The sequence below is a fragment of the Bos mutus genome, chromosome 15, assembly GCF_027580195.1.
Source record: "Bos mutus isolate GX-2022 chromosome 15, NWIPB_WYAK_1.1, whole genome shotgun sequence".
NCBI classification, from domain to species: Eukaryota; Metazoa; Chordata; class Mammalia; order Artiodactyla; family Bovidae; genus Bos; species Bos mutus.
The window spans coordinates 27,750,748-27,893,994 of record NC_091631.1 but is presented as its reverse complement, the minus strand read 5'-3'; the positions used below and the strand labels follow the sequence as shown (position 1 = coordinate 27,893,994).

Genomic DNA, 143,247 nt, shown 5'->3' with positions numbered 1-143,247 from the left:
AAGGGTTTGAGACAGCTTTAGAAATTCAAGACAATGTAAAATAGAACAAAATACAAAAAGTAATCTAGAGGGAGGGAGAAGAGCAATAGATATTTTCAGGCACTTGAACAAGAGAGGGACAGAAGATGAGAAAGAGGCTCTGAGTTCCTGTCTGGCAAGGCAAAAAAGAATCTGGGTAGGTAGGATTTCATTGCCTGGTAAAAGAAAAGAAAATAGTTGACTTTTAACAAAGCATTTTTTCTCACACTGCATTTAAGGAGAAAGTTATAGGGCAGTGCTGAATGTTGTAATGGGCACTGTTATCAACTTGTTGGTTTTGCAAGACGGTATTTTAAAACCTCATGCTTACTGAGTGCCTTCTGTGTGCCTACTGTGTTGGAAATGCAGGTTCTTGAGCCCCACTTAGAACAAACTGAATTTAAAAAATCTGAGCAGGAGGCCAAACAACCTATGTTTGAACAAGTCCTTGTTGTGATTTCAACCGACACAAAAGTTTGGAACCTACTGGTACAGAGATGAGAACAATGGAAGGAGCAGCTCGGGATTCTGTGTCAGGTCCTTTGACCCTCTCAAGGAAAACTGACCTTTGCCTCTGGTTTTACACCTTGACTAGAGAATTACAGGAGAAGGCAATGGCACACCACTCCAGTACTCTTGCCTGGAAAATCCCTTGGACGGAGGAGCCTGGTAGGCTACAGTCCATGGGGTCGTAAAGAGTCAGACTCGACTGAGTGACTTCATTTTCCCTTTTCACTTTCATGCATTGGAGAAAGAAATGGTGACCCACTCCAGTGTTCTTGCATGGAGAATCCCAGGGACAGCGGAGCCTGGTGGGCTGCAGTCCATGGGGTCACACAGAGTCGGACATGACTGAAGCGACTTAGCAGCAGCAGCAGCAGAGAATCTGCCATCTGTTCTTCCCATGAGATTAAGACAAGGGGCATTTAATCAGCAGAGACAGCTTGAAATGAAATGGATCTCAGCCAGAAGACCTGGGCTTTGACTCCAGCCCTTTCTTTAATTTACGCTGAGTCCATGGGAAACACATCTCTCTGGGTGTGAGTATATCCATCTATAAAACGCATGGTCTGATATGGTTTTGTTCAGAGTGGGAGGAAACGAACATCGAATGACCCCATGTGCTGAGGACTGAGTTCTTTATTAAGCAACTGCTATGTGCCAGGCCCTACGAAAGATGCCGGGCATATAGAGATGGAAAAAGCAGAGGCAGTGCCTGTCCTCACATAGCTTGGCATCTAATGGAGAATAAATACAGGCAATAGGAAAGGAATTATAATTCAGTGTGATAAAAGTTGTGACTGGGGAACTCTGTATTAGCTACAAATAGGTATTTTTCTAGCATAACAACTAGAAAAAAATTTTTAACTTTTTATTTTAGAGTATAGCCAATTAACAACATTGTGATAGTTTCAAGCAGACAGCAAAGGGACTCAGCCATATACTGTATCCATTCTATCCCAAACTCCCCTCCCATCCAGGCTGCAATAACTAGAAAAAAAATTTTTTAATGCTTTTTACAATAGTAACACAAATGATGAAGTTTGTACTATCAAAAATGATAACCGTGATGGTTGAAAAGTTTAAAATAAAGACAAAAAAGATTTTAATAAATGGGGAGCTGTATTAAATAAGTGGGAGTGGTAGCTTAATGAAGTCTCAAAAATTTTTCACTGCATTTTTGAGGAAGTTTACAACCTTCCAAAATTTACAGGTAAGTCAACTTCAAACAGGTAAGTCAACTTAAAAAAATATGAAAGGTGAGAAGGGGCTTCCTGAATCGGATATGTAAAAAGACATACTACAAAGCTATAATAGTATCATAACATGGTACTGACATTCCAGGAGGCAAGTAGAAAATAGAACAAAATAAATAACTCAGAAGTACACAAGGTGTATGGGAACTTGATAAACATAGGGCTATAAAACAATGAGGAAGATGAATGGATAAGAAAGCTGTGGTACATATACACAATGGAGTATTACTCAGCCATTAAAAAGAATACATTTGAATCAGTTCTAATGAGATGGATGAAACTGGAACCTATTATACAGAGTGAAGTAAGCCAGAAAGAAAAACACCAATACAGTATACTAACACATATATATGGAATTTAGAAAGATGGTAACAATAACCCTGTGTACGAGACAGCAAAAGAGACACTGATGTATAGATCAGTCTTATGGACTCCGTGGGAGAGGGAGAGGGTGGGGAGATTTGGGAGAATGGCATTGAAACATGTATAATATCATGTATGAAACGAGTTGCCAGTCCTGGTTCGATGCACGATACTGGATGCTTGGGGCTGGTGCACTGGGACAACCCGGAGGGAGGGTATGGGGAGGGAGGGGGGTTCGGGATGGAGAGCACAGGTGTGCCTGTGGCGGATTCATTTCGATGTTTGGCAGAGCTAATGCAATATTGTAAAGTTTAAAAATAAAATAAAATTTAAAAAAAAAAAAAACAATGGGAGAGACAAGATTTTTAAGAGCAATTGGTGGGACTTCCCTGGCAGTCCAGTGATTAAGACTTTGTGGTTCCACTGCAGGGGGCAAAAGTTTCATCCGTGGTTGGGGAACTAAGATCCCACCCCAAGGCGTGGCCAAAAAAGAGAGAGAAAGAGACTGATGGAAAATATGATTTCAAATATGAAGAAAAATAAAGCAGAATTCCTACCTTACAACTTAAGAATTCTACATGAATTCAAGGTAAAAGTATAAAAAAAAAAGACTAGGAAACTAATAAAAGAAAATATTGAGGAATAGCTGTGATATTGTGGTAAGGAAAGGCTAAAACCCTACATATTAAAAGGTAAAAAAGGTGATGGATTTAAGTATATCAAAATGAAGAATTTCTGCTCAATGCAGGCAGGGCACATTACAAACTTGAAAAGCATACTTGTAATATTTAAAGTTGACAAGGAGCAAACATACAGAAGTCTTGAAAGCAATGAAATAATACAGGAAATCCAAAGAAAATAAGCAGTTTTTCCATAAGTAATATGGGAAAATGCTGGTTGCTAACCAAGGAGATGCTTCATTAGTAATCAGAGAGATGCAAATGAAACAGAATGAGGTACCACTTTAGCCTGATAAAGAAGGAAAAAATTAGAGAGTTGGAAGAAGATGTTGGTGAGGATGTGGGGGGCATGGAAGCTATAGTCTATAGTCCATTACCGCTGGGAGTATAAAAGGCACAGCCATTCAAGGAAACAATATTGAAGTACATTCAGTACAGTCAATTCTCATTATTTGTGGTAGCTGTGTTCTATTGAGTTTCTGTGAATACACTTAGTCATTCTTCTAGGAGGAGTACAAGATTAGTTTCCTGTGAGCCTCTGGTCACAACATTTTCGTCAACTGATGTGATCAAATATATAACCTTGTTTTATGGGTATTTCTGATTGACATATACACACTATTATATATGTAATAGTAACTAGTAAGGTTCTGGAGAAGGCAATGGCACCCCACTCCAGTACTCTTGCCTGGAAAATCCCATGGATGGAGGAGCCTGGTGGGCTGCAGTCCATGGGGTCGTACAGAGTCGGACACGACTGAAGCGAATTAGCAGCAGCAGCAGTAAGGTTCTACTGTATAGCACAGGGAACTCTACTCAATACTCTCTATAATGACCTATATGGGAAAATAACCTGAAAAAGAGTGGATATATGTATATGTATATATGCTCATCCGGTCCTATCACTTCCTGGCAAATAAAAGGGGGAAAAAGTGGAATCAGTGACAGATTTTATTTTCTTTGGCTCCAAAATCACTGCGGGTGGTGTGACTGCAGCCACAGAATTAAAAGATGCTTGCTCCTTGGAAGGAAAGCTATGACAAAGCTAGACAGCATATTAAAAAGCAGAGACATCTCTTTGCCCACAAAGATCTGTATAGTCAAAGTTATGGTTTTTCCAGTAGTCACGTACGGATGTGAGAGTTGGACCATAAAGAGGGCTGAATGCCGAAGAATTGATGCACTCGAATTGTGGTGCTAGAGAAGACTCTTGAGAGTCCACTGGACTACAACAAGATCAAACCAGTCAATCCTAAAGGAAATCAACCCTGAATATTCACTGGAAGGACTTATGCTGAAGCTCCAATAACTTTAGCCATCTGATGCAAAGACCCTGATGCTGGGAAAGATGGAAGGCAAAAAGAGAAGGGGGTGGCAGAGGATGAGATGATTAGACAGCAACACCAACTCAGTAGACATGAGTTGGAGCAAACTCCGGGAGATAGTGAAGGACGGGGAAGCCTGGCATGCTGCAGTCCATGGGATTGCAAAGAGTTGGACACAACTTACCAACTGAACAACAGCAACAACATGCATATGTATAACTGATTGATTTTGCTGTACAGTGGAAACTAACACAATATTGTAAATCAATTATACACCAATAAAAATTAATTTAAAAATCCTCATTTAGTATATACACCATTGATTTATTTACCTTGAACTCATGGCCAACAGCACTATAACCATGCTTGGATGAAGCTTAATAACACATGTATTTTCTCCATAAGGCACATCACAGATTTTTCATGCTTAGGAGTCTTAGACACCACTTGAACATCACGCTTGGGTACCAATTTAAAAAGGGAAATTACCAAAAGAGCACAGAAATGCTAAAAGCATGGCAAAAAACAGACCATGGGAAGGACACTCGATCATGATACGAGTTGAAACAAGAGGGTAGAGTATTTTCTTGTTAGACCTCAACTGGGAACGTGCACATGATGACTCAGATATTTTGCTGCTCTGGGTGTGTCCCTGAGTGACCCTGGAAGTGCCATAAGTACTGGTTTTAGTTTCAGTAGATAAATGAATTTACAAACACAGAATCTACAAATAATGAAGAGGGACTATGTTTAGCTAAAGTTTGTGCACACCATGACTAATGTGTTTGACTCTGTTCTATCTTTCAGGGAGAATCTTCCATGGATTCATACAAGGACATACACAAGGGCATTTATCAAGACACACTGATAGCAAAGAGTTAGAGGTAATTTAGGTGGCCTCCACTAGAAAAGTAAAATGTGATAAAATCATATCATGGAATATCAATAAGAACCAATGAAACTAGATCTATAAATAGCAACAGAGACACTAAATGAAAATGTAAGAAATAAATGGAGATGTGTAACATAATTCCTCTTATGTGAATTCAACAGGTATATATATGCACATAACAACACTACCTACTTCTCAAAGGTATGCTTATATTTATGGACATACATAATGTGAGAAGGGGGAGTGGAGTGCGAACTGGGGGCTTGGAGGTAAAGGGGAAGATGAAACAAGCAAGGAGCCTACAAAGACTAGTAGGTATCATGAGCTCAGAGCTCTTTTCTCCTAAGGTTCAAAAGTTAAAAAGTGCCATGATGAGCCCTCCCTGGTGGCTCAGGTGGTAAAGAATCTGCCTGCAATGCAGAAGACCTGGGTTTGAGCCCTCTGTTGGGAAGATCCCCTGGAGAAGGAAATAGCAACCCACTCCAGTATTCTTGCCTGGAGAATTCCATGGACAGTAGTCTGGTGAGCTACAGTCCACGGGATTGCAAAGAGTCAGACACAACTGAGCAACTAACATGACACTATAATGGGGGAGTAATAAAGTGCTAAGGGGGCACACACAAAGGGTATCTACCTCACTTTTCAGGGCAAGGTGCCAGGGCAGGCTCCTCTGAGAATGTGATGTTTCAGGAGAAGCCTGACTAAGATTTCAATTGAAATAGACAAAGAGGAAGAGAGAAGAGTGACTGATTGGTGAGAATGAGAATGAGTTGGCATGTTTGGCAAACTGAAAGAAATTCAGAATTGCCGTGAGAGAGGCAATGGTGAGATGTGAGGTCAAAGAAGTCACTTAAGGGGAGCCAGAGAAGAGAGTGGCTCAGACGGTAAAGCATCTGTCTACAATGTGGGAGAGCCGGAAGATCCCCTGGAGAAGGAAATGGCAATTCATTCCAGTACTATTGCCTGGAAAATCCCATGGACAGAGGAGCCTGGCAGGCTACAGTCCATGGGGTCACAAAGAGTCTGACATGACTGAGTGACTTCACTTTTTCCTTTAGAGCAGAGAGAGCCTTTAAGTTCTATTGAAGGTGGTAAGGTGACCAGATTTGTCAGCCAGAAAGCCCATTCTGGTCACGTATGAAGTGGAGGGTGGGCACAGAGGCAGAGAGATGGTTGGAGAGATGATTGTGCTCCTTCAGGAGACAGAAAGTGGTAACACCTGTACCAGAGTGAATGAAGTGGGATGAAGAGGAGTAGAGGCAGGCTAGAGATATTTGAGAGATGAAATTTCCCAGTCTCCCCCAAATCTTCATAACAACCTCCCAACACCTGCCTGACACTGATAGGGCAATGATTCCCCTAAATGTACCAGGTTTCAAATGACTTCCCACCCCACTTTTTAAGGCAAACTGCTCCATGAATTCTCGTGTTCATGTCAAACCATGTGATGAACTCCATATATCTTCCTCTGACCACAGCTGATCAGTGGGTCTAGAGGGGGACATCTGACAAAATGGCAGCCAGCCCCTGGGCTATTCAAGGACTTGCGACCTGTGGTCTGATTTGAAACCATTTGTTAAAGTATCTTTTATTGTGGTACACATATGTAACATAAAACTTACCATTTGGACCATCTTTAAATGTACGTAAAGTAGTATTGAGTCCATTCACGTTGTGCAACCATCACCACTGTACATTTCCAGAACTCTTTCGTCATCCCAGACAGAACTCCATATGCAGAAAACAGTAACTCTCCCTTCCCCACTCACCCCTAGCTCCCGGTAACCACTGTTTCACTTTCTGTTTCTATGATTCGACTATGACAAGTGCCTCATGTAAATGGAATCACACACTATTTACCCCTTTGTACTTGGCTTATTTCACTTATAATGTCGTTAAGGTTTGTCCATGTTGTTGCATGTATCAGAATTTCATTCATTTTAAGGCTCAATTATATTCCACTGGGTGTATATGTTTATCTGTTCACCTGCTGATGGACATTTGGGTTGTTTCCATCTTTTGGCTACTGTGAATAATGTTGCTATGAACACAGGTGAACAAATGTCTCTTAGGACTCTGCTTTCAATTCTTTTGGGTATATACCCAGAAGTGGAGCTGATGGATCATTCATTAATTCTATATTTAATTTCTTGAGGAACCATCATATTGTTTTCCACAGTGGCTGCATCATTTTTTTTTTCAAGCTTTCCAATTGCTCCACATTCTCTCTAACACTTGCTATTTTCCATTTTTGGATAATATCCATCCTAATAGGTAGGAAGTGCTGTATCATTATGGTTTTGACTTGCCAGATGGATGGTAATGTCAAGCATCTTTTCATGGGCTTATTTGACATTTGTATGTCTTCTTCAGAGAAATGTCTATTCAAATCTTTTGCCCATTTTCTAAATTGAGTGTTGCTGTTGTTTTGAGTGGTAGGAGTTCTTAATGTATTTTGGATATTAATTCCTTAATTTATGAATATTTTTCCCCATTGTGGATTGTCTTTTTATTCTCCTGATAGTGTCATTTGATGCACAAAAGTTGAAAATACTTTTTTTAAAATGGGAGATACAGAGAGACTGTGCCAATTAGCAGGTGAGGTGATAGGTGGAAAATATTCTTCAAGAGAAAATTTGGCATAGGCAAAAGGAATAAAGAGATAGGGCTGGCTTCTAGGGCCAGGAAGAATACCTACGGCTGTATTGTGAGCAAGAGTGCAGGTCCTGGACACCGCATGCTACTAGTAAGAGAAAACGACTTAGCTCTCATTGTTATGGATGAACAAGCTATTGCACGGCTTAAAATTAAAAGAATTGCAATGCTTTGTCTGTACAGGTTTGCTAAGGAATACTTCTTGCTTAACCATAAGCTCAAGGAAAGGTATGCTCTAGTTTCAGGACACAACAAAGGCCTAGACACTAGTGGTAAATTTCCTGCATGGCTGGTATTGACACATTGGTAGTGGCAATGTATTTTCAGGCAAAAGAATTGAGATGGTAGGAGTTTCAGACGTTTTCCTTGAAGAGGATTTCTAAGTTACTACTCCAGCAAAAAGGGCTAGGCTGATTCATATCTATGTGTCAGCCATCCTGGGGGCATTTAGAAATATTAGAAGCTCTACAAGGGGAAAAAACTGAATTTCTTTCTAGTCAAATATTTAAGTCTCTGAGAATCAAAATTGTTTGAATTAGTGGAAATGTGAACACAAATCTTGTGAAATTTGGGAGTCACAGCTTAAAAATTGAAAAGCCCAATCCATTTAGTCGGTGAATTAAGGAAAGAAAATCATTATTTTGTTACAATGGAAGAATACCTAGGACTGTATTTTAAGAATTATTGTTCTAACTATTTGGCTATCTGAATTGTCCAATTTTACCTCTATTGTTATTGGTTTGTGAGAAAATAAAGTTCACTATCAATCAGGGTTTTGCAGAATTATTTGGATTCCAGGGACATGCCATTTTGGTGATGGCTGTCTTGACATCCTTGTTCCTCAGCGTGTAGATGAGAGGGTTGAGGACAGGTGTGAGAATAGCGTACACCACGTTGCCCACGATATGGAAGTCGAGGGGCAGGTCAGCCCTGTAGGCCACATAGGCTATGGCAATGGATGAGTAGTAGGTGCCAACCACCAGGAGGTGGGAGCTGCAGGTGGAGAAGGCTTTGGAGCGTCCTTCTCGAGAGCCGATGTGAAGCACTGAGGCCAGGATGTGGGCATAGGAGAGAAGCACCAGGAGAAGAGGCAGGAAGGACACCACCATGGCGATGCAGAAGCCCATGAGGGTCTGGGGGCTGGTGTCAGAGCAGGAGGCCTGGACCACAGCTAAGTGGTCACAGAAGCAGTGGTAGATGTAAACAGTGCTGTCAAAAGCCATGTGGGAGGTCTGCACCACTGCTGGGATGGGCAGAAGGAGGGCAGTGAGCCAGGCACTGGCTGCCAGGGCAGCATTGGTCTGCGGGGTCATGAGCACAGGGTAATGCAGCGGGCAGCAGATAGCCACATAGCGGTCATAGGCCATGACCACCAGGATGAAGGCTTCAGAGCAGGAGAAGCTGTGGAAGAGGTACATCTGCAGGAAGCAGGCAGAGAAGCTGAGATAGCGATCCCCACGCAAGAATAAGGACAGCATCTTGGGGACAGTGGTTGTGGTGAAGAGGATGTCCAGGGCTGAGAGGTTGATCAGGAAGAAGTACATGGGCTTGTGAAGTCTGGGCTCTATCACCACGGCCACCAGGATTAGGGCATTTCCCACCAGGATGAGTAGGTAGAGGAGGAGAAAGATGAAGAAGATAGGAAGGAAGAAGGATTTCGGCAGAGAAGGGATGCCCATAAGGTAGAAGATGGTCCATGACTCCTCTGATTCATTACAGGCTATAGTCTCCATGATGGTTTAAGCTGGATGCCCAGGAAGTGGGCAGTGGGAGCACCTAGAAACCAGAACAATCAGTGATTCTGGAATATGAATTACAGAGTGATCACTGTATAAGGTAACCACATTTATTTACAACCAACACTAGAAGAGAAATGATGGGTTCTGTCTTCATCCTCTCTCAGAATTCCCTTTTTCCTTTTAAAAAAATAATGTGGCAAAATTATCTTTACAATATACCAAACCAAGTGTTACATGCTGAGTATATAACAAGTTGAACAAAACAAAGGTCTCTTACTTAATGGAGCTGAATTTTCAGTGGTAGAGAAAGACGTTAAGCAAAGAATCGCATAATGATTTAATTTCAGTTGTGCTAAGTGTTGTGGAAGAACTCTGTTGGTCCCCTTGTCCATGTCCCATATAATCCTTTCAGGGATATCGGGTCTCTTAAACCATGTCCTTGAGCTCCTTTCTCATTTGGCATTGCTTTAAGTTTTTCAAAAAGTGACATCTTTGTCACCACATTGCTAGGGAGGCCTGATTTTTCTAACGTTTACGGCAACGTGCTATCTTCTCATAATTATTGACCAGGAATGGCTCCTTCTCCCTTGTTTGCTTGGTGCAGTGGTTCTGCCTGTCTCTAAGTTGAGTACTCCCTTTTCTGTCTCTGGGTGTGGGGCTCTTTGTCACATTGCAGTGACGGGAGTGATACTGAAAATGCCTTTGGTGAAAAGAGCCATTCCTGATTGAAGTCGGAACTGAGCATGGATTCTCCTGCAACTGGGCAGCAACAGAGAATCCAGGGAGTATATCTGTGTTACTCTTGAACTTGCCTCTCTGCTGGCATGCAGCTCGGCTCAAACTCCTGTTTGGCACACCCACTGTCCACCAGGCTTCTCTGTCCCTGGTCATTGCTTGAGAAGCATTTTAGATGGAGAGGAACTGGAGGTTTGCTTGCAATGGCTGCTCCAAGGCCAAAGAACTGCCCCCCTGCCCTGACCAAGAAGGAATCAGGAGGAAGTGTTTTCATAGATCTAGAGAAGGCAATGGCACCCCACTCCAGTACTCTTGCCTGGAAAATCCCATGGATGGAGGAGCCTGGTGGGCTGTAGTCCATGGGGTTGCTAGGAGTCTGACACAACTGAGCAATTTCACTTTCACTTTTCACTTTCATTCATTGGAGAAGGAAATGGCAACCCACTCCAGTGTTCTTGCCTGAAGAATCCCAGAGACGGGGGAGCCTGCTGGGCTGCCGTCTATGGGGTCGCACAGAGTCGGACTGAAGTGACTTAGCAGCAATAGCAGCAGCAGGGGGATTCAATTAAGAGAAATACTGATTTGCCATCTACTTAATACTCACCTGTTGGGCTAAGCAATCCCTGTTCCCATTGCAAGCAAGTCCATGTTGCTCCTGATGATTCTGTGAGCAGGGCCCCACACTTTTCCTAGAGTCACCTCTAATTTCTCTCTCTTCTCGAAACACATCTTATGCATAAAACCATCAATGTAAAAGCTGGAAAAAAACTTTTAATTTTCAGAACTAACCAGTTTTCCTCCTGAAGGCAAGAGGCTGAGCACAGAAAGGGTGGGAACTTTCCCAGATCCCAATGGCACCGGAGGCAGAGTCATCCCCAGAACTCAGGTCTTTGATTCCTGGGACAGGACTCTCTCTTCTACTCCCCATGTCTCTTGGGGAATCCAGAAGTTCAGCTTTACAGGGGAGAACATATTAAGACCAAGGTTTTCTGTTTCCCTTTCCACTTTTTCATTGATTATATCAGACAAATTTATAATTCAAGTTTTTATCTTGAGTCGCTATAGGATAAGCACTAAGAACTAGTATCTGGCAATGCAAATCTTCCTTTAAAATAATGTTCCAAAAATCAGACCCCAGGACCTAGCAAAAAAAGTGAAACTGCTTTGCACTGCCATGGACACTTTTGCTCTCAGACAGCAGTTGTGTCTGCAGTCCCGGGTGAGGCAGAGCAGGGGATCTGAGGGGCAGAAAGGCTGAGAGGGGAGGCCAGTGGGGCCCTAAAAGGCCATCAGCTTTGCTATCCCTCTCACTCCGCCTCTGTCCCACTGCTTAGAAGATGAAGGAGGGATGCTGAGACCTCAGTGGAGGGGTGGGACATGGCTTTTTATTGCCAGGTCGTACTGGACCATCCAATAGGCATATTGGGACACCAGCCAAACAGGGACACCAAAAGTACTTTATGAAAGAACTTTGCATTTTATCTTTCAAAGCACCATTCAACTTGCCCATCATAGGGAATATCCAAATTTGGTTGAACTTTCTTACATTTATTTTACAGGTTAGGGCTCTTATTTTGCTTTAGATTACACACTACATCTTAGTGATGCCATCCTGTGCTTTAGGGACTAATGGGTGCTCTTTCCCAGGGCACAGAATTTGCCCCAGAAGGTCCTCCCTGGTGGGACTGTCTACGAGAGAGTTACAGTGCAGGTGGGGACAGGGAAGGACAGAAAGCCCAGTCACTGAGTGTCCAACCTGATGCTGTACTTGATGGACATCATCTCCTCCTTCATCCAGTTCTTTCAGGGAGTGGTTACACTCCTCAGCAAATGGGAAACCAAGGATTGGAGAAGGACAGGCCCTTGTTCAAGGTCACAACTGGTGAGGGGTGAGAGCAGAGGTAGTTAGGAGGCAGACTGCTGTTAAAGAACTCCACCTTGCAACCAAGAGTCCTGGCTCCTGGACCAGCTGTTACTTGCTTGCTGTGACTCTGGGTCCCTGAGACTTGGTTTTCTCATCTGTGTAGTGAGAGGTTTAGAGGAGAAGATCTCTAAGGGGTTTCCAATCCAATTGGAATTCAAAACCCTTTCCTGAGTATCCACTCTGTGTCTGGCAGAGTCATGTCACATGGTCCACACCCCAAAGCCAGAGAGTGAGGGCTCTCCCACCTCTCCTGTGCACCTGCTACCAGCCAGGGGCTCTACCTTCATCCTATCCTGTGGGCCTTAGTGGTCAAGAGTATGCACTTATGAGTCAGAAAGGACTGGAGTCCCATCCCAGCTCATACCTGCAGTTGTGTGACCTTGGGCAAGTCACTTTTCTCTGTCTGAACTCGTTTCCCTCATTTGTGACCTTCTGGGATTGTTGTGTCCTTGTGGAGAGAATGCGAAGAGAACGTTTAGACAACACTACACAAGAGCCTGGAACAGGTAAGCACTCAGAGTGCCCTCGTGTTTCCAGTGGTTACTGCTCCATCAGCCTTGATTTCCTGTGGGAGGAAATGATTTGATAAGGATGTGGTTTGAATCCCACATGTAAGAGTCCTCCTTTGCCTGGACCTGTCAGAACGTGTGGCCCAAGGTCTCACAACCCACATGTGCACAGCCAACCTGGATTCTGGGCTGCTGCCTCTTGTTCACACCCAACCAGTCTCCCTGACCTGGCCCAAGTTCATACATCCTGGCTTCTCTACCCCTGTCTCCTTGCCCCAGCTTTCTCTGCCTGTCTCTGGATGCTCCATCCCTGGTTCTGCTTACCTATTAAGCCGGTCCATACTGGTGTCTCCATGTGAAGACTTGTTAGAGGCTGAGCCATGACCTATTAAACCCTCGGTTCCCTGCTTTCAGGTAGGCCTCCTGGGCTTATTTTCTTCAAGATGGTGCTCCCTTGAGGACCCATCATCCCTCAGGAATAAACTCCCTGGCATCACCTAGAGTATACATGAAGAGTGAGGTAGGATTTGTCCCTAGGCTTTACTGGTAATGATGAGGACATTATTAACAGCTCTCAGGGGCCTCAAACTTTATGCCAATGGTGTAACCTTCATTCTCATTATGAGTCTGACGGATATTCATGAATGGGTCATCTTGTGTATCTGATTCTACCTATTTTTTCTGGTTTTAGAGAGTTTTTTCACCATGAGTTCCCTTTGGTAAATTGTCACATGGACCAAAAATATCTTTACAGTTTGAGGCCTTTCTCAGAAGTCTTTTGCCTTAAATCTCTCCAGATCTTCTCTTCACCAAACCTGTTACTTTGCTCTAAGTTACTTCATATCCCAGCAAAGATGTAGCCATTGCTCATAAACTTGTATAGATCCAAATCTCTTTCCATTTTACCTCCCAGGTGAGATGAACTACCAGGTAAAAGATAAGAGGCCATGGCAAAGGTTCTGCCCACTGACAGGATTTATCTTCCTGTCGATCCTTCAGGGCCTTCCTGAATGGGCTGTAATGTAGCAGCACTCCATGTTTGAGTAGTCTCAGCATATTGTGAAGAACTGTTTGTGAATCAAGCCTGATTTCTTTCTTCTTGGGAGAGTTGATCATAGGGAATTTCCCATGAGGCCCTATGTCAGAGCTGATGGGAAGGTCTCAATACTGCAAGATGGTGCATCTTGGAAGTCTGAGCCACCCACTCATACAAATGTGCCTTCAAGATCTGCTTGAGCTAATATAATATTTATTACCTGACTTCCCACTTGACAGTGGGATGTTTTTGTACATATCCAATTTTACATTTTGTTTGTTCAAATTAATACCCAGTTTGTAAGGGTCAGCTTGGGACCCACAGTCCTTTAGTGTTTCTCGTCGGGCTTTCAGCTGCACTAGGGCTAGGAACTGTTTCTCAAAAGGAGAATAGTTATCAGCAGGAAAAAAAAAAAACAAACCATATAGTTCACTCTAAAATCCTAGGGTCTGCACTGTGTTTCTCCTACCAATAGTGCAAAAACTCAAAAATCAAAGAGGACGTCTAAGTATTGCCTATGACAGACTGCCTTCTTTGGAACTAAACCTCATGCCAAAAACAACCATAAAAGCTGGATAAAATATGTAAAACAATTGTTTGAAGGCTTCAGAGACCTTGAAGGACTGTGATCCTTGAGAATAGGAAAGCTCATGAAGTAATTTCTACATGATCCCAGATTTTTACCTGAGGGCATCTCCCAATTTGCAGGACTGGAGAATAGAGCTCAATTAGAAAAATAAAGTCCTAATAAACTGAGGCAATGCAAGCTGGAATTTGGATTACCAAAAGGGCTAGAAATTAAAAGGCAAAATACTGGGGAGGATAGTACTGCAGGGAAGGAACTTCAAAATCTGTACAAATTCCCTTCAAGTCAGGGACCAACTCCTCAGGTGTGCATGTATAAGGAAAGACTTTGAGAAACCAGAAGAAGACAGCAGCTGGGAGGTTACAGAGCCGCAGAAAGATTTTAGCAGCCACATGATGCCGGTGAGGCAGAGGTTGGAATCAAGCCCTATTCAAGTAGATGGGCCTGAGGAAGTGCTCCAGAATTTAAGAAGTCTCAAGGGAAATTAAAAACACATTCTGAGTTGAAAAGAAAAAATAGAGAAGTACAATATTTCAAAATTGTAGGGAATTATGAAAGCAGTAGCTAGAGGGAAATTTATAGAGTTTAATACTTATATTGGAAAAGAATAAAAGGCTCATATCAACAATCTAATCTTTCACTTTAAGAAACTAGAAAAAGAATATAAAATTAAACCCAAAGTACTTAAAAGAAAGAAAATTATAAATATTATAGCAAGAATCAATACAACTGAAAACAGAAAAACAGCTGAGCAAAATCAATAAAACTAAAGGCTGATTTTTTTTTTATTGGAGTATAATTGCTTTACAATGTTGTATTAGTTTCTGCTCTACCACAAAGTGAATCAGCTATATTTATACATATATCACCTCCCTCTTGAGCCTCCCTCCCACACCTCCATCCCACTCCTCTAGGTCATCATAGAGCACTGAGTTCCCTGAGCTTCCCTCTAGCTATTTCATGATGGACATTTAGGTTTAAAATCTGATTCTTTGAAAAGTTGATAAAATTGATACGTCTATAGCCAGACTGACCAAGAAGAAGAATTGAAGACACAAATTAGCAACATTCAGAATGAAAGAAGAGACATCACAGACTTTAAAAGGATCATGAAAGACTACTACAAACATATAAATTCTATGATGTGGATGAAATGGACAAATTCCTCGAGAGGCACAAACTACCAAAACCCATTCAAGAATAAATAGATAATTTTCAAACTTCTGTATCTTGGACTTCCCTGGTGGTGCGGTGGATAAGAATCCGCCTGCGAAGGCGGGGAACATGATTCTATCCCTGGTCTGGGAAGATTCCACATGCCTTGAACAATTAAGCCTGAGTGCCTAGAGCCTGTGCTCTGCAACAAGAGAAACCAGCACAGCGAGAAACCCATGCTCCACAATTAGAGAAAGCCCATGCAAAGCAACAAAGATTCAGCCAAAAATAAATAAATACAAAAACTCCACACTTCTATATCTAGTAAAGAAATTGATTTTGTAGAAAAAAATTTCCTAAAAGGAAATTCCAGACACAGGTCATTTCATGGGAAAATACTACTAAATATTTAAGGAAAAAAATAATACCAATTCTACATAATGTTTTCCAGATTATAGAAGAGGAGAGAGAACTTTCCAACTCATTTTAAAAGGCCAGCCAATATTAACCTAATATCAAACTAGGCAAAGACATTAATAGAAAACTGCACATCAGTATCCCTCATGCAGAAATCCCAAACAAAATATTTTTAAAAAATCACTTTCATTTTTCACTTTCACACATTGGAGACGGAAATGGCAACCCACTCCAGTGTTCTTGCCTGGAGAATCCCAGGGACGGGGGAGCCTGGTGGGCTGCGGTCTATGGGATCGCATAGAGTTGGACATGACTGAAGCGACTTAGCAGCAGCAATATTTATAGAGGATGATATATCATAACCAAGAGGAGTTCATTCCAGGAATAAAGAATCTGTTCAACATTCAAAACCAATCAATGAAAAGCCCACCATATTAACAGACTAACCAAAAAGTGCACTTAAATATAAACCCAACAAGATATGTGGGGCTTCCTTCATAGCTCAGTTGGTAAAGAATCTGCCTGCAGTGCAAGAGATCCTGGTTTGATCCCTAGATAGGGAAGATCCCCTGGAGAAGGGAATGGCTACCCCTTCAGTATTCTGGCCTAGAGAATTCCATGAACTGTATAGTCCATGGGATCGCAAAGAGTGGGACACAATTGAGCAACTTTCACTTTCTTTCTTCCACAAAATATGTGCACAATCCATAGGCTAAAAACTACAAAACACTGATGAATAAAATCAAAGAAAATCTAGATAATGAAGAGCTATCCATGTTGTTAAATTGGAAAATTCAATATTGGTAAAATGTCAAGTATCCCAAATTTAATACACAGATTCAGATTCAGCACAATCCCAATCAAAACCCAGAAAGATAGTTCCAAAATTTATATCAAAAAGCAAAGAAACTAAAGTAGTCAAAACAATTCTAAAAGAGAAAAACAAAGATGGGGGATTCACACTACCCAATTTCAACACTTAAGTATAAAGTTATGGTAATCAGGATGATGTGGTATTGGTAAAAGGACAGATAAATGTACCAATGGAACAGAAGAGAGAGCCCAGAAACAGACACAACTATAGTTCAGTATTTGACAAAAGTTCAAAGACAATTTAATGATGAAGAATAGGCTTTAAAAAATGGTGCTGGAACAACTGGATGTCTATACAAAAAATAAAATAATATATAATACTAAGAGTGGGCTCTATGGACTTTGAGTGATAATGTGTTATATAGATTCATGTTAGTTTCTTAGTTTTGATAAATGCAGAATGGTTACATAAGATGTTAAAATTAGAGGAAGCTGGATGAAAGGTTAACTAGAAGCTCTATATTATCTTTGTAACTTTTTGTAAGTATAAAATAATTTCAAAATGAAATATTTTAAATGATTATAGAATGATTTAATTTCAATCTAATCTCTTAAGTAAAACTGTAACATATTTTTTAAAAGACTTCTCAATGTAATTTAAACTGTTATGATTTTTCTTATTTTTAAATTATATCCCTCTTAAGATATATAGTCAAAGCACTGTTTTGATGACTCTTAGTAATTTTCCTAATGATCATGCCATTAATTTGATAGACATCTAAGGTCAAGTGTTTCTGTTTATTTTAAAAAGGAGGGAATTGTGTTTTTTCTTTTTATTTCTTTTAATTATATAAAAATTATATATACATCTAAAGACAGACTGTACATTTGTCTTGTTTCTGTTCCTGTCCCCTCCACTCTGTTCCCTCTTTCTCCTTGTAGGTAACCATCTTTATTAATTCAGAGGTTTCATCCTTCTGTGTGCATGTGTGCAAAGTCACTCCAGTCATGTCCAACTCTGTGTGACCCTATGGACCATAGCCCTCCAGGCTCCTCTGTCCATGGGATTCGCTAGGTAAGAATACTGCAGTGGACCCATCTCCAGGGGATCTTCCCAACCCAGGGTCTCCAGCATTCCAGGCAGATTCTTTACCATTTGAGCCACCAGGGAAGTCCATTAGCATATCCTAGATCAGTATACAGCTTTATCATTTCCTTTTTATAGATGCATTATACTTAAAAAAATTTTTTTTCAACCTGTTCCCTAATGATGAATGAGTAGCCTAATGAATTATTGCCAATGTATCTTTGAGATTGATTCCTAGAAATGAGATTTCTGGGTCAAAGGGTAAATGCATATATACTTTTGGTGGGTATCACAGTAATGCTCTATCAATTTGCATTCTCACAAGTAATTTACAAGAGTTCTGATTTTCTACATGCATATTGCCAAAATACTGTTTTGCTAATCTGATTATGTGGAAAATGGCATTTCAGTGTAGTTTTAAATTTTTTTATTTACTATTTACATTTATTTTTGGCCGTGCCAGGCTTTCTCTAGTTGTGGTGAGCAGTGAGGAGATACTCTCTAGTTGCAGGGCAGAAATTTCTTATTGCAGTGGCTTTCTTGTTGCGGAGCATGGACTCTAGAACTCAGGGGTTCAGTAGTTGCAGCACATGGACTCAGTAGTTGTGGCGCATGGGTTTAGTTGCCCTGCAGTATGTGAGATCTTCCCAGACCAGTGTTCAAACCCGTGTCCCCTGCACTGGCAGGCAGATTCCTAACCACTGGACCACTAGGGAAATTCACATGGTAGTTTTAATTTGTATTCTTTTTATATAGTATTTTAATACAGTAGACTAAATACTTTTTCATTGTGTAAGATCAGATCAGATCAGTCGCTCAGTCGTGTCCGACTCTTTGCGACCCCATGAATCGCAGCACCCCAGGCCTCCTTGTCCATCACCAACTCCTGGAGTTCACTCAGACTCACGTCCATCGAGTCAGTGATGCCATCCAGCCATCTCATCCTCTGTCGTCCTCTTCTCCTCTTGCCCCTAGTCCCTCCCAGCATCAGAGTCTTTTCCAATGAGTCAACTCTTCGCATGAAGTGGCCAAAGTACTGGAGTTTCAGCTTTAGCATCATTCCTTCCAAAGAACACCCTGGGTTGATCTCCCTCAGAATGGACTGGTTGGATCTCCTTGCAGTCCAAGGGACTCTCAAGAGTCTTCTCCAACACCACAGTTCAAAAGCATCAATTCTTTGGCGCTCAGCTTTCTTCACAGTCCAACTCTCACATCCATACATGACCACAGGAAAAACCATAGCCTTGACTAGATGAACCTTTGTTGGCAAAGTAATGTCTCTGCTTTTCAACATGCTATCTAGGTTGGTCACAACTTTCCTTCCAAGGAGTAAGCGTCTTTTAATTTCATGGCTGCAGTCACCATCTGCAGGGATTTTGGAGCCCCCCAAAATAAAGTCTGACAGTGTTTCCACTGTTTCCCCATCTATTTCCCATGAAGTGATGGGACCGGATGCCATGATCTTCGTTTTCTGAATGTTGAGCTTTAACCCAACGTTTTCACTCTCCACTTTCACTTTCATCAAGAGGCTTTTGAGTTCCTCTTCACTTTCTGCCATAAGGGTGGTGTCATCTGCATCTCTGAGGTTATTGATATTTCTCCTGACAATCTTGATTCCAGCTTGTGTTTCTTCCAGTCCAGCGTTTCTCATGATGTACTCTGCATATAAGTTAAATAAACAGGGTGACAATATACAGCCTTGACGAACTCCTTTTCCTATTTGAAACCAGCCTGTTGTTCCATGTCTAAGTCTAACTGTTGCTTCCTGATCTGCATACAAATCTCTCAAAAGGCAGATCAGGTGGTCTGGTATTCCCATCTCTTGAAGAATTTTCCACAGTTTATTGTGATCCACACAGTCAAAGGCTTTGGCATAGTCAATAAAGCAGAAATAGATGTTTTTCTGGAACTCTCTTGCTTTTTCCATGATCCAGCAGATGTTGGCAATTTGATCTCTGGTTCCTCTGCCTTTTCTAAAACCAGCTTGAACATCAGGAAGTTCACGGTTCACATATTGCTGAAGCCTGGCTTGGAGAATTTTGAGCATTACTTAACTAGTGTGTGAGATGAGTGCAATTGTGCAGTAGTTTGAGCATTCTTTGGCATTGCCTTTCTTTGGGATTAGAATGAAAACCGACCTTTTCCAGTCCTGTGGCCACTGCTGAGTTTTCCAGATTTGCTTGCATATTGAGTGCAGCACTTTCACAGCATCATCTTTCAGGATTTGAAATAGCTCAGCTGGAATTCCATCACCTCCACTAGCTTTGTTCATAGTGATGCTTTCTAAGGCCCACTTGACTTCACATTCCAGGATGTCTGGCTCTAGGTCAGTGATCACACCATCATGATTATCTGGGTCGTGAAGATCTTTTTTGTATAGTTCTTCTGTGTATTCTTGCCATCTCTTCTTAATATCTTCTGCTTCTGTTAGGTCCATACCATTTTTGTCCTTTATCGAGCCCATCTTTGCATGAAATGTTCCCTTGGTATCTCTGATTTTCTTGAAGAGATCTCTAGTCTTTCCCATTCTGTTGTTTTCCTCTATTTCTTTGCACTGATCGCTGAGGAAAGCTTTCTTATCTCTTCTTGCTATTCTTTGGAACTCTGCATTCAGATGTTTATATCTTTCCTTTTCTCCTTTGCTTTTCACTTCTCTGCTTTTCACAGCTATTTGTAAGGCCTCCCCAGACAGCTATTTTGCTTTTTTGCATTTCTTTTCCATGGGGATGGTCTTGATCCCTGTCTCCTGTACAATGTCACGAACCTTATTCCATAGTTCATCAGGCACTCTATCAGATCTAGTCCCTTAAATCTATTTCTCACTTCAACTGTATAATCATAAGGGATTTGATTTAGGTCATACCTGAATGGTCTAGTGGTTTTCCCTACTTTCTTCAATTTAAGTCTGAATTTGGCAATAAGGAGTTCACGGTCTGAGCCACAGTCAGCTCCTGGTCTTGTTTTTGCTGACTGTATAGAGCTTCTCCATCTTTGGCTGCAAATAGTATAATCAATCTGATTTCGGTGTTGACCATCTGGTGATGTCCATGTATAGAGTCTTCTCTTGTGTTGTTGGAAGAGGGTGTTTGTTATGACCAGTGCATTTTCTTGGCAAAACTCTATTAGTCTTTGCCCTGCTTCATTCCATATTCCCAGGCCAAATTTGCCTGTTACTCCAGGTGTTTCTTGACTTCCTACTTTTGCATTCCAGTCCTTTATGCAAAGAGTCGGACAGGACTGAGCAACTGATCTGATCTGATCTGGTAGTGAAAAGGACATCTTTTTTGGGTGTTAGTTCTAAAAGGTCTTGTAGGTCTTCATAGAACCATTCAACTTCAGCTTCTTCAGCATTACTGGCTGGGGCATAGACTTGGATTACTGTGATATTGAATGGTTTGCCTTGGAAATGAACAGAGATCATTCTGTCGTTTTTGAGATTGCATCCAAGTACTGCATTTCGGACTCTTTTGTTGACCATGATGGCTACTCCATTTCTTCTGAGGGATTCCTGCCTGCAGTAGTAGATATAATGGTCATCTGAGTTAAATTCACCCATTCCAGTCCATTTCAGTTCGCTGATTCCTAGAATGTCGACATTCACTCTTGCCATCTCTTGTTTGATCACTTCCAATTTGCCTTGATTCATGGACGTGACATTCCAGGTTCCTATGCACTATTGCTCTTTACAGCATCAGACCTTGCTTCTATCACCAGTCACATCCACAGCTGGGTATTTTTTTGCTTTGGCTCCATCCCTTCATTCTTTCTGGAGTTATTTATCCACTGATCTCCAGGAGCATATTGGGCACTTACTGACCTGGGGAGTTTCTCTTTCAGTATCCTATCATTTTGCCTTTTCATACTATTCATGGGGTTCTCAAGGCAAGAATACTGAAGTGGTTTGCCATTCCCTTCTCCAGTGGACCACATTCTGTCATTGTTTAAAGACCACTGCATTTTTCTGGTAACCTATCTTTTCATATATTTTGCCCATTTTTATATTTGTATGTTAGATTTTTCTTCTAAAAATTCAGGAAGTATATAAATATGTTATCACTCAGTTGTGTCCAACTGTTTGTGACCTCGCCATGGACTGTAGCTCACCAGGCTCCTCTGTCCATGGGATTCTCCAGGCAAGAATACTGGAGTGGATTGCCAATTCCTTCTCCAGAACTCTTTATCTATTTTGGATATTTGCCCTTTTCCTGTGATGTAAGTCTTTTGTTTTTTGCCTTTGCTTTTAAAGATTTTTTTGCCATGCAGGTTTTTTAAAAAGAAAAAGCTTCTTATGAAGAAGTGAAATTCTTATACAGTGCAAGATATCATATAAAGATGAACATTATTCCATTGCACTAGGGGGAAAGCCTTGGACCAAAATATGGCAACCACTGTTGAAGTTGACTGCTCAACAGAATTTTCTTTTACCATTCTATATTTACTGATTTATTTACTCAAAAATATTTATTGAGTTCCTAATCTGTGCTGAGGTCTTCCCTGGTGGCTCAGAAGTAAAGAATTCGCCTGCCAATGCAGGAGACGCAGATTCGATCCCTGGGTTGGGAAGATCCCTCGGAGGGGGAAATGGCAACTCACTCCACTATTCTTGCCTGGGAAACCCCATGGACAGAGGAGCCTGGCAGGCTACAGTCCATAGTGTTGCAGAGTCAGACATGACTTAGCAATTAAACAACAACAACAACAATCTGTGCTGGGCACTGTTATTTGGTATCCTGAGAGCAGAATTGAAAAAGTCGCTCAGTCGTGTCCGACTCTTTGAGACCCCATGGACTGTAGCCTACCAGGGTCCTCCATCCGTGGGATTCTCTGGGCAAAATACTGGAGTGGGGTGCCGTTTCCTTCCCCAGAGAGCAGAATTAGCTGCATCTACAGGTCAAGGGCTCCTATTCCAGCCTGAGTCTTAAGATGTGTGACTTTGGTAATGGCTGCCTTGACATCCTTGTTTCTTAGAGTGTAAATGAGGGGATTGAGGATTGGTGTGAGAATAGCATATGCTACATTGCCCATAATGTGGAAGTCGAGGGGCAGGTCAGCCCTGTAGGCCACATAGGCTATGGCAATGGATGAGTAGTAGGTGCCAACCACCAGGAGGTGGGAGCTGCAGGTGGAGAAGGCTTTGGAGCGTCCTTCTCGGGAGCCAATGCGAAGCACTGAGGCCAGGATGTGGGCATAGGAGAGAAGCACCAGGAGAAGGGGCAGGAAGGACACCACCATGGCGATGCAGAAGCCCATGAGGGTCTGGGGGGTTGTGTCAGAGCAGGAGGCTTGAACTAGAGCCAAATGATCACAAAAGCAGTGGTAGATTCTAGCAATGTTGTCATATGCCATCTGGGAGGTCTTCACTACTGCTGGGATGGGCAGAAGGAGGGCGGTGAGCCAGGCACTGGCTGCCAGGGCAGCATTGGTCTGTGGGGTCATGAGCGCAGTGTAGTGCAGTGGGCGGCAGATAGCCACATAGCGGTCATAGGCCATGGCCACCAGGATGAAGGCTTCAGAGCATGTAAAGCTTTGGAAGAGGTACATCTGCAATAAGCAGGAAGTAAAGCTGAGAAAATGGTCCCCAAACAGGAAAAGGGACAGCATCTTGGGGACAGTGGTTGTGGTGAAGAGGATGTCCAGGGCTGAGAGGTTGATCAGGAAGAAGTACATGGGCTTGTGGAGGCTGGACTCTGCCACCACAGCCACCAGGATCAGGGCATTACCCGTGAGGATGAGAAGGTAGAAAAGGAGAAAAATTAAAAACACAGGGAGGAAGAGGGACTCTGGCAGAGAGGGGATGCCCACCAGGTAGAAGACTGGTGAGCCACCCACTGATCCATTACAGGTTGTGGCCTCCATAGTAAGCCAGAGCTGGATTTCTGGGAGATGGGCAGCTGGAACATCTGGACACTGGAATATCTGGAAACAATAGAATCAAAGGATTCTGGAATGAGAAATCTACAATATTTACACTCTAGTCAAAATATAAAGGTAATATTACAACCAGCTCTTGAAGACTTATTAGTAGGTTGCGGTATTAACTCCTACCGTATGAACCCAAAACTTCTACCTCCTTTCTTTTGTCAAACTAATTATTAATTAACTAATAACCTACCAAGTGAAAGACTTGCTATGTTCAGCTGACACAGTGATGAAAATGGAGAAAGCAGGCAAAGTCCCTATTTTCTTAGACTTTACATTTTACTAGGATAATCAGATGTAAACAGTTGATTGTTGAATTATGATTGTGAAAAACTCTCTGGAAAGATTTCTGCTAGTCTTCATCTTAGATTTTATGTATCTAGTTTGGGATGTCAGGTCTCTTAAATCAAGTCCTTGAACTCATGCCTCTTCTTTTGAATCAAAGTTCCACCATGTTGCTTTGGAAGGACTGCTTTCTCCAAAGTTCTTTGCAACATGCTATTGCTCACATAGTTATCAAGTTTATTCTTCTCTTGTAAGCCTTGAATAGTAGTTCTTCCTGACTCCTTCTAAGCTAGATGTCAGTACTTCCATTTCTGTGTAGAATATAATAGATCACGCTAGCCCAACACTTTCACTGCAGCAATTAGGCAAACCTGAGTGAGTTACACAAATCATATTTTTCAGTAATTTGGAGAAACATGGGTGCAAGAAGGATTCAATGAGTTGGATTTCCAGGTAGGAGGGGTCCTCCAAAGTGAACCTACAATCACCAGCTCTTTTCTTCTCTGGGAATATGACTCTGAGACGACTCCATCCCTGATGTTGCTTCTAATAAAATCTCTCTCATGCCATTGAATTATAAAAATGCCAAATCTAGACATGGTCAGCCAGGTTTTTTTTTCTTTGTAGACAGAAGGGGCAAGAGCTTGCCCAAGATTACACAGCAGAGTTAGGACCAGAACCCAGACCTCTGACTGCCAGACTAAGTCTATTTATTCTATGTTATGTCTTCTGGAGAATCTAGAACTTAAATTTTCATGTGGAGAGAGACTGGGCAACAATTGTCTCTTTCCATCTCCTTTTCTGAGATGATACTGTCAACAACAACCCTAAATTCCAAATTGTTCTTAAGTGTGGAGGGCAGCATGATTCCCTGTAAGTGGGTGAAGGCTGGTAAAATGTCTTTGTAAAAGACACCTGAAATAAGCCACTCTGTTGTGAAGTCTTCCTTGAAAGAAAAAAAAAAAAGTTCTAGAGGTTGGCCCCCATTACCCAAGCAGAAAAGCAAAACTCCTGCACCTTGACTTAAAAGAGTGAACCCTCAGCTGACCAGACCCAGTCTCCTAAAGCCAATCACCAGGTTTCTCTCACACCCAAGTTGATGAGAATCACCTTTATTTTCTTGCATGTTGTAAGAGCTCAGAGAAGTCAATTTTGGATTGAATGTCACTGAGTTAAACTGATTTGGGGTTTTAGGGGCAAAAATCCAGAGCCATCAAGTCCAACTCTTTCTCCCTCCTCTGGCTCATTTCTATTAAGTGGGGGAGACAGATACTGAGTCTGAAGTCTGGAAACTGTTTTCTTAAGGTCAACTGACAATTCATAGTAGAGATGGGTCTTAAACCCAGTGTCTAAGCTCCCATCCAGTATTCATTAAGGATTTTTCATGAGATGATCCCTTAGCCTCCATTTAAAGCTTATCTTCTTATAGCCTTATTTCTCCTGACTGTCATCAAATGGCAACTCCTTGCTCTTGCTTCATTGTTTTTCCACACTAAGCTTCAGTGTTCCCTCCTCCAAGAGGTCTTTGTTGATCTCAGCTGGCTTGGAGGTCTCTTTCCTGGTTTTCACTGTTCACGTGATTTTTTCGGTCATCGCTATGATCACGCTAGATTGTCTCTTCTCTGTTTATGTGTTTGTGGCTCCATCAGACTGGAAGCCCAGGGTTGTAACTAGGCCTGATTTTCTATTTAATGAAGCACCAGCACCCTTCTTAGGAACTTGGGGTTCCAGAGGCAGGGGCCAGAATGCAGTTTCCCAACTGGCTTTGTTTTGCTACTCACTCATAAAATTAGAACGAAAGGATCATTAGCAATAAATAGTCTTAGTCTAACCCTTTGCTTATATAGCAGGGAACACAAAAGGTGGGGGGCTCAGAAGCAGGCTGTCATTTGCCCATGGTCACACAGTAAGTGAATGACAGAACCAGAATTAGACCATCAACAGGGCTGGATTATCACTTTGAGTCCAGGATAGCTAAGCAATGAGCCCAGGCTGCCTCATCTACTTGGGGCCACAAGACAGACCAATAAGTTGATGTTTATTTGCTCATCCTAAAGGCGCTGACACACTTTCCTTCCCTAAACTTCTGCTTGGCAGAGTCGGCCTATGCAACAAACCAACAAAACATGTGTTTAGGGTGCTAGCTAGATAATAACATGAAAAAATGTTAGTGTTCTATATTTTAAAAAAGCATGATTTGATGTAAAAACACAGCAAAAATTGGAAAATTTTTGGACTCCTTTACATTTATTTTGTGGTTTAGATTAAATAATTTTATTTTGAATACATATTTCAGGGGGTGTTTTCAGGACTTAAGAACACTAAACATTGTTAGAAGACCATTTCTTTGGCCAAGATTATCTATGAGCCAGTTACAGTGCTGGAGGGGACAGAGAACAGAAGAACCAGTCACTGAATGTCCAACCTCACACCATGCATTTCTCCTCCCATCATGAAATCTTGCCAGGGAGTGGTTATGCCCCTTCAACAAAGGAGAAACTGAGGGTTGAAGAAGAACAGATATTTGTTCAAGGCTGGTGAGGGGTGAGAGCAGAGGATGTTCTGGAGCCAACCTGCTGGCAAAAGACTGAGCCCTGCCTGGCAGCCCAGAGTCCTGGCGCCTTGCTTGCTGTGACTTTGGGCCTCGAGGCCTCAGTCTTCCCATCTGCAAAATGAACACCTTGGGAGAGATAATCTCCTTCAACTCAATATACACTTTTTAATGTCCCCTCTGGATTTGGCCCTGCAAAGGGTCTGAGCTGAATGCCTCCTGGCCTAAGACTCTAGAAAAGAGAGTAAGGTTCTCCCATTTATTAAGCTCCTGGTGCATGCTTCATTCTTTATAGTCATTGTGTCATTGTACAGCTCTACAACTCCCAAATCCATGCCCTTCTCTCATATTCCCCTACCCCATGCTATTCCCACAGAAAAGGAGAATAGATGTGAATTATAGAGTTTGGGTTTATTACCTGGAATTAGAAAGACCTGGGTTTCCATTCTCTCTCTGCCTCTTTCACTTTCCCTCTCGAACTGCAGTTCTCTCCTCTGTGACTCAGTGTTGACGGACACCTTGTTGAATATTCCCATTTCTTTTACCATCCTCAGCCTTGCTTCCTTGTGAGAATCTCTTACAAGATCATTGGCCTCTTGATTATGACTGCACATCCCTGTCTGTCCTGCCAAGGTGGCTGACCTGGGGTCACATAGTCAGACTGTGTGTGCACATGGGGATCTGGATGCTAGCACAGCACGTGTGTATGCCTGGACTTCTGGCTTCCCTGAGCTTGCCTACCCATCCACCCCAGACTTTTCTCCCTTCTGAACACTCCCTCCCCAGCCCAGCTCACCTTCTGTGCCTGATCCACCTTGGTGTCTTCTGTGGAATCATCACACTTGGCCCTGGGGAAAGGGCCAGGTTGGAGCCGAGCCCGGCCCATTAAAGCCCAAAGCCAGGCCCTGTGGGGGTGCTCTCCTTCAAGTTGGCTCCCCTATGAGACCCCACATCTGCCCACTGGGAACACTTCCTAGGGTGGAGTGGGGGACTTGGCCCTTGGCTTTGCAGAAAATGAAAACAGTGTCATTAACCATCCTCATGGGTCCCAGAACTTTATCACTAACAAAGCAGTTTGATTCCTGTTTTCCTAGCTGGTCTCACAATAGCCAGTAGGATGATTCCTACTATATGGCATTTGAGGAAACTGAGATCTGGAGAAGTAGAGTGACTTGACCTAGGTCACATGGGTTGCTGGTGGCAGAGCTGGGATTTGGACCCCAAATCTGGTTCAGCAGTGCATCATCTCATGGCTGAGACCTGAGTTCTTTCCAATGATGTCACCTTAACCTCACTGAGCCTTCCTTCCCTTATCTTGTAAGAGTGTAAGTGGCTACCGGGAAGATTTCGTGCTTAGCCCAGTGTCTATCACATGATAAACATTCAGTTAAGTGAGAGCTATTATTTTTTTTTTCTGATTAAACAAATAGACTGCAACATTGACTTTAAACACTTTGCTTGATGAACGGAAGGTGAATATTTTGCTAATAGTCAAGCTTTATTTATTTGGCTGTGTTGGGCCTTACTTGCCTCCTGCAGGACCTTCTCTTGTGGCTTGTAGGCTTAATTGCGCCATGGCATGTGGGATTTTATTTTCCGGGCCAGAGATTGAACTTGAGTGCCCTGCACTGCAAAGTAGATTCTTAATCACTGGACCACTAGGGAAGTCTCCAGAACTATTATTTTAATGAACTTAACTAGGCAACCCTGTCCCATGATTAGAATATAATCAGTGCTGCTGTATGTGAGGTGGGGGTCTGTGCCCCACCCCCAGGCAGTGCCACAGCCTGTTCCTGCCTCAGGCTTTCTGATTCTCTCCTTTGGCTCCACAGCTGTCTTTCCGTTATTCTTTCACTCATGTGTATAAAATGTTAAAAAAAAAAAAAAACAGTTTTTTTTAAATTTCACAAGTAACAAATAGATCCCATTGTTAAGTATTTTCATCAATTCAGAGCTTTTTTGAATAAAAAATGGAAATTTTCTTCACATCAGCCCTTCCGCACAGTTCCCCTTCCCTCCTCACAAGTCATCACGATGACCGATCTGGTGTGTTCCTTTCAGACCTTTTCTAAACATTTGTGTGTGCATAGCTATGTTTTGCTTTTAACATAAATGGAATCATTTTGTACTTATTGTGTCACTTATATTCTAACTTAATAAGTCTTGGAATCTATGTCTGATCTACTTCATTCTTTTATCTGACATTTGGTATTTGATGGTATGGATATTATATACTTTATCTAATAATCATCCTGCTAGAGGTTATTTGAGCTATATCCAATTATTGATATTATGAATGTTGTAATTAACATACTTTTTAAAAAATTTACTTTTAATTGGAGGCTAATGGCTTTACAATGGTGTATTGGTTTCTATCATACGACAATGGTAGTCAGCCATAAGTATACATATGTCCTCTCCCTCTTGAACCTCCCTCCCACCCGCCACCCCATCCCACTCCTCTGGGTTGTCACAGAGCACCAGACTGAGCTGTCTGTGTTATAGAGCAGCTTCCCACTAACTGTTTCACATATGGTAATGCATATGTTTCACCGTCACTCTCTCACTTTGGCCCACCCTCTCCTTCCCCTTGTTCACAAATCTGTTCTCTATGACTGCATCTCTATTCTTTCCCTGAAAATAGGTTCATCAGTACAATTTTTCTAGATTTCATATATATGCATAGGATATTTGTATTTCTCTTTCTGGCTTACTTCACTCTGTATAACAGGGTCTAGGTTCATCCACCTCACTACAACTGGCTCAGATTTGTTCCTTTTTATGGCTGAGTAATATTTCATTGTAAAAACGTACCACATATTCTTTATCCATTCATCTGTTGATGAACATCTAGGTTGCTTCCATGTCTTGACTATTGTAAATAATACTGCAATGAACATTGGGGTACATGTGTCTTTTTGAATTATGATTTTTCTCAGGGTATATGGCCAATAGTGGAATTGCTGGTTCATCTGATAGATTGATTCATAATTTTTAAAGTAATCTCCATACTGTTCTCTGTAGTAGCTGTATCACTTTACATTCCTACATGCAGTGAAAGAAATTACCCTTCTCTACACATCCTCTCCAGATTTATTGTTTGTAGATTTTTTTTGTTGATGATCATTCTGACTGGTGTGAGGTGATCGGTTCAGTTCAGTTCAGTTCAGTCACTCAGTAGTGTCTGACTCTTTGTGATCCCATGGACTGCAGCACGCCAGGCCTCCCTGTCCATCATCAACTCCCGGAGTCCACACAAACCCATGTCCATCGAGTCAGTGATGCCATCCAACCATCTCATCCTCTGTCGTCCCCTTCTCCTCCTGCCTCAATCTTTCCCAGCATCAGGGTCTTTTCAAATGAGTCAGCTCTTTGCATCAGGTGGCTGAAGTATTGGAGTTTCAGCTTCAACATCAGTCCTTCCAATGAACACCCAGGACTGATCTCCTTTAGGATGGACTGGTTGGATCTCCTTGCAGTCCAAGGGACTCTCAAGAGTCTTCTCCAACACCACAGTTCAAAAGCATCAATTCTTTGGTGTTCAGCTTTCTTCACAGTCCAACTCTCACATCCATACATGACTACTGGAAAAACCATAGCCTTGACTAGACGAACCTTTGTTGGCAAAGTAATGTCTCTGCTTCTTAATATGTTATCTAGGTTGGTCATAACTTTCCTTCCAAGGAGTATATGTCTTTTAATTTCATGGCTGCAGTCACCACCTGCAGTGATTTTGGAGCCCAAAAAATAAAGTCAGCCACTGTTTCCACTGTTTCCCCATCTATTTGCCATGAAGTGATGGAACTGGATGCCATGATCTTAGTTTTACCTTATTGTAATTTTGATCTGTGTTTCTCTATTAATGAGCAATGTTGAGCACTTTCTCATGTGTTTATTGGCTATCTGTATGTCCTCCTTAGAGAAATGTCTGTTTAGGTCTTCACCCATTTTTTGATTGGGTTGCTTGTTTTTCTGGTGTTGAGCTCCATTAGCTGCTTGTATACTTTGGAGATTAATCTTTTGTTGGTGGTTTCATTTGCAGTTCTTTTCTCCCATTCTGTAACATACATTTGAGGCGCACATATGCCCAAATATATCTCTGAGATAGACTCTTAGAAATAGGAATTCTGGAGTGAGCAGTAAGTAGGTTTTGTTTTATTTTATTTCTTAAAATTCATTTTTATGGAGTACAGATGTTTGCACTTTGTATTAGTTTCTACTGTATGAATAGATTTTATTTTATAGATTTTAAAATCTGCATGTGTGCATGGACAGGGATGATCCCAGCTTCAAACCCACAGAGTCTAAGAACACTGAGAAGAGACTTCCATAGTTAATATCTACTCACTATAGATTTATAACTGCAGGATGCAAGGTTACTAAGCCTTGGCAGCTGAGTACAAATCTTCATGGAAACCAAAACCTGGTACCGCATCCCCTCCTGATCTAATGAACTTCATGATGGAGCTGGAGATGGTTTTGGAAGTTTCTTTGAATAATAAACGAGAACTATATATGTCGTCTCTTCCTCTCCAGATCTACTCTTTTTGATCGAAGAGAGAAATTTGAGTTGGGGATAAATTTATACATGTGGATCACTGCTTCTGGATGGTAAAGGTAAATGCTGAAAGTGTTTCTGGGGGAAATAATCTAACCATTCTTAGGTAAAAGGCAAAAAATTTTATAGAATAACCAGATTGTTAGGTGGACTCTTTTGTTCGGTTTTCTGTTTCTCAGACACTACCTAACTCCTTAGTAAACAACCAGAGCCAGCTTTTGGCAGCATGAGGATGACTAAAGGCTTTCTGGGATGTTATGGATGAAATTAATTGAAAGACTTGGAAACTTGGGCCAGAGGAACCTACATGGATCACAACAGTTAAGTCAGAGAAAACAAGCACAAACCAAGATTTAGATTCCTTTTAGGTTTCTAACTTTATTTCGTTTTACTAAAGAAAATGAACCTAAATAGAAGAGCTAAACAGTTGGCTGAGATTTCCATGCAAAAAGCCATTATTCTAAGACTTACTGTTATCACATTATGGAATAAAATATGATTTATCTCTTTACCTCTGAGAATAAAAATGTTCTCAAACTTCTAGGAAATTACTGATTCTTCTATAACTATGGTGACAAATAGTCATCAGAACTTTTTTAAACCTGTTTTCGTCACTCAATGACAGTTCTGCATCAGTACACATATTGCTGAAAGCCAGCCAATCAATCAGTCACCCAGCAACTACTTCACTCCGGTAACCACACTTCCACAGCTAAAGGCAAACCGATCCCTAGATACTCCTACTCCTGAAAGTCCACCAACCCCTAATCTCCACATTTTCCACAACTCTATTTAAGATCAGCTTCCTGTGTTGCTCAAAAATAAACCATGCCAGAAACTATAGCTTTCCTGTGCTTAAGCTAGTGATGAACTCAGCTTTTCGTTTCAGATGTTGTATGGTGATCTCTTTTAACATTTCTTATTTATGTCTCTGTAGATGGTATTAATGTCTTTCTTTTCATTTTTATTTTAGTAATTAGCTCTTCTTTCTTTTTTCATGGTCAGTCCAGATAAAGTTCTGTCAAGTTTGTTGATACATTTAAAGAATCAGTGTTGGTTTTGTTTATCTTCTCTGCAGCTTTTCTGTTCTCTTTTCATTTATTTTCAGTCTAATCTTTATCATTATCTCATGCCTACTGCTTGCTTTGAATTTAGTTTGCTTTCCTTTTCTAATATCTTAAAGTTAAAAATTAGGTTATTAATTTTGAGATTCCCCTTTTTAATATAAATATTAAAATAAGTATTTACAGCTATAAATTTCCCTCTAAGCATTGTTCTGGGCTTCCCTGGTAGCTCAGCTGGTAAAGAATCCACCTGCAATGCAGGAGAACCCAGTTCTATTCCTGAGTTGGGACAATTCCCTGCAGAAGGGATAGGCTACCCACTCCAGTATTCTTGAGATTTCCTGGTGGCTCAGACAGTAAAGAATCTGCCTGCAACATGGGAGACCTGGGTTTGACCCCTGGATTGGTAAGATTCCCCTGGGGGAGGGCATGGCAACCCACTCCAGTATTCTTGCCTGGAGAATCCCCATGGACAGAGGAGCCAGGCGGGCTACAGTCCATGGGGTTGCAAAGAGTCTGGCACTACTGAGCGACTAAGCACAGCACAGCACAAGCACTGTTTTAGCTGCATCTCATAAGTTTTGATATATTATGTTTTCATTTTCATTCATTTCAAAATATTTTCTGATTCCCATTGTGATATCTTTTTTTGACCCATTGGTTATTTAGGAGTGTGCTGTTTAATTTCTAAATATTGTGGAACTAGTATTCAGTAACAGGCTTCTCTGGTGTCTCAGACAGTAAAGCATCTCCCTGCAACGTGGGAGACCTGGGTTCGATTCCCCAGTTGGGAAGATCCCCTGGAGGAGGGTATGGCAACCCACTCCAGTATTCTTGCTTGGAGAATCCCCACGACCAGAGGGGCATGTTGAGCTACAGTCCACAGGGTTGCAAAGAGTCGGACATGACTGAGTGACTAAGCACAGCACAGCACAGCACAGCATTCAGTGACAACCTTTATTATTTTAAAGAAAGCATAGAAAAAGTGTGCATATTATTTTTTTAATGTATTGCTTAGAACCAAAAAAAGTTAGTGTAGAAATAATGAAGTCAAAGGTGAAACTAGACAAGGTTAGTGTGAACAATTCTGGCAATATACTTGAAAAAACATAAGAAGATAAAAGAAATTAAAGTGAACCATGTTATTAGGAATACAAACAGAAAGAACAAAATAAGAATTTGGTATACTATAACAACTTCATTTACCATAAAGAATATAAACAATCAATGCATAAAAATAGTATTACAGGGACCTCCCTGTCAGTCCAGTGGTTAAGAATCCTCACTTTCACTTTGTGAGTCTGATCCTTGGTCAGGGAACTAAGACCCCACATACTGTGAAGTGTGGCCAGAAAAGAGTGTTACATAAATATGCTTCCCGGGTAGCTCAGCTGGTAAAGAATCCACCCCGATTTGATTCCTGGGTCGGGAAGATCCCCTGGAGAAGGGATAGGCTACCCACTCCAGTATTCTTGGGCGTTCCTGATGGCTCAGATGGTAAAGAATCTGCCAGCAATTCAGGAGACCTGGATTCGATTTCTGGGTTGGGAAAATCCCCTGGAGAAGGGAACAGCTACCCACTCCAGTTTTCTGGCTTGGAGAATTCCACAGACAAAGGAGCCTGGCAGGCTACAGTCCATGGAATTACAAAGAGTCAGACATGACTGAGCAACTTTAACTTTCAAGAAAGAATTTTCACTTTGCATAAGTGATAAGTAAAGTCAGCTTTAGAATTCAGCATTCTAATTAAGTTTAAACATATTTTAAACTAGTTTTTGAAATCTTAGAATCATTTTTTAAATTATTTTTTAATATTTCTTCTTCCCTCCTCTCCAAGTAATATTGAGTAGCATTGAAATATGAAATATAATACATTGTAGGCTCATGATATACATACTTAATACATGACAGCTTGTGTCATTTAGCTGACAGATTTGATTTTTCTGACAAGAAGCTTAGGTAGCCATTTGTGAGGACAGATTACTTTTAAAAAATCCGATCATCTCTGCCTGTAATACAGCTTGGCTTATGTGATTACTCCAATGCTTAGTTTTTTTTTGAAAGTCTCCACTGGGAAGAATCATTAGGACTATTAGTTGTGCACCCTGTGACTCAGGATGAGCACTACACTTTTAAATTAAAGTGAAATTGATTTTCAGGAAATATTTTCCTGATGTAAGTACACCTTATCTGAGTTTAATGTAAGAAGGTTCTGTAGGCTATAAGCCTAACTCAGATAGGACCTTAACACTGGCAGGCAGTCATCCTATATGTCCCTGCTTTGTTCCCTTGTCTTCTCTTCTACATGTCTTTTTCATTCTCTCTTCTCAGTCCATAGATACCTATTCCCATTGTCACTACAGCGAGTGAGGAGAGAAGTCCCTCAGAGTTCCATCCCATCTTCACTCACCTACCAGCATCTGTGCTCACACCCTGCCTAGGAAGGTGGTCTGTTCCCATGAACTTTTCACGCTCCTGTCTGAAGCCAGTCCTTTCAGTAATGTTCCCTTCTGCCTCGTATCACCAAGTTTTTTACTCTCTCCTGGATTATTTCCATCAGTGTACAAATACGCTGTTTTTACTCCCATCTTAAACTACGGATTAAATTTTTATTTTTTAGGATTCAAAAAGTTTAAAATACAGATAGACTGTGATTTTAGGGGGTAAGGAAAGGACAGTATATGACAAAATATGTTCATTAAGAAGAAAAAAATGTTCAGTATTTATAAGACGTAACAGTGGAAACAGTGGCTGACTTTATTTTTCTGGGCTCAAAAATCACTGCAGATGATGACTGCAGCCATGAAATTAAAAGACACATACTCCTTGGAAGGAAAGTTATGACCAACCTAGATAACATATTAAAAAGCAGAGACATTACTTTGCCAACAAAGGTCTGTCTAGTCAAGGCTATGGTTTTTCCAGTAGTCATGTATGGATGTGAGAGTTGGACTATAAAGAAAGCTGAGCACCAAGAATTGATGCTTTTGAACTGTAGTGTTGGAGAAGACTCGAGAATCCCTTGGACTGCAAGAAGATCCAACCAGTCCATCCTAAAGGAGATCAGTCCTGGGTGTTCATTGGAAGTACTGATGTTGAAGGTGAAACTCCAATACTTCAGCCACCTGATGCAAAGAGCTGACTCATTTGAAAAGACCCTGATGCTGGGAAAGATTGAGGGCAGGAGAAGAAAGGGACGACAGAGGATGAGATGGTTGGATGGCATCACCGACTCAATGGACATGGGTTTGTGTGGACTCCAGGAGTTGGTGATTGACAGGGAGGCCTGGTGTGCTGTGGTTCATGGCATTGCAAAGAGTTGGACACAACTGAATGACTGAACTGAACTGAATTAATATTTCCTTAAAAAGTGAAAGCAAATTCAGTAGATAATAGTAAATACAAAATACAAAATAATTCAGTGTTAGATCAAGGTATTTTTCAGTTACATTAGTATGTTACTCTCTAAATATTCAATCTGTAATAACAGTGTTCTTTGAATGAATACTATGCATAAAATTATTTATAACAAAACTTGTAGCAATATACAAATATATTTATACATACTTTTTAAAAAAATATTCTTTTCCCTTCAATATCTCAAGATATTGAATACAGTTCCCTGTGCTATACTTTAGGACCTTGTTTATCTATTCCAAACATAATAGTTTGCATCCACCAACCCCAAACTCCCAGTCTATCCCTCTCCTCCCCTCTCCCTTGGCAACCACAAGTCTGATTAAATTTTTAAAATCAGGGTCCTGAACAATACTATAATATGCTACCATTCCTCTAAGACAGAGTGGAAACATGGCCAAAATTGCCATATTTTAAAATAATATAGTCATGTTATTTATTATGCATATATTTATAAATATATGGTTTTGCTTATGTTAAAAATGGAAAGGAAAAAAAAAACCAAAAATGAATAAAAATTGTTTCTTTAAGGGGGATGCAACAGGTGCAGGGAGCAGAAATGGAGGCTAGAATTCACTAAAAAATGACTTTTTTCATAATTTTGACTTAGAATTGTTTTATTTGTGACTTTAGAATCAGGTATGGGGACTTTGGACATGGAACAACAGACTGGTTCCAAATAGGAAAAGGAGTATGTCAAGGCTGTATATTGTCACCCTGTTTATTTAACTTATTTGCAGAGTACATCATGAGAAATGCTGGACTGGAAGAAACACAAGCTGGAATCAAGATTGCCGGGAGAAATATCAATAACCTCAGAGATGCAGATGACACCACCCTTATGGCAGAAAGTGAAGAGGAACTAAAAAGCCTCTTGATGAAAGTGAAAGTGGAGAGTGAAAAAGTTGGCTTAAAGCTCAACATTCAGAAAACGAAGATCATGGCATCCGGTCCCATCACTTCATGGGAAATAGATGGGGAATCAGTGGAAACAGTGTCAGACTTTATTTTGGGGGGGCTCCAAAATCGCTGCAGATGGTGACTGCAGCCATGAAATTAAAAGACGCTTCCTCCTTGGAAGAAAAGTTATGACCAACCTAGATAGCATATTCAAAAGCAGAGACATTACTTTGCCAACAAAGGTTCGTCTAGTCAAGGCTATGGTTTTTCCTGTGGTCATGTATGTATGTGAGAGTTGGACTGTGAAGAAGGCTGAGTGCCAAAGAATTGATGCTTTTGAACCGTGGTGTTGGAGACGACTCTTGAGAGTCCCTTGGACTACAAGGAGATCCAACCAGTCCATTCTGAAGGAGATCAGCCCTGGGATTTCTTTGGAAGGAATGATACTAAAGCTGAAACTCCAGTACTTTGGCCACCTCATGAGAAGAGGTGACTCATTGGAAAAGACTCTGATGTTGGGAGGGATTGGGGGCAGGAGGAGAAGGGGACGACAGAGAATGAGATGGCTGGATGGCATCACTGACTTGATGGATGTGAGTCTGAGTGAACTCTGGGAGTTGGTGATGGACAGGGAGGCCTGGCGTGCTGCAATTCATGGGGTCGCAAAGAGTCAGACATGACTGAGCAACTGATCTGATCTGATGGGGACTTCCCTGGCAGTCTAGAGACTAGGACTCCTTGCTACCACTGTGAGGGGGCATGGGTTCAATCCCAGGTTGGGGAACAAAGATTCCACATGTCATGTGGTATGGCCAAAAACTGATATAATTTTTTTTAATCAGGTATGAAGACACTCATTATTATTTACTGGAATTCTCACTCTCTGCTAATGCCCTTGCTTTAAGTTCCACTTAAGTGCTGCACCTTTATCACAGTTTGTTAAGGAAAATGTTCTTCCCTTTAACCCATGCCATGAAAATGTCATTTCCTGCTCCATTCACTATTCTGAGAATGGTTTTCCCTTCCTGCCTGTTTGGGTGGGGGTTGGGGGGAGCCTAACAGTGTAGAGAACTACATCCTGATCCCTTTTTGACTTGTGTTATTCCTGAAAGGGATTGGGTGTTAAAATCCTTTGGGTTTAATTGAGTGTTAACTCCATTTCTTTCTCTTATTTGGCTGTGCTGGGTCTTTGTTGCTTTGTACTCCTGGCTTTCTCTAGGTGCAGAGAGCAGGGGCTGCTCTTGGTTATGGTGCCCAGGCTTCTCCTTGTTGTGGCTTCTCTTGTTGCGGAGCACTGGCTCCAGGCTCATGGGCTTCAGTAGTTGCATGTTTCCTCGGGGGCATGTGGGATCTTCCTGGACCAGGGATGGAAGCCATGTTGCCTGGTCAGCACTAGAGTGAAATCTCTCCTTCTCCAACGGGAGCAGTTTAGGGCTTCTATTCAATCAGTTCACATCTATCATGGTGTTAACTCCATGAGGAATCCCAGACAAACAGAAACAAGTGCATAGGTTAACAGTATGTATGGAAGACATTTTTATTGATATCTTGGATTAGATATTACCCTGGGTTCTTGCTGCCCCTTGTGCATCCCTCTGAAACATCATCTACCTCACTACACTTTTTCCACCCATGTCTGTCTTCCTACAATTCACCCATGTGAGTGAATTGAGGGCGGTGATGGTCCTGAATTACCTCTGTCTCTTAGCCTTTACAGTATAGACTGTGCGGGTGTGCATGCATGGTAAGTCGCTTCAGTTGTATCCACCTCTTTGTGACCCTATGGACCGTAGCCCGCCAGGTTCCTCTGTCCATGGGATTCTTCAGGCAAGAATACTGGAGTGGGTTGCCATGCCCTGCTTCAAGGGATCTTGTCGGCCCAAGGATTGAACCCACGTCTCTTACGTCTTCTGCGTTGGCAGGCAGATTCTTTACCACTAGCACCACCTGGGAAGCCCACTATATAGATTAATACTTCCAAGATGCTCAGTAAAGACTTCTTAAATGAATGGACAAAGGAAGAAAATGATATTCAGCAGCTTGATGCTTACCATGGATGTGGAAACCACCACCATCCATTGTACCCCTGGGAAGACTTGGACCAAACATTGAGAACTACTATCGGAAACTCTGCCCAATGGAATGATGCCTTGTCAGAGGTTATAATGAGATACAATATTCATACAGAGTAGAACTGTATAAAGCCTAAATATATAGTTTATTGTAAAGAAAATACTCATGTCACCATCACTCAGGAGAGAATGAAACATTGACAACACCTCATAAGCCCCCGGCAGCCCTCTCTGAGAACAACCCTCTCCCTGCAGAAATAACCATGATTTTGATGTTTGCTATAAATATACCTTCTCTTTTCATCATAGTTAATGACATCTGTGTGCACTGATAAAAAATGTATTTAGCTTTGCCTGTCTTTAAGCTTTATACAACTGAAATCATATCCCATGTAGGATATGAGTTGTGATTCTTTCAGTACTGTGAGATTCTTCTGGGTTGTTGCATGTATACATAATTCCTTCATGTTTTATTGGCGTATAGTGTTACATTTTAGGAACATTTCACAAATTGGGGAAATGCTGCTGTTGCTAGATCATAGAATATGTGTGTCTTCAACATCATAAGAGAATGATAAAGTGTTTTCCAAAATGGCTGTACCAATTAGCATTCCCACTCTCCATGTATGAGAGCTCCATCCATCCACATCCTAGGCAACTCGGGTCTCATCAGACTTTGGCATTTTAGCCAGTCTGATTGGTTTCTAGTGGCAACTATTTGCTGTTGTAATTTACACTTCTATTACTAAAGAGCTTGAGCACATTTTCTTATATTTATTGGACATTTGTTTATTCCCTTTAGTGCAGTTTTTTGCTGTAGCTGTATTTTTTTTTAATGGCTTGACTACCTGTTTTAAAAACTGATTTGATTTTCTGTATATCCTGGCTATGAATCTTGAGTCTTTTTGTTGGTGATATACATAAGAAATTACTTCTTTTGTTCTGTAGACCGGCTTTCCAGTCTATTTATGATGCCTTTGGATGAATAAAAATTTTACATTTTAAAGCAGTCAAATTTATGCTTTTTTTCTCTACATTTAGAGTTTTAAATATCTTACTTAAGAAATACTTTTCTTCTCCAAGATCAAGACTATAGTCTCCTACACAGTTGTATAGTTCCGCCTTTCCTATTTAAGTTGAGATTGATTTTTGTGTGTTTGAGGTAAGAGACAAATTTCATCTTTTGACATGTGGATATCTGATAGTTCTAATACTATCATACACTGATCTACAGTGTTATTTAAATATCAATTGCCCATATAGTCAAGGGTCTGTTTCTGGGCTCTCTGCTGTTTTTCATTGATCTACGTGTCTATCTATGTCTTAATAACTACTTTGTGTGCATTGCTGTCCTTATTCTTACTTTAGACCTATTATGTTAAAAAAATCTAATTGATACTTTTCAGAAGATGCTTTACATACTGTATCTGACATTCTTATTTCTTTCCACAAAAGGATTGATTTCATTACTTAGCTTTTCATTAATTTTGGAAAGGGAAGCTCCAATACTGCATTTTTGGTCCTGCTACAAGTCATTCTTTCCTTCAAAAATTTTTTATGGCATTCTCTCTTCTTAACACACAGGTATCCTGGATGCAGGATTAACCATATCTAAGGATCAAAGGTCCTCAGAATGCCCTAGGTCTTGAGGACATGATATTTTGGTGATGGCTGCTTTGACATCCTTGTTCCTCAGCGTGTAGATGAGAGGGTTGAGGACAGGTGTGAGAATAGCAAACACCACGTTGCCCACGATGTGGAAGTCGAGGGGCAGGTCAGCCCTGTAGGCCACATAGGCTATGGCAATGGATGAGTAGTAGGTGCCAACCACCAGGAGGTGGGAGCTGCAGGTGGAGAAGGCTTTGGAGCGTCCTTCTCGGGAGCTGATGCGAAGCACTGAGGCCAGAATGTGGGCATAGGAGAGAAGCACCAGGAGAAGGGGCAGGAAGGACACCACCATGGCTATGCAGAAGCCCATGAAGGTCTGGGGGCTGGTGTCAGAGCAGGAGGCCTGGACCACAGCTAAGTGGTCACAGAAGCAGTTGTATATGTAAACAGTGCTGTCAAAAGCCATGTGGGAGGTCTGCACCACTGCTGGGATGGGCAGAAGGAGGGCGGTGAGCCAGGCACTGGCTGCCAGGGCAGCATTGGTCTGCGGGGTCATGAACACAGGGTAATGCAGCGGGCGGCAGATAGTCACATAGCGGTCATAGGCCATGACCACCAGGATGAAGGCTTCAGAGCAGGAGAAGCTGTGGAAGAGGTACATCTGCAGGAAGCAGGCAGAGAAGCTGAGGTAGTGATCCCCAGGTAAGAGGAGGGATAGCATCTTTGGGACAGTGGATGTGGTGAGAAGGATATCCAGGGCTGAGAGGTTGATCAGGAAGAAGTACATGGCCTTATGGAGTCTGGGCTCTATCACCACGGCCACCAAGATCAGGGCATTTCCCACCAGGATAAGCAGGTAGAAGGACAAGAAGATGAAGAAGACAGGGAGGAAGAAGACGTCCTGTAGAGAGGGGATGCCCACCAGGTAGAAGATGGGTGAAGAGTCTTTTGATCCATTACAGGCTGTGGCATACATGGTGGGAGAGAGCTATATGCCAGGGAGACAGGCAGTCAGAGCATCTGGAAACTAGATAAAACAGAAGTTTGGAAGGAGATTTCTGTATAGTTCACTCTACGATTGCAATCCAAATCATTTATGACTGAGTTTAGAGGACTGGGGCTATCATTCTTCCATCTTAACCCACAATTTTCTCCTTCCTTCTTCCATAATGTATTTAGTAAGTACCTACAGTGCACAAGGCTGTGAGAAGGTAAATAAGGCGCATAAGGGCCCTGCCTTTACAAGGCTTAAATTCTAGTAGAAGGATGGTAGGTTTAAAAGCAACCACATAGGCGTTCCCTGGTGGTCTAGTGGTTAAGACTCTGTACTCCCAATGCAGAGAGCCTGAATTTAATCCCTGGTCAGGGGACTAGATCCCACATACTGCAACGAAGATTCCCTATGTGGCAACTGAGACCCAGAAGAGACAAATTAATAAATAAATATTTTTAAAAAGCCAATCACATGGTTAATTACTAGTTACAGCTATGATAAGTGCCTTGAAAGAGCTTCTGTTCCTTCTCTGCTCCACGTCCCACAGTATCTTTTGAGCATCAGATCTTAGATGATCGCATAAGATTTCCTATGTCATTGCTTCTTCTTTTGCTCTTGTTTCAAGTTCTACTAAGTGACATCACTCTACCACATCACTAGAAAGAGCTCATTTTTCCAATATTTTTTGAAGCATGCTGCTTGCCCAGGCTACTCATTACCCAGGGAAGGGCTCCCCTTTCATTTTCCGGGTTCAGAAACTCTGCCGGTTTCTCTCCCTGCCAAGTTCTCTGGGTGCTCTCTCTCTCATGTTTCGGTGATGGGAAGGACCCATGCCTTCAGAGGGACTGCCCTCTTCCTGATGGAGCCCAAGCTGATGGTGCATCTTCTCCTCCTTCAGGGTCTGTCAGCATCCTTCCTCCTGGCTGCCCCTGCCCAGCCAGTGTTGTATTTAGCTCTTTGATGCCAACTGTGGTGTGGGCTCCTCCAAATATCAGCTGAGAAGACACAAGGAGCTGTCATGAGAGCTAGAAAGGACCCAGAGAACTGAAAACTGTAGCTGCCCAAATAGAAAAACCTCATACCGTAGGTTGTTCATTAAATGTGTGCTGAGGTCAATTCAGGGACTGCTGAGGCAATTTTGGCTCATCCCTACTTCAGGATGAGCCTCTAATGAGCAGTCCCAGTAGTTTTATGTTTACAACTCCATCACTGCTGTTTGAACTCTATTGATGTCATCAAGCGACTGTCCTTGAAATTCTTAGGAACAACAGCTACTTTCTTTCTTTTCTAAAACAAATGCAAAACAGACTAGCTACAAACACCCTTCATGTCCTATAATCATAGAGTGTCAGACTGGAACAAAAAGTTTTTTTAAATCTTCAATTCCAACCCATTTCCCCTACCCCACACTTCTTGCCCACCTTTAAAAAATTCACTAGTTTGCTCTGTGATGGATTTGGATTGTACAGTCTGGCTTCTAGATTTGGAAGTGGGGACTGGCAACTACTTTGTCTAAAATGAGCACAGGAAGGACAACTGTCCTGTGTGTGCTCCTGGAAAGAGAATCTCAGAGGTCACACCAAGGACCTGGCAAGAGACTGACCCGATTGTCTCCATGTTAAAGGGTTCACTCTCAGTTAACCAGAACCCTGGTCCAACAAGTATGGTCACCAGGTTTTTTTCACACCTGAAGGACTGCAAACTGCACTGCCCTGGACATTTCTGCCCTCGGGGAAGCATCTGTGGCTGCTGGTCCTGGGTGAGGCAGAGCAGGGGATTGGAGGGGCAGAAAGGCAGGGAGCCGAAGCCAGAGGGGCCCTAAGGGAGCCATAAAGTCAAGTTCCCTTCCCCCTTGCATATGGAGAGAGGGATGCTGAGACCCCAAAGGAGAGGTGGCATGCGGTTTTTCACACCAACTGGTGCTGGACTGTCCAACAGGCAGACTAGGCATATGCTGGGCCACCAGCCAAGCAGGGGCACCAAGAATACTTTTGGAAAGAATTTAACATTTAATCTTTCAAAGCACAATTCAGCTGGTGATCTTAGGAAGTATCTAATTAGCTGGACTTTCTTACACTATTTTGCAGGTTAGGGTTCTCATTTTGTTTTGGATTTCGCACTACATCTGAGTGATGCAGTCCTGTGCTTAGGATCTTTTGTTGCTGTTCTTAATCACTCAGTCCTGTCCGACTCTGCAACTCCGTGGTCTGTAGCCCGCCAGATTCCTTTGTTCATGGGATTTCCCAGGCAAGAATACTGGAGTGGCTTGCCATTTCCTTCTCTAGGAGATCTTCCTGATCTAGGAATCGAACCTGCATCTCCTGCATTGCAGGCGAATTCTTTACCGCTGAGCCACTAGGACCTAATAGGTACTATTTCCCAGGGCACAGAACTTGCCCTAGCAGGTCCTCCCTGTTGGGATTGTCCAGGAGAATGTTACAGTGCAGGTGGGGACAGGGAAGGGTAGAGAATCACCAAGGATCCAACCTTAAGCTTTGCTTCATGTGCATCATCTTCTCCCATCATCCAGCCCTGCCAGGGAGTAGTTGTTCCCTTCAGCATATGAGAAACTGAGGGTTGGAACAAGACCCTTGTTTAAGGCAATGGTTGGTGAGGGGTAAGAGCACAGGTAATTCTGGAGCCAGCCTGCTGTAGAAGAGCCCTGCCTTTAGCAACCAGAAGTCCTGGCTCCTGGACCAGCTCTGCCACTCACTTCTTGTGACTCTGGTGTATGGCTGTTAGCATAACCGATGCCATCTTGGCCCCTTTCAGTGTCTCCTGTCCTTCCACTGACCCTAACCAGGACTGTACTATGCAGTAAACCACTTCTCTGTCATCAAGGGCTTTGTAGTTAACAGATATTGTTTAATAATGAGGATCATGTGGCCTCTATGCTGTTAGTCCCCAAACAATGCTGAAAATCTTCTGTGATGTACTCCCAGCACTCACAAGACCAGTCATCCATTCATTAATCTCGATTTAGGAATGCATATCCTGTCTCCAAACACTTACCCCCATGCCCTAGATTAACTATAAAATTGTCCCCGTGGCCCCTCCGTGGTGCATAGTGCAGCTATGAATGCTTCCAGATTGCTGTCTGCTTGATCTTGATGAGTTACCCTATAATAAAACCATCTTGTAAGTTACCCTATAATAAAAAGATCCATTGATCATATGGAGCTGCCTGCCTCATTTTACAGTCTCAGAATGCCTTCTCAATTTGGCGGATACTTTTCATTCCCTCCATCCTCCAACACTTGGTTTTCTCATCTGTGTAGTGATGGGTTTAGAGGAAAAGAACTCTGAGGGGTTTCTAATCTGATGAACCCTTTTCCAAGTGTCTGCTCTGTGTCTGGCAGACCACATGTTACATGGTCCATGACCCAAAGGGAGAGGGCGAGGGAGAGGGCTCTCCCAGCTAGTGAGCACCTGCTGCCAGCCAGAGGCTTTATCTGCAGCGTGTCCTGAGGGCCTTAGTGGTCAAGTGTGTGCACTGTGAGTCAGAAAGGACCAGATTCCCATCCCAGCTCCTGACTGCAGCTCATTTCCTTCATCTGTGACCCCTGGGGTTGCTGAGTCCTACAGAGAGAATGCTTAAGCAATGCTACACAAGAACCTGGAACCACTATAAACTCCAAGTGGGCTAGTGTCTCCAGTGTTACTGCTGCCATCAGCCTTGCTTTCCCATGGAAGGCTTTGACCGGGACAATTTGAATCCCACCTCTGAGCACACAGACCGGACAGGGTATGTGGTCCAAGGCCCCACAGCCCACAAACAAACAGCAAACCTGGCTCCTGGGTGCCTGCCTGTTGTGCACGTCCAACTAGTCTTCCAGATCCCTGGTCTCAGTTCTATCCCTCCCTCCCACATCCTTGCCCTGTCTCCACACTCTGGTCTTTGCTGAGCTCTGGCACGTCACCCCCAGCTCACTCACCTGCCAAGTCCTGTCTACCTTGATGCCTTTCGTGGTGTCCCCTATCTGTCTTCCAACCTGGCTGGCAGAGAAGAGCCTGGTGGCAGATGGGCTGTGGCTAATTAAACCCCTAACTCTCCCTTTCGGCCAGGCCTGCGGGAGTACTCTCCCTCGAGGCAGGGCTCCTTTGGGGCACTGAGCCTCCTACTCACCCAGGATTGACTTCTTTATGTTGAGATGGGATTTACCTCTGAGATTTGCCAATAATGAGAACAACGTTGTTAATAGCCCTCATGGGTTCCAGAACTTTACAACCAATGGGGCAGCTTTTACTGACATTATTCCATTTGGTCCCCAGAACAGCCAAGGGAGACAGGCAGGTCAAGAGGAGGAAACTCTGAGGTCCAGAGAAGTGAAATGACTTACTGATGCTTATGCTAATGTTTAGTATTAAAGCTACATGGCAGACCCAGAACTTCATCCCCAGAACTGTACTCTGCATATGGATCAGGGCAGAGGGTCTAAATAGGGTCCTGGGTTTGAATGCCAGTTCTAATATATTTTGGCTATGGTTGGGAAGATCTCCTAGAGAAGGGATAGGCTACCCACTGCAGTATTCTTGGGCTTCCCTGGTAGCTCAGACAGTAAAAATCTGCCTGCAATGAGGGAGACCTGGATTCAATCTCTGGGTTGGGAAGATCCTCTGGAGGAGGGCATGGCAACCCACCCCAGGACTCCTGCCTGGAGAATCCCCATGGATGGAGGAGCTTGAAGGGCTAATCCACGGGGTCACAGAGTCAGACACAACTGAGTGACTAAGCACAGCATGTCACTTTAGGCAAGTTACTTGAACTCTGAGTCTGAGTTTCTCCAACTATAAAATGGAACATAACAATATTACCCATCTCATAGGGTTTTTGAGAGGATTTAAAGAAATAATTTAAATTGAAGAAAGTAGGGGAAACCACTAGACCATTCAGGTATGACCTAAATCAAATCCCTTATGATTATACAGTGGAAGTAAGAAATAGATCTGATAGACAGAATGCCTGATATACTGTGGACAAAGGTTCATGACATTGTACAGAGGACAGGAATCAAGACCATCCCAAAGGAAAAGAAATGCAAAAAAGCAAAATGGCTGTCTAAGGAGACCTTACAAATAGCTGTGAAAAGAAGAGAAGTGAAAAGCAAAAGGGAAAAGGAAAGATAAACCCATTTGAATGCAGAGTTCCAAACAATAGCAAGGAGAGATATGAAAGCCTTCCTCAGTGATCAGTGCAAAGAAATAGAGGAAAACAATAGAATGGGAAAGACTACAGATCTCTTCAAGAAAATTAGAGGTACCAAGGGAACATTTCATGCAAAGATGAGCAGAATAAAGGACAGAAATGGTATGGATCTAACAGAAGCAGAAGATATTAAGAAGAGGTGGCAAGAATACACAGAAGAACTGTACAAAAAAGATCTTCATGACCCAGATAACCACGATGGTGTGATCACTCACCTAGAGCCAGATATCCTGGAATGTGAAGTCAAGTGGACGTTAGAAAGCATCACTACGAATAAAGCTAGTGGAGGTGATGGAATTCCAGTTGAGCTGTTTCAAATCCTAAAAGATGATGCTGTGAAAATGCTGCACTCAATAAGCCAGCAAATTTGGAAAACTCAGCAGTGGCCACAGGACTGGAAAAGGTCAGTTTTTGTTTTAATCCTAAAGAAAGGCACCAATGAATGCTCAAACTACCGCACAGTTGCACTCATCTCACACGCTAGTAAAGTAATGCTCAAAATTCTCCAAGCCAGGCTTCAGCAATATGTGAACTGTGAACTTCCAGATGTTCAAGCTGGTTTTAGAAAAGGCAGAGGAACCAGAGATTCAATTGCCAACATTCGTTGGATCATGGAAAAAGCAAGAGAGTTCCAGAGAAACATCTATTTCTGCTTTATAGACTATGCCAAAGCCTTTGACTGTGTGGATCATCACAAACTGTGGAAAATTCTTCAAGAGATGGGAATACCAGACCACCTGACCTGCCTCTTGAGAAATCTGAATGCAGGTCAGGAAGCAACAGAACTGGACATGGAACAACACACTGGTTCCAAATAGGAAAAGGAATACATCAAGGCTGTATATTGTCACCCTGCTTATTTAACTTATATGCAGAGTACATCATGAGAAATGCTGGGCTGGAGGAAGCACAAGCTGGAATGAAGATTGCTGGGAGAAATATCAGTAACCTCAGATATGCAGATGACACCACCCTTATGGCAGAAAGTGAAGAGGAACTCAAAAGCCTCTTGATGAAAGTGAAAGAGGAGAGTGAAAAAAGTTGGCTTAAAGCTCAACATTCAGAAAACTAAGATCATGGCATCTAGTTCCATCACTTCATGGCAAATAGACAGGGAAACAGTAGAAACAGTGTCAGACTTTATTTTCTTGGGCTCCAAAATCACTGCAGATGGTGACTGCAGCCATGAAGTTAAAAGATGCTTACTCCTTGGAAGGAAAGTTATGACCAACCTAGACAGCATATTAAAAAGCAGAGACATTACTTTGTCAACAAAGGTCCATCTAGTCAAGGCTATTTTGACTATTAATCAATTTGACTACTACTATTTTTCCAGTAGTCATGTATGAATGTGAGAGTTGGACTATAAAGAAAGCTGAGTGCTGAAGAATTGATGCTTTTGAACTGTGGTGTTGGAGAAGACTCTTGAGAGTCCATTGGACTGCAAGGAGATCCAACCAGTCCATCCTAAAAGAAAACAGCCCTGAATATTCATTGGAAGGGCTGATGTTGAAGCTGAACTCCAATACTTTGGCCACCTGATGTGAAGAACTGACTCATTTGAAATGACCCTGATGATGGGAAAGATTCAAGGCAGGAGGAGAAGAGGATGAGGTGGTTGGATGGCATCACTGACTCAATGGACATGAGTTTGAGTAAACTCCAGGAGTTGGTGATGGACAGGGAGGCCTGGCGTGCTGTGGTCCATGGGGTCACAGAGTCAGACATGACTGAGCGACTGAACTGAACTGAATGAGATAATAGACATGGGGTATTTGGAGTGAAACACAATTATGTGAAAATTACTCCAGGAGTTTTGTTTGCATTTTCTAGCAATACCCAGGGAGAGGCTGCCTGCATACATTCAGTTTCCCAGTGGACTAGTGATGTTCATCTCCTGCAGGGGAAGATGCACTTTTCATGGGCTCTTAGGGTCTCTAGATGCCTAACAGCTGGCTTTATAGATACTGTACTTCTATAGGATGTCAACAGCTGGCATCGAAGCTTAGACCGCTTAGTACCCAGTAGTTCATTTGTTTTACTTATAAAGCTACTCTCTTATTCACTTTCCCCCAAAAAGGAAAGCAGTGAGGGTCAGGGTCAGCACACCTCTATCTTAGGGTATATGTGTGTGAGTTGTTAGCAGCCAGCACTCAGCTCCTAGAGGACAGACCACTGTCTACTCCAGTCTATCCCTTGAACCTCTCAGATTCATTCACTTTTTAAAAAGTTTTTCTAACATGGACCATTTTAAAAGTCTTTATTGAGTTTGTTATAATATTGTTTCTTTTTTTTATGTTTTGTTTTTTTGCCTGTGAGGCATGTGGGATTTTAGGCTCCCCCACCAGGGATTGGAGAAGGAAATGGCAACCCACTCCAGTACTCTTGCCTGGAAAATGCCATGGACAGAGGAGGCTGGCGAGCTACAGTCCATGGGGCCGCAAAGAGTGGGACACGACTGAGCGACTTCACTTCACCAGGGATTGAACCCACATCCCCTGCACTGGAAGGCAAAGTCTTAGCAACTGGACCACCAGGAAAGTCCTAGATTCATTGACTTTTCACAAATTCACTCTATTTGGACATAGGGTTTCCAGAATTCTGACTCACCACATTTTCGAGGGAAATTTCCAAGAAAAAGATTAGTTGAATTAACGACTGCCCCTGCTGCTGCAGTCAGTCCCAAGGCTGCAGGCAATCCTCCCCTTCTCCTTCCTCTTTCACCCACTCTAGCTCCCCTTCCCCTTTTCCTTCACATTCAATCATTTCAGTGGATCTAGATGGAGTCCCTTCTAGCATGATCCAGATCCTCATCCATGTCAGTTCTGGACCCCTGGTTGCTATGCCTCTTCATGCTATGGTTGTTTTCATGGCCCACTAAGAGTTAGAGTTGGCAGAAATTAGAAATGCCTACTTGCCTGAGTGCCAACCTCCCAGTCCCCATTATGGAAGAGCAGTTTTCCTTCCTCCTGAAGATCACAGTAAACTGCCCTTGTAAACAAGGTAACTCCTTTTTATGACTGCTGATCTACTCTCACAGTGAGCTTAAAATGACCAGGCAGAAGTTGTAGCTTTAAATTTAGTGAGACTTATACAAGGAGCGGTGGCTGTGTGGGTGCAGGAGGGCCGAGAGGAGCCACTCCACGTTCAAGGTCAGGAGGGGTGGTGGTGAGGAGATACCCCTTGTTCAAGGTAAGGAGCAGCGGCTGCACTTTGATGGAGCAGCCATGAAGAGATACCCCACGTCCAAGGTAAGAGAAAACCAAGTAAGATGGTAGGTGTTGCAAGAGGGCATCAGAGGGCAGACACACTGAAACCATAATCACAGAAAACTAGTCAATCTAATCACACTAGGACCACAGCCTTGTCTAACTCAATGAAACTAAGCCATGCCTGTGGGGCAACCCAAGATGGGCGGGTCATGGTGGAGAGGTCTGACAGAATGTGGTCCACTGGAGAAGGGAATGGCAAACCACTTCAGTATTCTTGCCTTGAGAACCCCATGAACAGTATGAATAGGCAAAATGATAGGATACTGAAAGAGAAACTCCCCAGGTCAGTAAGTGCCCAATATGCTCCTGGAGATCAGTGGATAAATAACTCCAGAAAGAATGAAGGGATGGAGCCAAAGCAAAAAAAATACCCAGCTGTGGATGTGACTGGTGATAGAAGCAAGGTCCGATGCTGTAAAGAGCAATAATGCATAGGAACCTGGAATGTTAGGCCCATGAATCAAGGCAAATTGGAAGTGGTCAAACAGGAGATGGCAAGAGTGAATGTGGACATTCTAGGAATCAGAGAACTAAAATGGACTGGAATGGGAGAATTTAACTCAGATGACCATGATATCTACTACTGTGGGCAGGAATCCCTTAGAAGATATGGAGTAGCCATCATGGTCAACAAAAGAGTTCGAAATGCGGTACTTGGATGCAATCTCAAAAACGACAGAATGATCTCTGTTCATTTCCAAGGCAAACCATTCAATATCACAGTAATCCAAGTCTATGCCCCAACCAGTAATGCTGAAGAAGCTGAAGTTGAACAGTTCTAGGAAGACCTACAAGACCTTTTAGAACTAACACCCAACAAAGATGTCCTTTTCATTATAGGGGACTGGAATGCAAAAGTAGGAAGTCAAGAAACACCTGGAGTAACAGGCAAATCTGGCCTTGGAGTATGGAATGAAGCAGGGCAAAGGCTAATACAATTTTGCAAGATAACACACTGGTCATTGCAAATACCCTCTTCCAAGAACACAAGAGAAGACTCTACACATGGACATCACCAGATGGTCAACACCAAAATCAGATTGATTATATTCTTTGCAACCAAAGATGGAGAAGCTCTATACAGTCAGCAAAAACAAGACTGACTGTGGTTCAAATCATGAGCTCCTTATTGCCAAATTCAAACTTAAATTGAAGAAAGTAGGGAAAACCACTAGACCATTCAGGTATGACCTAAATCAAATCCCTTATGATTATACAGTTGAAGTGAGAAATAGATTTAAGGGCCTAGATTTGATAGATAGAGTGCCTGATGAACTACGGATGGAGGTTAGTGACATTGTACAGGAGACAGGGATCAAGACCATCCCCATGGAAAAGAAATGCAAAAAAGCAAAATGGCTGTCTGGGGAGGCCTTACAAATAGCTGTGAAAAGAAGAGAAGCAAAAAGCAAAGGAGGAAAAGAAAGATATAAACATCTGAATGCAGAGTTCCAAAGAATAGCAAGAAGAGATAAGAAAGCCTTCCTCAGCGATCAATGCAAAGAAATAAAGGAAAACAACAGAATGGGAAAGACTAGAGATCTCTTCAAGAAAATTAGAGATACCAAGGGAACACTTCATGCAAAGATGGGCTCGATAAAGGACAGAAATGGTATGGACCTAACAGAAGCAGAAGATATTAAGAAGAGGTGACAAGAATACACAGAAGAACTGTACAAAAAAGATCTTCATGACCAAAATAATCATGATGGTGTGATCACTCACCTAGAGCCAGATATCCTGCAATGTGAAGTCAAGTGGGCCTTAGAAAGCATCACTACGAACAAAGCTAGTGGAGGTGATGGAATTCCAGCTGAGCTATTTCAAATCCTGAAAGATGATGCTGTGAAAGTGCTGCACTCAATATGCCAGCAAATTTGGAAAACTCAGCAGTGGCCACAGGACTGGAAAAGGTCAGTTTTCATTCCAATCCCAAAGAAAGGCAATGCCAAAGAATGCTCAAACTACCGCACAATTGCACTCATCTCACATGCTAGTAAAGTAATGCTCAAAATTCTCCAAGCAAGGCTTCAGCAATACGTGAACTGTGAACTTCCAGATGATCAAGCTGGTTTTAGAAAAGGCAGAGGAACCAGAGATTCAATTGCCAACATCTGCTGGATCATCGAAAAAGCAAGAGAGTTCCAGAAAAACATCTATGCCAAAGCCTTTGACTGTGTGGATCACAATAAACTGTGGAAAATTCTGAAAGAGATAGGAATACCAGACCTCCTGACCTGCCTCTTGAGAAACCTGTATGCAGGTCAGGAAGCAACAGTTAGAACTGGACATGGAACAACAGACTGGTTCCAAATAGGAAAAGGAGTATGTCAAGGCTGTATATTGTCACCCTGCTTATTTAACTTCTATGCAGAGTACATCATGAGAAACGCTGGGCTGGAAGAAGCACAAGCTGGAATCAAGATTGCCAGGAGAAATATCAATAACCTCAGAGATGCAGATGACACCACCCTTATGGCAGAAAGTGAAGAGGAACTCAAAAGCCTCTTGATGAAAGTGAAAGTGGAGAGTGAAAAAGTTGGCTTAAAGCTCAACATTCAGAAAATGAAGATCATGGCGTCCGGTCCCATCACTTCATGGGAAATAGATGGGGAAAGAGTGGAAACAGTGGAAACAGTGTCGGACGTTATTTTTGGGGACTCCAAAATCCCTGCAGATGGTGATTGCAGCCATGAAAGTAAAAGACGCTTACTCCTTGGAAGAAAAGTTATGACCAACCTAGATAGCATATTGAAAAGCAGAGACATTACTTTGCCCACAAAGGTCTGTCTAGTCAAGGCTATGGTTTTTCCAGTAGTCATGTATGGATGTGAGAGTTGGACTGTGAAAAAAGCTGAGCCCCGAAGAATTGATGCTTTTGAACTGTGGTGTTGGAGAAGACTCTTGAGAGTCCCTTGGACTGCAAGGACATCCAACCAGTCCATTCAAAAGGAGATCAGCCCTGGGATTTCTTTGGAAGGAATGATGCTAAAGCTGAAACTCCAGTACTTTGGCCACCTCATGCAAAGAGTTGACTCATTGGAAAAGACTCTGATGCTGGGAGGGAATGGGGGCAGGAGGAGAAGGGGACAACAGAGGATGAGATGGCTGGATGGCATCACTGACTTGATGGACGTGAGTTTGAGTGAACTCCAGGAGATGGTGATGGACAGGGAGGCCTGGCGTGCTGTGGTTCATGGGGTCGCAAAGAGTCGGACACGACTGAGTGACTGAACTGAACTGAACTGATTATGTCTCCAGTTGAATCAGGACTGCTTAATCCACAGAGGCCAGAGTCATCAGGACTGGAAACACAAATTTCCCCTCTTGGGTCAGTGAGGGTAATGATGAGTGGAGCCACTCTAAATTCCACCCGCCAGTTCTTGGCAGGAAGCATCACTTTTTAATGGACATCCAAGCTGAAAATGGATCCATTCCATTGGACAAGAACACAGACCCTGTTACTGCTCCCTGACTGGAGAAGCTAGTGGTTTTCTTATGCAGTCTTTTCAAGCCTCTCCCCCAACTGTATTGCTGATTCATGAATATTTGCTAACAAATAAGTGATATCAATGCCAAAAATAGAAGAACTTACAGGAAAATTTTAACGCTAAAGCAAATGGTAACTTCTTGGCTCCCTCAGTCCCCTGCCCTGTTGCTTCTCTCAGTCATATTGTCTTATAGTATTTCTTTGGGTCTGACTCTCCAGTTAAACTATAAATACCATGGGAGCAGCAAATAGGTCTGGTTTATTTCTGTGCAGATCAAGTAAAGATTTTTAATATGAATCACTGAATGATCAAATTTTATTCATCATGTTAATGACTGGGGGAAATTGTGAAAATCAATTATTCTGTAGCACCAGTGGGAAGACTTCTTCAAGTCCTATTATTTGAGGACCAGGTTTTAGATGTCTGATCAACCAAATGAAGTCAATTTGGATTGCTATAACTCATTTAAAAATGTTTATTGTGTTTATTCTGTACTGGGCACTGTCATTTGTGCCCAGGGAGCTGAATTAGTTGTAACTAAGGATCAAGGGCCCAGGAATTCCCTAGGTTCTGAGGACATGCCATTTTGGTGATGGCTGTCTTGACATCCTTGTTCCTCAGCGTGTAGATGAGAGGGTTAAGGACAGGTGTGAGAATAGCATACACCACGTTGCCCACGATGTGGAAGTCGAGGGGCAGGTCAGCCCTGTAGGCCACATAGGCTATGGCAATGGATGAGTAGTAGGTGCCAACCACCAGGAGGTGGGAGCTGCAGGTGGAGAAGGCTTTGGAGCATCCTTCTCGGGAGCCGGTGCGAAGCACTGAGGCCAGGATGTGGGCATAGGAGAGAAGCACCAGGAGAAGGGGCAGGAAGGACACCACCATGGCGATGCAGAAGCCCATGAGGGTCTGGGGGCTGGTGTCAGAGCAGGAGGCCTGGACCACAGCTAAGTGGTCACAGAAGCAGTGGTAGATGTAAACAGTGCTGTCAAAAGCCATGTGGGAGGTCTGCACCACTGCTGGGATGGGCAGAAGGAGGGCAGTGAGCCAGGCACTGGCTGCCAGGGCAGCATTGGTCTGCGGGGTCATGAGCACAGGGTAATGCAGCGGGCGGCAGATAGCCACATAGCGGTCATAGGCCATGACCACCAGGATGAAGGCTTCAGAGCAGGAGAAGCTGTGGAAGAGGTACATCTACAGGAAGCAGGCAGAGAAGCTGAGATAGCGATCCCCACGCAAGAATAAGGACAGCATCTTTGGGACAGTGGTTGTGGTGAAGAGGATGTCCAGGGCTGAGAGGTTGATCAGGAAGAAGTACATGGGCTTGTGAAGGCTGGGCTCTATCACCACGGCCACCAGGATCAGGGCATTTCCCACCAGGATGAGCAGGTAGATTAAGAGGAAAATGACAAAGACAAGGAGGAAGAGGGATTCAGGCAGAGAGGGGATGCCCACCAAGTAGAAGCAGGTGAGGAGCCCTTTGATCCATTGCAGATGGCTTCCACTGTGAGTCAGTGCTAGATACCAGCAGACAGACTGGAAATATCAGTACATTCCTGTAAACCAGAACAAGCATGAAAACGTCAACTGAAACACATATCTTTTTCTTTCCAACCATGGATTTCAATCCTAACAGTTTCTTTGTGCCTAGAATTTCATTGCACAACTAAGATGCCCAGGATGGTGAGTTGTCTAAGGAGCATTGGTTGCAAAGCTGGTCCTGTCTGGTGGGGTAGAGAAATGGACATAAACCCCTGAAGGACTGTCAAAGGACAGGTAGAACACATATCAAGAACTGGGGCCAGTATGAGCAGCTTCAGGGACGCAGCAAGTCCCACATGTGAAATAAGTTTCTTACAATCAGCATTATCCCATATGGCAAAAGACTGGCTTGAAAATGAGCAAATTCCATATAACTGCTGCTGCTACTGCTGCTAAGTCACTTCAGTTGTGTCTGACTCTGTGCGGCCCCATAGACAGCAGCCCACCAGGCTCCCCCGTCCTTGGGATTCTCCAGGCAAGAACACTGGAGTGGGTTGCCATTTCCTTCTCCAATGCATGAAAGTGAAAAGTGAAAGTGAAGTTGCTCAGTCGTATCTGACTCTTAGCAACCCCAAGGACTGCAGCCTACCAGGCTCCTCCATCCATGGGATTTTCCAGGCAAGAGTACTGGAGTGGGGTGCCATTGCCTTCTCCGTTCCATATAACTAGAGGCATGCAAAGCTGGGGTCTTTTTAGCTAAAATGGTGCAGAGGAAGTTTTAATGTTTAGATAGGCACTAGATTAAAAATCTTTAAGCAACCATCTGACCCTAGATCCATTGGTTCTTTTTAAAAAGTAATATAACTGAGTGACATTAATAGGAACATGGAGGATTCCCTTTCTATGATGTCTTACTGATAGAGACAGCTGCTTTCCTCAAGGGCTGCTACAAAATGCCATCTGCTTCAGCTGAGAACAGCTCCTCTTTCCATGGAGCTGCTGCTGGGGCTCTCTCTGTCTCAATCTAACATGAGCACCCTGGGACCTGTCCTTAGATCCTGTCTCTTTGTCATGTCCAGGGACCAACCATCCTGCTCTGCCCAGATCTGCCAGGTTTTAGCACTGCTAGTGCCACATCCCAGGAAATCCCTTCAGTTCAGTTCAGTTCAGTCGCTCAGTCACGTCCAACTCTTTGCGACCCCATGATTTGCAGCACACCAGGCCTCTCTGTCCATCACCAACTCCTGGAGTTCACTCAAACTCACGTCCATCGAGTCGATGATGCCATCCAGCCATCTCATCCTCTGTCGTCCCTTTCTCCTCCTGCCCTCAATCCCTCCCAGCATCAGAGTCTTTTCCAATGAGTCAACTCTTTGCATGAGGTGGCCAAAGTACTGGAGTTTCAGCTTTAGTATCATTCCTTCCAAAGAACACCCAGGGCTGATCTCCTTTTGAATGGACTGGTTGGATGTCCTTGCAGTCCAAGGGACTCTCAAGAGTCTTCTCCAACACCACAGTTCAAAAGCATCAATTCTTCGGGGCTCAGCTTTCTTCACAGTCCAACTCTCACATCCATACATGACTACTGGAAAAACCATAGCCTTGACTAGACAGACCTTTGTTGGCAAAGTAATGTCTCTGCTTTTGAATATGCTATCTAGGTTCGTCATAACTTTCCTTACAAGGAGTAAGCGTCTTTTAATTTCATGGCTGCAATCACCATCTGCAGTGATTTTGGAGTCCAAAAAAATAAAGTCTGACACTGTTTCCCCATCTATCTGCCATGAAGTGATGGGACCAGATGCCATGATCTTCATTTTCTGAATGTTGAGCTTTAAGCCAACTTTTTCACTCTCCTCTTTCACTTTCATCAAGAGGCTTTTGAGTTCCTCTTCACTTTCTGCCATAAGGGTGGTGTCATCTGCATCTCTGAGGTTATTGATATTTCTCCCAGCAATCTTGATTCCAGCTTGTGCTTCTTCCAGCCCAGCGTTTCTCATGATGTACTCTGCATAGAAGTTAAATAAGCAGGGTGACAATATACAGCCTTGACGTACTCCTTTTCCTATTTGGAACCAGTCTGTTGTTCCACGTCCAGTTCTAACTGTTGCTTCCTGACCTGCATAAATGCAAAAAAGCAAAATGGCTGTTTGGGGAGGCCTTACAAATAGCTGTAAAAAGAAGAGAAGTGAAAAGCAAAGGAGAAAAGGAAAGATAAAAGCATCTGAATGCAGAGTTCCAAAGAATAGCAAGAAGAGATAAGAAAGCCTTCCTCAGTGATCAATGCAAAGAAATAAAGGAAAGCAACAGAATGGGAAAGACTAGAGATCTCTTCAAGAAAATTAGAGATACCAAGGGAACATTTCATGCAAAGATGGGCTCGATAAAGGACAGAAATGGTATGGACCTAACAGAAGCAGAAGATATTAAGAAGAGGTGACAAGAATACACAGAAGAACTGTACAAAAAAGATCTTCATGACCAAAATAATCACGACGGTGTGATCACTCACCTAGAGCCAGACATCCTGGAATGTGAAGTCAAGTGGGCCTTAGAAAGCATCACTACAAACAAAGCTAGTGGAGGTGATGGAATTCCAGTTGAGCTATTCCAAATCCTGAAAGGTGATGCTGTGAAAGTGCTGCACTCAATATGCCAACAAATTTGGAAAACTCAGCAGTGGCCATAGGACTGGAAAAGCTCAGTTTTCATTCCAATCCCAAAGAAAGGCAATGCCAAAGAATGCTCAAACTACCACACAATTGCACTCATCTCACATGCTAGTAAAGTAATGCTCAAAATTCTCCAAGCCAGACTTCAGCAATATCCGAACCGTGAACTTCCAGATTTTCAAGCTGGTTTCAGAAAAGACAGAGGAACCAGAGACCAAATTGCCAACATCCGCTGGATCATGGAAAAAGCAAGAGAGTTCCAGAAAAACATCTATTTCTGCTTTACTGACTATGCCAAAGCCTTTGACTGTGTGGATCACAATAAACTGTGGAAAATTCTGAAACAGATGGGAATACCAGACCACCTGACCTGCCTCTTGAGGAAATCCCTAGTCCCTGGCAAACTGAGATGTTAGTCGCCCTACTAGGGTAGGAGCATTTTATATGCCTTTGGTAAAAGGAGTCATTTTCCCCAGTGAATCCAAGTGGAACATGGATTCTCCACCTATTGGGAAAAAAAGAAAAAACCAGACTCCCAGGCACTTCCCGGACCACTCCATGGTCTTCCCCACGCTCAGCTGCTGTAGCTCAGCAGGTATCACTGTTTGGCCACTTCATGCCCATTGCCTGGGCCCCAGTCCAGAGTGCACCACAGGGAACTAAAACATCTCAGAAGCAATGTCAGGAGAGACAGCCAAGCCCTCTGCAGAGAGTAACTCCACTCTTGGGAGACCACTGAAGAAAGCTACTGAGGATGCATGGCAGCCCAAGGCCCCCATAGTGAGACTTTCCAACCCTCAAAACTGAGCCAATGGCAGTGTTCACTCACCCTTCCCCTTGACTGAGTGATCCAGGGCCAGATTATGTTGATGTTCACTGCCTCTCTGCCCCAGGAACCCCTGGAGCTGATCCACTTGATTTTCCAGAACCATCCCAGCTTCTCTCCCTCTTCTAACAAAACCCTTCTTGTGTCAAAGATTATGTAAGCACGAAAATTGCTTGCAGACAGTTGAGTCCCTGACTCTTTCTTTCACAAATGAATCTTCAGACCGGGGTGGGAATGGCGAGCAGCCTCAGGTCAACAGCTGGTCTGCACCAGCCTTCGTCCTGGAATCTAGGCCTCTAGATCTGGTCTTACACTCTTTCCACCAAGATAGGCCACCTGGAGGATTCAGAAGCTCTGGTTTTCACCTGGGGAAAAAAATAGGCCAAAATTTTCCTTTTCCTCTTTCTGTTTCTTAGACTGCTATCAGAGACAGTTATGAATTCTCTTTTGTTCTGAGGGTGTTTTCAAACAGTTTTAAGTGGACTGGTTACTAAACGGAGGCTCTGCATGGCTAGAAAAAAAAAAAAGCTATCCTCAAGAAGTGACTTAAGGGGACTTCCCTGGTGGTCCAGTGGTTGAGAAACTGCCTTGCAATGCAGGGGACCCAGGTTTGATCCCTGGTGGGGGAACTAGGACCCCTCATGCTGCAGGGGAACTAAGTCTGAGAGTCACAGCTACTGAGCCTGTGAGCTACAACTCGAGAGTCTGCAATGCAAAGAAAGATCCCACCTTCTGCAACTAAGACCTGATGCACCAAATGAATTTTTTAAAAAAGAAAGAAATGACTTAAAGAAGAGGTGGACTGGATGCTTCTGCATGCAAAAAAGTCATGGCAGTCAGAGCACCCATCCTGAGTAAAACTGTTGTACACTTTGTGCCTGGTAGAACCTAGCTCATAATAAACCCTCAACAAATACTTTTAAATAAATGAATTAATGAATGAGACAGTTAACCCAAGTTCAACTTAACTTTTTCCCATAATTGACTAATCAGCAGGGATTTTTACTTTCTTTTGTTTTAGCATCTAAATTAATACAAACCATATTTCTGGGGAAGTTGATACAATTCTGAGATGCTGTTCTCTCCCCCCTGACTGAGCCCATGTAAGTGAGTTGTGTGAGGTTTGTGCAAGGTTTGCAGGGCTGTCACAGAATATCAGAGCCAGAAGCATCCTTATAAGCAAGCAATGTAGTCCACTTCCCATGGCCCTCCCCTCATTTATCCAATAAAGTAACTCAGAGAAGGGAGCTTGACTCGCTCAACCAAGGTCACACAAAGAGATGAAAGTCAGATGCCCGACTCCCTGCCCAGGGCTCCTAAGAGTCCACCATGGAAGAGGCACTGAAGCACCCCTGTCTGACAGCCTGGATCATTCATGTTTCCCTCACCAGCCTGCCGCTTTCTTGAGGCTGGAGACTGAGCCAGCTCATCTCCTGTAAAACCAGCATTTCCATGGGGCCCAGCACCTCGCTTCTCAGTGTTTACACAGAGTTGTCCTGACCACCTCCAGGGCTTTCCCTCCAGCGTCCTGCAGAATCAGACCCTTGATTCTGTGAAAGCTTCTGGCCCTGCTCCCTTACTGTTGCTAATAGGGAGGAGGAGGCCTAGAGAGGGGCTGTGCCTGGCCATAGTCACACAGTCAGTGAGTCAGCAGCCAGCCTGCATGCCCAGTAGCTTCAGCCATGTCCTATTCTTCGCAACATCATGGACTGTATGTAGCCCACCAGGCTCCTCTGTTCATGGGATTCTCCAGGCAAGAGTATTGGAGCAGGTTGCCATGCCCTCCTCCAGGGGATCTTCCCAACTCAGGGATCGAACCCACATCTCTTACGTCTCCTGCATTGGCAGGCAGGTTCTTTACCACTAGCACCAACTGGGAAGTCAGCCTGCAATGCTATAAATTGAGGCAGAAAGAGTTTAGCCCATTTCCCTTCTCCTGGAGCCCCTTTCATTGTGGGGTGAAGGTGCCTGACTGTCTGCCCCCTTAAACCATGTCCTTCCAGAGCCTTGTCCCTCCTTGGGCTCTGACAGGCTCTGGGCACTTCCTTGTAGCCTCCAAGTCTACATGAGGGGGGCTCAGCTCACCTGTAGCTCAGGCCACTCCAGCTGCCCCTTCCTCTCCCCAGGCCAGTGTCACCTCAGTAGGGAGAACCAGGCTGGGGTTGAAACTGGATTCATTAGACCCCTAAGCCCTCATCCCTAGCTTGCTGGGGTCCTGTCCCCTGAGGCCTCCTTCTATCAGGGACCTGTGTATTGCTTTTCTGGGGACTCCCAAGTGGCTGGTTAGCAGCTACCACTGGGCTTTGCTGATATGAGAACAACAATATTAATAGTCCTCACTGGGGCACAGAACTCTGTGGTCTATGGAGGCTTTCCCACCAATTGAACAGCAATTCAGAGCCCCATGTGACAGGCGAGGAAACTGAGGTACAGAGGCGAGAGGAATTGCCCAGTTCACAAGGTCAAGGCATAATCGAGATCTCAGGTTTGCTAATTCTTAGTCTAGCCTCTGAGCCAACCAACCACACAAAGGAGAAAAAGTTTGTGAAAACATCTCCATGTAATTGTAAACTGTGCTATTGGCCAGAGGATGGGGTGTGGGCAACTTTGGAGAGTTTTGAAGCTAGAGGAACAGGTGTTACAGAGCAGAGAGCTACTCAGTTTCCCAAATGTCCACTCTCTCTCTCCTTGGCTTCTCTCACTCTGTCTTTCTTAGATGGAGTTTGTTCTCCATCGAATGAGTCTGAGATGCCATAGAGTGGATATGTGCTCAGACGCTGCGGGCAGACCAATTTGGGTTCAAGCCTGGCTTGGAGCTCTCTGAGGTTCTATTTCCTCTTCTGTTGAACGGGAGTCTGTTCTGTGCAAGCTCTGTACTGGTGAGGTGCAGGGTGAGAAGAGGCGAAGGGGGCCAGCAGTCGTCAGAAGCACCTTCCACCCAGGTTCCCCGACCCTGCCTCCCTCCCGGGACTGTGGGCAGGCCCATAACATTCCCATTCCAGGTCTCTGCCATCTGAGAAAGCGGGTGGGGTGGTCCAGAAACGTCTCCAGGAGGAGTCCATGTATCTCAGGAATATTTTTTTAAAATTTATAGGTTCCTTTACTTTTTATTAAAAAATTATTTTATTTAGTTTTGTGGCCACACTGTGTGGCATATAAGATCTCATTTCCCTTACCAAGGACTGAACCTGTGCTCCCTACAGTAGAAGGGTGGAGTCTTAACCACCGGACCATCAGGGATGTCCCATCTCAGGAATATTTTTGAGCTCCAAACAGAAGACAGCCTGGCCCTCTAAATTCCTCCCTGCCCTGCTCCCACACCCAGTGGAGGCCAGCTGCCTAAGCCACTCTGCCCTGGCAAGTTGTCAGTGACGCTCTGTCTATCTCCATCTCGCTCCTACTGCTCCTCACCTTCCCTGGCGTCAGGCTTCGACAGATCCAAAAGGCTGGAAAAAGAAGGTGCCAAGGAGGAAAGGGAAGTTATAAATACATTGGGGGAGAGACTGGGCTGCCTCTTGGTGTGGGCAGGAGGCTCCTGGAGTGCTGGGGAGGAGAGTCCAGAATCCAGGGCCATCATTGGGGCCTCCGGCACACTCACCACTGTCACCATCGTTTCTTCCACCAGGAGGCAGTGTGCCATTGGCTTTGGGGGCCACACACTTGAGTTCGAATCCCAGCTCCTCCATTCGGGCAATGACGTCACTTCTCTCTTTGTCTCCCCTTCATGAATAGTAGGTAACAGTAGCGGCTATATTGGCTGGAGTGAAGGTTTAGTGAGACACTCTAGGCGAGAGTTCTTTGTAAGCCATGAAGTGCTGTGAAGAAGTTTTCTATATTATCTATATTATATATACTTTTTCTATATTATCACCACCATAGTCACTGAGAGGCCACCCCCCAGATGTCTTCCCCTCTGCAGGGGGACAGCTTCCTCTGGTGAAGCGGCTTGTGCTGTTGGCCACAAGTGAGGTGCAGGTACTGTGGCAGCTGGTCACGCGAGGGGATATGCGCCTGGTGGTCAGGTCTCAAGCACAAGTGCGTCACTGTCACTGTCTCCTCAGGAAAGGGGACCTGTGTGACCAGTCACCTCTGAGGTACCCTTGAACTGCTGTGACGGCCTCCACTGGTGAGGAGGCGGGTGGTATCAGCCATGTCTGAGGGACACATACACTGCTGTCACAGTCCCCTCAGGTAGAGAATTTACGGTTAGTGGTCATGTCAGGAGCACCCCTGCACCACTCTCTACAGTGAGGGGGCTGTAGTATCTGTCACATCAGAAGTAAGTGTGAAATGCTGTGAAAGCCTCCTCAGGTGAGGGGAAGTGTGGTGATGGTTCGTGTCACACCACACGTTCCTGGCCTGTGGGACTGGGACATCACTTGCACGTGTACCTCAGACCTCATTGCACAACACTAACCTATATAGTGTAGGACATGTAGCATTATCACTGGTTAACCAATGTTAACAGGAACCAATGTTCCCAACCAACCAATGGTATTCCTGTCTCTTTAAGAATTTTCCACAGTTTGCTGTGACCAAACACAGTCAAAGGTTTTGACGTAGTCAATAAAGCAGAAGTAGATGTTTTTCTGAAATTCTCTTGCTTTTTTGATGATCCAACAGATGTTGGTAATTTGCTCTCCGGTTCCTCCTCTGCCTTTTTTAAATCCAGCTTGAACATCTGGAAGTTCACGGTTCACATACTGTTGAAGCCTCACTTGGAGAATTTTGAGCATTACTTTGCTAGATGAGTGCAACTGTGCAGTAGTTTAAACATTCTTTGTCATTGCCTTTCTTTGGGATTGAATGCAAACTGACGATTTCCAGTCCTGTGGAAAACTGCTGAGTTTTCCAAATTTGCTGGCTTATTGAGTGCAGCACTTTCACAGCATCATCTTTTAGGATTTGAAATAGCTCAACTGGAATTCCATCACCTCCACTAGCTTTGTTTGCAGTGATTCTTCCTAAGGTCCACTTGACTTCACATTCTAGGATGTCTGGCTCTAGGTGGGTGATCATACCATCGTGGCTATCTGGGTCATGAAGATCTTCTTTGTACAGTTCTTCTGTGTATTCTTGCCACCTCTTCTTAATTTCTGCTTCTGGTTGGTCCATACCATTTCTGTCCTTTATTGTGCCCACATTTGCATGAAATGTTCCCTTGGTATCTCTAATCTTCTTGAAGAGATCTCTAGTCTTTCCCATTCTGTTGTTTTCCTGCTTTTCTTTGCACTGATCGCTGAGGAAGGCTTTCTTATCTCTCCTTGCTTCTCTTTGGAACTCTGCATTCAAGTGGGTATAACTTTCCTTTTCTCCTTTGCCTTTAGCTTTCTTTTTCAGCTATTTGTAAGGCCTCATTAGACACCATTTTGCCTTTTTGCATTTCTTTTTCTTGGGGATGGTCTTGATCACTGCCTCCTGTATGATGTCATGAATCTCCATTCATAGTTCTTCAGGTACTCTGTCTATCAGATCTAATCCTTTGAATCTATTTGTCACTTCCACTGTATAATTGTAAGTGATTTGATTTAGGTCATACCTGAATGGTCTAGTGACTTTCCCTACTTTATTCAGTTTAAATCTGAATTTTGCAATAAGGAGTTCATGATCTGAGCCATAGTCAGTCTTATTTTTGCTGACTGTTTAGAGCTTCTCCATCTTTGGCTGCAAAGAATATAATCAATCTGATTTCAGTGTTGACCATCTGGTGATGTCCATGTGTAGAGTCTTCTCTTGTGTTGTTGGAAGAGGGTGAAGAAATTTGGAGATGGATGGTGGTGGTTCTACCACAGTGCAAATGTACTTGATGTCACTGAACCATAAACTTAAATTTTTAATATGGTACATTTAATGTTTTAGATATGTAACCACACACACAGAAGGCTATGGTTTTTCCAGTAGTCATGTATGGATGTGAGAGTTGGACCAAGCGGCAAAGAATTGATGCTTTCGAATTGTGGTGTTGAAGAAGACTCTTTAGAGCCCCTTGGACTGCAAGGAGATCAAACCAGTCCATCCTAAAGGAAATCAACCCTGAATATTCATTGGAAAGACTGGTGCTGAAGCTGAAGTTCCAATACTTTGGCCACCCGATGCAAAGAACTGACTCATTGGAAAAGACCCTGATTCTGGGAAAAATTGAGGGCAGGAGGAGAATGGGACAACAGAGGATGAGATGGTTGGATGGCATCACCAACTCAACGGACATGAGTTTGAGCAAGCTCTGGGAGATGGTGAAGGACAGGGAAGCCTGGTATGCTGCAAAAGAGTCAGACACGACTGAGCGACTGAAAACAACAACCACACCCCTCCCCACCAAAAAAAATTAAGTGACACAGCTACCAAGTGGGAAAAACCAGTACTTCTGCCCCAGAGCCTTGTTCTTGTCCACCCACAATTTCCTCTCATTACAAGTGGAACTCCTAATCTGGCAGAAGACAGAGGAGGAGTAGGCATCCACATCAGGCTCAGAGAGAGGTTGATCCTGAGGGCCCCAGGGTGTGGGCCAAGGCAGAGTTTGAAGCAGGGAGGGGCATGATCAGATTTAAGAGCTGGAAAGTTCCCCCTGGCTCACAGCAAGATGGAGACTGGAGACAGGGAAGAGGCTGGGACACTGCCCAGGCCAGAGCTGCTAGCGGCCAGCACCAGGGCAGTGACAGCAGAACGGGAAGAAGTAGGCTGGTTTGAGAGACGAGTGTGGAGGGGAGGGAGAGAGGGGAACAGGCAGTGACTGCACCCACTGGGCTCCCCTGGCCTGTCCGCTTCAGCCTCCTCTGACAGTCTCCCTTCCAGCCCCCTCCTCCCCACGCCCTGCGCCCCACGACTGGAGTCTTAAAGAGCCAGGGGTGCAGATCTCCTCTCTGGCCCCCAGGGGGCAGTGTTACAAAGTCTGCAGGGCACTGGGGCGCTTACAGCCAGGGGTAAAGGCTTGCTCCCCTCCGTCTCCGCTGCACCCCCACCCCTGTGTCCTCTCTCCCAGAAATCAAATTATTAATAACTGTAATCTCTCATGTCCCACACTTGACACTTTACAAAAGCAGTGGTACATCCATTAGCTCACATGTTCCTTCCCCAAAGATGGGGCAGAGCAGGAAGAGACCCAGGATGACCACTTTATAATAAGGAAACCTAGAACCAGGCAGGAAATAGGACCTAACCAAAGCCAGGATGTTAGTTAGAGTCAGGGATGGGAGCCACAGGCCTGCCAGTGCCCAGTCTGGACCCTGTGCACCCACAGAACAACAGGCCACCCACCGGCCTGGGAGCCCCAAATTCGCCCTTGAACTCCCTCCCACCTCAGAGGTAACTGAGTCCCATGGGGTTGTCAGTGAGGTTGGACCGCCCTGGCACGCACCTGGTTTACTTCTTCCTCATCCTCCACCTCCAGAATTACAAGAGTCATCATCATTACCATCATCACCATATTAATAATGGCTTGTGTCTGCTCAGCTCTCAGACTTAGTGAGCACTAATCCATCAACTCATCTGAGCCCTTGGACAGCCCTGGGAAGGTATTTCACAGACAAGGGCACCGAGAATCAGAGACGCAAGAGACCAACCTGAGATCACCCAGCTAGGTCTCCGGAGAGTTCACAGTCTCCTGGGAGAGCTACGCACATAGAGTTGAAGACAGTGAGATGGTTGGGTTTAGTGCAGCCCTGCTGGGAGGTTTCCCGTCATCTCTACAGATGAGGAAACTGAGCCTCAGAGATCTTCTTACTGGGTCAGGACGAAACCATCTGTTGCCACACTCATGCTCTGTCTGGGCACATATTCTCTCCAGGCTGGAGGGAGAGGCTGGTGAGAGGTAGCGGCAGTTGGCCGCAGGGGAAGGCTGCTGTTAGGGCAAACAGGCTTCTCCAGGAAGAAATTCCAGGCCAGGTTTAAGCTGCAGAAAGCACAGCCAGGGCTGCACAGGGCTAGGTGGGCTGGAGGAGCCAGTGGCTGTGTTGAGCCAAGGGGGTAGGGCTAAGGGGCCAGGCTGGACGCTTACCTGCCTGCAGACCTGTCTTCTCACCCAGTTGGGAAATTTGCTGTGTTCTGATCCAGGAGCCATGCCAGCAAAGGTGGGAAAGTCCTGAACCCTTGGCAGGAGGGGGGTCTGTTTCTCTTCCACCACAGGGAGATATCAAAGCCCAGGGAGAGACTGTGACTTCCCCGTGGTCACAACGCAGCAGAACCTGCTGGTCTCCTGGCCTCGGTCTCCCAATCTGAAAAAGTGAGGGATTGAATTAAATGAGCTCCAAGTTCCTGCTGGGCTCTGACCTTCTGAGTGCCAACCTTGCTGTCCTTGGCTCAGACCCCAGCCTGGAAGTATCCTCGACATGTAGCCCTGGGCAAGTCACATGGCCTCTCTGAGTATCAGAGTCCTCATGGCTGAAGTCAGTATGATACTGCCTCCCTTGGGCAGATCTAATGAGCCATACATGGGATCATGTGGACACAGCTTGGGCTCTGACCCCCGCACAGCATCTGGGGGTAAGGATGACTGAGGCTCTGACAGAGGCCATTGCTCATCTGCCTGGCCAAGGGCTCATTTATAGATATCCGCTCCCTGGCTGCCAGGCCAGAGGGAAGTGGGAACAGCAGTGCTGATGTGGCAGTTTAGGGCCTTTTTAAGGAAGGAGTCTCTGCCACTCTTCCCCTTCCCCCAGTGCCCTGCCCTGACCTCCATCTTCTGGACACTTTCTCAGTCATCCTCAGAACAGTCCTGAGGTTGGGCCATTTGATATCAGCATCTCCATTTAACAGATGAGAAGACTGAGGCTCAGGGAAGAGAAAGGGCTTGCTCCAAGTCCCACAGAAATGTTATTACAGAGCTGGGGCCAGAACTGAGGTCTTAAGGCTGAAGCCTGGGGCTCTCCCCTTGTCTCCAAATTCAGATAGTTCTACAAAATGAAGAGTCCCCTGTCTTGCCTGGTTTGCAAAAGAGCTTGGGTTCTGCAAATGGCTTGGAGTTTTACAAGCAGCATCTGACTCAACACAAGATGCAGGACTGTGCAAACATCATGGGGCCCTGGAAGCTGCAGAGTTCTGTAAACTGCGTCAGGCTTTGCCACCAGCATGGGACTCTAAAAAGCATCAAGCTTTGCAAACTGTGTGTATCCACAGATGGTGTTGCAATCCATGCACATCCTAGGGCCCTGTGAAATGTACAGGGCTTAGCAAACACCATGATGGTAAGTGGCAATGGCGGGTGCAAACCAGGTTGGTTGAACCTTAAGCCTGGGCCACCAAAAATGGAAACCTCACTGCTGGATTAGTCCAAGAGTTATCTGAAAGCCTGTTAGCCTAACTCCCAGAAGGTCCTGGAGATTGGACTCATCCTCTAATTCCACAGCTGAATTCAGGAATATTCTTGGACCTGGGTCAGCCTGGGGAGGCTGAAGTGATATATGAAGGTTGCTCATGCCTGAGGTTACTGTATGTTCTGTGCCCTGTCGGGTGCTGTGCATGCTTAGACTCAGAGATTGGTGAAATGAACTTAGCCAGCCAAGCCGGTCCCAACATCATTCCATGTGCAGAGCTTCTGCAGGCTCTGGAGCCACAGTGGGGGTAGTGAGCTTCCAGAAAGTTAAAAGGGACCTTTCCTCTCTCAACCACATGCCTGCAGTTTGGAGTCTGGGAGGCTGCACCTCTGCCAATCTCTGTGAGGACTCACAGTGCCTGTCTGAAGGATTTAGAGAGGGAAAGCCAGTTTGGCTTTCTCAAACAGAATTGGGGTCTGGTTTCAAGAATTGATGCTTTTGAACTGTGGTGTTGGAGACTCTTGAGAGTTCCTTGGACTGCAAAAAGATCCAACCAGTCCATCCTAAAGGAGATCAGCCCTGGGTGTTCTTTGGAAGGAATGATACTAAAGCTGAAACTCCAGTACTTTGGCCACCTCATGAGAAAAGGTGACTCATTGGAAAAGACTCTGATGCTGGAAGGGATTGGGGGCAAGAGGAGAAGGGGATGACAGAGGATGAGATGGCTGGATGGCATCACCGACTCAATGGACGTGAGTTTGAGTGAACTCCGGGAGTTGGTGATGGACAGGGAGGCCTGGCGTGCTGCGATTCATGGGGTCGCAAAGAGTGGGACACGACTGAGCAACTGAACTGAACTGAACTTCCTATCAACTGAAGCCAGTTGTTGACCTCTTCCTGGGTGGTGGTCCTGCATTCCCATTTCTGATCTCTCAGAGACTCACTCACACTACAAGTATCTGTCAAGGGCCTACTATGTGCCAGGCTGCTGTGATTGTTTCAGATACTCCCCACTTCCTTCTAGCATCCCTTATGCCACTAGGAACCAAGTGGGGCTCATGTGCATCTCTCTGTTGTTGCACTCCAAAAGCTGGACTCCAATCCACATCCTTGTAACATGCAAAGACTCTATTCTTGGAACTGGGTTGGGTTCACTTCTGTATCTTGGATTTGGATGTCGCACAGAGTCGGACACGACTGAAGCGACTTAGCAGTAGCAGCAGCAGCAGCAGAGGTCTTCCTCAGAAAATGCAGCCTGGGCGGAGGAAAAAACCTGGTTCCTAGCATCAGAGGTTCAAGGCAAGACCCCACCACCTCCTAGCCAGGTGACCTCTGGGTGGTTACTGAGACTCAATGCCTCATCTGTAAGGGGGGAAAATGGCCCGAAAGGTCATTAGGAGGGGCCAGTGGGGCCTCACATATAAAAGTGCTGAGCAAGGCAGAAGAGGCAACCCAGGTTCACTTTCCCTTTCCCTGCCCTGTTCTGAGTCCCGCCTCTGCCACTCCCTTCCCTGAGCTCTGGACCTCAGGCTTCGGTTCTTTCCTGCACTGAATTTGCACAGTGGCCCTGCGAGTGAGGACTATCAGTCCTTCTTTATAGAGGAGGCAGCTGATGCTCAGAGAGGTGCAGGGACTTGCCTAAAGTCACTTAACCATGGAATGACAAAGCTGAGACAGGACTCAGGTCTGTCTGGCTCCAAGGCCTCCATCTTCAGTCTTCAATCCAAAAGACTCTGGGGACCTCTTATATGCTCTTCTGCTCTCCAACCCCACCCTCCACTGAGATGGTCATACTTTATGGAGCTGCTGCCATGATTCCCCATCTCCCAAGGGCTGGCCACTGTGATTCCCAGTGGATGGGATCCCTCCTTGATCTGGATCTGTGGAGCTCAGAGAAGAGATAGGGGTTCAGTGAGAGGGGAACAGAGCTTGAGGGAGACAGAGGTTCAGTGAAGGAGGACTGTGGGAGAAATGGCCTTATATGGGGCTCGTGAAGGGTAAAAAAAGTTCTGTAACTGAGACAAGAGTTTGATGAGGGAGGAGGCTCAGAGTGAGTACTGAGAGGAAACTGGAAAATCAGGACTGAATGACCCCAGGGCTGGGAGGGGCTGTCCACATTCCCTCCACCCCCCATCTCTCCACCACTAGTAGGAGTAAATATCCAAGGGAAATGCCACACCAAGAAGCTGGGAAGGAACAGGCTGAGGGAAGGCTCGTCAGCAGCCTCCTCCCACCAGAGGGGTTGTATCTAAACAAACCCAGCCTCCTCTACAACCCTGGTCCTGGGCTGCCCCAGACAGAAATCAGAGGGATTCAGAGAAAGAGACAGAGAGTAGGAACAAGTGACTAAAGGAGATAAGCCCTTGGCGGGCAAGGTCAAGTCTGAGCAGGACTTCCTTACCCACCTGGAGAGGGGGCTGCTGTCCAGCGTGGCTCAAGAAGCATCGGTCGACCCAGTGGCTGGAATCCGCACACTGGCGCATCCCCACTGCGGCTCCCCAGCTGCTGTCTCCGGGAGCTCCCGTAAGCTCTCACTGCCTCTCTCCTGCTAAAATCCAGTCCTGTAATTGGAATAGGGGCTGAAACTCACCACCCCACTCCAGAAGTCATGGCACCCAGGATAGGTAAGTCTGGACAAAGTAAGAAAGGGGTAGGGAGTCTGGGGGCCATGTTCCCAGGGTGAAGGGGGAGAGCTAACATATGTGCACTGGGGTCGGGGGAGTAGGGGCTCCCAGTTCCCTACATAGAGCCAGGCATATGGCCAGATCTAGTGAGGGTGTGTTGAATGAAGGATTGAAGGACCAGAGAGGTAAGAAGGGTTGCTGTTTACTCAGCTGGAGACAGGGCAGCCAGCTTAACCTCCCTGCTGAGACAGAGAGACCTAAAGAGCAACGGAAGGGCAGGCCCCGTTACTCCCCATGTCCTGTTCCCTCTCTGAAGCAGGCAAAGATAGAGACAGACAAAGCAGACAAAAACAGAGTCAGAAGTATATAGTCAGAGATCCAGCAAGTCCAGAGACACTCAGAGTTGGACAAAGGCGAAGACAGAGATGGCAGGAGAAGACAAAGATCAACAGGTGTCAGCTGCAGCGTGCGGGAGACAGAGGCTCCAGAAGAGACCAGAGAAATAAAGAGAGGCAGAGACAGAGAGAGGGAAAACTGACAACAGAGATCAGGAGAGAGCAGACTGCATCGGAAAGCTGAGAAGTGGAATCAGAGAGAGACCTGCAGAGACCTTGGGTGTTGGGGTGTGGAGAAGGCAGGTGGGAAGGTGTCTTGAAACCTTGAGAAGAGAAGCTGAGACCAGAGAGTGATGGAAGCACCGTTTGGAGAGGGCGGTGGTTCTGGGAACAGGAGCGCCCAGTGTCTGGGGCAGGAAGAGGGAGGTAGAAGAAACAGAGGATCTTCAGACAGGGTTACGCTCGGGCTAGACACCCTGTGGTGATCACCTCTGGCCTCGCTGCAGCTGTCTGTGTGCCTCTCACCCACTCAGACAAGGCCTGACTTGCATCCAGAGGGAGGGGACGTGTGGGCTTCCTGGGTCGAGCAGGCAGACGCGGCTGTGTTGCAGCCCCGACTTGGGGACTGTGGTGTGGAAGCAAGGGTGGGGTTGGATGCTTCCTCTGAGGGCCTCACAGGAGAAATGACAACGAGGTCAGATTCAGGTGAGTTGGTTTGGAGATGGGCCACCAACAAACCAGGTCTCAGTCAGCCTTGGCAAGCTGTGGGATCCTGGTGATCTTATGGGAATGGGAAGAAACTAGAGACTTTGGTTGTACTGCACCTGTTCCTCAATTGTTATTCTGATGCCAGCAGGGCTTGGTTCTGGAATGTTCTCTGGCTGGTCCTCCACTTCCCACACATACAGCAGGAGGGAGGCTGACCCCAGCATCTGACCACTGAGCCACCAGAAGCCACCTCTGACCTCCCTTCCTGAGCCCTAATCTGAGCTGAGGCCAGGCTTCCTCCACGCCCTCTTTCTGGTCTGAGGGTTGCGGGCAGGACAAAGAGCCTGGGAAGAGACCCACACCCAGCTCGCCCGAGGGAGAGGGGCCAGCAGTCCCAGCCAGGAGCAGACAGCATAGAGAGGAACCAGGGTCAAAACTGGCCCTCAGTGAAGCCCCACCAACTCACCATGTGCTTTTAGGCAACAGGCAGAGCGTCCCGGTCTGTGGGGGAGGTGCTTGAGAAAAATGACCTCCCCAGGCCATTCCTACTTTTGTGATTCAGAGAAGCCACTTTCCCTTCTCTGCACCTTTGCTCAGCTTTCCCTCTACCCAAAGGAAGGCACCTGCCCACAATCCCCTTCTGGTGAAAAATGCCTTGTTTTCTAACTCTTCCAAATGCCACCTCTTCCAGGAAGCCTCCCTGACTGATCCTCCCAGTTGGAAGTAACCTCTCTCCCAAACGCTGTTTGACCCTCCCTTTGCAGGGAGTTTCCTGGTGGTGTTTCTGTTGTTCTCTCCAGTCCTAGGTTCAAATGTGGGCCAACCCAGGGTAGGAGGCAGGGCAAGGGAAAGAACCAGGTTCACACTGCAGCTCTGCATCACTGGCCTGATGAGAATGCACACTCTCACCCTTTTTTAATATGTGAGGAAACACATGCTTACAGAGGGTAAGTGACACGTCCAAGGTCACCCAGCAAGCAAGCAGCAGAGTGGGGGGCCAGAACCAGATCAGCCGGATGCCAAAGCCCTTTCCCTTCTGTCCCCTTGCCTTCGGGGTTTCCTCTTCCCTCCACACACCCCACGCTGGCGAGTCTCCACCCACCTTGGGCACTTCTCCACTGGCTCCAGACAAAGCAAGCTGTTGTCTGGGAGCTAGTGACTGCAGAGGGGGCAGGAGAGTTATTCCTCCCAGGCCGGGCCGTGTCCTCTGGGCCAGATATCAGGCAGCTGGGAAACACATGGCGAGCTTGCTTAGACCCCACATTCGGGTGCCAGGTATCTACTCCCCAGTCTGCGTCTGTCTCTCTCTGGGATTCACTTTCTCCATCTGTGCAGTTGATGGTAGGGGTTGGCTGAGGTGGTCGCTTGGTCCCTTCCACTGCTGAGAAGCTCAGCTTTCTGTCTCTGGAGGGAAGAGGCCTCTTGTATGGGGCAGGGGCTTGGCTATCTCCAGGGTGCAAGTCTGGGCCCATCCTGTGGGTAGAGAGAAGATAAACTTGGCTCCTGCTACCCCTTCTGGGCTGCAGTCCAGAGCCCTAAGTGCTAACGTTTGGAGTGATGGACAGCAAGGCCCACCTCTCCAGCCTGGGAGCTCCCTGGGAATGGGGCCTGACTTGATCCATTCCTGAAGCCCCAGAACTCTGCACAGGCTGGGCAGAGGTCAGGTATTGGGGAAGGTGCAGCCCAGAAGCTGTTCTTTTTCTTCCTCATGCTCCCACCCCCACCCCCACCCCCATGACATTCCTTCCCTCTTCCAACCTGCTTTGAAAGCCTACTTTTGTTGAGGACTGGAGATTCATGATAAGGAATGAGATGGGGCTACAGTGAGGTGCTTGGGAGTAAAGGTAAGCACAGAGAAAGATGAGCCAGGACTCATGGTTGGTGGACAGGGTGTGGCCTGGGCCAATGCCTGAATGTCTCTGAGCCTCAGGCTCTGTGTTTTAGGGCTAAGGAGGCCAGCCTGCATTCCCTGCAGGCTCAGGGCTCACCCTCCCTTTTCTCTGCCTTCATCTCTATTTTAAGGGTCATCTTGGGTCTAGATGGGGTAGTCGGGGTCAGAATCGGGAATAGAAAGTCCCAGTGCAGGGTCTGTGACCCAGCTTGGAAACCACCAGAAAAAAGCAACAGCTGGAGGCCTGCAGCGTGTTATTGTCTTCCCAACGGACCACCCAAGGGTCCTGCTAGGAGGAATTTCCCAAAGAGGAAAGCCAAGGCCAAAGCCTGAGACCTGACCCCGCTTCCTGTCTTTGATTCCAACCTCCCCCCGCCCCCACTGTACAGAAGCCCCATGGGGTCACATGAGGCACTGCAGCCCCTTGGAGCCCCACGCTCCCCGACCCCACCCCAGGCCCACACCACAGCCCCTGCTTCCCCAGACCCCCACGCTCTGGCTTTCTCTTCTCCCTCCTTCAGTTTAGCTCAGTTCAACAATCATGTTTTTAAGCTGAGCCCTTGCAAGATGAGAAGTGGTTTTCTGAGAAGGTAGGACACCTTGGGAAGCCAGGCTGAGGGTATAACATGTGCGAAGGCAGAGAGGTGGAAAAGAACAGGATGAATATGGGGAATGGCAGGCTTCTACTGGAGTTACAGAAGAATGTTCACTAGGGTGGCCTTGATCTCCTGGATACTGAGGCGTCTGGACTCACGTGCTGCCGATGGGGTGGAAGGGTGGTTAACCATTGTTGAGGACCACAGTGTACCAGGCAGGATGGTCTTCTTTAATCCTACCACAAATGCTGTGTGCCCAGAGAGGGTAGCTGAGGCTTAGACAGGCTAAATAAACTGCCCAAGGTCATGGCTACAATGTAGCAAACAAATATTTGAACTCAAAGGCTTCTGATCCAGAGGGTTTCAACAGGGGCCTGCTGTAGTCCATCAGGACCCAGGAAAGGAGAGCCTCTGCCTGGGGGTAGTCCACTGGCTTATCAGGCAGATAGGAGGGGGATGTAAACGATGCAGGCGGGTGACCAGCCTGGCATCCCAGAGAAAGGGCTGAGGGAACTGAACCAGGAGGGGGAGTGGTGGTGGAGGGAGAGGGAGCTGGCGTGGGCCGCAGGAGCTAGGCGGGGAAGCCAGCAGGCTGAGGGAACCCAAGGAAATCTAGGAGGTAGGAAGGGCTGGAGGTGGGGTTGACCATGAGGCTGGCCTCCTCCTATAAACACTTTTGGAGGGAGGTACCTGCCATCATTGTGACAGATACATTGCCCAGTGTCTGCTGCTGTGAATATTTGCCTCCCCAGGCTCAGGCTGTGGGTGTGTGAGTGCTGGAGGTTGGTAGGTTTTCCAGAAACATCCAGACTCCTTTGTGACACTGCTCTGTCACCTTAACCTTGGCATCTGAACATGGTTCCAGGATGGGTTCCTCCTTTTGCTCTGTAGGGCATATATGCGATGGATCTTCTCACTTTCCAAGCCAAGTTTGCCCACATGTGGCTTTTCTTTCCTTCTCTCCACACGTGCCTTCCAGATGGAGAGCCAGAGGACTGGCTTTGGCCCATGTCCTCTCATGGGCTTTCCTGGAGCCCGTGGCCCCCTAGGCCTCTTCCTCTGGGAGCTCCCCTACCAGCCCAGACTCACATATGGCTGAGCTCACCATTACCCTACAATCCCACCTTCCAAGGCAGTACACCCAGACCAAAAGCTGTGCCTCTCCCCACTCCCCACTCCCCTGCCCCCAGGGCTCCTTGGCTTCCTGCACTCCCCACCCACCTGCTTTTTCAGCAAATCCTGTCCATCCCACCTCCCGGCTGTGGTTCATCAGCTCATTACTCTGCATCCCTACAGCCCCTACCTGGCCCAGGCGTCATGACCATCTGCTCCACTTCTCCTTACTCCTGCCTTCTCCCTGGTCCCGGCCCACAACCTGACCTCTCCAACTCTCCCCCAAATGGCACAGAGGTTTTCATAGGAGGCCAAGTTATACCTCATCCCTGAGCCCAGGATGAAGCCCAGCCCTCCAGCCTGGCATTCAAGGGCAGTCATAGACTGGCCACTCCAGCCTCACCTCCCCACCTTGACCCCAGAGCTCCTATCCTCCTGGACTACTTGTTTCCTGAGCAGTCTTTGCACTTTCATACTTCTGCCCTTTACTCTGATGTTTCTTCCCTGAGGAAGCCTTCCAGAACTTTCCAATGTAGGTTAGAGCCTCTTCACTATGTTTCTGAAGTCTTGGAACTCCTTATGTCACATAGTGAGCACGTGCTGTGGTTCTGTGCTAGATGTTTGCCCTGTCACCACACACACACACACACCCCCTCATAGCTCCCTGAGGGCAGGGAGCTGCTTGCTTCCAAAACCAGTCACCTGTCTTATGGAGCTGTCAGCATGTGTGGGACCTTCATTCTTACTCCTAGAAGAAGCAGAGACCAGCTGTGTCCCCCACCGTGGTGACCCTGGGCAAGTCATGGCCTTTTCTGGTCTTGTTGCCTCACCCAGCCCTGGCTTCCTGTCCCGCAGCACTCCGCAGTTCCCAGGGGTGCTGTGGGTCACAGACAGGGATGCCCACAGGCAAGTGTAAAGGGTCCTGGAGCAAGCCAGATGAGCTCAAAGAGGCTCTCACAGGGCAAACTGCCACATGAAAGGCCAGCGTCTGAGACCAGCTGTTTCCATATGGGAAAGCAGGCCCGAAGTGGCCAGATCTGCTAATCTTTCAAGAAAAAACAAAAAGTGGGGGTTTTGTGTGAAATTTCCTGACTTTTAAATGCTGGCAACTAGCTTAAAAACACTCAGTGAGCCAGTGTTGTTGCATTGTTCAAGCCAAATGAAAACAGCTAGGAGTCAGATGCGCCTCCAGGCAGGACTGCCATCCACCGCACAATTCCAGAGGGCACCCTTCACCTCACGGTGCACAGCTCACACAGCTGCACAGAGGGCCTTTGTCCAGGGCCTCCGTGTTGTAACCATTGTCCTGTATTATCTCTCTGCCAGTTCCTCTGACAGCCCAGGCAAAGTGTGTGTGGTGGCAGGTTTCCGGGAGAGGCCTTACCTTCTCTCTTTTTGGAATTTAAGATATTTATTTTCTTGGCTGTGCTGGATCTTAGTTGCGGCACATGGGAAGTCTCTGATCTTCATTGTAGCATCCGAGATCTTCAGTTGCAGCATACAAACCTTTCATCGGAGGCGTGCGGGATTTAGCTCCCCTGAGGTCATGGAATGGAATGCAGCAGGTGATTATGGAGCACAGAGGGAGGGCGAGGAGACAGCAGAGGGAGGCTTCCTCAGGGGTCTGTGTCTCTTCAGGGACCAGGGGGAGGTGAGAGAGTAATACTGAGGATGGGTGCCCCTGGAGGACAGTAAGTTCTGAGGCCTGGTGACCGGGCCTGGAGACAGCGCCCAGGTGCATCTGGGGCAAACGCAGACAAAACTGAAACTGTGTGTCATCCTGGAGCTGTCAAAGGACGTTGCCTCTGTGACCCTCATACAGGCTTAAGAGGCCAGGCTCATTATTTCTACTTTGCAGAGGCTCAGAGAGCTGCTGGCCCAAGACCACACTGGGTCTGAGTGACCCTAGGTCATACTCTCTCTGCCGAGGGACAGGCTGGAATATTCTGGAGAGAAAGTGCCTTTTTCTTGTCCTTCCTTGGTCCGAGTCCTCCTGCTCCATCCTCAGGATGTGAGAACCCTCCCAGGCTCTCTTGGCATTCCTCAGCTCGTCCCTCCTCAAAGTTCAAATCTGGGCCTTTTTTACAAGTCCCAAGTTTTCACTGCACTCAGGTCCCCTAGACTAGGGGCCGTGTCCTTCTCACCACATTTCTCCGTCCAGCCTTGAACTGACCAATGAACTGACTAAGTGACTGATAAGCTAAAAAATCAGCTGGTAGAACTGTCCCCATACAACCACCTTTGGCAATTCCCTGGAGGGAAGCCAGGCCAGAATCATAAATGGCTACAGGGGGAGTATTTTTCATAGGTTCTAAGGCCATCATTGGTAGCCACCATTTCATAGTTGCTGTTAGGGGCCCAAGAGTCAAACAGGTCTGAGCTCCAGTCTAGGCTTTGCTGTTTACCAGCCCCCGGACCTGGACAGGCCCCTCCCCTCTCTGTGCTTCAGTTTCCTGAAGTCACGGAGTCACAGCAGCTACCTCAATGTTTTGCTGGGCAGATGGGTGAGTGTGCCCAGCGCAGCACATAGGGTAGCCTCAAGGGGAGACAGTGAGCCTCTTCCATCAGGGGATGACGGTGAGCCAGAGAGCTGGGTCTCCAGCCCCTATCTCCGTGGCCCTTCTGGGTGGAAATTTCTCCTGGTTCCCAGGTTCTAGATACAGCAATGCTCTTGCTGTCCCAAAGCAATTATGGAGGTAGGCAGGGTGTTTGTACCTGACAGCGAAGGAAACAATGCTCACTGAGCATCTACTATGCGTCGTGTCCGTGCTGGCTCTCGTATGTTAGTGACACAACCTGTTGATAAGGCAAAGTCTGTTTTTTACCAAGATAAGGGCCAACACACCTCTTGAAGTTTTGGCAGTGTCTCAGAATGGGGAGGAAAGATCAATAGCATTGAGCAAGAATCATGATACAACAGTCCAGGGTTTGTTGGCAGAAACATCAGGGTAAGGATTTCCCAGGTAGAGATTCAAAGAATCAGAGGTGCTCACCCTGCTGACAGTTTTTATTGAACAGTTGCTCCGTCTTTCCAGAAGTTTCTGTAATGAAAAATCAAGCAGTTTGCTGGGGCTGCTCAATCTAAGAAAAGTAAGAAGAAAATTGCTATGAAGACAGTGGAGAAGCAAAGTCAAGTTAATGTCATTGGTAAGGTGTTTTGGGGCTTTTAGGGTCCTCGCTGAATGTGAAGGGAAGGTTCAGGTTCTCAGTGGGCTCTCTCGGCAGTGGGAAGTAGGGGTTGCCGTCCCTGCATTGAGGATGAGGATCCCAGCTGGAGGATTTAAACCTGTGCAACTGCCTGCACGTCTATGAGTGTGCACTGCAAGAAGGAACCCAGGTCCTCAGTCTTGTGGTTGACTGGGGCTTAGACAGGAGGGAGAGAGATAATCTGGAGATGGATGATGGCACCGTCAGAGGAAGAAGTTCACGTGGAGGAGCCAGCTGCATGTGGAAGGGTTCAGTTGGGCCTGTAGCCTCAGAGGTGCTTGAAGATTTCAGGAGAGGGGAAGATTGGCCCTCAGGGGGCCTATGGTGTGCCAGGTCTGAGCCAGGCGCTGGAGATGCCTTATCTCCCTGAGTAGATGCTATATCCTCACTTTACAGAAGAGACAAGCTAATCGAGGGCACATCCATGCTCCACAGAGGCCCAGTGGCTGGGCTGGGGTTCAGACCCAGGTCTGGGGACTTTGCAACCTTTGTGTGTGTGTGTGTGTGTGCGTGTGTGTGCGTGCTAGGTCGCTTCATTCGATTCCAGCGCTTTGTGACCCCCATGGACTGTAGCCCATCAGGTTCCTCTGTCCATGGATTCTCCAGGCAAGAATACTGGAGGGGGGTTGCCATGCCCTTCTCCAGGGGATCTTCCCAACCCGGGGATTGAATGCGCGTCTCTTACATCTCCTGCACTGGCAGGCGGGTTCTTTACCACTAGCACCACTTGGGAAGCCCCTTGAAATGTCTACTCAGTCCCATATCTGCCTGAGATTTGCTGTTTATAGCTGGGAGGTGGCTGGAGGAGGCAGATCCCTGAGTCTTTAAAGAAAACAGAACAGGCAGAGAAAAGCGGCCCTTCCTGTCAGGCTGCTCTCTGAATCTCAGCCCTCATCTCCCAGACTCAAATTCCTGGCCCTGGAGGGGGTTTGGCCGTGGCCAGGACACTCTGCCTTGTAGACATCTGGAGCGTCTGAACTGAAGGTCTCTGGTTGACAGAATTTCAGGGCAACTGCAATTGCCCTGAATTTCTGAGGGCAATTTCTGAGTCAGTTTCTGAATTGACTGACTTTCTGAGCAATTCCAGAACAGTAGGTGATCAACTGACAAACCTGAACAGACAAGTCTCCTAAAGGACAGTGGACCAGTAGACCAGTGACTCAGCAGCGCACGGACATGAGTGTGCCTGTGAGCACGGCCAGCCGTGTGACCCACGACAGGCACACAGACCCCTTGCCCGCCAGCTCTGGGGCTGTAGGAGCTAGGCCTTGGAACCACCTGGCCTACCTGGGGCCCCCAACCCTGGCTGCCCAACTGGGAGAGGAAGAAGCTGTAATTTTCTCCTGGGGCCTGGCTCCCTGCCTCTCCCCTCATTCCTACAGGGCCCCCGGGCTCAGCCCAGGTACACTCCCTCAGCTGCCCTCTCTCCTGCAGAGCTGGCCCTTGAAAAAGCCTTCAAAGGATGGTAAGGACCTCCGAGACAGCAGGTGAGGTGTACCTACAGCCCTGGACTCAGGACTTTCCTTCCAGGGGAAGCTCTACTCCTTATCGAGGCATCGGACTCTCTGCTGCCAGCCCCTCTATAGAAGACTCCAGCCCACAGGAAGGGCTCAAAGTGGACTGACAACCAGTCTGACCAGCCCTGTTCAGTGACCAACTGGCCACTCAACACTCTGACTGGCAGCTGCTCTCAGAACCCAGTGGTACGGGGCCAGGGCTTCCGCTCCCCCACCCCTCCCCCACTCCAGAGGCTCATTACTACAGACTGAGTCACAGGAGTGTGGAAAGTTCTGATCTGGTCCATTGACCTTTTGTCCTCAATCTTACCCATGCACTGGGCTTCTTTCAGACCTGGGGATCCACATTAGTGACTTCTGCCCTCCCAACCTCAGCTCCCACTCCATCATCTGGTTGGCCTGCCCCTTGGGAGGCAGGCACTGCTGCCTTTCAGGTGGCCTGGCTAGGACTGGCTGGGCCAAGACAGAGAAGAATGTTGTGCTTCTACCCCTCATTTAATCTGTACAAGTGGTGCAGAGCAGCATGAGGTTAACACGTGGACTTGAGTTCCTGTACTAGTGTGAACCAGCAGAGCTAGTTACCTGTGAACCTCGGTGTCCCCATCAGAAGCACAGAGCTCATGAATGCACCAAAGGCATGGAGCTGTGGAGAGCTTCACGAGCACTTACCATGTTGGCCAAAAAGTTCGTTCGGACTTGTCCATGAATGGATGGGCCCGAACGAACTTTTTGGCCAACTCGCAGAATGTGCATGCAAGACTTTATGCACAGTATTTATGTTATTATGGGTGACTGGGCTCTGCTTGTGAGAGGAACTGGAGTTCGGAAATTGTCCTGTCAGTCTCCTCTGGTTGAGTTTGCTTGGAACCCCCTTACTTTCTCTTCTTCAAAGTGATGTGCACGGAGCGTTACCTCCACTTCCCCCTCCTAGGCCAATCCCTCATCTCCTCCCTGTCAGGTGTCACTTTTACTTCAGTGTCTCCTTGTTTCCTCTGAGTGTTCGTACCCATTAAAGGGATTCCTCCCCAGCCACACACACTTCCATTGCCTCAGCCAAATTACTCAAGCTATTTGAATAGATACTTTTCCAAAGATATGGCCAATAAGCAATGAAAAGATGCTCAACAGCATTAGTCATTAGGGAAACACAAATCAAAACCACATGAGATATCATTTCACACCCATGAGAACGGTTGTAATCAAAGAGACAGATGATACATATCAGTGAGAATGTGGAGAAATTGGAACCATCACCCACTGCTAGCAATGGGTGTTGGATGGTATTAGAAAACAGTTTGGCAGTTCCTCCGAAAGTGAAACAGAGTTACCCTGTTGATCAGGAATCCAACTCCTGGCTGTATACTCAAGAGAACTGAACATATGTATCTACACGAAAGTTGCTATATGAGTGTTCACTGGACCTGAAACAACCCAAATATCCATCAACAGATAAATGGATAAACTAAATGTAATTGTATGTATTTGTATTATATATATATATATATATATATATATATATACATACACTGGAGTATTATTTCAGTCATTAAAAGGAATGGAGCACAGATACAAGCTACAAAATGGATAAGCCTTGAAATATTAGGCTAAGTAAAAGAAGCCAGTCACAAAATATCACATGTATGATTTCCTCTATGTGAATGCATTTGAAATATCCAGAATAAGCAAACTCAGAGAGCCAGAAAATAGATCAGTGGTTGCCAGGAGCTGGAGGGATAGAGGAATGGGGAATGACTGCTCATGGGTGCAGGATTTCTTACTGGGGTGGTGAAAGTATTCTGGAATTAGAGAGTGGTGATACTATATTACTAATTAGATAGTATGTAACTAATTAGATAGTCATGACTTTTTGAATATACTAAAACCATTGAGTTATATACTCTGAAAGGATAGATTTTATGGTATATGAATTATATCTCAATTTTTAAAGATTTCTTAGGCTCCCAGGTACCTTGTGTGAGGAGTACAAAACCCTCGCTGGTGGCGGCTGCAGGCTTCCTTATCCCTCTGGCTGAGCTGGTCTTCTAGGTCTAGAGATGTCGTGATGGGGCCCACACCCCTTCCCGAGGTCAGGAGAGTCCTCAGGGCAGCTTTCAGGCTCCATAAGGAGCTTGTTGAATGAGGGGAAATTCCTGCCATGTTGAGAGACATTTGAGACAATGGAGAGGCTTCCGCAGGAAGCAGGGCCCCAGGAGGGGAGGAAAGTCCTAGAAGTCTGGGCTGCCTGAGGTGCAGGTGGTTGTCCTCTAAATGGAGAGGTGGAGCCTCCCAAGGCTGGGCTTCCAGGCTCCTCACTGAGATTAAACCTCAGGAAACCCTGAAAGATGCCTCTGAAAGGGCTGCAGTGAGTGGGAGACTGACAAGGTTACCATGGTTACCGTGGGTCATGGGACCATGATTTGGGCATTGGACTGGTGAGTTCTGTGATTATATGCTGTGTAGTGCCCTGTGGAAGTATTGCTATCTATTCCAAACTACCCGTAGGAAAACCCTGTATGCCCTGACTTTGGACCAAGCCTTGACCATGCACGGGGCCCTAGACCTCTGATCTTAGACTAATCCAGACAAACCCTGACCCACAGTTAGCCTCCAGGAACACTGGACGTCTCACAGATACAGGCCCCAGGAGGGTAGGGCTCTGCATTTTTACACTAGCGCCAGAGCTAAAAGGATGTGTGACGGCATCAGCAGCTTCTCGCTAGAAGGAAGCTTTGTGCTGGGAATGGAATGAAGAGGTGAATAGGTGGTCCCAGTGGGATCTGGCCAGCTTAGGCACATGGAGCACACACATACCCTCTGAGGAAGGGCTGCTTCAGCTCCTGAGACGCAGGAAAGCTGTCGGTGTTTGACTCAGATTCTCACCAACCCAAGAAACACCTTGGGTTGCCTGGTCAGAGTCATTCTCTGAGATTCCATCTCCACTCTCACCCTCTGGCTTTCTGTCCCACAGGGCCAGTGGGTGAGGAGCTCCAGGTGCCAGACAAGGACACCAAGGCCATGGTGGGCACAGAAGACACACCTGGAAGCAAAGCCAGCCCAAATCCTCAAAAGTTACGGCCAAGTGTGTTCCACAGCATCAAGGTACCTCTCGGGACCTGGGAGGAGAAAGGTCATCTGAGCCCGACAGAGCAGGCTCTGCTACTTACAGGCTGTTAAATGCCAAGCAAGACGCTGCCTTTCCCTGAGCCTCAGTTTCCTCATCTGTAGAACGGGTGATCGTGATCTCTAGAAGCACGTAGCTTAATTTCAGGCACATGTTCTTTCCTTCCAGAGAGGCTCTTCTGTGGGCACTGGGGGACCAGTCTTCTTGGCGCCAATTTTTCTAGGGCGAAAGAGAAGGACCCCAGGGATCCTGAACCTGTGTGAATACTGGGAGCAATGGCTCAACCAAGGGCGGCCGTAAACAACCAAATCTGTGCCAGCACCTACACGGTGCCAGGCCCTGTGCCAGGGGCCATTCCACATAGTCTTATTTAGCTCTCACAGTAACCTGGGGAAGCAGGGGTGTCATCCTTGTTACACAGATGAGGAAACCGAAACTTAGAACAGACATTCTATTTTTAAGCTCCAGCATAAACACCCTATTTTTAATTCTGTGAGACACGTTTTTCTCTTGGGAATTCGATCAGGTTTTCAGGAGGGCTGCAGGCAGGCAGGATGTTTGCGTGGGGCTGAGTGAGGTGAGAGTGTAGCTTGGGGGTTCGCTGTGTGCAGGTGGTCTCCCAGGGAAGTTCAGGTGAGGACTGGGTGGGGTGGGGCGAGGTGAGATCTGGGGAGCTTCCTGGGGACAGGAGGGGTTCTAGTCCAGCCTGGGAGACCTCTGGGGACAGAGGGGCTCCCACCATCCTTGGCCCCATGCAGACTCTACTCTCAGTCCTGTAGATTTCAAGTCTCCCCCAGACCCCTGGGGTACCCAGGACAGCTTTCCTATTTTTCAGGCCTGTGAGAATCCATGCACTACCCCAATAATACTTTCTCTCCTCTTGCCCTGGACTCTTTCCCTTCCTCTCTCTGCTCCTGCTCCTCCTGTATGTCTGTCTCCTCTGACTCTGTTCCTCCCTTTCTCTGTCTCTGTCTCTCTGCATCCTCCCCCACGACTGTCTCTACCTGCGGCCCCTCCGCCAGTTCTTCGTCCTGTGCCACAGCCTGCTGCAGCTGGCACAGCTCATGATCTCCGGCTACCTCAAGAGCTCCATCTCCACGGTGGAGAAGCGCTTCGGCCTCTCCAGTCAGACCTCGGGGCTGCTGGCCGCCTTCAATGAGGTACTGGCCCTGGCAGCACAGCCACGGTGCGGGGGGAAGTGGTGGGGAATTGAGGGAGATTCTCACCTCCACTCCCCCTCTCTCACGGCCCTAATGTAAACCCTTCCCCTAGTGCCACGTGCAACCCCATCACAGCTCCTTCCGATCCCACCCTTGAGGAGCGGGGCTCTCTGCTGGGGTTCACGGAGGATTTTAGAGCTAGTCAGGGTCCCCATTACCCGCACCTCCCCACCATTCTCCTTTTGGTTACTTCACCTTTTCAGGCACCTGACAATTGTCTGGCCCAGGAAGGAATCAGAGGAAGCCAACTTAACAGTAGGGAGAGAGGTTTAAGTGAGATCAAAGGCAAAACTTTGGGGACCTTAGGGTAGAGAAGGGAGCAGATGATACTAGACTGTGGAGTTGCTGCCGGATCCACAGGCCTCTGCCTCTGGGCTGACAGCCCAGCCACGAGGCCTGGACAAGCTCCTCTGGGTGGATTTGGAGACCAGAGTTCATCTGTGCCCAGCCCCTCCCCCACCAGATGTTTTCCGCCTTGGAGAAGGCTGTTGTCCAGAGAACACTCTCTCCCCACCCCTCAAGATTTCTGTGAAATTGTCTCTCCCTAGGGTGATGTGTCACATTCCTCCCAACCCAAGGCCCATGGTCTCCACTCACTCCCCAGACTCTCCTTATCACCCCACTCCCAGATGTCAGAGATGGGGGAAGAATGTCTTTACTGTCATTATGCAGTTGTGGGATCTCGGACAAGTCAATCCCTGACTCTAGGTCTCAGTGTCCCATCTAAAAAATGGAGAGTGACTGTCCCTCCCAGGATCAGTCCTCCCAAGGCCCCTCTGCTGATACTGCCCCACTCCATCAGCAAAGAACCGGGGTTCACGGGTACGTTCCCCACCCACAGTCACAACCAGGAAGCAGCAGGGTGGAGCACACACACCCCAGCTTCTGACAGCGGAGCCTGCCCTGCCCTGCCAGCTCTCCAGTCCCCTCCAGCACCCACATCCAAGGATTTTAATTCTAAGGCTTGAAATACCAGCCTTAGTCCTGTGGCTTTAGACTTTTTTTGTGCTTAGTCGCTTAGTCGTGTCTGACTTTTTGTGACCACATGGACTGTAGCCTGCCAGGCTCCTCTATCCGTGGGGATTCTCCGAGCAAGAATACTGGAGTGGGTTGCCATGCCCACCTCCAGGGGATCTTCCCAACCCAGGGATCAAACCCAGGTCTCCCATACTGCAGGTGGATTCTTTACCATCTGAGCCACCAGGGAAGCACTAAACAAGACAGAAGTTCTGATTCGGGGTTAGGACACATGGGCATATCTACTCTGTGCTGTGCTCAGTCATGTCCAACTCTTTGGACTGTAGCCCGCCAGGCAACTCTGTCCATGGAATTTTCCAGGCAAGAATACTGGAGTGGGTTGCCATTTTCTATTTTAAGGGATCTTCTTGACGTAGGGAATCGAACCAGGGTCTCCCATGTCTCCTGCATTGGCAGGCAGATTCTTTTTCACAGCGCCACCTGAGAGACCCAGACTTCATTTATTTCCCATTCATGACACTCCAGAAGCTCAAATCCCTGTCCTTTACTGTCCTACTACCCGTGTTTTAACATGGGATCCAACCCACACTCTAGAATGAAATTGAACTTCTAGCCCTGTCCATGCTGCTCTTATTTCTCTCCTCTATTGGAGCAGTAAGTAGAACACATCCTAGGAGGACCCAGAATCTGTGTTTTTAACAGGGACCCAAATGATTCTTATTCAACCATTCTGCAGAAGGGAACACTGAGATTGGTGATTGAGACAAGGATGCCCTCTGCTCTACTTTCATGGGTCCTCTCATCCCTTTGCAGGTGGGGAACACAGCCCTGATCGTGTTTGTGAGCTATTTCGGCAGCCGGGTACATCGGCCCCGCCTGATCGGGTGTGGAGCCATCCTTGTGACCCTGGCAGGCATACTCATGACTGTCCCGCACTTCATCTCAGAGCCGTACCGCTACGACCGCACCAGCCCTGGTAAGAACAGGAGGGGCTGGGCTGAGGGTGGACATGAGTTGCCACATTACTGTACACAGGGTCCACTCCCAGGCTTCCAGTGGTCAAGATGGGTCCAGCTTCCCAGAACACCTATAGTCCCCCACACCCCACCCCACTGCCTCCTTCAGCTTCAGCCCGGATGAGTCCTTCTGGCAGCCCTGGGCAGTGGTGACAGGGGGGTAGTCCTGGGGCAGAAAGCCGAGGCCCTCTGGGTTTCTCTTGGTGAGGGCCTGCTTGTATGGTGCTGCTTTTTTTTGTTTTTTTTTGAGGTGGAGGTGGATTTAGGTCCTGGTCTGTGTGGGTCCTCAAGAAATATTTGTGGAATAATAATAACAGTATCACACACCACTTACTAGGTACCACTGTTCTAAGCACTTAATGTGTACTGATGCATTTAATTTACACAAGAAGTCAAAGCATTGATGAAAGAATGAATGAATGAAAGAACAAACAAAAACATGAAAGAATTTTAGATGGAATAGTGAAGCCCCTGTTTAGCCCAGAGGGATTTTGTTGAGAGTCAACTTGACAGATGGATGCCTGTACCTTGGAGAAGGACTCAAGCAGTCTTCCCTGTCCCATCCATCTCTCCACCCATTCACTCATCTACCCATCCATCCACCTTCCCATCCTATCCATCTACCCATCCACTCATCAATTCATCCATCTGCCTACCCACCTACCCATCCATCTGCCTACCCATCCACCCATCCACCCACCTACGCATCTACCCATCCACCCATCTACCCATCCACCCAACCATCCATCCACCCATCCACCTACATATCTACCCATCGATTCATCCACCCATCTACTTATCCATCCACCTACTTATCCTCCCCTCCATTACCCCTTCTACCCTCTCTGCCCATCTGTCCATCTGGTGGTCCACCCAAGAAAACATTTGTGCTTCCTACTTTGTGCTGGACCCTCTTGAGGGGCTCAGTCCTTGCCCTCTGGGAGCTCCCAGTCTGGCAGAGAAAACAGAGACAAACAATACCTCCCTTCCCCCCACCCAGTGTATCAACTGTGAGGAAGGAAGAACTGGGCAGAAGAAGCCCAGGGAAGGAGCCCACAGCCCAGCCTGGCATCATGGAAGGCTTCCCAGGGGAGGAGAGCTGTCAGAAAGCATCCTTTCTCCCTTGTCCTCCCATCAGCTCAGACCCCAGAGCTCCTACTCTGTGCCAGGTCCAGGGATGGAAAGATGGAGCAGATACAACCAGCCCTAAGAAGCTCTGAGGGAGCGTGGGTTGGTGTGAGCATGGGCAGCTCTGCTGCAGAGAGTCCAGCACAGGACAGCCAGGGGCAGCCGGTAGAGACCTGAGTAGAGGATGGACCCTGGAGGCTGGAGTGAGCTGGAGGAGGTGGCATCTGACTGTGATGTAGAAAGAAAGTAGAGGAAGCTGCTCAGGCAATGGCTGGAAAGTAGGGGAAGTCCCAGAAGACAGCAGAGTGCTTCTCTAGCCTGAGTGGAGAACTGTCAAGAGGTCTGACTCAGATGCCAAAAAATTATGCTTACTCATATTTCCCCATCCAGAATTTTCATTTTAACAGAGTTTTTCCTGTGCAGGGTCACACACATTCTCCATCCTCACCACCATACAACATCCTTCTGCTCCTTATGGAATCCCAGGAAAACTTCTCCTGTCTGAGCCTCAGTCTCCAATGGGTGTCCATTGGAGCATCTGTCCAATGGGTGAACTGGACTTGGTGACCTCTAAGTACCCACCCTGAACTGACATACAAGGCTATTTCATTCACTCATTCCTCATCATTAATTAATTAATTATCATTAGGGTGGCTCAGATGGTAAAGAAACTGCCTGCAATGCAGGAGATCCAGGTTTGATTCCTGGGTTGGGAAGATCCTCTGGAGAAGGAAATGGCAACCCACTCCAGTATTCTTACCTGGAGAATTCCGTGGACAGAGGAGCCTAGCAGCCGACAGTCCATGGGGTGACAAAGAGTCGGACATGACTAAGGGACTAACACACATACACAGCATTCAAAAGATATCCTTGGGCTGCCCAGGTGGCACTGCTGTTGCCGCTGCTGCTGCTAAGTCGCTTCAGTCGTGTCCGACTCTGTGCGACCCCAGAGACAGCAGCCCAACCAGGCTTCCCCGTCCCTGGGATTCTCCAGGCAAGAACACTGGAGTGGGTTGCCATTTCCTTCTCCAATGCATGAAAGTGAAAGTGAAAGTGAAGTTGCTCAGTCGTGTCCAACTCTTAGCAACCCCATGGACTGGAGCCCACCAGGCTCCTCCATCCATGGGATTTTCCAGGCAAGAGTGCTGGAGTGGAGTGCCATTGCCTTCTCCCAGGTGGCACTAGTTGGTAAGAATCCACCTGCCAATACAGGAGACTTAAGAGATGCAGGTACGATCCCTGGGTTGGGAAGATCTCTGGAGGAGGAAATGGCAACCCACTCCAATATTCTTGCCTGGAGAATCCCCATGGACAGAGGAGCCTGGTGGGCTATAGTCCATGGGGTTGCAGAGTCAGACATGACTGAAGCAACTTAGCACCCAGCACATTAATATTTATGTGCCAGGCCGTCTGCTGGGGACTCAGAGGTGGAAAAAAAGACAGATCCCTATAATCACTTTCGTATCTAGTCAGCACTGTCACAGGCACCACTCACCACTCCTAACGCTTACAACCCTTTGAGCAGGTGTTATCATTATCCTATTTTATGAGTGAGGAAACTGAGTCTCAGAGAGGGAGGTACTTCCTCAAGGCCCACAACTAGTAGACATCCCCTGCTAGTCTGGCCCTAGAGCCTCTGCTCTGACCACTGAATTCTTCTGCTTGTAAGTTCCATATTTCTGTAGAACCTCCATTCTAGGAGGCTTGTTCGACAGATGAGGAAACTGAGGCCAGAGGGGCTGAGGTCCTCTGCCAAAGTCTCACCGTCTTCAACCCAGGCAATCTGGTTGAGGGTCCAAGTCCTTGAGCTGGGTTCACATGGCTTTTTCCAGCCCTAGAGAGTGTCTCACTGGGCTGGGTGGACATGGCTCAGAGACCCAGCTCCCAGAAAGGACTTGGCCAGCCACAGAGAGGAGGCCACTTCTCTACCCACATTTGGGGTAATAATAGTATGAGGGTCTTCTTAAGTTTGCTCACCAAATATTGGCGAGCTACAGGAAACAAATGTCTGGCACTAAATTAAGAAATTTCCCTTTATTGCACTCTACCTCTGCGTCCCGAGCTGACACGGAGCCCTTCCCAGAATGAAGGCCTAAGGGCACCAGTGCCCTCCGCAGCCCAGACTCAGCACCCCTCCCTTTTTCGGCCCTGCCTTCAGCCCTGGCCTCGACCCTTACACTCTGTGAGCCAGGCATGCTGAACTCCTCAAGACCTTGGTTTCACATGTGCTGTGGCCTCTTTCTGGACCCCACCCCTGACCACCACCTTCCCTTTCTGGAAAATCTTGTTCTTTCTTTTCCGCCCAGTTCACACCACCTCTTTGAGCTGTCCTACCCCACCCTCACTCAAGGTCCACCGTCGCCATGGCGCTTCCACATACCTCTGCTCAGAGATGTGGCATAGGGTGGGTTAAGAGCACGGACTCAGAACCGGACTGCCTGGGTTCCAATCCTGGCTCCACCCCTTGTTAGTTGCTGCCTGAGCATCAGTTTTTTCATCTGCAAAATGGGAGTAATGAGAGTACCCATCCCCTGGGTTTGTTGTGGGGGTCAGAGGGATTCAGAAGAGTTCCTCCCATCAGTAAGTGCTATATGAGTCTTAGCTATTGTCCTAATACTTTTATCATCTCTCAGCAGACATGCCACAAGACTTTGAGGCTTCCCTGTGCCTGCCCAGCACCAAGGCCCTAGCTTCAGCCTCATCCAACAGCAGCTGCTCTAGCTACACAGAGGCTCGGCACCTGGCTGTGGTGGGGATCATGTTCACAGCCCAGACCCTGCTTGGTGTGGGCGGGGTGCCCATTCAGCCCTTTGGCATCTCCTACATCGATGACTTTTCCCACAACAGCAACTCGCCCCTCTACCTCGGTGAGTATGTACCCCACACCTCGGGCTCTGAGGGGGGGCCAGGCTCAGGTCGGGCTAAGTACAAATCCCTGCCCTCTGCCCTCTGTGGCCACTAGAGGCCCAGAGGAGCCCTGGAGAGCTTCCCAGGCCTGAGCGGGGGAGATGGGCTGCTCCTGCCCAGTGGAGGCTGAGCAGGCCCTGACCTGTGAAAGGAAGCTGGGCCAGAGGGCACTAACCCAGGCTTCCTGTCGCAGGTATCCTGTTTGCAGTGACCATGATGGGGCCGGGCATGGCCTATGGGCTGGGCAGCCTCATGTTGCGCCTTTACGTGGACATTGATCGAATGCCAGAAGGTGAGCTTCAGAGCACACAGTTGTCCCCAGGGCCACACAGACACAGTTGATCGACTGCTGGTCTCATAGGAGACACTGAACCAGAGGACCCAGCAACCCCACTGACCTGGGACATGCCTCTTAACCTCTCTGAGCCTCAGCTTCCCCATCTTTGAGATACTCTCTGCCCTGTCCATCTCCCAAAGCTGCAATCAGAATGCAGTGAGAATGTGGAGATAAGCCAGCAGTTGCCATCAGATGGAGAGTTGTAATTGTTGCCCCTGTTGTTATGAGTCTTCACCGAGTTCCACCCTGACTCCCCGCACCCCAGGCCCTCAGCCCTCTGCTCAGATACACTATGGGACAGACAGGGCCATGTATTCTCTTGGTCTCTTGGGTGCTCCCATCTTTATGGGGGACAGACTTCAGGACTCAGAGAGGACACTGGCATGATGGAGAGAATTTTGGAGCAGGACTCAGTAACTTGGGCCATCTCAGAGGGGAAATTCGGGGTGACCTCTAAGGACCTTTCAAGTTCTGACCACCTCAAAGCCTGGCCACCTATGCTGAGGGCACCATTTGGGGAAAAGGAGTCTCTAATCCAGGTGGTGGTCAGGGTGGGTCAAGGTGTGGAACTGAAGCTTGGTTCGAAGACAGTCAGGACGGGGGAGTGTTGGGGGTCTCAGAGCTCTGGCGTTCTGTGGGGAGTGAGAGTGGATTGTTTCTAGAACAGGTCACTGTGGCGTCTCAGCTGCCTGCTGGTCACGCCAAGCAGCTCCAGGCCCCCAGCTCTGCCTTCTGCATCCTGCTGCTCAGATGTCCCATCCCTCGCTTGGAGATTTTCCAGCAACCCTAGAAGCCTTAGGTGACACACACAAGAAGATGGACAGGCAGATTCTGCTTCTTGTTATCCAGCTTCTGCCCAAGGGTGCCTCTAGTCAGGATAGGTCTGGACAGCTCTGAACAGGAGTCACTAGGGGTGGCCCTGCCCCAACCCCCTTCCTTCTAGAAATCTGGGCCCAGGATCCCAGCTTGGACTCTACTTACAATTCCATTCTCCCTTGATGAAACAGTCCTAAAAGTCAGGACTCAGTTTGCCAGCACACCCCAGTTCCGGAGAAGGGAGTATGTTTCTGGCTCTGTTGATATCCTGGTGGTGCTGACACCTTCACAGGCAGACATGGCGTTCCTGTGGACTGTGAACCAAGGTGCTGTCTCGCTATTCCTTCTGTCTCTCTGGGGGATTTCACTGGTTGGGTGGGTCACATCCACTGCAAGCCCAGACCAGTATGTGAGAAGCGGAAGATCTGAGATGGCTGTGCGTGAATTCCCACCAGCCTGGAACACAAGATGGGGGAATAATAAGTGGAGGAGGAAATTGCACAAAAGCCAACCCCACCCCCACTTTTACAGATGCATTTGCTGAGTGCTGACTGTGTCCTCTGGGCCCGGTTCCAGAGGCTCTCAGGACAAAGCATCTGGGAGCCAGCCCCACTCATGGGGTTGATGTTGTCATGCATCCATACTGTTAGAAAGTGTTTGCAGGTGCTGTGGCAGTTGAAGAAGGAGGTACCTAACTCAGCCTTGGGGTCAAGAGGTCTGATGGCAGAGGTGGGCACTCCAGTAGGGAGGCACATCTGGGACTGTTGTTGTTGTTTGGTCGTTAGGTTGTGCCCAATTCTTTTTCAATCCCAGGGATTGTTGCCTGCCAGTCTCGCCTGGCCATGGGATTTCGGGCAAGAATACTGGAGTTGGTTGCCATTTCCTTCTCCAGGGGATCTTCCTGATCCAAGGATTGGGCCTGCATCTCCTGTGCCTCCTGCATTGGCAGGCAGATTCTTTACCCCTGAGCCACCAGGGAAGCCCATATCTGAGTTAATCTTGTCCTGATTATAGGGGCTCAAAATCACCTAGGGAACTTGTTAAAGGTACAGATTCCTTGGCTACCTTTCCACCCCCTCCGGTGGCAGTTCTAAGTTGATCTTGGAAAAGGCTGAGTATTTTTGATAACACCCCTTGTGATTTTAACCATCATGCAGGTCTGAGAACCCCAAGAATCATTCTAGCCACCAGTTTAATAATAACAATCACAAAATAACAGTAAACAAAGAGCAGACACTGTGTCTATGTTCTATGTGCCAGCACTGTTCTAAGTGGTCTACACAGACTAGTTTCTATGATTCTCACATCAGCCTTATGATATAGGTACTACTAGCATCTCTGCTTTTCAGGGGAAGAAACCAAGGCACAAAGAGGTTAAGTAACTTGCCCAAGGTCACACTATTTCCAAAGTCCATGACCTTAACCATGACACACACTGCCATAAAGTTGAGAAAGTCAAGGCCTAGGAAGGGTCAGGGACGTGCCCAAGGTCACACAAGACACAACTGGCAGAGCTACAACTGATACCCAGATCTCCCGACCCCGGCCCAGGTCGCGTCCTATTTCAGAGGCTGATCCGAGAATGGTGGCCAAGAAGCTACATACAGCCCATCCCGACCCTAACACCCTCTCTTCCAGGTGGCATCAACCTGACCTCGAAGGACCCCCGATGGGTGGGTGCCTGGTGGCTGGGCTTCCTCATCTCGGCTGGCGCGGTGGCCCTGGCCGCCATCCCCTACTTCTTCTTCCCCAAGGAGATGCCCAAGGAGAAGCAAGAGCTTCGCTTCCGGCGAAAGGGCTTGGCAGTTTCAGACCCACCTGTCAGCAAGGTAAGCCCCTCCCTGTCCCACCCTAACCCAAGCTCCAACCCCCACATGCTTGTCCTCCTGTATAACCTTCAACTCCATTCTCCTGGGCACAGCAAGTCACAGCTTCCAAAGCCATCTCCATAGAGCTCTGTCGCATTCCCCAGCATTCCTGCATGGTGCGTCTCCCCTGCCCCTTGCACAGCTGAGGGGATGGAGGGCCAGAGCCGGAAGTGACCCACCCAAGGAGATCTGGGTATCAGTTGTGGCTCTGCCAGTTGTGTCTTGTGTGACCTTGGGCACGTCCCTGACCCTTCCTGGGCCTTGACTTTCTCAACTTTATGGCAGTGCGTGTCATGGTTAAGTACTGCTGGGACCAGAACCCAAAGCCTATCTGAGCCCACGCCCCTTGCTCTAACCACTACCCTACTGCTTCTGCTTGTCGCTGAACGTGCTTAGTAGATTGTGAACATGCTTCAGCAGTGCTGAGAACTAGAAGGAGGTGGAGAGCTTACAGGAGGGTCTAGAAGACTTCTCTGAGGAGAGGGGGATTCCACTGGACTTTGAAGCCTGTGTGGAAGCATGGCAAGGAGAGGGAGGGCCATTCGAGGTGGGAAACAGCCTGGACAAAGGACTTGGCTCTAGAAATGACCATGGCCTTTTCAGGGACAGTGAGGGGACAAACAGGTATTGAGTGCCTCGCTGGGGACCAGGCATCAGGCTGGACTCTGGGGCTCAGCATGTGAGCCCCAGCCTTAAAACAGGCAAAGCCTAGTGAGGACAGAGTCTCTTTGATAAGTAACAACTGGCTGAGTGCTGCAAGGGGATCTCACTGAACCATTCTGCTCAGCTCATGGGGCAGGTGGTCTCTCCTCAAAGGACCCTACTGAGGCCCAGAAGGTGCAGGGATGTGCTCAAGGTCACATGTGACAGGAGAAGGCAGGACTATGTGAGGCCACTGGACAGGAGAGAGGATTCTGGGATAGGGTTCTCTACGTTTTCCAGGGACCCACAAAAACACGAGGCCCGAGAAATAATACGTTGGCTCTCAAATACAAAACAAAAATGACAAAATGGAAATGTGTTATAAAAGCTCAATTATATGTCATTAAAGTCAGCTTCATTCATTTTTCTTTAATACTCATACACATTTCATTATATTCACCACTCATTATATTCTGAAAATTTGTGGGTTAGATTTTCTCTTTTCCCAAGTCTGGGTGTATAAAGACAAATACTCCTATTTCACCTTTACACCTCACCTCCCACTCCCCACACGCAAACACATAAACAATACTTGAGTGACCAGATGTATGGGGCTGTTCCCACACTGATCAATTCTCTGCAACATCCGCTGGGTGTCCTACAACCTAACTCCTTCCTGACTCTGTCCACCTGGAGACAGTATCAGATGCCACAGGGTAAGGCTCACTCCCACAAGACTGCCCCTGCTGCAGACGCCGCTCATGAGCAGGAGGCCCCTAAGTCACCTTCAACTTCTGTCTGACTTGGCTACAAATCAGAGTTTCCCACAATGCCCTCCTCGGATTTGATTATTTGTTGGAATGGCTAACAGAGCTCAGGGAAACACTTGTTTACCAGTTTATTACATAATAAAGTGAAAAAGTGAAGTCGCTTACTTGTGTCCAGCCCTTTGCGACCCCATGGACTGTAGCCTACCAGGCTCCTCCATCCATGGGATTTTCCAGGCAAGAGTACTGGAGTAGGTTGCCATTTCCTTCTCCAGGGGATCTTCCTGACTCAGGGATTGAACCCAGGTCTCCCGCATTGCAGGCAGACACTTTACCATCTGAACCACCAGGGAAGTTCCCCACTACATAATAAAAGTGAAGTGAAGTGAAGTCGCTCAGTCGTGTCCGACTCTTTGCGACCCCATGGACTATAGCCTACCAGGCTCCTCTGTCCATGGGATTTTCCAGGCAATAGTACTGGAGTGGATTGCCATTTCCTTCTCCATAATAAAGGATATGATAAATGATACAGATAAACAGCCAGATAAAGAGATGCCTAGGGCGAGGTCTAGGAGGGTGCTGAGCACAGGAGCTCTGTGGAGTCCAGGTGCATCACCTACCTGGCACGTGGCTGTGTTCACCAACCTGGAAACTCCCTGAACCCTATACTATTGGGATTTTTATAGAGGCTTCATCATGTCAGCGTGATTGATTATTAAGTCTATTTTCAGCTTCTCTCCCCTCTCTGCAGAATTAGGTTGCAGTGGTGGGCTGAAAGTTCCAAGCTTCCAATCATGGCTTGGTCTTTCTAGTGACCAGCCCTAACCTGGAGCCCAGTGGAATCACTTCATTAAAACAAACGATGTTCTTATCACCAGGAAATGCCAAGGCATTTAGGGGCTCAGTGTCAGATGCTCTTACCACTCAGGAAATTACAAAGCTCCAGGAGCTCTGGGTCAGGAACTGGGATCAAAGGCTAAATATTAGAACAAAAGATTTTCTTAGCACCCTTATTTACAGGAGTTTTAGGATCTCTATGCCAGGATTTTGAGAAACCACAAACAATCATAAATTAAGGAAGTTAGTTGTTGCTAAGTAATTCTAATTTCAAAGGGACAATTTATAAAAATCCTGTCAAATATTTTGCAGCAAGAATAATTCAATTTAATGTTGCAGGTTGGTGCATTTGAATACATTTGCCATAATGTGAGATAGTGTCTCCTTCTTAGAACAAGAAAGTCTGGGCTTAAGGCGAAGGGCTGAAAATGCCTCTGCCGGAAAAGCTGAGATTCAACCCCCAATCAGTCTGATACGGCACCCGCACCACTTTGTTGTCCACCCCCTGCTGCAGCAAAGGGTGTCTACATGGGGCTGGGGGACTAAAGAAAATTGATGTTGGGACAGCCAGCAGGGGCCAGAACAATTAAAGCCTTGCCTGCCAGCTTCAGGAGCAGCGGGTAGCCCTGGAGGGGGAGTCCTGTGGGCTTTATCACCAGGTGCTAGCACAGAAAGGATCGGAAGGCAAGGGAAGGTGTGCAGAGAGCAGCTGGGGGCAGGAAGATTGATGTGACAGCTATGGCGTCGGTCCAGGCAGGAACCGGTGCATTTGCAGTAAGGCAGGGTGTGGGGATGGGTCCAAAGATCCACGAAGGAGGGGAAACACATAAACCTGTATCCTGCTCTGCTATGGGTCAATCATCCCAGAGACAGCGAAGGGCTGATGCTGGCTCAGAGGCAGGGGAAGGCAGGCGTTGGAGAGAGATCAGTTTCAGGGAAAGGAAGAAGACAGCTTGGAACCACAGATGGTCCTTCCCGCTTCTGTCTAGCTTGGGCCAAAATATGAATGAGATGGAATTCCTGGAACTTGCAGAAGAGTTCTTAGAAGCAGGGATGATCACAGAAGAAGGGAAGGGACTGGTTACCAGTTATGGGTAATCTCCAAGTTGGGTACTAAATCTGAACAGAGAAGTGCTACTTGGGCCTGGGGTGGAATAGGTGGAAGAAGCAAGGGTGAGACTAGGCTAGGCTGGGCTCAGTCATGTGTCCTTGCTCAGTCATGTGACCTTGAGCAAGTCACTTCCCCATTCTGTTCTATTGTGTAAGACACTGGGTTTACATTCCTGAAGCAATGTCTTGTGTGTCTTGGATTCTGAGAACACACGATTCCTTGAGTCAAAGCTGCTGTGATGCAGAGATTCTCATTTTAAGAGCTATGTCTTTGTGATGCCTTGAAACCCTGGCTCCTAGGCTGTGAACCTGTCTGACTGTCTGGATTCATTCGTCAGCACATGGGGGATGGGGAGTGGTGAGGGAAGGGGGTGAGAGGTTCTGAAAAAAGAACCGAAGGCCGAGAACATGATGATCTGCTTCCAGCAGCTCTCAGGTAATAAATATTGAAGTGGGAGGAATTGTTCTCCCGCCTGCTGAGGCTGCCTCGGCTTGCAGTTGCTTGGGCTGGCCCAGTGTGCTCAGGCCACTGATGAGGTGGACGGACCATGAGGAAGGGCCCAATTAGGTGAAAGTCCAAGTGTCTTGACATGGTAGAGTATCTTTTGCAGAGAGTAGAAACAGGCAAGAGAAAATGAAGGGTCAAGGGGGAGGCTATTTCTGAAGTCCCTTCAAGCACCCCCTCACAGGGGTTCTCTAAATACCTTCCTAGAAGTAAATGCAGCTTTTACTGGTATCCAGGATGACTTTTCACTTTCATGCATTGGAGGAGGAAATGGCAACCCACTCCAGTGTTCTTGCCTGGAGAATCCCATGGACAGAGAAGCCTGGTGGGCTGCTGTCTATGGGGTCGCACAGAGTCGGACACGACTGAAATGACTTTGCAGCAGCAGCAGCAGCAGGAGATGGTGGTAGGTAATAGAGAGGATTGTATGACCCAGAGAAGGTCTCTGGCCTCAGTCTCTCTGTCCATGCAATAGGCAGAAGACTGAACAAAGTCTGCTAGCTCTGGGAGGTTTAATAGTAACATGAATACTTTCACAGGGGGAGAGTGTGAAAGAAAGTCCCACAGCCCCTGCCCCAGGGAGCTCTCAGGTCGTGACAGCAGGCCAGGTGCGAGAGATGGAAGATGACTGAAACACAGCTGAGGTCTGAATGACAGAGTTCTCTGCCAGGGGGTAGGGGATGAACAGTCTCCACAGAGAAGACTATGAGGTGGGGGGTGGGGGAGGCCATACCCGTACAGGAGCGTCAGGAGCTCAGCTTCCCTCCCTTTGGCTCTGTCCATGTGTCTGTGACCTGAGAGCTTGGGTGGCTACGCAGACATCTTTCTAGAAGGGAACTAGGGTAGGCCTCACCTCTCTCAGGTCTCTGCTTCCCTGTCTTCAATTAGCCAGTTTCTAAGGTCCTGTCAAAGGCTCGGGGCTCCTGGCAGATGGCTCTGCAGCGCCCATGTAGTAAAGAGGTTTCCTAAGTGCATCCTAGCAGGTCATCTGGCCCCATATGGGCAGTGGCCATAGGATCCCATTCAGCCAGCAGCCCTCTTTGCTCTCCAGGCCCTTTGGCTCTTCTGAGCTGCCCTTGGTCCTGGGCCAGGGACTGAAATCAGATCCCCTGGGGACTGCAGGTCCGCACCCTCTGAGCACCACTTGCCTCTCTTTCCCAGGAGTCTCCATGTCTATTATTTTAGGGTATCTCCCAGAGTCTGGGATTCTATACTATCTGGTTTTAAAGTTCTAATTTTATACTAGTTGTAGGCTCTCAAGTATTTGTGTTCTATTGCTTTAAGATTCTAGGCCTCAAATGCTGTGTGACTCCCCAAATTCACTTTTCCAAGTAGCTACAGTTTTGGCCTAAGACTCTGTGCTCCCTCTTGCAGCCCCTGCTATGTGCCAGGTGACATGGTCTTCCCTGTACCCAATGTCTGTCCTTAGCTGGCACTGCCTCCAGATCCCTCCCAGTTGGTTTAGGAGTCCTTCCCCTTCCCAAGTGACCCAGCTCTTGTGACTGCATCCTCACCCCACCTCATCCAGCTCAGCCGTCACTGCATCTTACAGACAGAGGGTTTGGGTCAAGATTGTGTCCAGAGCTTGGCCAGCAGCACTTCCCCCCGCACCAGTCTGTGAAAGGTCAGGGCTTGGCCCCAAAGGGCTGAAGACAGGCTTCTTCTCCCCGGCACGATACTGATCCGAGCTTCCTCAGTCATTGGGTATGGAAAGTCCCTTGGGGTGATCTGCTCTGTGGCTTTTAAACTGCACCCCATAGGACCCCAAGGTTGCCACCACAGGGAGACTTAAGAGAGGGGTTCCCCAGCAGGGCCAAGGACCTTCCTCCGTTATACTCACACACTTTAATCAGACAAGTTCTACTTTTTGATGTTTTTATACCAGTCTTTTGGGTGAGATATAAATTGAGAAGGGGGTTCTATTGCAAAAACCACTTTTAACCAATTAAAAAAAATTTTTTTTAAAACACCAGCATAGTCCAACACCGCCAAATGATAGAGGAGGAGACTGAGACTAAAGAAGGGAGCTGACTCTAGCTGATCTGGCCCAGGATGCAACATACAAGCATTTCCTTGGTGTCTGAGTCTAAAGCCGCCCTCTGTGGCAGGGAGGAAGGCCAGCAGCAGCTTTGTCTGCGCCATCCCAGCCTGCATGTGAATTCTAACTCTGTCACTTACTAATCTGAAATCTGTAAAATGGGAATAACCAGACCATCTACATCCGTGTGGAGGGGGTTGTAAAAGGAAATGAGATGAGGTTGTGAGGTGGGTGGTTCAATACCTAGCCTGCAGTCTCAGTAAACAGGAGTGCTTGTTCTTAGCATGGATCAGGCCAGCTCTTAAAAGGAAAAATGACTTTTTTTCTGCTATTCTTCTTAGATGCTTTTCTATATCCTACTTCCACTATATTCCATAAAAGGTTTAAAGGCTACTCACACCAAATACCTGTACAATACTGGTAAGAGAGTGGGAAATAGGCCAACTTGTATTGCCTACTCTGTTCTACGCCCTTTGTATTAATTAGCCCGTTTAATCCCTGTAATTTACCTATGAAATAGGTTCAGTTTTTACCCCTGTTTTGCACCCGAGGGTCTGAGTTGCAGAGAGAGAAAATAACCTAGTAGAATTGCTAGTAAAAGGTGGAGCTGGGATTCAGGCTCAGAAAAGCTGTCGCAGGGCCTGTGCTGAGTCACTCAATCAAGACCAAGACACAGAAAGATAGAAATAACAGCAAAAGGTTATCAGAATGAGAGAGAAACAGAGACGAATTTAGATGCTATTATTAAAACACTCACTTGGTCCTGAGCTTTCTGGTAGCCACAAGGAAAAGAGACACGATCAGTTGCAAGAAACTCATGGATGTAAGAGAGCTGGGAGCACACCACCCTCCTCCCCCACCCCTCGCCCCATAGAATCTTAGATGCCCAGGAACTCTGCTAGAAAACACCATCTCCCTCCTGTGGGAGATAAGAAGTTGAATAGAAAACCCTAGAGGATACTCAGGAGAAGGCAATGGCATCCCACTCCAGTACTGTTGCCCGGAAAATCCCATGGATGGAGGAGCCTGGTAGGCTGCAGTCCATGGGGTCGCTAAGAGTCAGACACAACTGAGCGACTTTACTTTCACTTTCCACTTTCATGCATTGGAGAAGGAAATGGCAACCCACTCCAGTGTTCTTGCCTGGAGAATCCCATGGACGGAGAAGCCTGGTAGGCTGCAGTCCATGGAGTTGCACAGAGTTGGACACGACTGAAGCGACTTAGCAGCAGCAGCAGCAGCAGCAGCAGAGGATACTCAGTCTCCTCCTCTAAAACTTGGTGGTATTGGACTGTACCAGTGTTTTTAAAAACTGTTTTTTGCAGTAGAACCCCTTTCTCAATTTATATCTCACTCAGAGGACTGGTATAAAAACATGGAAAAGTGCAACTTGTCTGATTAAAGCATGTGTGTATGCATGTGTATGTGTGCGCATGCGAGTTTGTATGTGTATGTTTGTGTGTGCATGTGTGTGTGTCTGTGTGTGTACAAGTTGAGCAGCCATCCTGTGGCTGCTTCCCATGACCACGTGTGATGGCAGCTGAGGGCTGGCAGAGAGTTCCACATCACCCACTAGGGTCAGCACTGGCTCCACGGGGCTGGGGTCACAGTCCTGGCCCAGCGCCTTCGAGGAACCCAGCTTCCTCCGAGGACAGCTCCTGGCCTCTGCAGGCCCCGCAGGCAGCGGGTTCTCCCACGTGCTGGACCACACACAGCGTCCCCACTCCTGCGGGCTGCAGCAGTCAGCACACAGCCCAAGAGGGGAAGTTCGGACCAGATCCCAGACCTGCTGACCTGGGCAAACCACAGCCCAGATGTGTCAATCTCTGAAGCCCGCTCTGAGCAAAGGCTCGATGATTCCTGTTTCTGGAGCCCGCTCTTAGTCAGGAGTCCTCAAAAACAAATGTGGGGAGGGAGGCGGAACTTCTGAAGGCCGAAGAGACAGGGACTGGAGGTCAGTGTTCCCAGTACCCACAGAAGAAAGCCCAAATCCCTCAGCCTGGCCCTCTGAACCGCCCCACTCTTGCCCTGAGAGGTTCTTTTCTTTCCCCCAAAGCTAACAATGACTGTTTATTCATAAACTTGACAAGTGAACCCATCTGCTGTTACATTCATTTCTTGAGAGGATCAAAGGTGTTAGAAAAGTAAGTTTTAAAGAGTATAAAGAATACTGAGACAATTTCTGATTGGCAAGCATTCTATTAAAATTGTTTCTGTGGAAGTGGGGGAGAATCTCTAATTGGTTTCCAGATATATTTGACAACCTATGGAGGGGAAAAAAGAGTAGTTTGTGAGTATTTCAAAAGAAATGGTGGTTCAGTGTTAAACCTGGCAGGTTTTTGTGTCTGGCCATTTCTTGTAACAAATAGAGGTTGATGGGGTGCTTTTCTGTGGTGATACTCTCACCATGGTCCTGAGAGGCTCTTAGCCACCATCAGGGTGGTTCCCCCACCTCCCATGCCCCTCTCTTCCCGACATCACCCTTCTGCTAGTACTACACCTCTGCTTCAAATAACCTCTCCCTTCCTGTCGATCCGATCCCAGACCTCACCTCTCCCTGGATGCCCTCCGGACCACCCCCCCCCCAGCCCCTCCTGTCCCTCCCCTCCTGTCTCCAAACCCCAGAGGGCAAGATGGTGCTGGGGGTGGTAACGGAGACTGCTCTGCCAATTACTCCCCGGTGACACATGCCCTTTTGGGGGAGGCCCTCAGTTTCCTCTTCTGTGAAGTAGGTGCAATAATAATCCCTCCATCAGACTGTTGTGGGAATTAAATGACAGGGTGGATGTGAAAGTGCAGTGTAGACCACAGAGGGTGTGCACATGTCGCAGCAGATGTCACTGCGGCTTTTACTGTTTACTTGGGGTCAAGGAACCCCAGGCAAGGAACTCACAAGATGCTGCGTGTCTGAAGGATGGGCCTGCCCCACCCCCAATACTAAGATTGGGAAGAAATCAATCTATCCCCACCCTCCTTACTCCCATTCCTGGGGCGGTACCCTCTCCCTCTGGGACCCAGGAACTTCCCTAGCTAGGCTAGGCCTGAGAATGGAGTAAGGAGAGTTTCTAATTCTCCTTAAGAGAAACTCCCATTCCTGGGGCGGTACCCTCTCCCTCTGGGACCCAGGAACTTCCCTAGCTAGGCTAGGCCTGAGAATGAAGTAAGGAGAGTTTCTAATTCTCCTTAAGACAGCATGTCCAAAAGAAATATCAACATGAGTCACAAACATCGTTCTAAATGGTCTAGTTGTTATTTAGTTGCTAAGTCATGTCCCACTCTTTGTGACTCCATGGACTGTCACTTGCCCAGGCTCCTTTGTCCATGGAATTTCCCAGGCAAGAATACTGGAGTGGGTTGCCTTTTCCTTCTCCAGGGGATCTTCCTGACCCAGAGATCAAACCCTGTATTGGAAGGCGGATATTTTACTGCTGAGCCATCTGGGAACCCCAAATGGTCTAGTAGCCACATTCAAAAGTAAAAGAAATTAATTTTAATAAAATATTTTCTTTAATCTGCTATATTTAAAATATTTCCATTTTACCATAAGTATAAAAAACTAATTGTGAGATATTTTCCATTCGTTTTTTTCATACTGAGTCTTTGAAATGCAATGTGTACTTTACACTCTGGCCCATCTCAGTTTGGACTAGTCACAGTTCCAGTGCTCAGTGGCCACATGAAGCTGGTGGCTGGTGTGTTAGACAGCACAGCTCTGAGACGCAAATGAATAACAGACCCACAGTGCCTCATCCAGAAAAATAAGACTCAGATTTCAGGCCCCTTCACATCCTCCCACAATGGTGCTTTCTAATTCTGCCAGCCCTGCACCAGATCTCTGATTCACAGGCTTGGTGATCAGATGTGTGTTTTTAACTCAGGCAGGCTTAAGCTAAATCTTAGTTCTGTCCCGTGCTAGTTGGGTGATGTTGTGCAAGTTACTGTCGACTGGAAAAAAAAAAAGCACAACGCAAGAGTTGTGAGTTAAGTTTTATTTGGAGCAAAATGAGGACTATAGCCTGGGAGATAGCATCTCAGATAGCTTCAAGCTTCCTGCCAACACAACAGCATCTCCTGTTGATGTTCTCGCATTTCTTCCAAGAGCCTGGTGTTGCCTGTACCCACTGCCCGTTGGAGCCATCTCTTGCACTCCTTCTTTCCATAGATGTTCCTCAGACGCCACCATTTGGCTCCAGGCCTCGTGCTAGGCACCAGGGTTTCAACAGGGAAGGAGGTAAACGTGGTCCCTGCTCTTGCAGAGCTCAGAGGAGAGACACCGAACAAGGTTTGACTCAGACTCTAAGTGTCTATAAGGTAGATTATTCCTGGTTTTCTCTGAAAATCAACTTAACTTCTACTCTGAAGGCCCATCCTGCTGGCTCAGCAGGAAAGTCAACCTCAGCCTTTCTCAGGGCTCTCCCACCAAGGTAAAGCAAATGTCCTAAGGTCTTACAGGATATCCAGGCACCAGGGAGGTCCCCTCCTCACCACCACCGCACCCCCAGCAGGCATCAGCCTCAATTCCCCATGGCCCATGTGGTCCCCCTTAACCTGTTTGGGGCTGAGGAGCTCCATGTGGGTGGGAACATGGGAACTCAGCCTCTTTCAGTCAGTCTGCAGCCTGCCCCTTTGAAGTGAACTGCTTCTTTGGGCACTGTCACAGAGGCTATGTGGCTTTCTGCTGCTCAGGGAACCCACAGACTGCTCAGGGGCCTCCCTCTCACCTCACACTCTCCACAACTCTCAGTGTAATCTCGATGGAGTCAGGCTTTGGAAACAAAAGCCAGAAGGGAGAGAATCTTGCAGCCATGACTTTTTGCCCTGCCACAAACCTCCCCTGAGGTCAGAGAATCCAGAGCCCAGTACCTGCTGGGATAGAAGTAGAGAGGAGGAAGGGAGAAGCCCACAGGGGAACAAACACACTTGAACTGATTTTGGAATAAATTTCCTTACCCGGGCGAGGCTAGGTTTAAGCCAGTCAACACCTGGAAGCAAGGTGGAGGAGGCTTGGAACAGGGCACTCATGGCGTGGGAGCCCTCATGGAGGTTCTAAAATGTGGGGAAATCCCACATTTGCTCCTTAGCAAAAAAGATGGGCAACAAAAGAGAAGGTGTCATATACCAGCCAGAGGATGAAGCTTACAGGGGCTCACAGAGGCTTTATGGGGAGAAAAGAGGCAGAACTGAGACCCCAGATGGACTCTCCAGCCCAACCCACCCTTCCCCAGGGTGGACAGCACTCCAGACCAGGGGAAGCCAGCTTGTGCTAGCATGGTCCTAGTTATGGGGAACTCACTTCCTCCCAAGACAGCCTTGTCCAAACTGCTTGTCACACTGGGCTTCAGTCTTCTTCCATGGAACTTGTTGCTTCTAATCCTCGTCTCAGACTGCACATAAAAACGTAGTAAAATCAGGACTTCCCTGGTGGTACAGTGGATAAGAATCCACCCTCCAATGAAGGGACACGGGTTCGATGCAAGGTCTGGAAGATTCCACGTGCCACGGAGCAACTAAGCCTGTGTGCCACAACTACTCAGCCCGTGAGCTGCAACTGCTGAAGTTCATGCTCCTAGAGCCTGTGCTCTACAACAAGAGAAACCACTGCAACGAAAAACCCAAGCGCTACAATGAAGAGTGGCCCCTGTTCTCCACAACTCAAGAAAGCCAGGGCACAACAACGAAGACTCAGTGCAACCAAAAAAATAAATTAAAAAAAAAAATTTTTTTTAATGTAGTAAAATCAGACTTCACTAGATCACTTATATTTGAATGACCCTGTGCCAGTAGCAACTTCTCTAAGACTTAGTTACTCATATAAAGATGTGCACAGTAATAGTACCTGTATGAAAGCATTGTTGTATTAGAGCAGGGCGGGTAGACAACGCAGCACTCAGTGCTGGGTCGCTCAGAGCATTGGTTCCCTCCTGCCTTTAGGGTGAACTGACCAAATGCACACAGGCCCTGGAGTCAAGCCATCTGGATTCAGGTCCTAGCCAGACCACTTACTAGCTGTGTGACCGGGCAAATTACTTCATCTCTCTGTGTCCCAGTTTTATTCCCCTGAAAAACAGGGATTATACTGTTCTTAAGAAAGTTGCTGTGGGGTTTCAATGAGTTAACAGTCTTGTCATTGGAACAGCACTGGGGTGATAGTAAGTGCTTAATAACCATTAACCGTTATTTAACATTTTATCCTTCCCTCCTTGGTGCAGTCAGAAGACTGCAGTTGTATCACCCCAATCTCTTTTCTGGGATTGAAGACCTTTTTCTCAGGAGTTGCACAGAAGCCATCCTTTCCCACATGGCAGAGCACACCCCAGGGTAGCTGTGAGCTTCCTCGCAGTGTGGTCCAGGGGCTGAGCAATCCCCTCTGGCTGTGGTCTGACTCCTCCAAGAGGATAAGGGGGCTGTTGCCTCTTGCCTCCCCCAACCCAGATCCCTTCCTGTTGCTGCAGACAGGATGGAACAGGACAAGCCCTGGAGGCACCTGCTCGTGGTGACTCTCTGAGTGATGGCAGCCATGAGTGATATAAAACTCAAGATAGTGCGGTGATAACCTTTTATAGAAGCTGGTGATGCTGCTGGTTGTGGTGAAGACAGTGGTGGGGATAACAATGACGGGAGAGACAGTGATAACGACATTAGTGATTCTGATAATGACGTTGTTGCTGGTGATGTGAAGGGTCAAGTGACAGGATGATGGCAGTGATTGTGAGATTGTGCAGGTGCTTGGTGACCTTCCCAGAGACAACAACAATAGTAAGGCCAATCTTGGTTGTTCATTGGTGGTGAAATTGGTGATATGAACAGGGGTGATATTTAAGATGATGAAAATAATGACGGTGGTGGTTGCAGGAACTTTGGTTATTATGATGTTAATAATGGTGATGACAAAGTTCAGCCGTTGGAATTTCATCCGCTTTTCAAAAACCACTTGCTAAGTATCTACGGGGCCAAGAACAAATGGGACGCTGCTGGCAGTGACAGACCCCTCGTCCTCTCCTCCCCCAGAGCTCCCTTCCCTCTCCCACAGCACTTCTGAGCAGAATGTTGGGCATCTAACTGACTGCCCACGGCCGTGTGTCTTCCCAGGGTGAGGATTCCTCTTCTGAGCAGAGCCCTGCAGACTCCCCAGAGAAGAAAGACAACCTAGCTCAGATTGCCCCAGACCTGACTGTGATCCAGTTTATCAAAGGTAAGTGAGCTGAGGCCAGAGGTGGGGCCAGAGGGGCAGGTGAGACTGTACAGAACCCAGCCCCCTGTCTGCCTTTCTTGATTCATCTTCCATATCTACAGGCCCCTCATAAGCACCATACATTTCTTGTAAGACTTTGCTCATAGGATCCCTTTTGCCTAGAACATCATTTTTTATCACTATCTATTAAAAGCTTCCTTGTACCTCTAAGTCAAGCCATTCTCTCCATCCCTCAGCCTGGCTCTCCCTGCTGTCAGCTCTCTGAACTCTCAGGGCTCCTGTATCAGCTCAGATCTGTGCTGTCCAACCCTTCTACCAAACAGTGAGCTCCTGAGGGTCTGGCTTGTGATGGCTCATCTGTGACCCTTTTTCTCCTCCCACTACAGAGCCGGCAAACAGGAGGCTCTCAGTAATTTTTTTTTTTTTATTAAAGTCTTTGGCTGTAGCATGGGTGAAAGGAACTCTGGGCTGAAGTCCAGAAATCTAGACTTTCATCTTGGGTCCTTGCTCCTCCTCTCTGGGCCTCAGTTTCTCCATCTGTACAGTGAGGGGTGAAATCCATGTCACTCTGACCCTGAGACTTTGAGCTAAATTGATCAGTAACCAGGGTCTATGCTGTGGCCATGTCATCCTATCTAAAGAGTCTGATCCTGCAAACCCAGAGCCTGCTGTGCATCAGGATCTTGTAGGGCACAGGATGGCAACTCAGAAGAAGGGGTGGTTTAGAGGCCCACCCCTGGCACTGCCCAGTGTACGATCTTTTAGAAGTTACTTTCATCCCCTAACCAGAGTTTCCTCATCTAAAAGACTGGGTCAGTAATCCTTGCTCTGCCTCTCTCAAGGACTGTTAGGAGACTCAAATGGGATGATAAATGGAAGGTCCTTTACATACTATTAAAAAGCTATGCTTATATAAGGTACAATTATTTTTTCAATTATCATTTCTGCCCTGCTGTTATTATTCTGACCATATCTCAGGACAGTAAATTGAGTGGCCTGTGGTTTAGGAGGGTGATAACCACAGGGTTTGCTTAAACCACCCCCCATCCCCAAGGACTTTTGTATTAAGAAGTTAATTAGGGGAGAGTTTCTTGGGGAACGTTTCCTAGGATTTGATGTTGGGGTACTAGTAATCTAGCCCCTGGTGTCCTCAGATTTGATATTAGGATATCAGCCACCTATCCCCTGGTGCCCTAGGATTTGATGTTAGGGTACCAGTAGCCTGGTTGTCCTCTATTCCTAGGGAAAGAAAGGCCTGGAACCTGTGAGGCTGGACCTAGAGGCAGGGGCTTAGACTGCCTAACCTGAGGTCACCCTCAGCTGCTGGAAGGCCCCAGTGCCCTGCTCCATGGAAGAGCCTATTAATCATTGCTTTGGCGTCAGCCCTGAAGAAAGCTGAGGCCAGTCGCAGAAATTGGATCCTAGAGTGGGTGTCCTGGGCCAGATTATCTCTGATGGTTTCAAGCTCCTACATGATCCTAGGAGAGACCAAGACAGGGTTGGCACAGGCTGGCTTCTCGGCTTCCTGCTGAGCTCCAGGGAGGCCAGTCTGATCCTAAGGTTTGGCCTTGACAACCTGGGACTGGGAGAGGGAGAGGCAGAGAGAAGAATCAACATAGTCTTTCAGCTGCTGGAATCCTAAATTCTTAGAAGAAGACAGCCTCTGAGCTAAGGAAAGGCCATCTGATGGGGGAGACATAGTCCCTGAGCTGGGAGAGGCGCTGTTTGGTGGGGAGACTAAGTCCCTGTCTGATAGAGGATACCTAGTCCCTGAATGGGACTTCAGGGGAGAACCTGCCTTGGCTAATGGAGGAGACCTGCTTCTGTGCTGGAGGAGGTTCTCCTGTCTGATAAGGGAGACACAGTCTCTAAGTGGTGAGAAGCCCTGGCTTGTCCAAGGGGAGGAGACATTGTGATGAGCCAAGGGCAGCACCTGTCTAGCTAAAGTCTCTGAGCTAGAGACAGCCCTGGAATTCCCCTTCAGGTATCCCTTATCTAAGCTATAGGCATAACCCTGCCCTCCAGAAATTTTCCATCTGTCCTAGGGACAATTGAAGATGATGAAGGGAGATAGAGAATAGAAAGGAACTGCACTGCATTGATCAGCCCAGGAGAATGGGATGGAAGCAATCCATGAGATGGAGCCCTCCCTCTGAAGTCAGGCATCCAGAGGCCTAGGAATGTAGGCTGGGGTGGGAGTTGGGGCACAGAGGGGAAATGACCCTGACACCAGGAGTCAGGAAACCCCCAGCAACTCCTGGCCTGATTCAGACCTTCCTAGATGAACTTGGGCCAGTCCCTGCCCCACTCCTGGCCCTACCTGTACCATGAGGTCACGTGTATGTCTTGGACCAAGCCCAGGCTACTCCTGGCCAGGGCAGTTCAAGGAGGGAGGAAAATGGAGCAGCTGGCTGGGGTGAATGCCCGGTGTCACATCTTCCCCACTCCAAGTGCCGGCTGGATGTGCTGCGTGTGTGGCCAGGGACTCGGACAGGAGGAGGCCTGGGACACGAAGGAGGGGGAATTCCACAGCCCCAGCTCTCCCAGCTACACCCTGCCTAGACTCTTTGTTTTTATTCTCTGGCGCCCAAGGAGAAGTGTTCTTGGCCAGGCCAGGGTGCTAGGGAACCAGCTGGCTTGGCTCTCCCCGTGCTCTGAAGACAAACAGAAACTTCCCATGACAGGGACGCTGGCCCTGCTGCTGCAGGAACAGAAGGGACCCCCCACCCCAGACTCAGCCCAGAGGAGCCCATGTCCATCTCTCCCCTCAGCCCAGCCTGGCAAGTAGTTTGCGTCTCTGATGCCTCTTTTCTTTTTTCTTTTTCAATAAATAGTGTTTATTATTTTAGATATAATCCTGTAGAATGACCTATTGGTATGAATCAGGATTTTTTTTTTTTTTTTTTTTTTTTTTTTGGCCACTATGCTGCATGCAGGATCTTAGTTCCCTGACCAGGGATCGAATACATGCCCCCTGCAATGGAAATGTGGTGTCTTAACCACTGAACCTCCAGGGAAGTCCCTGATACCCTGATGCCTCTTCTTAGAAAGGCCTTTTCTCCTGTCTCCTTCACGCCTTGTGTCTCTAACTTCATCTTGCCTTCTGAGGGCAGAAACATGTCTTTCTCTTCTGTTGTCAGTGGAGAGAGGTCACACAAAGCCTTCTTGGGCATCACCTTGGGTGGCCCAGCTGATGAAGGCCCTGAAGCCCAGACCTCGGGACTGACTCAATGTGTCGACTTGCAGTGAGGATATCTGTACATAGGCATTGGTTTAGGAGGTGACAGGAGAGGGGAGAGCCATCCCTTCTGTTCTTGGCTCTGGGCTTTTGCCCTGACTTCTCCCCTGGAGGACTCCCCCACTCCAAATCCTCCCCTTCTTCAGGCCCTGCCTCTGCCTCCAGGAAGCTGCCAAGCACCAGGCCTGCTCAGTTTTCACCTTCTCTGAAGATTTTAGTTTCCACCCTAACATTTTGCTGTTTGATCACCTTGAGTCTGTATGTGCACTCACTTTCTCATTCATTCTATAAATATTTATTGAGTGCCTACTATAGCCTGGGCTCTGGAGATTCAGCAATTGACATAATAGATAAAAATCCCTGCTCTGATGATGCTTACATTCTGACTGGGTGACAATAAAATGGTTAAATGAGTGAAGTGTGTACTATGTAAGGTAAAGTGCTGTGGAGAAACATAAACTAGGAATGGGGAAATCAAGGCAGTGGGTGCTGTCCCATGTTGGAGACACAGAAGGGAAGACAGAGGCCTGGGTTACCTTGGAAAGAGCTATTGCAGGACAGGCTAGAAAGGACTGAGTGGGGGGAATGAGATGGCCAGTGGAACAGAGGAAATGAGATGGATAATAGAAGAGAAGAAATGAGATGGGACTAGCTGAATGAGAATCAAACAGGATAATTTAGAAGCAGACTACATGGAATTGCATCTTGAGTGGAAATGAATTGGAAAGAAATGTAGTTGATTAAAATGCAGTCTAACTCAATGGAATGAAATGCAACCAAACTTCAAAGATGAAACAGAAGTAAATGGAATGTCATGGGATGAAACTCAATGCAATAGAATTAAACGGGACGAGACAGGATGGAAGACACGGAACAAGCTGAACAGGGCAGGATGGGACGGAAACGTGTGGCACGGCCAGCCCACCCTGACCGTCCCCCCGCTCACCCCGACAGTCTTCCCCAGGGTGCTGCTGAGGACGCTGCGCCACCCCATCTTTCTGCTGGTGGTCCTGTCCCAGGTGTGCATGTCATCCATGGCGGCGGGCATGGCCACCTTCCTGCCCAAGTTCCTGGAGCGCCAGTTCTCCGTCACAGCGTCCTACGCCAACCTGCTCATAGGCTGCCTCACCATCCCGCTGGCCATCGTGGGCATCGTGGTCGGAGGCATCCTGGTCAAGCGCCTCCGCCTGGGCCCTGTGCACTGTGGCACCCTCTGCCTGCTGGGTGCACTGTGCTGCCTGGTCCTCAGCACCCCCCTCTTCTTCATGGGCTGCTCTTCCCATCAGATTGCAGGCATCAGCCACCAGCCTGGGTGAGTATGTTTGAGAGCCGGTGAGCATAAGCTGGAGGAGGGTGCCAGGGGCATAGGAGGGGGGTGGCCCAGAAAAGGCCAGATCAGTGGAGTAGCCCCCACCTCACATCTCCCCACCTCTCCCTGCTTGGCTCGCTGTGAGCAGTGGGACTTCTCCCTCGAAGGCTCAGTGAAGGTGTCAGTCACCACCAGGTAGGGGTGGAACTTGTGGGCAGGACAGCTCAGGTCTGGGAAGGGCTGGAGGCTGAGGCAGGGCATGGCACATGTAAGAAGGCCCTTCTCAGGAACGCTGCCCAGGGGACATATGCCCTGGGAGGGAGTTGGACTGGAGACCTTGGAGATTCTTGGTCCTTAGAGACTGGGAGCTAAAATTCTGTTGTCCTGTGACCCTAAAGTACCAGTCTTTTTCCCCAGATGTGAGGGGCAGCACCTCTACCCTCCAGGAGGAAAGCCTCTGATACCTCTCTCCCTTCCCCTTCTGCCCCCTAAACCCCATGGACACAGACTCTCTCCCCTTGGGAACCATCTTGGAGAGGATGTTGGAAGTTGATGCCTCTTCTCCAGAATGATTGCATTTTTCCTGGGAAGCCACACCAGGCTCAGGCTGGCACAACACCCAGCTAACATCCCCCAACGTGCTCTGTTCACTCCTCCCCTTGGCGTCTCCTCCCTCCATCCCCGTGCCAACTCTCCACACCTGGGGCTCCTTCTGTGTGGCTGTGGGTGAGGCTCAGTGCAGATATGCTCAGCTCTTGCCCACCCTGTCCCAGGTCCCAGCTCGTCGACCTCTCCCCTCTTTCCTCATCCCTTCTCTTCTCCAAGGTCTGAAGAGCCTCCTTCCGGGCATGGAAGAGGGGCTTCAACCAGGCCCTCATGAAGCCTCTGGTCAGAGGAGGGAGCCAGGCCCTTTTAATCATTTTTAGATTAAAAAGTAAATGAATATTTTACCACAGTTTTTATTTTTAAAGCAAATGGGGAAAAGTCAGCCTACCTCACAGGCCCCATTTGTCTCTTCTTCTGAAGTCTCTCACCTTGACCCGACATTTCATCTGACCCAGATTCTCCTCTATATTCTTGCAATTTACTCACTGAGCTTTGGGTTCTAATTCATTGAAGAAGCCTTTAGGGACCAACTGAACAAATTGAGAATTTCTCATACTCCATCATGGGCTTCCCTTGTGGCTCAGCTGGTAAAGAATCAGCCTGCAATGTGGGAGCCCCGGGTTAGGAACATCCCCTGGAGAAGGGAAAGTCTATCCACTCCAGTATTCTGGCCTGGAGAATTCCATGGATTGTATAGTCCATGGGATCGCAAAGAGTTGGACACGACTGAGCGACTTTCACTTTCACTCTCATATTCCATCATAACTAATGGTATCCGCAGCTGCCAAGAACTGAGGGTCTTCCATGCGCTCAGACGCTCCCATATTCCATCTCACTGAACCCTTGTGGGATCTCCGGGAGAAGTCCTACCATTATCCCCATTTCACAGATGATGATAGCAAGGAATCCCCTCCCTTCTGATCTCCTGTCCCCGTGTGCCTGGCCCTGGCCAGAGTAGATCCCCATTTCACAGATGATGATAGCAAGGAATCCCCTCCCTTCTGATCTGTCCCCGTGTGCCTGGCCCTGGCCAGAGTAGAGCAGGGGATCTCCTGAGACTTGGGAACAGACCCTCAAAGGGAGTCAGATGGAACCAAGACATGCCCTGGGCAGTGAACAGGGGAGTGAGAGTGAGAGGGAGGTCGTGAGACTGCAGGATGGCAATAGGGAGAGGGAATCCGCAGAGGTGGCAGAGACACTGAGGCCAGAGAGAGGCAGGAACAGGTGGGAGACCTCACAGCTACTCAGGTACCCTGACCGGACCCCACACCTATAGTTCTAATTTTATCAGAAAAGGAAGCAATCCAGCTCATCGAGATAAAGGTACTTTTCATCTGAGACTAAATTCTGGGAAGAATTTATCTTATGTCCCCTAAAAAGAGGGTCATTGAGGAACAGAGATGGTCACAGAAGCAGCTCAACGACTTGTAAGATCTTGGGGCTGAAAGGGGTCTCGGAGCCTCTGGCCCACACCATGCTTCCCATTTCTCCTGTTGGAGGCCTCTTGCAGCTTCCTTGGTGAGGGGCTCACCACTGCATGTCACAGAACAACTCTGACGGTAGAAACCTCTGTGCAGAGCTGAAATCTGACCGTGGCTCTCAGGGGAGGTTGCAGGAGCGAAGTAGCCTGGCCTGAGGGAGGGAGAACCAGACCAACCATGCCGGCCTTCTCTCCCACCAGCGCCCAGCCTGGCCTGGAGCTATTTCCAGGCTGCATGGAGTCCTGTTCCTGTCCCTCAGACGACTTTAACCCTGTCTGTGACTCCAGCTCCCGTGTGGAATACATCACGCCCTGCCATGCAGGCTGCAGAAGCCGGGTAGTCCAGGAGGCTCCAGACAAAAGCCAGGTGGGTCAGGCCTCCGGCTGCCCCCCGCCTCTCATAGGTTCTGCTCTCTCTGTCTCTGTGTGCCTGTCACACCCTCCACCTCTGAATATCCTCATTCTCTGGCTCTTCTGTTTATCAGCTGTCTTCTCCTTCTGTTGGCAGATACAGAATATTATTCTTTCAATAAGTCTTCATTGCCAGTCTTGTGCCAGGGCCCCGAGTGCAGAGGTGAATCAGATCTGGTCCCAGCTGTCCAGGCAGGGGAGGTGTGAAGGAAGTAACTCAGGAATTCCAGGGGTCGTGACAGACAGAAGCGGTCCCCACAAGGACAATCAATGATGGAAGGAGATGTAGCCCACCTGGGAGGGTCCCAGAAGGCTTCATGGGATGTGGCATTTGTGCTGGATCTTCAAGGGTGAGCAGGCAAACTAGGGAAGGCTTTCCCGGCAGGGAGGGCCCAGCACACGGCATGTAGGCACGCATACACACATATGCACATACAGTTAGAGCAGAAGCCTAGGATTTCATGGAGGGAAAGCAAGGCTCAGACAAGGAAGAGCCTCGAATAGGGAAGGGCCATGAGTAGAGACTTTATCTGGAGAGCAGTGGGGAGACTTGGATGGGTTTTGAGCAGGGGAGGTCAGACCTGTGTTTGATCACATTTGAGGCCATAGTGTGGAGGAAGGTGAGTAGAATGCAGACCAGGAGGCAGGGAGGTGAGGGGGAGGCTGGAGCAATGAGCCCATTCCATTAGTCAATCACTCAGTCAACAAACCTTTGTGGAGCCCCACCTTTGCGCCAGGTCCTGTGCTGGGGGCTAAGGACAGACCCAGAGCCAAGGGGCCCTGCTCTCAAGGAGCTCCCAGGGGTGGGGTGTTGGGGAGAGGAGGGGAGGAGTGGGCAGCATAACCAACGGCAGTGCATTCTATGGGAACCTGAGAAAGATCACCAGGACCAGTGGCTCCTCCCCTGCTCTCTCCTCATTGCGCCCGAAGGACAAATGGGGACAATACTCACCTTCCTTGGGTCCCCAGGCTGGAATATAGTGTGTGTGCGTGGTGGGACGGGTAGTGTCAGGCTGGTTGTTATGACAATACCTCCCTCTCTCCAGAGTCCCACCCACATCATGCAGAACCCCTGCTGGGCAGCAGCCTCTAAGCCCAAGACCCCAGTGGGGAGGGACCTGGGCCTCACAGGCTGGCATGGAGGGAAGCACCTGGTTGATGGTACTTCAAAAGCCAGCCAGGCGCCTCCCCAGCTATGTATAGTTTGCATTTGGAATAGTCACAATCAAAGCCTTTTCAAGAGTCCTAGCACTCACTGTCCTGACCTTGTTTGATCTCCCTGAGACCCTTTCTAGAGGTCCCCAGGCCCTGGCGGCTGGGGCAGGATCCTGGAGGTGACTGTGAACTCCTGCAGATATGGGGCTGTGAGCACTGAGGCCAGGCTATCTGGTTCAGACCCCTGCTCTGCTTCCAGCTGGCTCTGTTACCTTCAGCAAATGGTTTAATCTGTGCCTCAGTTTCCTGCTCTGCGAAGTGGGGGTGAGAGTATTGAGTGCCTGCTATACACCAGGCACTGTACAGAATTCTTCATCTAGATATATTTATTAAGTGAAGAGCCACATGACATGATCCATGAGAAGCACTCAGCCTGAGAAATTTTACGGATGCGGTGATACACATTTCTGTCATGCCCATTATACAGATGGGAAATGGAGGCCCAGGAAAGGACAAGGCATTGCCCAAAGTTTTAATGCCAGAGCTAGTACTAGAACCAAGGGCTGTGGCCTCCGAGCCCAGCTCCCTCTCCAGAGCACCCTCAGAGGTGATGTTAGGCATGGCATTTGGGGGAGGGTGCAGCTGAGTCCTGGTTGACACTCAGAAACTGTCACATGGGCCTGGAATTGTTTCTCTTTTTAAAATTGATTGATTGATTGATTTTTGGTTGTGCTGGGTCTTCGGTGCTGCACACGGGCTTTCTCTAGTCGCAGCGTGCAGCTTTCTCATTACAGTGGCCTCTCTTGTTGCAGAGCACAGGCTCTAGAGTGCGTGGGCTTCTGTAGCTGTGGCACCAGACACACCGTGGCACGTGGAATCCTCCTGGACCAGGGGTCACTCTGGACTGCCAGGCCAGTCCTGGAATTGTCCCTTGATGAGCCTGCCTCCTCAGGCCGACTTGAACTCCTCGGCCCAGGGATGAGTCAGTCAGTGTCCGTCACAGCTGCACTCAGTAACCATTTATGAATGAGTAAAGGACCAGAGGAAAAACGGAGATGTGGATGGCTGGCAGCATCTAGGGCTCAGGGGCTGGGGCCCTAGGGGATGAGACTCAGAAGCAGCTGGAGAGACTGAAGCCATTCATAAGAAGAACTTCCTGCCATGGAGCTAGATGATTATGAATAAAGGGCTGGGAAAACCCCAAGAGAAAGGCTTGTAGCTTTTTCATCCCTCCCAGCAGCGTTCTGCCTCTCAGAACAGGATTGTTCACGTCCGGTAACCTGGCCTTGGTATATTTCTCCACTTACCTGTCCCTCTATTGTATCTCCAACCCAGTGAGTTGCTCAGTGTAGTGAAGGTCCAAATGGTGCGTGCTCAGGGGGGCCCATATATGGCCAGCATAGCCTTGTCGTGCAATGGATGGAACACCCAGTCACCCAAGCTGGAATCCTAGGTCTCCAATCTCTCCTCTCTCTGTTTCTGTGTGTGTGTGTGTGTCTCACCTTGCCCTAATTCCACCTCCTAAATACAGGGTTGGCCAAAAGGTTCGTTCAGGTTTTCCCATATGATGTATGTTTGGAAAACACCCGAATGAACATTCTGGCCAAAGCAGTATCTCTCGAATCAGAACCCGTTTCTCTATCCCACTCTCCCTCCCTCCTGCCTCTTCACCTGCCTCCTGGGTCAGGTCCACCCTCGAATCAGCAGAGCAGCTTGTGTGCTATCAGGCCTTGTCTCTCCCATGCTTAAAGTCTCCCTGTGGCTCTGGGCATCCACTTCACGGCTTCCCAGCCCTTTCCACACTAGGAAGAGTCTACAGCTGCCACAGCTGGAGGTGAAAGGCCCAGAGGGTTCTCTCTGACCGGAGCTCACCAGGTCATCCCGAGGGCCACTGGCATCCCTGCTCACCTGTCTCTTGGCCGAGGCCGAGGGCCTCTGGGACACACTGTTTGGGAAACTGATCTACAGGGCAGAGGAGCAATGCCAGGTCTTCTTGGCTCAGCTTTGCCCCCTTCAGGCGCCTGAGGTGGTATAGACCAATTCTGAAAGACCTGGGGCTTTTCCAGGCCACCTAGGGGTGGGAATGAAGGATGGAATCAAATGCTCCCCACACCAGCCTGAGGACACTTCCTTGCACTTTAGAAAGCAGTCTGCTTTTCCTCATTCTTCAGCCTTTGGTGGGGTCCCAGTTTTCCAGGAGTCTCCTATTTGGCTTTTCACCTGGCTGGAGGGAGGGCCGGGGCTCGTCCTCTGGCCCTGCAGCCCCCAAACCCCGGAAAGCTGTGTTCCATCGCACAGGGTTCTGCAAACACCCTGCCAACCAAAACCTGTGTCAGGACTCTGCTCGCCTCCCTGGGTTCGCCTCACTTAGTTCTGAACCTGAGGAGTTTTTCCTTTTTTCCAGCCTATGGATACTTTCGGAACATTGCTTTCAATGTTTTATCAAGTGTTTTAAATCACTCAGCAGGATGGCTGACAGGGCACCTGGCCCACCCTCTTCTGGAGACAGCAGTCGGTTCCCTTTTGTGTCCAAGGCTCTTCACAGTGTGGCCCCAGCACACAGCGTCCCCGCACCCCGGGGGCCTCCCCTCTGCCCTCACATACATGCAAGGAAAGATGTTCTGGCTTCTTTCATGCTGCTGTAATTTTACATTTGGCACTCCTTCTACTCAAGTTTTCCTCTTGGCGAACTCCTATTCATTCCTCAAGACCCAAACCCAACACCTCTCTTTGGTGAAGCCTTCCTTGGTCCTCCCTTATCTGCTGATCCAAGACTCCCCCTCTGATGTCTGCCTCTCTCTCCATCCTGGACTTGAATCTCTCCTTGAGAATCCACTCTAGCATCCAGTGCCCGGGAAGACCTCAGGAAGGCAGAAAGGGGGACATGAACTGGAAAATCTCAGTTCCTTTCCCCCAAATACTCTTTGCTGCTTTAGTATTTGTACAGACCATCAGGAATTTCAAACATTCTGACATTGCCAGGTGAAAAAAATGAGTGAGCGTATGTGGTGTGTGAGTGTGTATAAGTGCATGAGCATGTGTGTGGGGTGTGAGTGTCAGTATGTGTGAAGGTATGTGTGTGTACAGGTAGTGAGTGTGTGATTAAATGTATGTGTGTGAGAGTGTGAGCACATACACGTGCATGTGTGTGTCTGTGTGCTGTGTTGGGGGTGACTCTCTTCTGGTTCTTTCTCCCTTTTCTCTTCTCCATGCCGCCCTCTCCCCATAGCCTCAGCCCACCTGTGTGCAGACAGCCTGTGTCCAGATACTGTCTGGCGCTCAAGCAATCCTGACTCAGCCAGTGGGTCAGAAGTCCCAGCATCCAGCCAGCTCTGCCCCAGTTTGCTGTCGTTGGTGTCCGTGGCTCTCTCACACGCCTCCCGGAGCCTCGTGCCCTTGGCCAGCTGCTTGTCCTTAGAGGTTCCTGAAGGCTCTTCTCCCCTCCTCCCCACCCTAGGTCTTCTACACCAACTGCAGCTGCGTGGCGGGGGGCGGCCCCGTGCCAGCCGGCTCCTGCGACTCGGCCTGCGGCCACCTGGTGCTTCCCTTCATGATCCTGGTCAGCCTGGGTGCTGCGCTGGCGAGTGTCACCCACACACCCTCCTTCATGCTCATCCTAAGGTGAAAGCAGGGGAGTGCCTGAACTGGGGGACACCAAGAGGTCCTTAACCACAGGCGGGACAGAGAATCCGGAGGGAGGGGTTTGAGGAAGCCGGTGTCCTGGGCCCCTGCAGCAGATCAGGCTGTCATACCATCATCCTCATGGCAACTGCTGAGATGAAGTTTTCTCCCCATCTTATAGATAGGAGAACTGAAGCTCAGAGAAAGTCAGGAGCAAGTGTTGAGGGGATTAAGTGCCCACTGGGGACCCAGCCTGTGCTGTGCATTCCCTCTTGGTCCAAGATCTTCCTAGCCATTGTCCTGAGGATACCTGCTGGGACCGACAAATTGTCGCTTGAGGCCAGAGTCAGCACCTCCTGAGGTGGGGGCTGGAATAAGAGGACCTCAGAGCAGGATATTTCCAAATTTTCATTATGCTGGGATTATGTTATTCCCTATTTCTTTTCTAGAAAATTAGAAGAGGGATGCCTTACAATATTAGAAGGCATGTAGATCCATAAATCAGGCTGGCTGCAAGAGCGAAAATAGAAGAATCAGATGCCCCAGCAGGCAGCCTAAGAGGAGTTAATGCAGTCAGTCTGCTGCACAAATTCTGACTCCTAACACCCATCAGCTGTGGGATCTTGGCCAAGTCATTCAACTTGTCTAAATATCTGTCAGTCTCTTTATCTGTAAAATGGGCATAATGCTATAGCTACAACATGGCGGTGACATGGGGAGGGGGGCACACTAGAGCATAACTGAGCCATAGCGAGCACTCTGGGATTACTAAGAAGAGGAGCCAGTGGTCACCAGGGCCACCCAGGCTGAGGTATCTTAGTGATCAGGGAAGTTAAACCATGTGTCTGACTGCCCAGCTCCAAGTTTTGCCAAGTGTAGAAGGAAGGGGAGAATTTGGTGGGAGCAGGGGGTGGGAAGAGAGGGGTGCTGTGACGCACAGGTAGGTCAGCATAGGGCCCTGATGGTCAGTGGGTATAGTAGGACCAGGCTCTGTAGGTTGAAGGGAGTGTGCAGCCTGTGCCCTACCCACCAAGGACCTCAGACTGGGGGCAGGCTGATGTTGGGTGGTGGGAGAGAGGGGGATGGTGAGAAGCCCTTGAAGGCTGGAGCCCTCTCAATCCTCATGTGATTCTTTCCCTGCTTGTTAGGGGAGTGAAGAAAGAAGACAAGACTCTGGCTGTGGGGATCCAGTTCATGCTCATGAGAGTTTTGGGTAAAGAACGTGCTGGGGACCACTGGTCCAGATACCGGCTGTGTGCCAGGCCTGGGGGGCACAGGGATGAGTGGGAACCAGTCCCTGACCTTAGGCTTCACCGGTCCACGGGGCTCCAAATCTGACCTAGGTACCCTGGACGTGGGTGCGCAAGCAGCTAAAGAGCCCATCAGGGAAATGGCATCCAATACGAGGGTGAGGGGTGGGCTTGAAGGCTGAGGACTTAATGGGCCAAGAGGCTCCCAGTGGCTCAGAGCCCCAGTGGTTCAGTGCCAGGGACGGGGCGGGGTGAGGGGTACAGGGATGCCAAGGTTCCACTGTCCCCTGAGCACCTCCTCCTTCAGCCTGGATGCCCAGCCCCGTGATCCACGGCAGTGCCATCGACACCACCTGTGTGTACTGGGCCCACAGCTGCGGGCGTCAGGCCGTCTGCCGCTACTATGACCATGACCTCCTTCGAAACCGGTAAGACCTGGTAGTCAATTGCCAGGGGGCTATAGGGAAACTGCTAAAAAGATTCTTGGGGTCCCATCAGGGAGGGGAGGTCTGCTGACACCCATCTGCAAAGTGACACGGGCTCTCTCCAGTGCTAATCCCCAGGCCTGCCAGCTAGATATTGTCTCCCCTTTGGATGGATGAAGATAATGAGATTTAAGTAAGTGGCCCAAAGTCACACAGCTGATAACTAGCAAAGGTGGGCTGAGTGAGGGGAGACTAAGGGAAGTCAAGCAGTGGTGAGAAAGACAGGAAGTTGGCATGGAGTAGGAAGATGGCTCTATCTAGGACACCGGAGGCCTAGGATCCAGGCCCAGCTCTGTCTCCCTCATTGTGAGACCTACCTTTTTTGGGACTCAGTCTTCCCATCTGTATAATGGGGAGCCCAAAGGAACCTGAAGGCAGAGAGGCTACTGGCCCTGAGTACAATGGACAGTTAAGGAGAGGGACTTACTAGCAGATCTGGAAGCAGGGAGCTGTTTACTTCCAGCTCTGAGGAGTGCATGGTTCCAGGAGGGCTTCCTAGAGGAGGAAAACTCAAAGAAGAGGGGTGAATTAGAGAAGCAGGAATCCTCTTGTGGCAGGCGAGGTGATCCAGAGTTGCAACTAACAGGCTCCTTGAGCCCTTAGAAAGACCTAGAGCGAGGCAGGGCCAGCCTAGGCCACGAGGCAGTCAGGGCAGGACAGGGGAGATGCCCAGGCTTCTCCCCCAACCCAGGGCTCCCTTTCCAGATCCTTTCCCACCTTCCAAGGAAGGACTCCCATGGGGATCAACTTCAGGAGTTCCCCTGCCTCCCCAGCCAAAGCCATGGTGACAGGGTCCACTGCCCTGAGGCTGGAGGCCTCTCCCTGACAAGGCCTCAATGTCTCCACTGCATAATGGGTGATGATTGCTGACCCGACTCTGCTCCCAGCCCCAGCACATCCAGGCTTTGAATGGGGAGGTCCTGAGTTCAAGGGTTCCTCACTCTTTCCCAGGTTCATCGGCCTCCAGTTCTTCTTCAAGACAGGCTCCCTGGCCTGCTTTGCCTTGATTTTGGCCATCTTAAGGCAGCAGGACAAAGAAGAGAGGACCAAGGCGACCATACCCAACCCTGGCCTGCAGCAGCAGCTGTTAGCATCAGAAGCAAAGAAGGAGCCTGAGGAATCCAGAGTGTGAGCTGTCCCAGGGCCCCAGCCTAGCCAAGAGTGGCAGCCACGGCGAGTACCTCCTCAGGGCCCTTTGCCTGGAATTGGGTATTGGGAACCCTGTTTTCCAATTGTGAGTCTTCCGCTAACTTGTGTGGCTTCGAGCAAGCCATTGACCCTCTCTGGGCCTGTGTTTGTTCATCTGAGCCAAAGAGTTCTTTGGGGGTTTGTTGTGTTGACCCCTCCTGGAGCATGAGGGTCTTCCGCCTTTCTCCCTCAGCCACACAGGCTGACCTGAAAACAGACTTTCTTGGGTGGAAGGACCGCATATCTTCCCCCCAGGGCCCTAGGATGGAGAAGTGGACAATCGTAGGCCAGGCTCCCCCACACACTGGGGTCCTGGCCCCTCTCTGCTGCTCACCTGGAGCCTCAGCCTCCATCTGAGCCTTAGCCTCCATCTCAGTCAGATGGAAATGAACTTGTCAGCTTTCAGGCGTCTTCCAGCTTGGACCATCTATGTGGCCTGGACATCCAACTCAGGAGTCTCCTCCCCAGCCCCACTCAGCCTGAACCTGGGGCCAGCACAGCCTCTATTGAGATGTGTCTATTTGGCGCCCCCTGGAGGCAGAGTCATGAGCATTGGCGAGACACTCAGGACATCCAGGCTATGCAGGGCCTTCAGAAACCTGGTGAAGGCCGCAGGGGCCTTGGCTGAGCATAGAGCCTCCTCTCTGGACTCAGGAAATCCCAGCGCTTGCCCTCAAGGTGTCAGAGTCTGGCTGAGGCCTATTCTCTGCCTGGTGGTGAGGGGGATCCAGGCCCCACTCTCGGGCATTTTCTAATTTCGAAGACCAAACCCACTCATCATAGACTCTCTGGTATCCATGTATTGCCAAGATTTCATACGTTTGACGTGGGCCCACCACTGTGACTTCTGTGACGAGAATCTTAATTTCACCATTTTCTCCCCAGTGCCTGATTCAGTGTGTCAGCTGGGATTGTGTAGACAATGTCTCCTTCTGTGACACCCACATATTGGGGTAACATCTGGTTCTTGGTGATGCCTGGTTGGCATAAGAACCTGTTCTTTGTGATGCCCAGCCCCGTGATCCGGGAACAGTAATGCCTGATTCTGTGTAATAAGTGGGTCTGTGGTCTGCTTGGGTCTGAACAAACGCCCTTGTCTGTGTCAGGCCTTGTCTGGTTTTCTGGCCAGGTCTTATCTGGCTTGATTATCTTCCTGGGAAAGGGAGAGAATTTCCCAACCTGCTCCCAGCCCGTTCTGTCACCACCCATACCCAACCTTGGGAGACAGGAGACAGGGAGTCATCAGCAGGAGCTTCCCCAGCCCAGGTGCAGCCCTGTGCTGAGGGCCAAGGGAGAAGCTGGGGGTTTAGCCAGAAGCTCTTGCCTTCTGTGCAGCTCTCAGTGGCAGGGCTTTGGGGCTATTCTATATGAAAGAAGAGGGAGATACAAACTTTCTAATTCCCATTTTTATTCTACCTTTGACAGCTTTAAATGTTTAACAAATATCTGAGCCTGTATTTTTTCAATGCCAGAAATTTAAAAGTCTCATCCAACAAGATGAGGCTGTTTCTATGTTCATATTCCGCCTCCTTCCCTCTTGTTTCCCACGTTTTGCAGAAATAATCTGGAATCATAAATATAGCTTATCAATAAATTTGTTCTTGCATAGTGTCTCTTCTATTACAGAAATCTTTCTCACAAACTGCATTACAGCTTGCAACCACATTATTTCCAGTTATTTAGATTTAAGTTTTACTGGATTCATTGCTTACCATTATTTCTTGTATATTACATCTTCCCCTCCCAGTATAGTCTGGTCTCATTTTCTTTGGCTGGGCTACTTCCTCTAGTAACATTTTCAGAAGTGGAATAAGGTCACAAGGCTTTCCAAGTCCTTACCTGCCCAAATAGTCATTCACGTTTTACAGAAGAGGAAATGGTTCACAAAGGATAAGCAACTTGACCAAGATTACACAAAGTAAATGCTGGAGCCAGGATTAGACTTCAATTTTGTGAGAACTGGAGCTTATACAATTTGGGAAATTCTCTTTAAGCAGAAGAATACAAAATTAGGAAGAAGGTGAATATTTACTTAGAATTTAAAAAGAAGTCAAAACAATGTATCTCACAATTCAGAAAAATAGCCTAAGATTTTTTACTGTCTGCTGTGCATACTTCCAAATTTTCCAAAATTTCCCCCCTAATGATTGGAAATATTTTCAACAGACTAGCTTCTGGTTCTGTAGATTTCAAACCTGTTTCTCCCCTATTGTCCATATACTTCCAGGGCAAGGCAGCAGAAAACACACTCATGTCACCAGATGACCTCTGAATATGACACTTTGATGTCACAATGCCAAATGAGTTGGACTGTGGATAGGAAGATTCCTAGAAGCCATTCTCTATACAGAGGTAGCTAGCAATGATTTATCTCTTCATGGAGGTGATTGATAACCACATAAATATATTCCAACGAGCCCAAATTAAATTGATCTCCAACTCCACTCCCCCTTAGCCATATTCCAGAAATGCCCATGCCAACGACCTTACATAAAGGGAAGATGGGATACAAGGGAAGTTGGAGTGGAAAGAACTGGCAATCTTGACCCATTGTGGTGAAAGTGTCAACCTTTGCAAATTTCCCGAGAACTTGACAACAGGGATATATTGCAGAAGCCTCTCCCTGGGCCTGAGTAGAGGCCCTGATGCTCAAGCAGCCTTAGCTTCATGCTGAGTCCACCTCTGGGTTGAGCTGAGATTCAAAGAAGTTGAGGTGCTTAAAATCATCCAAGCTGGTCAGGATGAGGCAACTCCAGAAGTAAATCGCAAGAGACACGTGTGGCTGAGAGCCAGGGGTGGAACAGCTAAGGGCCAGCGGACTTCCCAGATACAGGGAGCAGCCCTCTTCCCTGACAAGGCTTCTGGCCAATGAAAAGCCATGAGCAGTTGCACCTGTTAGCTCCCTTTCTTCTCACCCTGTCCCTGGGAGTTGGAGGAGAAGGTATATAGTCTCCTGCTAGATTCTATAGTGGTAAACCCAGCTGAGAACAGCACTGGAACCAGATTGGACATCCTGATTCCTGGCCTGGAGTTCCTTTGGGCCACAGACCCATCCTGAGAAACTGCAGGGCAGGCAGATCGCCCTCAGAAGCCATGATTGGAGCACAAGTAAACAAGGAGCAAGAACCTACGGTACTCTTGCCATTCTTTGGATGTGTTGAATTCTTTCCCCCTAGAACCTCTACATGTGCTCTTCCCTCTATCCATCTGGCCTTGTTCACATCCCACTCCATTGTTAGTCTCAGTCTTGCTTCATGAAGTCCTGCCCAAACTTCCAGTTCAAAGGCCACCACCTCCAGGGACACAGCATCATATAAGCAACAGGAGTGGGTGACTGTACCACCTTAGGGAATCAGATAAAAGATATAGATGCCCCATTAAAGATGCACACAGACTTATACACAATTGTGCATCTGATTTCAGAGGTTGGGGATCATCTAAAGCCTGGCTGTAGCCCTCCAGTGGAGTAGAGAAAGAAGAACAGAATTTTAGAGTCAGTTCAAATCTGGACTCTGCCACTGACTAATGGTGTGACCCTGAGCACGATTTAACTTCTCTGCCTCTGAGTTTCTTCACCTGTAAAGTGAGGTTGATTATTCCTACTTCCTGTACCCTAAAAAACTATGAAGACAAAACAATGACAATATACGCATTCACAGACAGTACCCCTGATGACCAGTGTTTGTAAGTTTCCCCCCACTTCTCCTGTCCCTGAAAGAATTTAGGGAGCACACGGGGGTTTGAGAGGACAGTGAAGACAGAAGGAGGAGGTGCCACTGGGGGGAGACACGTTCCCTCTGCCCAGCCCTGGCTGCTGCTCTGCCTGTCGCCTAATCTCTCTTCCCCTGTCAGCCAGGGCTCAGCCAGCCCAGCCTTATCTCTCCCCACAGCCAGCCTAGGACAGCTTTTCTCAACTAGATTTACATTTTTATTGATTTTCTTTCTCCCTTCGAACAGTCCCAGCAGTCCCTTCCTTCTGCTTCCCCTTTTGCTATAAAATGGGCTAATGCTGGAAACAGTTCTGGCACTGGCCAAGAAGTGGTAGTTCAAGGATGGATCCATTGACCATTCATTCATTCATTCATTTATTTAACCACCCAACCAACCAGCAGTTTATATGGCTGCTCTACACCCCTATCCTGGCCCTGCTGGGGATGCTGCCTTAGGGCCAGGATGGGAAACTCCCAGTATAAGCAGATAAGCTGACAAATAGTAACAAAAGCATGAGTAGTCATTTCAGAGAGGGGAGAAGGGCATGGTATGGAGTCTCCCTGGAGCCACCATGGAAGGCTTCCCAGAAAAGGTTAAGTCAGAGCTGGCCTTGAAGATTAGGTAGGAAATCCCCAGGTAGAGGATATGTGAATGGGCATGAGAAACAGTGGGAAGAGCAAAGATAGGAAGGAATAAGAGAGCAAGGTGTGGGCTTCCCTGGTGGCTCAGGGGTAAAGAATCCAACTGCCAATGCAGGTGACACAGGTTCCACCCCTGGTCTGGGAAGATCCCACATGCCTCGGAGCAACTAAGCCCGTGCGCCACACCGACTGAGCTTGTGCTCTAGAGGAGGTGAGCCACAACTGAGTCCATGTGCCGCAACTGCTGAAGCCCGTGCACCTAGAGCCTGTACTCTGCAACAAAAGCAGCCCGCGGACTGAAACAAAGAGTAGCCCCTGCTCCCAGAAACTAGAGAAAAGCCCATGAAGCAGTGAAGACCCGGCACAACATAAATAAATAAAAATCACATTAAAAAAAAGACAGAGAGAAAGAGCAAAGTGTGTCTGAGATATGGTACAAGAGTGATGTGGTTGGGATGTACTACATGTGCAGGGCCATCAGGAGAGAGAGGAGAGCCGAAGCTGGAAATACCTGTGGGGACCAAGCCTTGATTTCCAGCTGAAGGCTTTGGATGTCTTCCTGAGGGCAAAGAGGAGCCCTTGAAGCACTGATTGATGGATCAGTCAATTGACTGGTTATTTTAAGCAGAGAGTGACATGACAAGATTTGTGCTTTAGGAAGACTGCAGGCTGCACCATGGGGGCTTTGAATGGAAACAAGAAGCTGGATGCCAAGAGCTCAGGCAGGAGACTGGTGTTCTAGTGAAGAGGAGATGTAGGAAGCCTTGAACCAGGTCGACAGCAGCATCCTAGAAGTTCGGACGTCTAAGATGAGTCTTAAAAGATGAGTAGGAACATACCAGGTGGAGAAGTTGGGGACAGTGTCCAGGGAGAAGAAACTATGCAGATAAAAGCTCAAAATACAGACAGTTCCTGTCAAGCTTGGGAAATTTCCACTAGTTCAGCAGGACTACAGTGTAGTCCAAGAGAGAGATCATGGTGAGGGATTATGCTGGAGCAGTTGGTTGGGACCCTCAATTGCTCTCAGTATTCTCTGTCTTCTGAACCTAGAGTCAGGTGGAAGAAAAGAGGGAGCACTGGCCTTGTGTACAGAGGTGACCTTGTGGGGCTGTCTCCCCTGCAGACTGTGAGAGCCTCTCCATGATCACAGCACTACACAGCGTTACATTTTACAAAGTCCCTTCACAATGATTCTCAGAGCTGCCTGGTGAGGAATGTAGAACAAAAACTATTATCTCCACACAATGGCTAGAGAAACTGAGGCAGGAACTTGTCCGAGGTTGCTCAGGTATCCCCCTCTTAAACCCCAGTGTTTTTTCTAGTAAACATACTTGTCCCTGACTCACACACACACAGCAGATGTAGTAGCTGCTAACTGATGTGACTGGAACCTTCACCTTGAAGGTGGAGACATTCCAGCTGGGAAAACAGAACCAAGTTCCCTCTGCTTTGGAATCCAATAGACATGAGGACAAATGCCAGCTCGTCACTTTCCAGGTGTGGGAAGTCAACTGCATTCATCTCAGCCTTGGTTTTCTCATCAGAAAATTGGGAGAAAAAAATCCTATGTTTCAAAGAGTTGTGATGAGGGTTTAATGTGATAATGTAGCACTGTAGCAGTTAACAATTGCTGAGTAACAAATTATCCCCGAACTTAGCAGCTTAAAACAACAAATGTTTATTATCTCACACAATTTCTGAAAGAGGAAATAGCAACCCACTCCAGTGTTCTTGCCTAGAAAATTCCATGGTCAGAGGAGCCTAGCAGGCTATAGTCCATGGGGTTACAAAGAGTCAGACAGGACTGAGTGACTGAGCACAGCGCAACATCCAATTTCTGAGGATCAAGAATTCAGAATTGAGAGATTCTGGCTCAGAATGTCTCATGGGGTTGCAGTTGAGTGTCAGCCAGGGGTGAGGTCATCAGAAGGCTCAACCAGGATCGGAAGATCCACTTCCAAGCTCCCTCTGTGATTGTTGTCAGGTCTCCATTCTTTTCTGGCAGTTGGTCAAAAATTTCAGTTCCATTTTACACAAGAGGCTCCATGAGACTGCTCATGACCAGGGGGCTAACTTTCACTAAATGAATGAGCCAAGAAAGAGAATCTACTAAGATGGAAGCACAGTACCCTTTATAATCTAATCTTGGAAATGGCATACCATTACTTTTATCATACTCTTTTGGTCACACAGACTAAACTTGGCATGGCGTGGGACAGGAACACACACCGGTGTGGATACCAGGAGGAGTGTGGATCTTTGGGAGCTGTTGGAAACAAGCTACCACAAGTGTGAAAACAGGGCCTGGCACCCAATAGGTACTTATTCATTAGCAGCTGCTATTATTCTCCCAATGCTCACAGACTAGCCAAGGAGACAAGATTTGGACATGAAAAGATGAAAAGCTTGGCAAAGTAGACTGTGAAGTGAACTGGGCAATGTTCAATTACATGATGGAAGAGGATCCGCAGGAGAAAGGGGTGGAAATAAAGAAAAGCCACCTGGCGGAGGTGGAGCTGAGAAGGGAGGCTTCAGAGAGGAGACAGAGGGTGAGTGTGGCATGCACGGTTGGTTGCCTTCCAACAGCCAATCCCCTTTTCCTCTTTCCAATAGCAAGGTGCCCAGGCACAGGATGATCCAAGCCATTCATGGAGATGAATGGCTTTGCCAGTGAGTAGTCTAAGAATGAACATGTGACTTTATTTCGGTCAGTGAGATATGAGGGGATGGTCTTCTTGGAAAGCGCCCCTCTTGGATAAGAGAGAGGCATGAGAGAAGATCCTTTTCTTTTCCATGCCCTTTCTTCCTGCTTGGGAGGTCATGATACTTGGTGCTACATCAGCCACTTTGTGGTCATAAGGAGAACCTCTCTCTCAAGGGTTAGAATGGAAAAAGCGTGGGTTGTCAGAGACATGGTTGAATAGCCAGACCAACCCTGACTCCACGTCCCTCTGGCTTCCTTGTTAAGGAAATTAAAAGTTTAAGCCATCAGTTTTTTTGTTTTTGTTTTTGTTTTGTTTTTTTTGGGGGGGGCGCAGTTCTGGGTTTTTGTTGCTTTGCACATGGGCTTTCTCTAGTTGTGGTGAGTGGGGGCTACTCTGTTGTGGTGCTTGGGCTTCTCATTGAGGTGGCTTCTCTTGTGGAGCACAGGCTCAGTAGTCGTGGCATATTAGCTTAGTTGCTCCGTGGCATGTGGGATCATCACAGCCCAGGGATCAAATCGGTGTCCCCTGCATTGGCAGGCAGATTCTTACCCACTGCACCACCAGGGAAGCCCCCCACCAGTCGTTTTTGTTTGTTTGTTTGTTTTTGAGGTTGGGTGCTCTGTGTGCTCAGCTGTGTCCAACTCTCTTTGGCCCACCAGGCTCCTCTTTCCATGGAATTTTCCAGGCAAGAATACTGGAGCAAGTTGCCATTTCCTACTCCAGGAGATCTTCCCATCCTAGGGATCGAACCCATATCTCTTGCATCTCCTTCATTGGCAGGTGGATTCTTTATCACTAGAGCCACCTGGGAAGCCCTTTTGAGGTTGGAGGAAAATATATTTAAATTGTGAAAAATGTATAAGAACTAAAAGAATTTTAAACTAACTGGAGTTGCTACTGTGTGGAGACAGGGGTGTGATAGATTGGAGTGGGTGACACAAGAAAACCTGAGACATCCTCTTATCTGGGAAAGGAATTTTGAGGGATATGAGAAAGAAAGGAATAAATACATCAGAGAGGGAGGGTGGCTGGTTACATGATACCTGAGTGAAATTTATGACAAAGTGATATAGTGAAAATATTTAAATTTCCAGTTGGGCTGATGTGCCATCCAGTAGAGTGGGGAATGCATGTCTTGAACTCTTCAGCTAAGACTCATGTGATCAATAGTGTGGGGACTGAAGTGTGTTGTTGTGATGGCCTCTGTTACCTGGAGGAGTGCACACAGGGTTAGAAGGCATGGTGAAGTGAGGATGGGCAGAAAGTTATAGGAGCTTGATGATAAAACAGTACAGAGAATACTTTAAGGAGACACAATACCTTGCCCTGTCCTCCATGCTCATTTATGGATTTAATAGTTACCTCAACGGAGAAAGTTTCAAATATACATTCTTTTCAATATATTTCTCAGTATTTCCAAAAATGTAGTAAGCCTAGTCATGGGAGCATTCAGAATCATTTTAGGTGGTGTGCCATAGACATTTGGCTTTTTGGTGTTGTTTGTTTTTAAATTTTATTTATTTATTTTTGGCTGTGCTAGGCCTTCATGCTGCAAGTGGGCTTTTTCCTAGTTGCAATTAGAGAGGGGGCTGTTCCTAGTTGTGGTGGGCTTATTTTGCAGTGGCTTCTCTTGTCGCAGAGCATGGGCTGTAGGGCACATGGGCTTCAGTAGTTGTGGCTCTCATAAGCCACCAGGCTTTCTCTTACTTGCATTCTAACTGAGAGCAAAGAATTCCAGTCCCCTCTGAGTTTCCTTTTCCCCAGGAAAGTAGAGTGAATCTGTGGTACATGAAAGGGTCCTTGGCTGGGAGGCAGGAGTCCTTGGTCTAACCCCAGTTCTGTCTCTGAGTTGCTCTGGGATCTTGAGCAAATCCCTGCCCCTATGGACCTCCAATAATCATAGCTAATATTTATTGACTGCTTGCTGTGTGCCAAGCATTCTGCTAAGAGCTTCCCTTGCATTATCTCATTCAATCCTCCCATCAACTGTGTTATGTCAATATTATTATTGTCTTTATTTTTTAGATAAGGAGACTGAAGCTCAGGGATTTTAGGTAACTTGCCCAAGGTTACAGAGCAACTTAGTGCTGGATCTTTGGATTCTGAATTCAGGCTCATCTCTCTTCTCAAAAGACCCGGCTCCTAAACATAATGCTATACTGCTTTGCAGTAAAAGGAAGTCTCTGGACAAGATGACCTCTAAGGGCCTTTCTAGCTCAAATATTCTTTGACTTGCTGTCCCATTTCTAGCTACATGATGAACAAACCAGCTTATCCTAGAGAAGAAAGAAATAAGGACTGTCTTTAGCCATCTAAAAAGCTGTCAGTGAGTGGAAGATTAGACCCAGTGTAGCTCAGAGGACATGAACTGGACTGATGTGGGAACACTACAGGGAGGCAGCTTATATAAGGGAGAGCTTCTTAGCTTCCATTCAGCCAGGGGTTGGGGTATGCAGAGAGGCAATGACGCCCCTGTCATGAAATTGACACAGGCTGTGCTTGATAAACATTTGTCAGAAGTACTGCATTGAGTAGGAATGGAGTTGAATGGCTTAAAACCTGGGGTAGGAATTAAATGGGATCATATACTCTAGTATATTCTAATACTCCCAGCACCATAACTGATACAAACAGAGTCAATAAATTGCAGTTTCTTTTCCTTTTTGACACTGAGATTCTTGGATTTTAAGATGCTCTAATATGGATTGTTGGCCCTTTGGCTTTAATATGCCACAGTTCTATAATTTCAACACACTGTAATTCTGCCCTGCTAACATGCTATGATTTTAATATTCTAACTTGCCATGATTGTGTGACTGTAGAAGCTGCACAGTCTATGATTTTGTAATTTAATAGTCTCTAGCTTTAACAATCCCAGATTCAATAAAATGTCTCTTACCAGCTCCAAAAGCATGAAGGAGTTGCTCTGTATGTAGTGCTTCACTGGCCTGGACACACATTGGGCTACCTCCCTGCTCAGGTTATCATCCCACTGCCATCCCCCACCCAGCCTTGGGCACTCTATTCCAACTGACCCTCCTCCCTGATTCCTACCTCAGGCTCACTCTGCAGTCTCCACACCCACAAAGCAGGTATATTCACTCTCCATCTTCTGGTGATTGTTCATTAAATATGAACCTCCTCCGTGCCCAGGCTTATTCTTATTCCAAAAGGAATATAAGAGAATGAAAAGGCATGATTGTAATACCAAGGGCTCAAGTCCCTTGCTTTTAGTTTCAGCTCAAACTCACCTCTACCAGAAAGCCTTATTTGACTGACACTGAATATCTAGCACCAAAAACCTTAATCACAAATGGGAAGATCTGACATCTTTGGTTGATTATAGAGCATATTTTATCTCATCTCTCTGATCATAATTGAGGTTCCCCCATAAATGAAGAGTGTCTCTTGAACCAAACAGAGTTTTATAGAGGAAGACAATGTCTTCCCCATCAGAATGGAGGCTCCTCATAGGCATGGTCTATGCCTCTCTTCGGAGAAGGCAATGGCACCCCACTCCAGTACTGTTGCCCGGAAAATCCCATGGGTGGAGGAGCATGGTAGATTGCAGTCCATGGGGTCGCGAAGAGTCAGACACGACTGAGCGACTTCACTTTCACTTTTCACTTTCATGCATTGGAGAAGGAAATGGCAACCCACTCCAGTGTTCTTGCCTGGAGAATCCCAGGGATGGGGGAGCCTGATGGGCTGCCATCTATGGGGTCGCACAGAGTCGGACACGACTAAAGTAATTTAGCAGCATGTCTCTCTTATATCACACTTGAGCTTGAGTTAAAAGCAGAATCTGGTTTCTCCACCAGATTAATAAATTCCCAAAGATAAATTCATTTCTCTGCCATAGACTGAGGACTTTATAAAAGCAGAAGATATATCTCCCCTTAATATGGGGAATCCCCAAAGATCAAGGACTGAGTTTTTTCCCTCATACTGGGGGCAACTGCCTGAAATCAAGGGGTTCAGGGTGCTCCCTTCTCTTTCTATTTTTTTTTTTTTTTTCCTTTCTATTTCTTTAACCCCAGTTCAGGACTCTAGTCTTAAGAAGGGATATTTTCTCTAAATCAGATAGATAAATGAAGAAGAGAAGATTAGACACTCAAACCTTTCCCCCAACATGTCCAGACCTTTTCTTGCTCTATCCTGGGCCACCTCCTACGAGCTGCCATCCCTCTGCCCAGATTGGGCCCCTCCCAGCAACTCAGAGCAGTAAGTGAAGATGTCAGCACCTTGGACAGCGCCCAACCCATTACAGGACTCGGAGCCAGCGGAAGCCAAGCTCTCCAACTCCCTTAGCCTCTGGGTGATGGATTTCCTCGTTCTCAATTTGATTAAAGCCCAGTAGATAACCAGAGCGCCTTGTTCCTTTCTCTTCTCTCTTCCTGATGAACATAATTAACTCCGTCAGGCTGGGAATACTTGCTCTTAAATACTGCCTGCCCAGCCCCCACCTAGACATGAATCAGAAACACATAGCCAGAACAACTGAAAGACTCACATTTTTTTCTTGGAGAATGGAGGTGGGAGAGGAAGCTCTCCCTGAAATGTATAGGGGGCTGTGACTGGAGATGAAATGTGGTGGTTGGGTAAAAAAAAATCCAAAACTGAAAGTCAGGAAATCTGAAGCTTAGTTCTGAGTTTGCCACTAATCTAGATAGGATCTACAGCAAGTGGCATGCCCTTTATGAGACTGTTTTTTTTTTTTTTTTTTTCATTTTTAAGATGAGGATGTTGTATTAGGCAATCTCAAATGTTGTGTTCAGTGCTAAAATTATTTAAAACAGACAGGGGAAGAGATTTTCCCAAGGCCATATAGCAAGCTGATGGCAAAGGTGGGTCTGAATTCATGGCTCCTGGTTTCTACTTCAGTGCTATATCCCTTGCATAGAACTCCCCATTTTGTCCACATCACAGACTTTTTGCCTGGGAACAGGGCTGAAGAAGTCAAAGACAGGCGGGATTGAGTTCATTTGTACCAACAAAAGGAAATAAAGTTCAAGATATGTGGAAAAGCTAATCTCTCTTCAGAAAGCATGATTAAAATAACTAAGATTGGGGGAAAGGAACACCTGACAGACAGGAATTCAGCCCTAAACTCAGAGAAATCCAGAGATGTTTTGTGTTCTGCCCAAGGCCATCAGCAAGGCAACTGTAGAATCCTCTTAAACAGAAAGAGTGAACTCTTATCCTGATCAAGTGTTGGGGGTGCCCCCATCAGAGAAGGGAAAAATATCAATCAGGAAGTATGTATTAGGTTACTAAAATGTGCCCAGATCTGCACTAGGCACTTTGGCAGGAACATACTAAATGGGACATGAATTCTGCTTTCTATACTTTGATGTGCTGCTTCTACTTAGAATTACTTCCAATACATCTGTATATGTCCAAATACTGCTGTCCCATCAAGGCTCAAACCAAAGTTTCCCCTGTTGGGAAAGCATCCATAATCTTATCCAGATGCCACTTCTCTCTTCTCTGAACCTCCAACACATTTTCTTTCTTCCTGTTTTATCGTACTCAGCATCATCTGTCTTATCTGCTCCCATCCCCTCCCCTAAGTAGACAGAGAGCTTGCATTTTATTCGGCTTTGAAGCACTCAGAATACTTAACACAAGATCTGAGATGTGATAGAATCTCAGAAAGTACTGGATGGATGGATAGATGGATGGGTGATGAATATTGATGTATGGGCGACTGGGAAAGAGAGTAGATGAAGGGATTGATGTGTGGATGGGTAAGTGGGTGTATGGGTGTATGGTGGGTGAATTTATGGATGCACAGATAAGTACAAAATATAGGTGGGGAAAAGGTAATCAGGCTGGTAGGTAGGTGGGAAGATGGACAGGTGAATGTCCATGAGTGATTCTATGCACAGCTAAACGAAGGGTATGTAGGTGGACAGTGTGGTTGGTGAGTGGATAGATTAATACATAGTTAGATAGTTGTGTGGGCGAATGATGTATAATTACATGATTATATGGTAAGATAAATGTCAGGGTATATGGAAAGAATAATTATGGGAAACATGGAGACATTCTTACATATCATAAAGATCATCATGGAGACTTTCTATTGCTAACATCAGAAAAATGACCATGGGGCTGAGCTGACTCTATCCTTAAATTGAGTCAAAAGTGTGCTAAGACCCCAAAAGATCTCAGGCTGATATCAGTGAAAGTCTAATAACATGATCAAAAAAGGTAGTGGTCTTTTTCCGGGGCTTGTGTTCTGCTCTGTGCATCAGGAGGGATGATGACATCCGTGTCTTATCCACATAGTAGATACAGTGATGAGTAATCTGTCAAGTCTACCAAATGAGGAGCTGGTGAAAGAACCAGGAGTATTCAGCCTGGAGAAAAGTCAGGGATGATAATTCCTATGGCTCAGGATCTGGCTGGCTGTCCTGGGACATGCCCTGTGGCCCCAGAGGCAAAGCTAACTCCAAGAGGAAGTCACAAGACTGGGGTCTCAGCCTCATGGGAGAAAGGATATCATACAATGAGAAGGGCTTTCTTGGGAGAGTGAGATTTCCATCTCTAGGGCTGCACAAGAAGGACATCCTCTAGCAGAGAAGCTACAAAGTGGAGACTTGCTTCATGTGGAAAGCAAATAAAGGCAACTCTACAGTCTCTTCCCACCCCCAAATTAAATCATCTGCTCATCTCTTCAATCCTCAACAATTAGGTTTAGCTGTGTCCTGTGTTCACATTAAAATGTGGGGAATTTCCATCTAGCACTGAGGGTTTGGGGAGATTTGAGACAGAAATAGGATCTAATGGAACCCTCAACTTTCTGTTTGGGTCTGGGGTATGAGGAATGAGGAGAAACTGAAAATGTCCTTTCAGAGGCCCAAATGACAAGGGAGGGGGAGAATCAGAGCCACCCAGAGCCAATCCATGACCTAGATTCTCTGTAATTAATGAGCCTACGTCACGGACGTGTTGGCCTCTGATCAACACTGTCTCCCCAACCCCACCCCGCTCTCTGGTATGAGAAGATTAAATCAATTAGGAGGAGGAGGAGATCTGGCTGGCGCTGGTTAGGAACAGTGGATAATTCACTTACATAACAGGGGATTGAGGTTTAGACTTGGCCCCTGAGTAGTGGGCATAGATCCCGACCCCAAGCTTTTGGGAAGAGACCTCAGGGGTTGCGAGTAAAAGCAGAGGGGGAAAAGAGGGGCTGCAGGGGAAAGGGCAGCCATGAGCCCAGATGGAGGCCCATATTCCATCTTCCTGCTGAGAACTAACTCCCTGTTCTCTGGTCTGAGAGAGGGACAAATTGAAAAAATGACCCCCAAATGAGGTGTCCCAGCCACCAGGATTTTTCAAAAATGAAAATCTGACCAAGCCTCTCTCCTTAGCCTGGCATTCAAAGCCCTGCAAATTTGCCAGCTGCATCTCCTGTCTCCAAGGGGTGGGGGTGGGTAGAGAGGCAAAAAATACCTCCTAGTTTTTCTCTCTCTGCCTGGTCCTAGCTAGGCACTGGAGGTACAGAGAGAAACAGACCGAGAAGTATGGCCTAGTGGAGGGGACATATACCTACAATGTTCTATGCCAAGTGGTACAACATAGGCCTGCATGGGCAGGACCCAGAGAGGTCACGATGTGGAAGACTACCTGGGGCCAGTTCCAGAAGGCTCCCCAGGGAAGGCAGTAATTGCACTCACTGAGCCTTAAAGGAAGGATGGATTAGTGGGAGTTCACTGCACTGACCTGGTTGAGGGAGGGCCTTGGGTGGAGGGAACGGCATGTACAAAGGCATGGCAGTGAAACAGCTTGGCACACATTCAGGGAACTAGTTGGTGTGTCTGGAGCCTAGAGAAGGACGTAGGAATCGGGGAGCTGAGCCAGGAGAGGTAGCTGCTCCCAGTCTCACTTCTGATGGCATGCCAAGAAGGGACTGAGGCAAGGACCCCAGAGTCTCTCTGATCAACCCTCACTTCCTGAGCACTGACGGTGTACCAGGCCCAGTGCTGGGACTGGGAGAAGATGGGATTGGGGATAAAGAGATGAATGAGAACCAGCTCCTGTCCTCCAGGAGTTCTAGAAGTGCACGCAAATATTTCCCCTTACCAACCTCATAGTCCCGGCTTGGCTCTAGGTAGGACTCAGGCCTGGCTGATGTCTTTGGAGCTCTGCTTGTTGGCTGGATCTGCCTGCAACCCCTTGCCCAAGGACTGAGATACCCAGGCAAGCAGTCTTGCTGGTCAAAAGTGACCTGGCCTCTGGAGGCCTGCTCCTGACACCTAACTCCTGAGGACCAGTCCTGTGGCAAACAAGATCCCCATGAACAAATTCAGATAAGATAGGGGAGAGTGACCAGCTGAGCTGGTGTCCTAGGGAGGGAGGCAAGGCATGAATCAAGAAACGGTATAAGAGTTAGACTCGAAGGGTTTCAGGAGACACTAAGGGTTGTTATCTTGGGTCATGCCATCCTATGGGAAACAGGAGGATGTAAGGTCAGGAGCTGCAACAGTTTCAAGCTCCTCAATTACAAGATTCATTGGGTGGTGGCCCATGGAACCTTAGGAATTCAAGTGGCCCACACACAAGCGGTCTGTAGGAAGTGGCTGGTAGAAATCCTTCCCTTCCCTATTCTCTCCCTTCCTTCAGTCTTTCCTTCACCAGCTCTCAGTACCTCTTCTCTTCAAGCAGGCTCTAGGTTGAACAATGAGGCGCAGACCTAGGGCCATCCTGTTCTTTGTCCAAATGACCAGCATTAAGCACAACATTCCAGCACATCCAGGACTTGTCTGCATTTAAAATGTTGGCTGGGAATTGAAGCTAGGGCCTGAAATTTAGTCTACTTTTAAAAGATTTAGGAAGTAACCTTAGTGATTGCAAACAAAAGAAACATACTGAAACTAAGGAAAACAAAAAAAAAAAAAAAAGATTAGCAGTTCCACTGGGCAGCTAAGAATGGTTGAGAAAGCTGGAGAACCAAATGAGGATGCAGCTGGACTCATAGCCAGGGTTATATAATACCACAGGAACAACTGGCCCCAGCACTTCCACCAGCCTGCCCTTTGAACATCTCCACCATACTGCGACCTGGACATGGCACTGCTACATGATGTAAGCACTAAAGAATGCTAACGAATCTTCTTTCCAGCCTCACTAATTGTCTCACCAAAGCTCTGAGACAGGTACAACTGGTCAAACTGGCAGGAGGTGGCAGCGGGAGAGAATCTGGCTCCTTTTGACTTTGAAATTGAAGATTGGGTCTTAGTTTCCATAAGGACTCACCTAGTGGGAGATTCACTCAAAATATAATACAAAGCAATGGATTGGTCTTCAGTTCAGTTCAGTTGCTCAGTCATGTCTGACTCTTTGCGACCCCATGAATTGCAGCACGCCAGGCCTCCCCGTCCATCATCAATTTCCGGAGTTCACTCAGACTCACGTCCATCGAGTCAGTAATGCCATCCAGCCATCTCATCCTCTGTCGTCCCCTTCTCCTCCTGCCCCCAATCCCTCCCAGCATCAGAGTCTTTTCCAATGAGTCAACTCTTCGCATGAGGTGGCCACAGTACTGGAATTTCAGCTTTAGCATCATTCCTTCCAAAGAAATCCCAGGGCTGATCTCCTTCAGAATGGACTGGTTGGATCTCCTTGCAGTCCAAGGGACTCTCAAGAGTCTTCTCCAACACCACAGTTCAAAAGCATCAGTTCTTCGGCACTCAGCTTTCTTCACAGTCCAACTCTCATTAGGCAGGAGAAAATGTGACAAATGCCCACTACACCTTTATTGAGGAGTCACTAAATGCTGGATGTATTCCAGGAGTTCTACATAAGCAAATCTGCAAAGCAAACTCTCTTTTAAACTGGATATTGGTTGATCCCATTTTATAGCTGAGGAAATTGAGATTTGGGAAGTAAACTAACATTCATTCAACTGGTAAGTGATGGAACCAGGATTCCAATACAAGTGGATGGTTTTGTTGTTTTAAATACATTATGCTGTCTCCCAAATTGTAACTACAATATCTTCACACAATGATTGATGGGCTAATAAAATTATGAATAATTTTTCCCTGCTTTTTTATGTTTTTCTGTACTTTCTTTTTTAAAAAAAGAGTATAATTACTCTAAAAATTATAAGACAAAATAAAATGACAATAGTTTAAAAGATTCTACCAGTATTAACACAATCATGGAGAAACTATGCATAGAAAAAAAGACTGGAAGGAAATTTGTCCAAAAAGTCTCTGGATAGTGGGATATGGGTCTGCTTATTTTTCTTTCAATTTCTGTTTTTCAAATTTTTTATAGTGAGCACACTCTGAAACAAACAGTAAAATAAGTTTTATTTTAAAACCCAGCGTAAAAACGGTATTAGCTAAGAGACAGTATAACCCCGTCTTAATCCTTTCCAGTTCCCATGTGTGTGTGTTAGTCACTCAGTCGTGTCCAACTTTTTGTGACCCCAAGGACTGTAGTCCACCAGGCTCCTCTGTCCATGGAATTTCCCAGGCAAGAATATTGCTGTGGGTTGCCATTTCCTTCTCCAGGGGATCTTCCCCACCCAGGGATCAAACCTGGGTCTCCTGCATTGTAGACAGATTCTTTATCTGAGCCACCAGGGAAACTCTTCAAGTTCCCATAGTCATGTCCTATAGTGGTTGGAAGCCAAGTTGGTTCTGAGTTTTCTGGAGCAGCCTGGCAGTCCCTTGCAGTGTTTGCAGCAGAGCTGGCATAGCTGGCATGCATCACGGTCACCAGTTATCTCAGGCTGAACACTCTGAGCCATCATGGGAATAACCCAGCATTCCCACCTCTTGTTACAATGTACATGTTATCAGGCTCTACTAAACTCTGAGGATTTAGCTCAGGGGGCTTGGCTCTTCCTCTCTGCTGGTTTTTTCTCTCATTTCCCAGGCTTCAGGGTTCACCTTCCCTCCTATGAATGGGGTGGGGATGCTCAGTCATGGGAAGTTTAGATCCGTCAAAGATGCCATCTGCATCTCCTGGTCTGAGTTGCAGGTCCCCTATCCCCTCTCCTCTCTGCACTGCCCCAATGCCAAGTGAGGTTTGATCCTGTCTGGCCCCTGTCTGGTGGGAGAGTCAGTCTTCCAACTTCAGGGAGACTCTAGACTATTCCCTGCCTTAGGAATGTCCCAATCAGGGCTTCCCAGGTGGCTCAGTGGGTAAAGAATCCACCTGCAATGCAGGATGAATGTCCCAATCAGATGGAAGAGGCAGTGTTTTTCCACTAATGGGGAGTGGAATGGGGAGACAAGACAGGAAAGAGTAGGAGTTGATTCATACAGGAAGAAATCAGCCTCAGCCAACGTTGATCCCTAAAGTTTCTGCCCCAGGACCCCACTACCTCCTTACCCCCTCCTCCAGGGAGGACAGTCCCAGTCATAGCCTCCTGGGCCCTCTGCTCCCTCCCGTCCCCCACCTCCCCAAGCACACAGGGTTTTCTTTTGCCCTGTGTATCATCCCCGGCATCCTCCGGTAAGTCACACACACCACTTCCCCCCACTTCTACTTCCCCCTTCCTGCTCCCCTGGGCAAACAGATGGAGCTAGATCATCTGACAGGTCCTCCATCTCAGTGGGGACATTCTTATCTCACTGCCCCTTCCTGGACCCCTCCTCTTCCCCCTTCTCAGTTTCTTCACCAATCCATTTCCTCTTCTTCTCCTTCCTTGTACACCCTCTTCTTGCTGAGCCCCCAGAATCTCCAGGTAGAGGCCCACTTGGCTCCTGAAGTGGCCAAGCTGCCACAGTAAGGGATGCAGTAGGGTAGAGTAGAGGTGGCTGGGGAAGGGAGAAGGGCCCAGGCCAAGGCAGAGGTCGCCGAGGCTGGGCAGGGCGGGGAGCCAGCCTGAGAAGCCTCAGCCAAAGCTGCCTCAGCAGCTTCTGCTAAACTCCAGCAAGGCATCTACGCTCACTGCTCACTCCGTTCGGGTGGCCACTCCAGAGCTGAGAGGCTCTGGGGGAGGAAAGCATCTGCTGAGGTCAGCACAGCCTCCAGAAACCTCTTCTGCAGAGGAGGAGGCCCCAGAGAGTCCCAGTCCCACCTCTGGACAGACGGATAAGAGGAAATGACACTTCCTCCTCCTTAGGGAGTATGACTTGTGACTTAGTTTCTGGCAATCTAGAATCCAGGGCTGAGAGGGTCCCCAAACAACACCTGCTGGATACAGGAATCTCTTCTACTCCCCAGTGGCTGTAGAGTACTCTCAACGTGCCTTCTGGGGTGGAACGCGCCTTCCCTCCTACAGCAGCCCAATCCACTGGGAAATTGTCCACACTCAGTTATCAAACTGCCACCAGCATCTCCTCTGTGCCAGGACCCGGGCTGGGCCCTAGGGATGCAGGGATGAACATGGTCCCTGCCCTCAAGGAGCTCTCCATCTAAGGAAGGAGACAGATGTTGAGCACACACAGTGATGGGGAAGCTGTGGGAACCCAGAGGTGGCCCAGAGCCAGCAAGGTGGGGGTCAGGAACTGCTTCCCAGGGCAGGCAATGGATCCCAGGGGGCCTTGAATAACCAAGCAGCTTCAATTACCACCTAAATGCCAACAACTCCCAGCCTTGCAGGTCCAGCCTTGACACGGCTCCCGAATGCCAGACTTAAATATCCAACTGCCCGTTCAGCATCTCCACTTGGATGTCTTGGCATCTCTAACACATCAGGATCAAGGCCAAGTTCACCCTCTCTGCCCACCCCGCACCTGGCCTTCCCTCTCTCAGTGCACAGTCACATCATCCACAAGCTGGACACCCCAGAGCCATCCTTCCCCCAGCCCCATATCCAGTCTGTCACCAGGCACCAAGTGACAAACCCATCGCTACTCCCACCCCCACGCCACCACCCAGCCCAAGCACTGGCATCTTCCACCTGCACGCCCCCAAGAATATCTTCAGTTGTTTTCTCACACTTTCCCCCCTTGTCCTGCAGCAACAGTGGTCTTTCCGAACAGCACATAAAATTGTCACCTTTCTGCTTAAAAGCATTCGTGGCTTCTCCTTGCCTTTGGGAGAAAGGTTAACATCTTGGACAAGGCCTACAAGGCCCACAAGGCCTGGCCTTTGCAGACCTCGCCAACTGTATCTCAGCAACCCTCTCCTCCATCTCTCCATCTCTTGTCTCTGCCCCACCCGCAGCCTGGGGCCCCCACCTCAGAGACCTTCGTACATGTCATTCACACTGCCTCCCCCTTGGGCACAAAGACATGGTCTGCCATCCTTTCCTTTGCCAAATTGACTCCATGGATGTCTGTTCTTTGCATGTTCACCGTCGCTGAACGCTAGTCTCTGGCCCTTCTCACTTGAAGGAGTAGCTTAAGGACACAGCCAATGGTCACAAAGTAACTGGCAGATTTGCTACCCAAGGTCTCAGAACCTCCCAGCATTCCCAGAGGCACAGCCCCGACTCTGGCTCCCAGGTGCCTTCCAGAACTCCCACTCTTATCCTGCTTTTCCCCTCCATTTCTGGACTGGGGGCCGGGAGTGGAGGGTGGGCAAATCTCACCATCCCCTCAGCCCAGACACTTTCTGGGCCTTACAGTGAGCTCAGAGGGGCAGAAATGAAGTACCCAGGTTGGTACCCTCTGCCTGGGCTTGCAACCCTGGGCTCCCTGGGCTCCCAAGTCAGCCAGCCATCCTCAGGCCTCAGGCCAGGTACTGCCTTCTCTGTACAGTTTTCCAGGACTCCCTGAGGCAGGAAGGCTGTCTTCCCCAGGCTCCCACAGCACTCAGTATGCCCAGAACTGCCAATCTGCCTGTGATTGTGTTGGTTTCTCTGATCAGCTTGCTCGGGTGCTGGGTATTACATCTCTGAACCCTGAGTCTGGCTTCAGGGTGATCTCAAAAGATAATCTCACCTGAATAGAGATTTCTCCAAAGAAGACATACAGATGGCTAACAAACACATGAAAGCATGCTCAACATCGCTCATTATTAGAGAAATGCAAATCAAAACCACAATGAGATATCACCTCACACTGGTCAGAGTGGCCATCATCAAAAAGCCTGCAAACAGTACATGCTGGAGAGGGTGTGGAGAAAAGGGAATCCTCTTGCACTGTTGGTGGGAGTGTAAATTGATACAGACACTATGGAAGATGGCATGGAGATTCCTTAAAAAGCTAGGAATAAAACCGCCATATGACCCAGCAATCCCACTCCTAGGCATATCCCCTGAGGAAACCAAAACTGAAAAATTCACAGTGCCCCAGTGTTCATTGAAGTACTATTTACAATTGCTAGAACGTGGAAGCATCCCAGATGTCCATCGACAGATGAATGGGTAAAGAAGTTGAGGTACACATACACAAAGGAATACTACTCAGCCATGTAAAGGAATGCATTTCAATCAGTTCTAATGGGGTGGATGAACCTAGAGTCTATTATACAGAGTGAAGTAAATCAGAAACAGCAAGATATAGTAATCTAATGCATATATACAGAATCTAGCAAGGCAGTACTGATGAATTTATTTAAGGCTAGCAATGGAGAAACAGAAAAAGAGAACTGACTTATGGTCATGGGGAGAGGGGAGGGGAGGGTGAGATGTATGGAGAGAGTAACACGGAAACTTACATTACCATGTGTAAAATAGATAGCCAATGGGAATTTGCCGTATGACTTAGGAAACTCAAACAGGGGCTCTGTATCAACCTAGAGGGGTGGGATGGGGAGGAAATGGGATGGAGGTTCAAGAGAGAGGGTATATATGTACACCGAAAGCTGATTCGTGTTGATGTTTGACAGAAAACAACAAAATTCTGTAAAGCAATTATCCTTCAACTAAAAAATAAATAAATTTTAAAAAAGAAATAAAAGAGAGTCTCAGAAAAGCCTCAGCTCTAGAATTTGGGACTAACATCTCATAAATGTGGACTTTTGTCTTTTCCCATCAAGTGCTGTTAAGTGAGAAGGTGGAGTCTGAGCAGCCTTAGTTTTGACATCAACTAAGTTGATGTTTTGACATCAGCTCCACCTGTTTTTAACCAAGAGCAAGTGCTTAGCTTCTCAGGGCCTCAGTTGCTTACCCTCAAAATGAGAGCAACATCCCCCTCTTAGGAGTTTCATAATTAAGTGAGTGATCGTATGTAAAGGTTATGGTAGATAGTGGAGAATCCCATGGACAGAGGAGCCTGGTGGGCTACAGTTTATGGTGTCACAAAGAGTTGGACACAATTAAAGCAACTTAGCATGCACACACATGGACGTGTGTTCAATAATTCCTTCCCCTCTCCCTTGCCCAACATTCTCCCTGATGGGGACTTGGCATTTACCTGGATGAACTTGAACCTACAGTTGTCATCTATAGGCCAAGTCAATTCAGATCATTTTGAAACCTAGTCTGGCCATCTGACATTGTTACACTCCCACCTATAGACTAGATACACATTTTATTTGGCCTCATCCAAGTCCTTCAAAAATACATCAGACCCACAAATCAACCTGGGGGATGGAGCCTGAGCAGGGCTCTAGTCTGCCCTCCAGGCTGCCATTGATCTGCTAATCAATTCTCCTCCACCAGGTAGCTAGGCAGCTAGGGATTCCCCTGGAGTGTCAGTCACTATTTGATCCTGCCCCTCATCTTGCTATAAAAATACCTTGGGAGATGTTCCAAATGCCTTTTGGGTTTTTTTGTGTTTTTTTTTTCCCCATGATTATAGTTGACTTACAGTGCTGTGTTAATTTCTGCAGTACATACAGCACAGTGATTCAGTTAAAC

The 143,247-nt window shown here is 47.2% G+C and overlaps 4 protein-coding genes and 1 pseudogene across 7 annotated transcripts; 1 reads left to right on the top strand and 4 right to left on the bottom strand.

Annotated features, from left to right (window-relative positions):
* Positions 1-8,457: 8,457 nt before the first annotated feature.
* On the bottom strand, positions 8,458-9,423 carry LOC102287349 (olfactory receptor 2AT4). Its single transcript, XM_005903235.2, has one exon. The coding sequence runs from the start codon at positions 9,421-9,423 to the stop codon at positions 8,458-8,460; it is 966 nt and encodes a 321-aa protein (XP_005903297.2).
* Positions 9,424-22,575: 13,152 nt separating this feature from the next.
* On the bottom strand, positions 22,576-23,547 carry LOC102287637 (olfactory receptor 2AT4). The gene has a single exon (XM_005903236.2). It carries the CDS (start codon positions 23,545-23,547, stop codon positions 22,576-22,578), a length of 972 nt encoding a protein of 323 aa, XP_005903298.2.
* A 16,528-nt stretch (positions 23,548-40,075) lies between these two features.
* On the bottom strand, positions 40,076-41,041 carry LOC102287930 (olfactory receptor 2AT4). The gene has a single exon (XM_005903237.3). The coding sequence runs from the start codon at positions 41,039-41,041 to the stop codon at positions 40,076-40,078; it is 966 nt and encodes a 321-aa protein (XP_005903299.2).
* Positions 41,042-53,565: 12,524 nt separating this feature from the next.
* On the bottom strand, positions 53,566-65,422 carry LOC102288218 (olfactory receptor 2AT4-like; annotated as a pseudogene).
* Positions 65,423-69,511: 4,089 nt separating this feature from the next.
* SLCO2B1 (solute carrier organic anion transporter family member 2B1) lies at positions 69,512-122,083 on the top strand. 4 transcript variants are annotated; one of them, XM_070383703.1, is made up of 14 exons: positions 69,512-69,880; positions 82,216-82,346; positions 83,391-83,528; positions 85,380-85,542; positions 89,344-89,577; positions 89,811-89,909; positions 92,409-92,599; positions 105,627-105,729; positions 109,922-110,279; positions 112,564-112,729; positions 117,386-117,549; positions 118,698-118,762; positions 119,107-119,227; positions 120,236-122,083. In XM_070383703.1, the coding sequence occupies exons 1-14, from the start codon at positions 69,865-69,867 to the stop codon at positions 120,414-120,416; spliced, it is 2,130 nt and encodes a 709-aa protein (XP_070239804.1). In that variant the 5' UTR covers positions 69,512-69,864; the 3' UTR covers positions 120,417-122,083. The 4 variants fall into 4 exon arrangements, with proteins under 4 accessions (XP_070239804.1, XP_070239803.1, XP_070239802.1 ...); XM_070383701.1 differs by lacking the exon at positions 69,512-69,880 and adding an exon at positions 72,080-72,198 and having other exon boundaries at positions 89,347-89,577; XM_070383700.1 differs by lacking the exon at positions 69,512-69,880 and adding an exon at positions 72,080-72,198.
* The last annotated feature ends 21,164 nt before the right edge of the window (positions 122,084-143,247 follow it).

What these genes read in the sequence shown, in the direction of transcription:
- LOC102287349 (XM_005903235.2), bottom strand. Translation starts at nt 9,423, where the DNA reads ATGGAGACTATAGCCTGTAATGAATCAGAGGAGTCATGGACCATCTTC.
- LOC102287637 (XM_005903236.2), bottom strand. Translation starts at nt 23,547, where the DNA reads ATGGAGGCCACAACCTGTAATGGATCAGTGGGTGGCTCACCAGTCTTC.
- LOC102287930 (XM_005903237.3), bottom strand. Translation starts at nt 41,041, where the DNA reads ATGTATGCCACAGCCTGTAATGGATCAAAAGACTCTTCACCCATCTTC.
- SLCO2B1 (XM_070383700.1), top strand. Translation starts at nt 72,162, where the DNA reads ATGGCGAGCTTGCTTAGACCCCACATTCGGGTGCCAG. An exon ending in GTGTGTTCCACAGCATCAAG is followed by an intron (nt 82,347 to 83,390) that starts GTACCTCTCGGG and finishes CCCCTCCGCCAG; the next exon opens with TTCTTCGTCCTGTGCCACAG. An exon ending in CATGCTCATGAGAGTTTTGG is followed by an intron (nt 118,763 to 119,106) that starts GTAAAGAACGTG and finishes CTCCTCCTTCAG; the next exon opens with CCTGGATGCCCAGCCCCGTG.